General features: G+C 37.8%; 7 protein-coding genes, 3 long non-coding RNA genes and 1 pseudogene across 10 annotated transcripts in view; 6 read left to right on the top strand and 5 right to left on the bottom strand.

Moving 5' to 3' along the window:
• LOC107556583 (rho guanine nucleotide exchange factor 15-like) overlaps positions 1 to 6,468 on the bottom strand; it is a 21,806-nt gene extending 15,338 nt beyond the window's left edge. The window contains exons 1-2 of the mRNA XM_016239714.1: positions 6,129 to 6,468; positions 3,107 to 3,595 (exon numbers count right to left, since the gene is read on the bottom strand). Of these exons, the coding sequence (XP_016095200.1) occupies positions 3,107 to 3,509 (403 nt within the window). The 5' untranslated portion in view covers positions 3,510 to 3,595; positions 6,129 to 6,468. The remainder of the gene's footprint in view (positions 1 to 3,106; positions 3,596 to 6,128) is intronic.
• Positions 6,469 to 7,727: 1,259 nt separating this feature from the next.
• On the top strand, positions 7,728 to 32,253 carry LOC107556585 (vigilin-like; annotated as a pseudogene).
• An 11,632-nt stretch (positions 32,254 to 43,885) lies between these two features.
• On the bottom strand, positions 43,886 to 49,452 carry LOC107556584 (neuralized-like protein 4). Its single transcript, XM_016239717.1, has 2 exons — positions 49,233 to 49,452; positions 43,886 to 44,459 (listed from the first exon to the last, which is right to left on the bottom strand). The coding sequence occupies exons 1-2, from the start codon at positions 49,395 to 49,397 to the stop codon at positions 44,379 to 44,381; spliced, it is 246 nt and encodes an 81-aa protein (XP_016095203.1). The 5' UTR covers positions 49,398 to 49,452; the 3' UTR covers positions 43,886 to 44,378.
• A 1,771-nt stretch (positions 49,453 to 51,223) lies between these two features.
• On the bottom strand, positions 51,224 to 54,088 carry LOC107556559 (sex hormone-binding globulin-like). The gene is made up of 6 exons (XM_016239700.1): positions 54,008 to 54,088; positions 52,959 to 53,165; positions 52,691 to 52,850; positions 52,476 to 52,612; positions 51,755 to 51,941; positions 51,224 to 51,531 (listed from the first exon to the last, which is right to left on the bottom strand). Exons 1-6 carry the CDS (start codon positions 54,086 to 54,088, stop codon positions 51,374 to 51,376), a joined length of 930 nt encoding a protein of 309 aa, XP_016095186.1. The 3' UTR covers positions 51,224 to 51,373.
• Positions 54,089 to 56,541: 2,453 nt separating this feature from the next.
• Positions 56,542 to 68,979, bottom strand: LOC107556580 (zinc finger and BTB domain-containing protein 38-like). Its single transcript, XM_016239713.1, has 2 exons — positions 68,605 to 68,979; positions 56,542 to 65,307 (listed from the first exon to the last, which is right to left on the bottom strand). The coding sequence occupies exon 2, from the start codon at positions 64,919 to 64,921 to the stop codon at positions 60,194 to 60,196; it is 4,728 nt and encodes a 1,575-aa protein (XP_016095199.1). The 5' UTR covers positions 64,922 to 65,307; positions 68,605 to 68,979; the 3' UTR covers positions 56,542 to 60,193.
• Positions 68,980 to 70,651: 1,672 nt separating this feature from the next.
• LOC107556581 (uncharacterized) lies at positions 70,652 to 77,254 on the top strand. The gene is made up of 4 exons (XR_001605297.1): positions 70,652 to 70,829; positions 71,691 to 71,768; positions 71,838 to 71,964; positions 76,588 to 77,254. It is a non-coding gene; the product is annotated as an uncharacterized lncRNA (long non-coding RNA).
• Positions 77,255 to 82,933: 5,679 nt separating this feature from the next.
• Positions 82,934 to 94,910, top strand: LOC107556578 (DNA-directed RNA polymerase II subunit RPB1-like). Its single transcript, XM_016239712.1, has 28 exons — positions 82,934 to 83,020; positions 83,917 to 84,049; positions 84,145 to 84,281; positions 84,423 to 84,596; positions 84,708 to 84,989; positions 85,099 to 85,260; positions 86,539 to 86,759; positions 86,864 to 86,996; positions 87,092 to 87,216; positions 87,443 to 87,653; positions 87,747 to 87,956; positions 88,046 to 88,214; positions 88,296 to 88,390; positions 88,734 to 88,937; positions 89,120 to 89,342; positions 89,523 to 89,706; positions 89,941 to 90,112; positions 90,378 to 90,483; positions 90,960 to 91,165; positions 91,268 to 91,739; positions 91,855 to 91,955; positions 92,033 to 92,137; positions 92,364 to 92,546; positions 92,633 to 92,836; positions 92,924 to 93,110; positions 93,214 to 93,327; positions 93,431 to 93,580; positions 93,677 to 94,910. Exons 1-28 carry the CDS (start codon positions 82,934 to 82,936, stop codon positions 94,822 to 94,824), a joined length of 5,898 nt encoding a protein of 1,965 aa, XP_016095198.1. The 3' UTR covers positions 94,825 to 94,910.
• Positions 94,911 to 95,880: 970 nt separating this feature from the next.
• Positions 95,881 to 96,793, bottom strand: LOC107556582 (uncharacterized). Its single transcript, XR_001605298.1, has 2 exons — positions 96,246 to 96,793; positions 95,881 to 96,203 (listed from the first exon to the last, which is right to left on the bottom strand). It is a non-coding gene; the product is annotated as an uncharacterized lncRNA (long non-coding RNA).
• A 1,097-nt stretch (positions 96,794 to 97,890) lies between these two features.
• On the top strand, positions 97,891 to 109,051 carry LOC107556576 (macrophage-capping protein-like). The gene is made up of 9 exons (XM_016239711.1): positions 97,891 to 98,124; positions 102,655 to 102,848; positions 104,618 to 104,772; positions 105,128 to 105,289; positions 105,771 to 105,920; positions 107,188 to 107,274; positions 107,483 to 107,615; positions 108,536 to 108,627; positions 108,966 to 109,051. The coding sequence occupies exons 2-9, from the start codon at positions 102,656 to 102,658 to the stop codon at positions 109,029 to 109,031; spliced, it is 1,038 nt and encodes a 345-aa protein (XP_016095197.1). The 5' UTR covers positions 97,891 to 98,124; position 102,655; the 3' UTR covers positions 109,032 to 109,051.
• A 101-nt stretch (positions 109,052 to 109,152) lies between these two features.
• LOC107556577 (uncharacterized) lies at positions 109,153 to 110,103 on the top strand. The gene is made up of 2 exons (XR_001605296.1): positions 109,153 to 109,241; positions 109,580 to 110,103. It is a non-coding gene; the product is annotated as an uncharacterized lncRNA (long non-coding RNA).
• Positions 110,104 to 111,094: 991 nt separating this feature from the next.
• Positions 111,095 to 116,500, top strand: LOC107556575 (E3 ubiquitin-protein ligase TRIM39-like). The gene is made up of 11 exons (XM_016239710.1): positions 111,095 to 111,391; positions 111,792 to 111,833; positions 112,014 to 112,141; positions 112,248 to 112,346; positions 113,608 to 113,739; positions 113,851 to 113,988; positions 114,254 to 114,382; positions 115,132 to 115,183; positions 115,295 to 115,321; positions 115,720 to 115,746; positions 115,842 to 116,500. Exons 1-11 carry the CDS (start codon positions 111,259 to 111,261, stop codon positions 116,372 to 116,374), a joined length of 1,440 nt encoding a protein of 479 aa, XP_016095196.1. The 5' UTR covers positions 111,095 to 111,258; the 3' UTR covers positions 116,375 to 116,500.
• Positions 116,501 to 120,010: the final 3,510 nt, after the last annotated feature.

The following is a 120,010-nucleotide window of genomic DNA, read 5'->3' as shown; positions in this document are numbered from 1 at the left end:
TGTGAGGGATTCTATTCAGGGGGGTGAATAATTTTGAGACTGCAGAAGTCTCAACATGTACACAAGTTGTATTTTCAATTGAATTTGGGGAAACCACTTGAAACATTTGCTGTGTTGAGCTATTTCAATTACTTTTGTTTGATTTGTTCATTGCCAACAGCTGAAAGTCTGTACATTTTGCCAATAAATCTGTGGGGGTTGAATAATTTTGATTGTAACTCTCCTGCTATTATAATGGAGAAAAAACAAGTCAGTAAAGAACCCCTGAAGAAGGTTAGTTTGTGTTATAAAATGCTATGTTAACTATAAGGCAAGACACTAGGTAAACCATTGTTTGTTTGTTTTTTCATGCACTGGTCAATTTTGTGATATTTTTCTTCCAGAACGTCTTCTTTCAGACTAGTGGAAAGAAAACAACCAAAATACACATTTATGTGTTCATTTGATTAAACGTTATTTAGTTATGTCTGTAAAAATCAATTCAAAAACATATATTTTAAGGCTGTTTTCTCAAAATGAGACAGAAATCTCCACTTACAAACAGTACACCAAACCTTTCGAGTTTTCTAAATTCTGAATGATTTTACATAGGGGTTTGTTCATATAACAATCACCTGATTTACAAAACATTTTATTCCTAAAAACTGACTGTTGACAGTATTTTTTTGTTTTAATTATGGAGTGGTAAATAGAAATATCCAAAATCCCCTCTGTAAAAACCTTTAACTCTACTATGTCAACAAAAGAAACAATAATTTTGAATCTGGCTTTATCCAATGTTCAGATTTCCATTCTGGAAATGTATGCAGCTGAGTGCATTTTTAATAATAAGGCCTCATTTCCATATTTAAACATAACATTTCAGAAAATGTACCATATTGTGAGTAATTAACCGTATCTATTTCTATCTATCTATACTTAAACATTTTGCCATATTATTTTAAAATTAATATCTTAATATTTTTATTAAGATGTATTCAAGAGGTTTGGAAAACGTTATTACTTTTTACTTTATGGTTATACCACATGACATTTTCATTAAATTTAAACTACTTTTAAAACAGCAGAAAAATGTTCTAAACCATATGAAACAAATATGGGTACAAAGGAGTTTTTCATTTCTAAAAACTTGATTTAGGCACTAGATTTAAAAAGTTTTTTTTCCTTTATGGATGCTCTTAAGTATCTTTGGCTCTTACATAAACATATGCTAAACAAGCTGCAGCAAAGACTGACTCTATAACCCTTAGTAGTACCATGACTGAATGTCTTTGCAGTACTCTAAACATTATATTTCTCTCGAATTTCCTTTCTTCCTTTCCCATTTCCAGTGTATAAGATCTTAGATTACCATCTCTTCTCTGCTTCTTCTTTGACTGGTTCCTTCGAGCTTTCGAGCTTGCTGTTATCAGTGCCGTCAACTTCTGCATCGAACCTTTGCGCTGTGTCGATCCCTCCTCCCCCTCCTTAACCCGAAGATCTTCAATCGCCTCAAATACATTTTGCTTGATCTTGCCAAATGCTCGTTTTAGCCCTTCTGCCATTTCACTATACTGGTGACTGACCTGCTCGAAGCTCTCTCTGATTCTGGACTAGTTGAGTGCATGAACTTAATGGTAGGACACTGGTTTATTACCCCAATAATCACATAAAGTCCACTTGCATGTTACTTTCAAACCTCTAAGACAGTCAAACTAGCTCAGTTCACATAATTGTCACTGTAAAAGACTTTTATGAACACTATATTCTCAGATGATGTCCAACAGGAATGTTAAGTAAGAAAAAACAAACGGCTCTTAAACTTTGGAACAGACTTTTTGGTAATGTTTTGCATTCATATGACTCAGTACTGCACATATAATAAAGAAAATATATGTGCAGTACTGACAGAGATTTATCCTATTTTTTTGTTCATCATTATTTTGATTCGGTGTTGAGTCCCAAAAAAAAAAAAAGGTGAAATTCTAGAAAGATTTAGTTATACTGTCCAACCCTAAGATGTATTGTGGAAAAAGCGCTAAACAAATAAAGCTTTGACTTCAAAATGGTTAATTATGTTACGTGAAAAATCCTGTGTCCTGCGGTTCACAGAGTCAGGAAAGTCTCCATCTCAAAGTCAATTTCTCAAAATTCAACAAGACACAAAAAAATTTTTTTTTTTTTTTTAAGAAATCAGCTTTTATTTAACTACGATGCAGTAATCAAAAGTGGAAATATATATTTAATAAATAATTTTCTTTCAAGCTTTTTATTCATCATGACTGTTTTTACTGTATTATTTACTGTATTTTTTATCAAATATGTACAGTCTTGGTGAGCGTAAGACACTTTTTAAAAAAAGCCCCCAAACCTTTAAACGGTAGTGTAGTTTTAATATAATTAGTTCCAAGAGGGGTTATTTAATCCCCTCACACCCATCTGTCCATGTGTTCAGCAGTCGACACAGACTGTATAATCCCACTGAACAACCAACAACAAAATCACCTCCGATGTGTTATGTCTGAATTATGCTTCATTGAATTAGAAAAAAAAACAAAACCTAAAACATCCAATACAAGAAAATTTATCAATTTAATTTGAAAATAAAACTGGCATGAGTTTTAGGAACACTACTGTATGTAAGTCAAATAGCTTGCATTCCTGAAGGATGTTACACACAAAGCTCACATTTAATGTTACTTTCAAAACTATATTGTAAAAACCAAACTAGCAATTTACATTCACTGTAAAATTCACTGGAGAACACACAGCTTTTTGCTTCACAAGACATAAATTGACACTCTGGAGTCTTGTGGATTACTTGAGGATTATTGTGATGTTTTTATCAATTGTTTGAACTCTCATTCCATTAACTCATTGACTGCAGAGGATACACTGGTAAGTAAGTAATGTAATGCTACATTTCTCCAAATCTCCAAGTCTCATTTACATCTTGGATGGCCTAAAGGTGAGCAAATTTCATTTATGGGTGAACTATTCCTTTAAGTTTACTGCTATTTAAAATTTTGTGACTGAATATTGTGAAAGAAAATTCCTGGAAACACGCATAGGTATTCCATGGCAGTAGGTCAAACAAATCCTGAAAATGAAAGTAAATACACTGTACCTGAACGGCCTCCATCAACAGCACTCAAAGCTCCTTCTTGGCTCTCTTGGCTGTCCACCTCATCTTTCTGTCCACTGTGATTTTGTCTGGTCTTTGGAGGCAAAGGAGGTGCCTTGCCAGCGCTGGTGAGGGAAGAACTTCTCGATTTGCGCCTGGGCTTTATTGCAGGAGGTCTTTGTTGTCTCCATTCTATGCTGGTGCTCTTTGCTGTATCTCCACTTGGAATCTTAGTCTCTGGCTGGCTGAATTTGTTGACTATCTTTTTGACATTCCCAGAGTTCTGTGAGGTTGCACCTTCCACAGATGACGTATCTGAGGTATTATTGGATGGCTTACTGGGAATCGGGGGTCTTGGTTTAGCCTCAGGTTTTGGAGGCAGATGCAGAGACTCTTGAGAAGACATCTTGATTGGTTTTGATGTTTTAACCAAAGCAACCTGGCCAATATGAGGCCAGGCAGCAGGGTCACCGAGGGCCTTCAATCTTCACCCTGCAGTAACAAATAATAAGGACATTAAACATGACTGATGCACCTTAACAAACTCTTTCCATCATTTGGCGATGTTAAAGTCACAATTAAAAGGAATTCCATGTTGTGATGAACATCGAGTGTAACAAATTAATCAAACACGAAAAAATGTAGCGTGGTGACTTGGTTGTATGTATCGATTTGTTGATTGAATTTTTGAAAAAAAGGCACACAAAAGTGGAGGCACATGAATGTGAACTGTGTGAATGTGAAGAGGCAGGACTAAATTATTGCGAGTCTTGCATTTTGATTAAACTGAAAACTGAAAAGATGAAACATGCACAGATGAATTATTCAGATCTAAAACACGCATTTAGAAAATAGATCAATTTTCATTTCATGTTCATTTGTTATTTTTGAAAAAAAGGCACACAAAAGTGGAGGCACATGAATGTGAACTGTGTGAATGTGAAGAGGCAGGACTAAATTATTGGGAGTCTTGCATTTTGATTAAACTGAAAACTGAAAAGATGAAACATGCACAGATGAATTATTCAGATCTAAAACACGCATTTAGAAAATAGATCAATTTTCATTTCATGTTCATTTGTTATGTTGTACAATTAAAACACTAAAACCAAAATAAGTCATTTTAAATGCTACAAGTGACATCACAATATTTTAATATACAGTACAGAAATATAACTACAGCCAATAACCGATATAGTACCAAGTACCAATATATTGTCCAGCCCTAGTTTTCATTCTTTCAGTTTCATATCCCTCATGAAGAGTACTGTAATTGCAACCTCAGTCAGAGACAAAGTCCTCAGAACTACATATACATTTGTCATGACGATTACCATCTGGTAACTCATTAAATTAAATAAAAGGCACAGTAATCTTTGTACAGGAGTTACCTCAAACCATACAGGTTCAAACGCATTGGACTTTGCTCTTACATGTCACACTTTTGTATAAAATAGGAGCTGGACTTGCAATCAGACTGGTTCTTTAGCGAAACAGCATGCTGGAAACAGTATGAAATATAGCTAGGAATGTGTTTGTATGTTATGTTTGTAAGTGCCATGTACTTTGACCTTTCGGATTCTAAAAGCCTATTCATGTTTTAGGAATGCATGATGAGATTAAAGTAATATGATTAGGTGTTTAAATAAAACTGCTTATTGTTTCTCCTTATTTAAAAACAATACCCATGACTTGAATGGAACTGATTGGGAATCTTGGCTTGGAATAAACCCATTCTGGATATTTTGGAAGGGAACGGGTGTGTCAACACGACTTCCTTTGTCAACAATTCTACAGCCAGGTCGAACTTTGGTGTCACTGATTTTTTCACTTGACTCGCACCCCTCAGACAGACTCAGCAGGTCTGGCAAGTTCTCTAATGTGCTGCTGTGATCTAATTTGATATCCTGAACATACAAAGTTCAACATTAAAGAATGCCAGAGAGAAATGCTTTCCCATGGGGTGAAACAGGATGGCTGAAAAGGTTACCATTAGAAGGGCGTTAATGTTTCGTCATTTTTACATCCTTCTGATATTTCAAACTTCAATAAGGTATAAACATCCCCTAAAGCAACAGGACACCTAAGTATCCCCTGCTAGGCAGTTTTTTTGTTCCAGAAATGTGTACAAGACACTTCCCCTCCCACCTATAAACATCTTGGGAATGGAATCCTCCTTTCCTGTTGTGAACCTTGGCTTTGCTTTCAAATTCCTGAGAATCACTGGGATATATATATATATATATATATATATATATATAAACTGTATTTTTTAATGTAAAATTTCAGAAACGTTTCTGCTAGACTTTATGGAGATTATAGTATTCATAACTACCTGTAAATAAAAACAATAAATGTCTATAAAGTCCCCTTTTAGATCGATAGAAGTAAGTGTGTGGGTGTGTGTGTGTGTGTGTGTGTGTGTGTACATGTTTTTCTATCCCGTAGGGGATTACACCTGAATTCACACAGACTCATGGGGACTCGTGTCACCGTGGGGACCTAAATTGTAAATCATACAGAATTAAGCTTTTTTTTTTTTTGCGAATGTAAAAATGCAGAAAGTTTTCTGTGAAAGCTAGGTTTAGGTGTAGGGCGATAGAATATACAGTTTGTATATTATAAAAACCATGACGCCTATGGAGAGTCCCTACAAGGATAGTAAACTAAACTAAGTTTTTGAAGGTTTTTTTTTTTTTTGTATTTGAGATATTGTAATCAATTGGATTACAAATGTCTTTGTGTTGTTGGACCTAACATTGAATTTCTTACATAATAACTTCTAACAATGTTTCAGAAACAATGGACCAATTAAAAATGTAATCCAAAAGTCAATATTCCTATAGGATCTGTTGTGTGAACTGAATGCGGTAATGCAACATGATGTAACCAATGAATCTGTCATTAATTTGGTATTATTTTGTTTGTCTGACAAAGTAACACTAGGTAAGATGCAATAAATATACTACATTCACAACTGAGGCTACTAAAAGTCATATCTGTTACATTGCACCAGACTACTCACCAAATGTATCTCACTCTCCTATATAATCCATAAAGAAATCGAATTCCTGAAACGTGTCCAGAGAAAGCTTCCTCATAAAAACTAAAACATTAGAGTGGCGTGGTGTAACACTCACAGCGCACATGAACATATCAGTGTACGAACAGTTATACAGTCACCCATATTAGGCTAATACATTTCTTTAAAATGACAGCAACAGATCGCCACATTCCAGAGCGAACTTCACGGATCTGATCAGACGTTACTTTCGTATTTCCTCTTTTGTTGTCCTCTCCGGTAAATCCACGCGCATCTCCGGCTCTTTGTTTTCCTGCTCGTGAGCGTGTATGTAAGAACAACCGGACAGGGACAGTGTGATTAGTGGATACCCCTCCTCCCATCCCACCCTACCCTTTCCCATTTTTGCCTGTGCACACACCCTCCTTTGGCTGCCACCCAGCGGAGACGTGCATCAGGTTTATGGGAATCAAGCTCAGTAACCTGAAATCATAGTTACGAAATGGTAATTTATTTACTATAAGAAAAACGGTTTAATAAACATACAAAATAACATAGAATATATGAAATACTGTGAGAACATAATTGCTGAAGAAGATCGTTCATAAAGAGACCATCTCTTTAGTGCTTTAAAAAATCACAAAGTTGTATTTTGTCTTTTTGAGTTCTAATTAATATAGCTCGTGTATAGTTCTAATTAATAACTTCTTGGACATTCTTAAAATTCTCTACATTTATATTGTTTTCTTCCACAATCGAATCACAAATTGTATTGATTGCTTTTTCTGAACGAGATGAATGAGGGGATAAAAAATCTCATTTTTTACTAAGGATATAAGATTTACTTTTAGTCTTTCCAAATTATACAACAGAGAAATATTTTTTTTCACTCATTCCACTGTGATAAACCAGAAAACTATGGAAGCCCGTTTCTATGGAGGCCGTTTCCGCCAAAATAAAAAATAAAAGAGGTAATTGCGACTTTTTATCTCACAATTCTGACTTTTTTTTCTCAGAATTGCGTGATATAAACTCGCAATTGCGAGTTAAAAAGTCATAATTGAGAGATATAAACTCGCAATTCTGAGAACATATCAGTCTTTTTCCCCCCTCAGAATTGGACTTTAACTTGCGAGTTTATATCTCTCAATTCTGAGAAAAAAAGTCAGAATTCTGACTTTATATCTCGCAATTCTGACTTTATATCTCGCAATTGCGAGTTTATATCTCACAATTCTGTGAAAAAAGTCAGAATTGTGAGATAAAAAGTCGCAATTACCTTTTTTTTAATTCAGTGGCGGAAACGGACTTCCATACTATATGAAAAGAGACAAATACATCTAAAGTAAATTGTCGTTACTTTGTCGGTTTGCCCAGTATCCAATACAATCCAACAGCATTTGTACACCTACCAATATTTTACGATTCAAGAATAGTTTTTAACAAAATAATGATCTGTTTCCCCGATCTAATTTAACATTGATTGCAACATAAAAACAATTAACAAATAAATAAACAAACACAAAACTCATAAAACATAAAAAGAATATCTCTGAATCATTAAAGATAACTCATGAATCAAAGATTCGATTCAATTGGAGAGTCGATTCTCAGCAGCAGTGTTTACTGCCAGCAGACCAGCGGCTAGGCTTTTCCGTCTGATAAGGTGATCAGTTGCTTTTGTTTCCGTAGACGTGCTTCTTGTCGCACCGTTTTGTTGACTGAATGAACATAACGCGTTTTCTGCAATCAGATTAACGTTATCGTATTTAAAGCAGAGAAAGACAGTAGCTCTGTAGCTAACGAGCTGTTAACGTTACATGTAAATTAGCAGATTAGCTGGCCAGCTAAACTCAGATATCCTGAATATATATTCTGCAGGTTAGAACATTTACTACTAAGCCTGTCACCACGATACCGAATGCACTCTCCCTCACTTTGCTAATCGAGGTTTTAACAGCTGTTTTAACTGCCAATTGCGCTGTTATATGTCAGGCAGTGTTGTTAGCCTGCTCCAGTATTTGTTTACACAGAACTGCTGCTCTGCACTGAGCTTACAGATGATATGGATCCTGATAGTGCATGATATATGCATTTTATATAGTATGCAAATAGACTGGAGAGCGCGATAATTGCTTATATTGTTGTTTGTTTTGATACTGAACATGCAGGTTGTGTAAAAATATATTTGCAAGTGGCATGCATGGGTCCCTCAAGACCTAAAAGCTGAGAAAACCTTTGTATATAAGGCATTTCTCCCTACAAACGTATTATCACCGCAAAAGCAAACAAAGTAACACTCGGCAATTAGATCCTCATAATATTAGAAAATAATGGCAAGCCTATTAGCCCATATCTGTTTTATTACATGTATTATTCTACTACATGGGTAATTTGCTCTCTCAATGAGTGTTAAGATGAATATGTGTAAAATGTTTCAATCCCATGTGTAAATACAATGCGTGTGTGTGTTTTTGCCATCACTACAGTAAGCACAAACACCCACACGCCAATTAGATACCTAGTCACCTGAGAGTGAAGTGGAGGCTATCCTTAGCACCACATCTAGCTATTGCCTCCCACAGGACAGACCACTGTGACTCGGCCCCCCTCCTCGGTCAACCTCAGAGGGCCTTGCCATAAGATGCTGTTTTTTATGTGTATGTAACCACAAGGCTGGTTACAATCTCTCTTTGCTAACCTCACCCACACAGGGCTGAACAAACAGACTGACACTGAAGAGCTCTCAGTAGCATCCACCTGGACGGACTTTCTGGTTTTCGACCCTTTGCAGGTGGGTTAAAATGTCTGGCTTTGGCATGATTGTGATATTAAGGCATATTTGAAAAATGAGAATGTTGCATGCACTTACAGAATTGAATACAGCTTGTTTTTAATGCACGTGCGCAGTGTATAAGCTGCAGTGAAATTTTCTGAAAACTGTTTACAGAAAATGTGACTTTCAGTGTAAGTATATAATCATTTTCATCGTCACATCTTTCTTTACAGTTCCACTAGTTTAGACCAGATGTTTTCAATCTGGGGTTCGGGGACCTCCAGGGGGCTGCAAAGTGCTAGGGGTCCATGGAAAAGTTTAGAGAAAAATAATGTAAAAATGTAAAAATTAGATTAAAATTAAAAACGAGTTTAAATAAAATAAAATGTTTTTTGATTAAAAGAAGTTTCATTAAATGAATAAAAAACATTAGATTAAAATATGTAATTAACTAAATAAATATTGCATTTATATCTACTATAAGGAATTAATTAAAATTATGTAATAAAGGGACTTACCTAATTGCTTTTTAAACAATATTTTATTCATATATGTAATATTATTTTTTTCACTGTATTAATTGGGTCTTTATACAAGAATGTCTTTGAAATTTTAGGATAGGGTTCCTCAGACGAGGATGATCATTTTGGGGGTCCGTGGTATCTAAAAGATTGACAGCTTTAAACATTTATCATTTTAAACAACGATCAATAATTGTTACATTAGTCAAGCTCACACAAGGCTTTTCGTCAGATTTCACAGCTGCAGCATCTTTAATTGGAGAGCTCAGGTGGAGAGAGATGCTGTTGGGCTCAGGGAGATGCCAGTGTGTGCCGGGGCCCTGCTGGGCTGCTGAAACCGCTGAGAATAGAGCTCAGCAAGCACTTTATCACTCAAATGAAAGTAGTCCATTACTGCTATGCTCTTTTAGTTAGTTTTATTGAAGGCTGTGTGTTTGGCCTAGATATTCTCTGCTGTTATATTTTTGTTTTTGTGTTTTTTCTCTCCACATGTCCCTCCTCTTTATCCTGGTCTCTGCAGGATAGCGGATCAGGTCTTGAAACATGAGCTCTGTGGCAGTGTTGACTCAGGAGAGTTTTGCAGAGCACCGCAGTGGCTTGAAGGACGTTGAGATCACAGGTATAACGACTGTGGAAGAATTAGGGGTGAAACTATTCTTCTACAAAAATACATGATGTGTGTGTGTAATGGCAGGAATAGATAACGGATGTAACAATGAATTAAAAGAACAAGTCAAAGATGCTAATACAAATATTAGTATACTTAATAAGTAGCGGCAAAGATAATTTAAACGAATGATTTGATACTGGAACAGTTTTAAAGCTAGTATTAGGCACATCTGTTTTTGAACACATCCCTGATTTGTGTGATGCTGAACACTCATGCTGTTTACAAGTTGTCAGTGTGTCACAATGATCTTTGACAGTGACAGCAGAGCTGTTCTTATCTGAATCACACAGCGTGTGTGAAGCATTCTGCTGCAGCATGTCATCATGCACAATTATGGTAAATAGTGTCTCTTTGAAAAATAAAAATGGCTTATTATAATATAATATAATTATTTCCATTTATAATTATCAATCTCAAAGTAATCTAATTGATGTACCACTATTGGTTAAGTATTTACTAAACTGAACAACTAAGATGTACAAAAAGAAAAACATGTCAGTATTTTCAATAATTGTTTATGCAGTTGGTATTTCTTCTGTTCTTCATTCTTGATGACCCTTGTTGATTGTATTTATATAGCATCATACTGTTATATTATCAAAATAATTCTAAGAAAAGTTGTTGTGTACATTTTACTATTTCCTTTTCGTATTGTCTGTGATTAGGTCGTGTGCCAGAAGACGAAGCATATATACCCACCTATCTGGAAGCCTTTCCACCTTTGCCGGACAAGGGCACTCCAGGTGAAAAGACCGGTGAGCCGGCAAGTGTTTGGAGCAAAATCCGACCCATCAAAGCCTCTGTTATCACTCAGGTAACATATATAATCCTCTATAGAAGGTTTGTGCAGTCTGAGTAAGTTGCTCGTCAAGCCACCATGTATTTTCATTGTTATTGAGGGCCTGTTACACTTTTTCTTCTTCTTCACCCTGTGCACCTTCAGGTGTTCCATGTCCCTTTGGAGGAGCGGCGGTATAAAGACAACAGTCAGTTTGGTGAGGGTGAGGAGGCAAAAGTGTGCCTGGATATCATGCAAAAGACCGGGGCACATATCGAACTCTCTCTTGCCAAGGACCAAGGCCTCTCCATCATGGTGACTGGAAAACTGGATTCGGTCATGAAAGCGAGGAAGGAGATTGTGGCCCGACTGCAGACTCAGGTGCTTGTTTGAGTCTTGCATTTCTTATTCAATTCATTTTTCTCTGGGTTAAAAGTTGTATTTTAATGCTGAACTTCTCAGGCTTCAGCGACTGTGCTTATTCCGAAAGAACATCATCGGTTTGTGATCGGAAAGAACGGGGAGAAGTTGCAGGAGCTGGAGCTGAAAACAGCCACCAAGATCGCCATCCCCCGATCTGACGATCCCAACGCCAACATCCGCATCACCGGCACCAAGGACGGCATAGAGAAAGCTCGCCATGAAATCCAGCTCATCTCCGCTGAGCAGGTAATCATTAAAGCTAGATGAGATGAGGCTTTGGGTTTCATTTCTAATTCAGCCTCATTATGACCTCACTGTTTGCTTTAGGATAAGCGTGCCGTGGAACGTTTGTCTTTTGAGAAGGCTTTTCATCCATTCATCGCTGGTGCATATAATCAACTCGTTCAAGAAGTTAGTCAGGAGACCGGAGCTCGTATTAGTATCCCACCACCCAGCGTACCCAAAGATGAGATTGTCATTACCGGCGAGAAGGAGGCAGTTGCCATGGCAATTGCCCGCATCCGGGCCATCTATGAAGAGAAGGTGAGAATTGTTCAAAAGTTTGGAGTCTGTACGTTTGTTTTTTTTTGTTTTTTTTTTAAGAAATTAATGCCCTTATTCAGCAAGGACACATTACATTGATCATAAGTGACAACAAAGACATTAAAAAAAAATGCTGTTCTTTTGAACTTACAATCCATGGCAATTGCCCGCATCCGGGCCATCTATGAAGAGAAGGTGAGAATTGTTCAACAGTTTGGAGTCTGTACGTTTGTTTTTTTTTGTTTTTTTTTAAGAAATTAATGCCCTTATTCAGCAAGGACACATTACATTGATCATAAGTGACAACAAAGACATTAAAAAAAAATGCTGTTCTTTTGAACTTACAATTTTTTTTGTATTTAACAGGATTCTTTAATGAATTGAATCACAGTTTCCACAAGAAATATTAAGCAACACAATATAGGAAACAGTTATTTCAAAATATTACTGTATTTTTGATCAAATAAAGGCAGTCTCTGTATTTCAAAAACATGCATCTCGTGACATTTCCTGACCTTCTTAATTTGCACAAGCAGAAACGAAAAACAACCACAATCTCAGTAGAGGTGAAGAAGTCACAACATAAGTACATAGTAGGCCCCAAAGGCAACACCCTGCAGGAAATCCTGGAGAACACGGGGGTGTCTGTGGAGATGCCCCCTCTGGACTCCGGATCTGAGACCATCATCCTCAGAGGAGAACCGGACAAGCTGGGTCCGGCTCTCACGCAGGTGTACGCCAAGGTCAATTGTATTGGCATTGTTTGGCCTTATTTTCAACAGAATGCATGCAAAAGGCAGCTGTTCACAAGGCACTTGTGTGTTTTGCAGGCTAAAAGTGTGATAGTGGTGGAGGTGATTGCTCCGGCTTGGCTCCATCGTTTCATCATTGGCAAGAAAGGACAAAACATCAGTCGCATTACTCAGCAGCTGCCTAAGGTATAGAAAATTGAAATGAGAAGTCTGTTATGAGATATCCAATTTGAAATATAGCAAGTCAAATGTTTTTTTGTAACTGAAAATAGAGTGCTGGATTTTTACATTGCCTTTTGGATTATTTCAGAAAATAAGCTCTGTGACCAACAAAAGTTTATGATTCCTAAATGTTGTGTTTGCCAAGATAATCTTCACAAACGTATTCATTTTAAAGCCTAAATACAATCGCCAGAAGTACAAAACTAAAGTACAGGCAATAAACGTACTACAGTTCAATGTCATCACCACTAAGCTTCTGTCAACCCTTTCAAACTTTATTCCAAATCTTCAAGTTTAAAGGGGTGGTTCATTGCGATTTAACTTTTTTAACGTTAGTTAGTGTGTAATGTTGCTGTTTGAGCATAAACAATATCTGCAAAGTTACGAAGCTGAAAGTTCAATGCAAACTGAGATATCGTCTTTATTTATTAAACATTTTGGATTTATAACTTTTTACAGCAGAGCCGGCGATCTGCCCATATACATAAAAAAAACAAATAAAAAGAAAAACCCAACAAGCGGGTTACAATACAGTATTAGCGGGATAACAAGTACATCTCAGGATTTCAATAGGCCTGATAAATTATCAATAAGGTCCAACCAAAATTTTATTGTCTTTCTGGTGGCACCATCTATTTTGGCTGTGGTACACTCCAAAAGGGCAATGTCCAGCAAATATGACATCCACGTCAATCTAACTGGGGTAGATGGATCCTACCACAATTTTAAAATAACCTTTTTGGCAGCAGTAAGAGCAGCAAACAGAATCCTTTTTTGATTGACAGACAATGAAAGCAACGAATCATCCAGCAAAAGAAAGAGATATCGTCTTTTAAAATTCTGGCGGTTTAATGCCTTCAAAAATGGCCAGTAGGGACTACAACATGTTACTTCCCGGGTTCGTGACATCACAAACCCAGATAAACCCCGCCCTCGGGAAAAGGCAGCATAGGGGGCGAGGCCATGCTGCGCTGCTTTAGAGAAGAGGAAGAGAAATCTAGGGATGCAGGTAAAAATCTATTCATATATGAATTGCGATTCTGTCTTCTAACGATTCTATGAGAAGCGTTATACATGGAGTGCAGTTGCCGTACTGTATTAAAGCTTTAATCATGATAAAACCGTATATTAAAGGGGTCAAAGGGGTGATGTTGCTAAAAAGAACATTATTTTGCGTATTTGATGTAATGAAATGTGTTTATGCGGTTTAAGGTTCAAAAAACACATTATTTTCCATATACTGTACAATGTAGGGGAAGTTGTGGCCTAATGGTTAGAGAGTCGGACTCGTAACGCCACAGCATAAATGGCTGCCCACTGCTCCGGGTGTGTGTTCACTGCTGTGTGTGTGCACTTTGGATGGGATAAATGCAGAGCACTAATTCTGAGTATGGGTCACCATACTTGGCCACGTCACGTCACTTTCACTTTTTCACTCCGTGCCATCATCTCCTGTTCCGTTGTTGTCTCCTTTTTGTAGTTTTAAATAATGATTTAATGATTTGATATTTATTTGCCGCCATCACGGCTATAATGCTTCTCTGACGAGCCGCTTCTTCCTTCGGCTTTTGCCGTGGTACTGCGGGTTACACCAGCAACATGCCCGTGGACACTGCTGACTAGCGGTTTGTATGTGTACTGCACGTTGACGCGGACAACGACGCAGAAGTATAAATGAAAACTGACGCATAGCCTACGGCGTAGGTCTGAAGCAGAAGTATAAATCAGCCTTAAGATTTCAGTTATGGTTTGTTCTTCAGGTTTCTGCATTTGTGGAAAATAAACAGTTTAGGTACAGTCCTTAAGTATTTTATTTTTCTCCCTCCAGATGGCAAGAATGGACTATGCAGAGATTAACATTGACCACCGTTTCCACAGACATCTCATTGGCAAAAACGGGGCCAACAGTAGGTTTAAACCCTTTCTGGAGTGCCGAGTCTGAAACTTTAGTCATGTTTGGGATGTCCGGATAGAAACAGAGCTCATAGCACAGATAGAAGAGTAATGTTTGAAGTGTCAAATTGTGGTTTTACACATTATTTGAATACAAGCAGCACACAATGTCAATATGCAACAGTTGCAAATGTACTTATCCATCTATCTTTTTAAGTGGGAGAACTTGCACAATTGGTGGCTGACTAAATACTTTTTTTCCCCACTGTAAATCACGCCTTCTTTCTTTGCGTGAACATTTGGGTGGCATTATGCAAATATTTCCACATAGTGAGGTTGATATGTGGGGGCGTGTTAGAACGAGCCGTTTTAGGGGGGCGTGGCAGATTTTAGTCTTTGCAACTTCAGGGATCTTATCTATGCACAATCAGCTTGTAACACTCCAAAGAGAAAGGAAAACTTGAAATCGCATCATATGACCCCTTTAAATATCATATTTCATGTGTTGCCATTGCCACAGAACCTGGGAAAAATTAATGACTGTGTTGCACACTTAATCTGATTATGAGACCTTTGAGTTATCTATAATATATTTGTTACAGTAAAGTTCATTTGTTCAATGAACAGAGCAGATAAATGAATTATTTGGGGCTTTTCCCAGTAAATCGGGTAAAGGAGCAGTATAAGGTATCAGTGCGGATTCCTCAGGATTCGGAGCGCTGTGGGCTGGTTCGTATTGAGGGTGATCCTCAGGGAGTACAGCTCGCTCGCAAGGAACTGATGGACATGGCCCAACGTATGGTGAGACGCACTATATGGAAAGCACAAGAGCACTCTATGACATTATGAAGCTATCTGAAACATTTGCTTGCATGGTTTAAGATGTCATCTTGTGTCTTTGATACTTTAGGAAAATGAACGCACGAAAGACCTTATAATAGAGCATAAGTTTCACCGCACCATCATTGGGCAGAAAGGAGAGAAGATCAAAGAAGTACGGGACAAGTTCCCTGAGGTGCTCACTGCTTCATTTTGTACAACACACCAATATCTATATTCTGCTATATTCTACATTTTTTTATCACATTATATGATGGTTTCATTTCCACAGGTCATTATCATCTTTCCAGACCAGCAACAGAAAAGTGACATAGTACAGCTCAGAGGGCCTAAAAACGAAGTGGAGAAATGTGTGAAGTTTCTGCAGAAACTCATCGCTGAGCTGGTACAAGAGTAATTTTCTCTTTCTTCTTTCCTGCTCTCAAATTACATTTGCTTCGTGACTAATACAAGGTCACAAAAAGAGCAGCTATTATGTGGTCAGACAGCTATGAAATGATCATACCCAGCCTACAGATGACAACTTCCTCCAATGCTATTGTAGTTAAGGCATTTTTGTTTTAAAGTAAAATCATCTGTTGTACAGCTGAGAAGTTAACTCTTTGAAAGGCATTGAGCTTTAGTGTTTTTTTTTATATTATATTTTTAATTATCGTTATGTTCATGTTATTAGGTTGAGAGCAGCTTCTCAGTTTCTGTACCCATCCACAAGCAGTTCCACAAAAACATCATTGGCAAAGGAGGTGCCAACATCAAAAAGGTGAGGACACAAAGGCAGCTATTTTTATTTTTTTAGATTTGTAAAGATGACTTGTTCATCCTTTAAAGAGGTAGTTCACCCAAAACTGAATGTTATTTAGTTTTAATTTTAGTAATTTTCAAATTAAACTTAAATTTTCAATTTCAAATTTTAGTTAGTTGTTGTTTAAAAATATTTAAGGTAATTAACACAGCATCCATTTTTTTCCTGGTATGCTTTGGGTAGGGTTATTGTAGACTATATGAACACACTATAAAGCACGATAAGAAGCAAAAGACACAAAAGTTAATTTGGTACTGGCATGCTGTCTGTGAAGCAGCTCTTTGTGAACATAGGCAGCCGCTCATTAACACGGTCTTAAATGAGTTAAAAAGTCCTAAATGACCATAAAGAACTGGAAGAAGATCGGATGCGTGTCAGATCCACGTCATGTGCATTCGTTTTTAAAGAGACAGCACTGCTTTCAAAGCTTTCAAAACCAAACCTGCTGCAGTCTATGTCATTGATGTAAAACAAAGAACAAAAGAAAAAGAGAAATCACTCACTGCTTTGCTCGCTGATTAACTTTTGTAGCTTGAATAACGATTAATTTTATATTCAACTTATAGTTTTTGCATATACAGTTTAGAGTTTATATAAAAAGGTAATATTTTTTCAAAGCCTATTAAATGTTAAAAATAATGGCTTTTAATTATACTGTAATGTTGAATGGCTATAGTTAATGACTAAAATTGAGGTAAAAATGCATTTAGTAGAGACATCAGTAGCAGCATTGGTGGCAATGATACTGACCTTCATTAATGATAGGCTACTTAAAAAAAGATGCCATTAAACACATATTTAAAATATACCGTCTTTATGTTGTTTCTACATTAACTTGGAGATTCAATATGCATTTATGACGATATAAATATATTATATTAATATGCAAATAATCACGATTAATTACAGGAAAGTTGACAGCACTAATTTATACATAATTTTAGTTCAGCTTTATTGCAAATACCGAAAATTTTGGATTTAGTTAACAATAAAACACTAGTTCATAGTGAGAAAAAAGGACCATAAAAGAACTGAAAGCATTGGTGGCGGAGTATTGTGGTTTAGCCAGCATCTGAAATAATAATTAGAATTTGCATTTTTAAACATTGTGCTAATTTTAGTTTTTAATGAGAGAATTTTTTGTTGCTGTGTAAATCTATATAGATACGTGAGGAGACCAACACCAAGATTGATCTCCCAACGGAGAACAGCAACTCGGAGATGATTGTAATAACTGGCAAGAAGAGCAGCTGTGAAGCCGCACGAGATCGGATCCTCGCCATTCAGAATGAGCTGGTGAGAGAAACAGGAAGCTAGGGAATGTATTATGGGTGTAATTCTCAATGCTCTTCGTTTTTCTTCTCTCACACATTCTCGCTTGATTTTTCAACTCTCCCAGGCCAACCTGAAGGAGGCTGAGGTTTCCATCCCAGCCAAGCTGCACAACTCTCTGATTGGATCCAAGGGCAGTCTGGTGCGCTCTGTGATGGAAGAGTGTGGGGGTGTTCACATCCACTTCCCTGCGGAGGGCTCAGGGTTGGACAAGGTCACCATCCGAGGTCCTGCAGAGGAGGTGGAGAGAGCCAGGAGACAACTGCTGCAGTTGGCGGAGGAGAAGGTGAGTAATGAGATGAAGATCTAAAGCAGAAAAGCAAAAAGGAAATTTTTTTGAGTCATTCAGTCTATGCAAGACATTTGTTTTTTGTCCCACCAGCAAGTCAACAACTTCTCAGTGGCGCTTCAAGCCAAGCCAGAGTACCATAAGTTCCTGATAGGCAAAGGAGGAGCTAATATCCGACGGGTACGGGATCGAACCGGAGCACGAATCATCTTCCCATCACCAGATGAGCCAGAACAGGAGCACATTACCATCATGGGTAAAGAGGAGGCTGTATGGCTTGCCCAGAAAGAGCTGGAGACCCTCATTAAAAATCTGGTATGACAGAAGAAAACGTAATGCATTTGAGTTAGTGTTTCTTTGAACACGCCTCCTCATCTGTCCTTTCTTTTCAGGATGACGTGATCGAGGACAGTATGGTCGTGGACCCCCGGCATCACCGTCACTTCGTCTGTCGGAGAGGACAGGTGTTGAGAGAGTTGGCGGAGGAGTATGGCGGTGTAGCTGTTAGCTTCCCTCGCACGGGCACACAGAGTGACAATATCACTCTCAAAGGACCCAGAGAGTGTGTTGACGCTGCTAAGAAACGCATTCAGGAGATTGTTCAAGATCTTGTGAGTTTCATATCCAGTCCATGTATACATATTGCATGTAAATGCAGTGACTTTTCCGCCATGAGCAGTATATACAATACCGTTCGGCAGTTTGGGGTTACTCTTTTTTTTTTTTTATCAATTAAATTAGTAATTAATTGATCAAAAGTGACAGTACTGTACACTTACAAAAAAATATATTCCAAATAACTTCTGTTCTTTTGAACTTTCTTTTCATCAAAGATTTTTTTGGGGGAAAAAATGTATCATGGTTTCCACAAAAATATTAGCATAATAATTTCTGATTGTCATTATCTGCTAATGTGTCATCAGGAGTCACAGGTGAATGTGGAGGTGTTGATTCCTCAGCGGTACCACAGAGCCGTCATGGGACCCAAAGGCTGCAAAATACAACAAATTACACGGGAACATGACGTTCTGATCAAATTTCCAGACAGAGATGAGTGTGCAGGTCTCATCCTTACACTCTCAAATTAGTTCAGATATTTTTTCATTCTATTTATTGATGACAAGAATATTTACGAGCTGTGTTGTTTGTTGCATTTGTGGCTTGCAGCTCAGGAACCTGCATCTCCAGAGAACGGGGATACGGATCTCATTCCTCGGAAATGCGATATCATCATTGTGACGGGACAGGCCGAAAAATGCGAGTTGGCTTGTGCAGCTTTACTTGTAAGGAATTCTGGAAATTCTAGCTGTCTCTTTTGACTTATGGTGGATTGGTTTTCATTCTCTTTATCTAATTTTTTCCTTCCCTTTTGCATTCTAGGCCTTAGTTCCTGTGACGATTGATGTTGAGGTTTCCTATGACCTTCATCGTTATATCATAGGACAGAAAGGAGCTGGAATAAGGAAAATGATGGAGGACTATGAGGTAGAGACATATTGAATTGTGTTTGTACTACCGTTCAAAAGTTTGGGGTCAATAAGATGTGACCCCAAGAATGTGTTTTTGAAAAGTCTCTTATGCTCACCAAGGCTGCATTTATTTGATCAAATATTGTTTTTACAATTTAAAATAACTGTTTTCTATTTCAATATATATTAAAATATAATTTATTCCTGTAATTTTCAGCAACTATTACTTCAGTCTTCAGTGTCACATGATCCTTCAGAAATCATTATAATATGCTGATTGATGCCCAAGAAACATTTCATATTATTATCAAAGTTGAAAACAGCTTAATTATTAATTATGCTTAATATTCTTGTGGAAACCATGATATCTTTTTTCAAGATTCTTTGATGAATAGACAGCATTTATTTGAATGGAAATCTTTTGTAATATTATAAATGTTTTACTTTCATTTTTTTATCAATTTTAATGCATTCTTACTAAATAAAAGTATTAATTTCCTAAAAAAAATCTTACTGACCCCAAACTTTTGAAAGGTAGTGTAGGCACAAACCATCCAACTTTAATGGAATGAAGTGAAAAAAATCTTGTTAAAGGGATAGTACAACCAAAAATTCAAATCCTGTCATCAATTACATCACCCTCATTTTATTTTCTTCTGTAGAACACAAAAGAATATGTTTAGCATAATGCCCAAGCTGCTCTTTTCCATACAGCAACAGCTGACCACAGTCTGACGAACAAATTGCATCCCCTTTGTGTTTAACGGAAGAAAGTCAAACTGATGAGTGAATGTTAATGTGTCTGGTTGTACTGTGCTGTATAGGTGAACATTTGGGTTCCTCAGCCTGAGCAGCAGTCAGATATCATAAAGATCACAGGACAGGTGGCCAGTGTGGAGCGGGCCAAACAGGGACTGCTGGAGAGAGTCAAGGAGCTGCAGGCGGAGCAGGAAGATCGGGTACAACCTCTTCTCAACACCGCTCTGCTGACAGAACATGCTGTGACAACTAAATTTCCATATACAATCTGAGATTTACTTCTTGCAATAGAATATATTCTTTTCTTATCTATTTGTAGGCCTTACGGAGCTATAAGGTGACGCTCTCAGTAGACCCGAAATATCACCCCAAAATTATAGGCCGAAAAGGAGCCGTCATCTCTCAAATACGCAAAGACTACGATGTCAATGTGCAGTTCCCTGATAAAGGTGAAGAGCAGCAGGTATGAAAGCAGATTGTTTTCGAAAGGGAATTTCCTCATTCTTTAACTCAGACTGGTTAAAGAAGCTCATACCATTCATTCCTTTCATACCTGTCATTCATGTTTGTCTCTTTGCCTGTCAGTCTTTCTTTCTTCACGCGACTCTGTCTTCCTCTAGGATGTAATTGTAATCTCAGGTTATGAGAGGAATGCTAATGAGGCCAGGGCAGCTATAGAGCAGCTGGTGGCAGCACTGCAGGATATGGTGAGTGAGGACATCCGGCTGGACCGGCGGGTCCATGCACGCATCATCGGAGCACGCGGCAAAGCCATTCGGAAGCTCATGGAGGAGTTCAAAGTAAGAGCACTTTGCATATTTACCGATAGTGATAAAACTATATCTACATCTAAATTTGTCATAATATTTAACATAGTAATAATAATAATTATTATTATTATTTATTAAATGTATTATTAGAAATGTTGGAGTACATAGTCATAATATTTAACATCATAATAATAATACAGTGTTTCCCACAGGATTTTGTTTGACTGTGATGGGCGGTCCTCGATCCCTGTAGGAGTAAAATTTTGAACATTTTAAAGTTAAATTCATAAATCTGGTGCACTTTGAGAGTTCAAAATTAAGAGCTCCAACACAGGTTCAGTGTGCAAACTAAAATAAAAAAGCTTGTAAATGTACTTGTTCTTGAAATTTAAAGGGGACCCAACCCTCTTTTTAGTTGTGATATAGTGTCTCAGTCTCACGGGTGAATTTGGAAGCCAAACAAACTAGAATAAAATAATAATAATAATAATAATAATTTTATATTATTATTCCTATGTAATAGCCATATATTGTAAAACAATTGCACTGTGAAAAAAAATACTTTTTTTTTTTTTTTTTCTCCAGGTATATTATTTTACTTTACTCTACAGTAGGGCAATTTCAATACTTTTGTCCTAGTTTCTACACTTGCAAGCAGGGCCTAAAACTAACTTTCTCATCTGCCAGTGGCTGGTGACTTGAGAAAATTTACCGGCCATAAATATTTTTCCTTGCCATGAAAGTGAAAGGGCAGTTGTTGCTACTACAACAACTAAACATATTTAATAAAAAAAAGCCATTTGAAATTAGATCCACTGCATTTTAATCATGATACAAAGATAAATCCTGCATGAAACAAAAACAGACAGGCTGAATGAGAACGCAAATTCACTCTCTGACAGCAGGTGGCGCTTATGGATCAGCAGTGATAAGAGGGGGAAAAATGCCATCAAAACTTTTGTGAAGTCCGTTCCCTTCAAAAATGCGTTCATATAAACCCCCACCCCAATATTTATATTTTTCTTACAAACAGTGAGCTTGCTGTTCCTGTACAGTATTTTCTCTGTGCTCGTCCATGCTTGCAAGTGATAAACCCTTGAGCTTTTATTTTGGTAGAAACTTCAGTTGAGCTTTTATTTTGGTGGAAAACTTCAGCTTCTGTGAAAACAGGTTTACACATTCACTCTCTGACAGCAGGTGGCGCTTATGGATCAGCAGTGATAAGAGGGGGAAAAATGCCATCAAAACTTTTGTGAAGTCAGTTCCCTTCAAAAATGCATTCATATAAACCCCCACCCCAATATTTATATTTTTCTTACAAACCGTGAGCTTGCTGTTCCTGTACAGTATTTTCTCTGTGCTCGTCCATGCTTGCAAGTGATAAACCCTTGAGCTTTTATTTTGGCAGAAACTTCAGTTGAGCTTTTATTTTGGTGGAAAACTTCAGCTTCTGTGAAAACAGGTTTACAAGCATTACTAATTTAATGAAATACTGTAAATATTTGTCCATTAAAATGTTGAAAATTATGCAAATGTAAAAATTATGCATAACTGGTGGCCGTTGCGTTCCCAAACGCGCGCTAAACTCACAGCACATTCAATACCGGCGTTCAGTGCATTCACTGTGAACTGAGACACTCTGAGACACGGAAAACGCTTGTGATGGGAAGTCCAGTTATTTTCCGTGAACCGGTTCACAAAAACTTTTCTTTTACGCCCTAACGTAGTAGTAATGATATCAAGTCTATCGTCCCGGGCCGCGATGAAAATACACATTCAAATATATAAAGTCAGTAATCATAACTAGAGCCCGACTGATATGGGTTTTTTGGGTCCGATACCGATATTTGGGAGTTAAAAAAAGGCCGATATCGATATATCGGCCGATATTCTTTGTGTATATTATAGTACAGTACCAGTCAAAAGTTTGGACAACAGTAAAGTTGAAGTTTATTCAACTTTAATTCAATTAAATTCCATTCAACCTTTAATGCAACTTTGAATGCAATGTGTATGTTCCCTTGGAACTGGAATCATGGTGGAATATCATGTGAAGTCCACTTCGCAGTGCACTTACGGTCGAATAAGACAACGCTTGAATGCTGCTGCCTGAACAAGAGACCTCCTTACTGAAGTGAAAGTGTTGGCTGGTGTCACTATCTCGCGAACGCACCGGCGGATCTCCACCAAATTCGGGGGATCCCTTCAGCTCGAGGAGCCCTATCGAACGCCACCCTCCGCGCGTTGGTAGCCCCCCGGGATCGCTAGATTGGTCGGCGCCGGACCGCGCGTAACTCCCGAACCCCGGGGGCTATCGACGCGGGGGTGGTCTCATTCGAAAGAGGGCCTTGAGACGTACACTCGAATCGCGTTCAAGAGGGTTCATCGAGCTGAAGGGATCCCCCGAATTTGGATCCGCCACGCCATTCAAAGTTTCAATGGTTTTCCATAGACTTAAGCTTTAAAGCATTTCATCCAGGTCGCCAGTAGCAAACAATGGAGCGCGCTCTGCTGGACAAACTAAGTAATTACACCATTTCAAGCATTTTATCTGCGTTATATGCTCTGTAAAAAAAATATTCATATCGGCGGTGTATCTGCAGCATATTCGCCACAGGCACATATCGGCCAATAATATCGGCTAAACGATATATCGGTCGGGCTCTAATCATAACTTCAGTCAGTTAAAACATCATAATCATGATCTGAAAAGTTTACAATTAAGTTTTGCAACTAAGCACCCAAATATAGTAACAGGCAGTGATGTGCATTCGAGGATTTAAGTCTTAAAGAGATTAAAGTAAATAAATTAGTTGTCATCAGCGCAGAAACCAAAGTCCACTTACTATACATAATCCATTGCTATTTATTTGTTATTAAATAAACTTACGTTTCGCCAGATTGCCCTTCATTCAAGTCTTTGGTTTACCCGCGCTCATAACATTAGCACAGAATCAGTTGTCTAAAAGAACCAGTTCGGTTCAGGCGTGCTGTCAGTCATAGTAGGCAATCTGTTTGTTAGCTTCACGCCGAATCACGCATGCGCAGTATCATCAGCTCATCAGTTCTCAAATCGGACGCGTCCGAAAGAAACGGTTCTCGGTTCAGTGTACTGGCGATCCGAAAACCGATGCAACCGGTTCTTGACTCGAGAACGAGAACCGCTCCAGCAGTGGGTGTGTACGTTCATTACCCGGCTCGCTGCACACATGCTGCTCTGCTCGTGTTCATCAGTTCATTCTTCACAGCAGTTCAATCAGTGTCTGTTTGAGTAAATTAATTACTCCTGGATATTGGTTTATTTTGACTCAGAGGGAGTGTCAGCCACGTTAAAAAGTGAATAACTTAAGTAATTTGTGGATTAATGCTGATTGGAGACGCGAACCATTTCAAACGATTCAGTCTGATTTGGTGAACTGGTTCAACCAGTTCACTAAGAAGAACCGGTTAAATCGAATGAAGTCTGTGTGCACTGAATTTATTTAATACACGAGTTTCACAATTTGAGTTGAATTACTGAAATAAATGAACTTTTCCACCACATTCTAATTTATTGAGATGCACCTGTAGTTCATGAACCGGACATCACTAGAAAACACCGGATCACGAGCTAATCGCGTGCGCAATGTGCGCGCTTCACTTTGAAACAAGCAGCGCAAACAGACTTGATAAGTCATATTATGCTATACGCTTTCGGTTTTAATTCGTTTGGTGGATACTTGCCAAAGCAATGGCGTGAAACACAGTGTTAAAGAACTTTTATGTTATATGAGAAGGATAAATATATCTTCGGTTTATTATGAAATAATAATATTTGTGGCGGGCCGCCACAGTCTAGTTAATGAGTGGTAATATTGTAATATTATCAGGGTGGCCGCGGGTCCTTAAAAAGTCGTAAAATGTCTTAAATTCAGATTCGATGGGTCTTAAATTTTTTTTTGTCACATTACCGCAAAAAATTTCTTCAGTTTGACGGAACCGGTGACATACCTCCTCTCCACCAATAAGCTGGTGTGTGGTGGGCGCACTATGGCTGCCGTCGCATCATCCAGGTGGATGCTGCGCACTGGTGGTGGATGAGGAGATACCCCCTGACAATGTAAAGCGCTTTGAGTGCCTAAAAAAGCGCTATATAAATGTAATGAATTATAAAATTACTTTGCTTGGCCTTCCAAAAGAGGACACAACTAGAAATCAGGGGTTAAGTTGTATTTACAGTTCCAAAACAGTTCAGCCCAAATATTCAGATGTGTGCAGCGCATTTTGCGTTTTGTTTACGCGGCGCGATACGCAACGCAATGCGTAAAAAGACAGTATAAGTCATTATAATCAGTAATTATGTCCCCACTGGATGCAACAAATGCCTCGTTTGTAATGGGTTTTCATGTTTTTGTCTTGTCGCGCCGGGACACAGGACATCACAGTATGTTAAGGGGCGTAACATTTCTGTCACACGCTTGAGGTATTCAGCCAATCACAACGCACTGGATAGCTGGCCAATCAGCGTACACCTCGCTTTTCAGACCGATGAGCTTTGTAAAAATCGAAGTGTTTCAGAAAGGCGGGGCATAGGCGGAGGAGCAACAATAATGTACATTATGTGGAAAATAATGTGTTTTTTGAACCTTAAAAACCGCATAAACACATTGCATTACACCAAATACACAACATAATGTTCTTTTTAGCAACGTCATATGACCCCTTTAAAAATGAAAAGTTCACTGTATATCATAATAAATAGCATTTTTAACAGCAATGATATTTTGTTTTTGTTTTACATTAAGGACATTAAATATTACATATATGTATGTAATACAATGTGTAATTCCATCGCAGGTTTGGTCTTAAATTTCACATAAGGTGGTATTAAAAAGTCTTAAATCTGTAGACACCCTGATTATTATTAATGATGATGATGATCAATAACAATCATTATAATAATTAACATTGACTACTATTATTATTATTATTATTATTATTTAAAAAAAATACCATCACCAATAATATTTAACATTATAATAATAATAATCAAAAACAACCATTATAATAATAATAATAATTGTTATTATTATTATTAAAAAATAATTACAATCACCAATAATAATATTCTTAACTGTTGTTGTTGTTAGTATTATTATTAAAAATGTACTTTACAATAATAATAATAATTAATACTTAAGAAAAAAACATTTAGTTATTAAAACATTTAGTGATATAAGTATTTAATAATAAAAATACATATTGAAAATGTAGCCAAATAAGAGCTATATCTACTGATCTGTATAATTCTCTGTCATAGATCAGTGGCTATATATCATATTTGGTTCATAGCATCCTTAATAATTATCTTCTTTATTTCAGGTTGATATACGGTTTCCTCAGCCAGGTTCTGAGGATCCGAGCAAGGTTACTGTAACTGGACTGCCGGAGAATGTTGATAATGCCATTGACCATCTACTTAACCTGGAAGAAGAATATGTGAGTTGGGAATGCAGAACTGCAGATGCTTCTGTCTAGACAGATATATTCCATCACTTGTGTTTTCCTTTCTTATGCATTATCACTCACTCATCTTCCCTCTTAGATGTTGAGTGTCACAGAGACAGAGACTATGGCATCTTATATGAAGCCTCCTTCAAAGACGATGGGGACAGGAGGAAATGACGAGGATAACAAAGCTCTGGCTAAAGGCTTTGTTGTGCGGGACGCCCCCTGGAATGCACAAGGCAACAAGGTTTAAAAGTTTGCCCCTGTAAAACCTTAATTTCATGTTGTCCCTGTCATCGTCATGTTAACGATTTCCTTTTTCCATATATAAGTATTAAACATTGATAATAAGAAATCATCTTTCTTGATACTGAAGACTGGAGTAATGACTGCTGAAACTTCAGCCTTGCCATCACTGCAATAAATTACATTATAAAATATATTAAAATAGAAAATAGGTATTTTAAATTGTAATATTTCACTTTTTTTTTTTTAAATCAAATAAATGCAGTTGAGCACAAGATACTTCCAGACCTTAAAGTTTTGAATGATAGTGTATAAAAAAATTGCCAATAACCAACTAGTCAATTAGTGAGGTTTATTTCAATCAATTATATATATATATATATATGGGTCATTATTTTTGCACTATGGTAATGACAGAGATATATTTTTAATTGACATGAAATTTCATGAGATTGAATTAATGGAAGACGGACACATTTTCCATGTTGTGCATAACTGTCTCTTTTTTGGATTTTTATTTTCTTACAAACCAGGAAGGTAATGTTAGTGTTATGTAACAGGCTGTACAACACAACGTAAAGACATAAAAATAACACAAACATGAACAAATAATAAAAAATAAAAAAAGCAGCAATGGGCCAACACAAACCCTGTGTTTTCACATTTTCCGATTTATATAGCAAGCATTTATTCAGACATCGCCCTTGGCAATAAAGCAGGATTGCTAATGCAAGATGTCAAACAAATGGATAGATATGCCTTCACAGAGGGTACTGTAAGTCTAGATACAATCAAAAGAGTTGATTTTTTTGTCATCGTTTTTCCAGCAAGAGCTTACATTTGTGCAATCTTAGTTATAAGAGAATACAAAAAATGGCAATATACCTAGCATGAAGTAAACAAACTATTAAAAACAAATCACATTCCCAGTGTAAACACCAATTCTGGGGTCAGGTATACCAGTAGACGACTTTAATTCCCACAATTCCCCATGAGTCTAGGCACATCTACCTGATAGCTGAATAAACAGTCCTTCTTGTTGATGTTGAACGCAGAACATAAACAGACCTTTCCATTCAGTTTTTGTACCTGCCACCGCTCATTTCAGAAACACTAACATCCTGGTTCTTACACTAAAGTTTGTGAGTAAACAAATGGGCTCAACAGCACACGTTACTTCAGAACAGAAGACAAACTCGAACATAACCCATGTGCAGACAACATCTAAAGCAGTGAAGCATTTCAAACAGAAGACAAGAACTTCCACAGGTGACTGACCTTAAATAATGGACGCGCATTTGGCCAAAACGGACACGCGAATACACGCATAGACACGCATAAACTCTCTTCTCCAGGTCTTTTTAGAGTGCTTGGGGGGGAGGGGCAAAATTATGTTTGTATGCATCCATCCAGTTAAACTATGTACTTTTATCACAATAAAGGTCACATGAAGTGATTTTAGTGGTATGATGGGTTAAACGGAAGAAATGTGAGTTCCACTCCAAAGATGGTTACGGTTATATGTCTATTCACCAGAAAAAAATCTCACCTTCTCGTCTTTATGTAGCCATTTTAATCCACCTTGCATTTGACTATATACTGTATTTGCTGTAATTAGTGAATAAATACACAGCTGTAAGAACCAAAAACAGAGCAGAATCTGTAAACAAAGTAAGCGATGAAATAACAGTAACACTGAGTTTCTTCCTGATTAGGTGATTTCGCTGCATCTTTTATCTTGTTGACATTGTCGTCTTGGTTATTTCCAGGTTGATTTGTCCATTGCAAGTCTTAAGAAAAACACAAGTATAAATCCAGGGCTGTGCTATGAATAGGTGGTTTTGTGTTGCTTCAGTCCAGTTTTATTTCTGTGAGAACAGGCTCTCAAAGCAAAAAACCGAGGGGGGGAGGGGGTGATACATAGATTTAGATGTATGAAGAGACAGAAAAAATAATGGAGAGCCTGCTGAGTGACGGAATTTAATGAGAAAGACTAAAAATCGCCCACCAGTGTCCGAAACATAAAGTGCAGGCAGTGTCTTTGTCTCTGGGGATTATCATCACCCTCCTTCAAACACAAAAAGTATGTCTGAAACATGCAAAGATGAATGAGATTGGGCAGCAAAACAATGCTTAATCCTCAACATGGGGGGCTGCGCTCAAATTTGGTTGATAGTGAGGAAGATAATGCCTCAAGTCTCTTTTTACTCCACCCGTATGAGCAGGCCGTACAGAAGCGTGCCTCCTTTTTCCTTGGTTATCCAATCGATTTCTGCATTGCTGAATCGAGGGTCAAGGGGCTCGCTGATTCCCAGCGATGTCGGCCCCACTTTGTAGGAGCCTGGCCGCACGCACACCTGGAAGCCCACCTGGGCCTGGTGACAGCGGAGGGAACGTGGGTCTCGGAATCTGTGCAGAAAAGTGTAACTGTCATCATTTTCAAATTCCATTTCTAGACAATCGTGTTATATTCTCTCTGGTCTTTTTCTCTAGAAGCACCGCTGTTGACTTACTGCACTTTGGGGGCAAAGACCTCCAGGCCCGAGTAGCGCATGGTTGGAGAAAGCTGCACACGGGGAATCTCTCGCTCTGGGGCGCTATTCTCCTCGGGCTCCCCGTAGCTGCCGTGACCCTCTGTCTTCACCGGGGACAAGGAGAAAATGGAGGACGATTCTGCTCACGGGAAAACAGAGAAGCTCAGCTGTGCAGATCTATTCTGATCTCGCTCTAGCTAACGCACACGTTCATGCATTTCATTATCAGATGATTTGCTGCTTGGCTTTTTTTGCCATTCATCTTGAGTAAACAAAAAGAAAAGAAAAAAAACCGGAACAAAACCTACTGTTTAAACAGATTGAATACCAAAAACATAGCAAATAATGGTATTTAATATATTGATGAGACATAATTAAAAAAAATTTCTATACAGTTTTCAATACAATACAAAAAAGATTACAATATTAATAAATAAATAACATTTATTTTAATATTTCATAAAAATATTTACTATACATTTATTTATTATAGTTGTATTATATATATATTGCACTACCGTTCAAAAGTTTGGGGTGGGTAAGATTCGTTTTATGTTTTTGAAAGTCTCTTATGCTCAACCAGGCTGCATTAATTGATCAAAAATACAGTACAAACAGTAATATTGTTAAATATTACTACAATTTAAATGAACTGTTTTCTATGTTAATAGATCTTAAAAAGTCACATGATCCATCAGAAATCCTTCTAATTTACTGATTTGGTGCTCAAGAAACATTTCGTATTATCACAGTAGAAATCAGTTGTGCTGCTTTATATTTTAGTGGAACCCGTGACACATTTACTGTCCCTTTCAATCAATTTAACGCAACTTCGCTGAATTAATTCACTTAAAAAAAAAAATAATAATAATCTTGAACTGTAGTGTGTTACCATATTATATTTTATTTCCGAATATCTAAATGAAAAATTATTTTCAAATGATAAAAAAAATTAACTTAGCGGTTACCAACCTGACAAGAGTTGATTATGGTCCAGGATGCGTCTAAGGGAGCCGACACTAGTGCCATGGTATGCAATATGCCACTTCTTGAAGGCATTAGAGACTTCACAGTGGGTCTTGATCCTGTTAAAATACAGACGAGAGCTCTTTTTTAAGTACTTAATACTGCTACAACTAAAAAAATTGCACATTTTCAGAGCTTGATTACTGAGTTGAATTAAAAATAACTGACTGGAGTGCAAAGCGGCACCAGCCGAATGGCAGAGCGTAGTCTCTGGGAGGCTCCCCTCGCTTGTAATAGGCCTCATCACCCCTTAGTTTGTGACAGGACTCACAGTAACACAGGTTGTATTTAGCATCCTCATTAAAATAACCATCTGAAAGAGGACAGAGTGGGAGACGGAGAAAGCAAATATTCATATTCAGAAAAGTTCTGCAAAAATTGCTACTAATAGGTCCACATTGAATCTGTGGCCACAAAGGATTATTTGTGGGTGTGAGGTATAATGCAGCTGTACCGGGCAGTGTGAGCAGTTCTTTGAATCTGGAGCATAGCGCCTGGTACTCGCACGTTTTATTGGGGTTGACCTCTGGAGGAGGCGTCCAGCAGACACTCTCCTTTATACCTGTCACAAACAGACAGACAAAACAAATGTGTTTAAAGCAGAGTCACACTACAACCACTGTAAGACATGGGGTCAAAATCTCACGTACCATCTACCATATCAGCCTTCTCCATGTCCCCTTGACAACGCATGTCTCCTCTCTCCCCACCAACCACCGACACGTGATCTGTCACTATAGTGACCTGAGAATACAACACCAACAAGAGACAATCATTTCCTGTGCATCCAATCAAAGCTTTCATATAGAGAAGCTATTATGAATAAAAATAAAAAAAAAAATAAAAAAATTTTTTTTCTTTTCCCATCAATATATTAACATAGGGCTTTAAAGATGTAAAGTAAAGTAAAAAAAAAAAGTACTCAAATTACAAATTTTCTGTGATGGGCAGGGCAAACAAAGATACTGAATATTATGTAAATAATAACAGTAACAAAATGTTTAATGAAAAAATATAAATATTCTCTGACACTTATAAAAAGATGCTGGTAAAAATATTCAGATTACTAATCTTTGTGGTAGGGTCTGAGAAAATGTTGGCAGGGCAAGTGAAAATTATTATTTATACAATATTTAATAATAATCAATTGTTTAATGAAAAATATAAATATTTTCTCACAATTGCAAAAAGATGTTTGTAAAGAAGAAAATTACTCAAATCCGTTTTTTTTTGTAATGGGGCCTGTAAAAATGTTGGCAGGATAAGTAAAAATATTAAATATAATAATAATAACAACAACAACAACACAATGTTTAATGAAAATAAAAATGTTCTCACATTTACTCTCTCATGATTAATCTCTTTTTTTGTGGTGTAGTCTGTGAAAATGTTAGCAGGGGAAGTAAAAAAAAATCAATCAAAAAAACCCTTTTTGTTGAGGCCTGATTTAGGATATTACAGTCACAAGTACTGACCTGTTCACACTGGCCGTAAAGGTCAATGAGGGGATAACAGGGGCTTGGGATGTCCTGGGCTGCTACACCCTGATCCATGCCGTTAACAAACAGATGGAGACAACCACTGCTGTCCAACAAAAGCCCCAAAACTGTCCCTTCTGGACAGGTGTCCAGGTTAGGACCATAGTTCTCACAAATCTGAGGAAATGAGAGAGAGAGAGAATAAAGTTAGGAACTGAAATGAATACTGTAAAAACTTAGAAGGAAACAGGATTTTAAAAATCAGGAAAGAGGGAAAGGAAAGAAGTTGAAAACTAAAATGAAAGCAATGAAGTGAAATGAGAAAAGAAAACAAAACAAGGATGTGAAGATCAGGGAAATGAGGATGAAAGAACCAAGCAAATGAAGTGACATCACCTTCAACGAGTTGTGGAAAACAGAGTCTCGTTGCAGTAGCCAGACTGAGCGTTTAAGGCAGCAAGCTGTGGAAGGGAAGTTGAGGCGGTCTGGCGAATGACCAATCACACCCAGTGACAGGGAGGACGTCCATGATGGATTCAGACGGTCTATCTGAAACTGAGGAAGAACAACAATTAGCGTCATACAGACACGGTTTTTCACTTCCAAACACACTTGCACACAAAAACACACACCTGGAAGAGCTGCTGGCGGGGCAAAGCTTGAGCGGTGACCAAAAGACCCTGGTTGTAGCTGGACACCCGGGCGGCAGTCAGGTTCTGATTGGACAGCTGGATATTTTTTCCATGATTCTCCAAAAATATCATGACTGTGGGCACCAGGGCAGGCTCATTCTCACACTGAGAGTTGAAAAAAAAAAGACCAATAAAGCTTGACATTAATATACAAGCTTCAAAATATGATCCTCTAAGATGGCACACCTCTCTGACAGGAGTGCTGTCCTCCTCTCCCTCGCTGCAGCTGTCAGGCGAGAGCGAGGGAGCTTTCACACTTTCAGAGTCCTCAACTAGTGTGGAGCTGACGATGGACACGGCCGTCACCTTTCCATACAGGTCCAAAACAGCATATACGTTCTGAAACATGCAGTACAAACATGGATGAGCAAACTGGACAATAGAAAAATTTGACATATTAACCGATATAGCGGCATACTCGTACCTTTGCCACTGCAGTGGCTGCTGGTCCCATGTCTTCTCCATCAATGAGAATGTGCATGGTATCGTCACTGCATCTCTTCACCCCAACACGATTTCCCACCTATATTAGAATGGAGGTGTTAAGGCCCTGATATACTCACAACGAAGTACTGTTTCGTTCTTCGCTTAGGGGTAAAAGGAAGTTTGATATAACGCAAGCATTGATTGAAATTAAATTAATTGTGAAATTAAATGTTTGCCCCGGAGCACACCAACCACAGACCAATGGTAGTTCACTTTGTTAAGCTGTTTTCAACTCCAAATGAATTTCGTTATGGGCTCTTTTTTCCGAAATTACATTATATTAGTTTGTTCTTCGTATATTGTATATGTTCTTCGGAAGTATATTGAGGTCTTTAGAAGAAATTGTTTATAAGCAGACTCATACAATTGACCAAATCCACTACTTGTGTTGGTTTATTAGAAATATTGTGTAAATTCTTGAGACGTGTTTTTAAATGTTGGGACTATTTTTTACTCAACAACTAGACACTAAAAAAAAAAAGCATAATTCAATGGTCCAAAAAAATACAAAAAAACTGCATATTAGAATGATTTCTGAAGGATCAAATGAAAAGTGATGAAAATTCAGCTTTGCCATCACAGGAGTATATCACATTTTAAAATGTATTCAAATAGAAAACGTTTATTTTATATTGTAATAATATTTTATAATATTACTGTTTTTACTGTATTTTTGAATACTCAAGCTCTTTAAAATCAGGTGGATTCTGATTTATTGTTCATTTGTTGGAAAAAATCATTCTGAAAGGGATTCCAGTGATATCCTTTCTCTTTCATCCTTATAGCTGTGGTGTGGACTTCCCTTTTCTCATAGGATTAGAACAAATGTTAAAACTTTACACTTGCAGTTCTTGTCATTGGTATGAATGTGCCTGTAATCTCTTACCGTGAGCCGATCCAGAGAACAGCCATAGTTCTGTCTCTGCAGCACTCCGTTGCGTCTGACCTCGGAGCCAGCGAGTACCCAGGTGACCTTTGACCTGAGCTGGGTAAGCGAAGGAGAGAGGCCGCTGAGAGGGCAGGATGGTAGGTCAGGAGGCTGCAGGGTGGTCAATCCCACATGAAGGGAACCGGACCATTTGTCATCTACCTTGTTAATTTTCACCTAAATAGAAGAACAACAGGACCATTTATGAATAAGACAGTAACATTTCTGGTAACATTTGTTAAAGGTATAGTTCGCCGACAAATTAAAATTCTGTCATCATTTACTCGCATTGAAGAATGCTGGAAACAGTAGCCATTGACTTCCATAGTATAAAAAAATGCTATGGAAGTCAATGGTTGTTTGGTTACCAGCATTCTTCAAAATATCTTCTTTTGTGTTCAGCAGAGGAAAGAAACGCGTACAGGTTTGGAATGACATGAGAGTGAGTAAATGATGACAATTTTCATTTTTAGGTGAACTATTCCTTTAACATTAGTAAACTACATTAGTTAACATGAACCGACAATGGAAATATACTTCTGAAGTATTTCTTAATCTTAGTTCATTTTAATTTCAACATGAACTAATGCATTATTCAAATCAAAAGTTGTATCTGTTAATATTATTTAAGGAGGAACTGCTGTATTTTTATCAACTAATGTTAACAAATGTATTGCCCATCATTAGTTAATCTTGGTTAATATATTAATAATCTAATCGGCACTTATTGTAAAGTGCTAACACATTTTTTATAAAAAAAATTTCCCCCAGTTGTAAATTAAAGCACATCCTACATCTCACCTCAAACACCTCATCTGTCTTGAGCTCCTTCGCGCTAAACACGATTCCATGGGCATATCCATCAACCCTCAGCGCTTGACAACCGTCTCCTAATAACACCACATTCTTACCATGTTTGCTGTGCAGGCGATGAGCAACCCCTGCCACTAGAGGGTGACAAAGACATAAAAGTAGACCAAAACATATGATCCTGTTTACAACTGGTGTTGGTGACATGAATGTTCAAATATTCAATCCTAATAAATGAATACTGCCTCAAATGCAAAAATAATGTTAAAAATATAATACCTGGAGAGTGTATGGGGAAGCTCTTCTCTGTGATGTTACTGGTACACAGACTGTTATCTAATGGCCCCGATGAGCTTGTAATGGACACTTGCACACACTGACCATAGAGATCAACCACAGCGTATATTTCTAAAAAAAAAAAAGGACAGAAGAAAAGAAAGGAGGGAGATGTTAGACATTACTAAGTTCTGAAATATCAGTGTTGCATAAAGTTGACAATTACCTGGTGGCAGCCCGGTACAAGCTACACCCTGGTCAAGCCCGTTGATGAAGTAATGCAGGTCTCCACTAGCTGCACGCATCATCCCAATCCTGGAGCCTGTCGTCAGAGAGTCCAAGTCACAGCCGTAGTTATTCCTCATGGTATTCCCATCCTGCATGATCGCTGTGCCGCTACAGAAGAGAAAGAGCAAAGAGAGATGTAAGGTATCAGGTCTGGCAAAAAAAAGATTTTTAATCCATTAACCAACAGCTCACCTCAACATCCATGTATCATAGTCAATGTCAGTCATTGTATTAGGGAACTCCAGTTCTTCTGGTCTGATTACGGTTACTCCTGTGAAAAACACAAACCAACAACAGGTTCTTATTCAGGATCCATTGAAAAAATAAATAATGTAAACAGAACTAAGTGATTTTTGGAAATAATAATATTTGATTCCTTTTAATATTTCTAGAACCAGTTTTTTTCTACTGATTTAGAACACCAAACGAAACAACTATGTTTCCTGCTAGAGCCGTCGCGATTCCTTGATTCAATTCGACTACTCGATAAAAAAAAAAAAACCTCGATTGCATTTTGCCCACGTCAAGTAATCGGCAAAATAAGTGGCGCATTTCACAGACGAGAATCTATGAAAATCATTATTAGACCGTCTTCCAAGGCTGCGTGACATATTCAACTCATTTAAAAATCATAATAAAGCATAATGCTATTGTGAATTCGCAAACGCTATGATTCAATTAAATAAATATATGCAATGCCAGTTTAATATATGCGCTTTAATTTTTTACATGTATGTTACATACGTGCATCTCAGAGCGGCTCAGTTCACAGTAAATGCTGCTCCACACGATCTCAAACTCCATCTCTGCATATTGCTGTGAGTTTGGGTTTATTATAACATTCATCTGGGAATGCAACGTGTGCCATTTCATCAGATTTGTAAGGTAAATAATTTATAAACCTACGCAAACACAGGAGCCCTGCGACTTTTATTAATAAAATGGCTTAGATACTGGATCACTGTGTTATATTCCTCCGCAACGAGGAGGTAAAAGCTCTGTTTAAGTAACTAAACTCAGAACTTCATTGTTTGTAGAGAGAGACGCACAGACGCACGTAATTCACACACACACAACTGTCATCTTTCTCTCTTTCTAACAAATGATCGATAATTAATTAAAATAAATGTTATAATTCATTCAAATAAATGTGATCTAACTGCACTATTTCATCTGTGTCTGATTTGAAGCGGGCAGAATGCTAGAGCTAAGGAGCCGTAACGTTAACTGACAAAAATAACCGTAATTTTTACCCATTCGGTCAAATATTGCGCTGCATAGAGCAATAATACTTTTTAACTTGTCCATAACTTGGCAAATTACCATGGAATAAGCGGGATAATCAACGGCTTGCCATGCATTAAAGGATTTTAAATGTTTTTTTTTGGGTCAGGTGGTTCTTTGCCTCCACATTGTGGATTTAAAATACTTTAATGCACGGCAAGCCATTGATTGTCCCTTACTTAATTGCTATTATATGTATTTGAAGTCATTTTAAAGGCTATTGTTCGCTTAGGTCTATTTTTATTACTACAAAAATATTCATTATAAATTAGCCGATTACTCGATTAATCGTCAGAATAATCGACAGATTACTCATTACCAAAATAATCGTTAGTGACAGCCCTATTTCCTGCACTACAGCATGAACAGCTGTACTCCAATTTCCAAAACATGACTCTTATGAAAACGGTCGTCCATAAAATGCATTGCTGTTCTGTTGTAAGTCATCTTAAAGATTCCTAAATGCATCTACTTCCGGAAGGCCAAATAAAGTGCTTTTGCTTTCGCCTAGAAACACAGCGTCTCCCTGACATGGCTGCTTCAACACTAACTGCGGTTACTGAAACCACGCCTTCTTTCTTTGCGTGCACATTTGGGCACATTATGCAAATATTCCCACACAGTGACCTAGATATGTGGGGGCGTGTTAGAATGAGCCGTTTTAGCGGGGTGTGGCAGAGTCTTAACTTTGATAAAGAATATCTCTTTGGTTCTTCAGGGATCTTATCTATGCACAAACAGCTTGTAACACTCCAAAGAGAAAGGAAAACTTGAAATCGCATCATATGACCCCTTTAAGTGAATTCGGGGCAATTTCTTTAGTGAATTGGTATTTCTTTAATGAATCAGAGGTATTTCTTTGGTGAATCAGTGCCATTTCCTTAGTGACTCTGTGGTATTTCTTAAGTGAATCGGGGCAATTTCTTTAGTGAATTAGCTGTATTTCTTTAGTGACTCTGTGGTATTTCTTAAGCGAATCAGGGCCACTTCTTTAGTGAATTAGAGGAGTTTCTTTAGTGAATCAGTGGTATTTCTTAAATGAATTAGGGCTATTTCTTTAGTGAATTATCAATATTTCTTTAGTGACTCTGTGGTATATATGTTTATAAGCAACTAAAAAAAGCACAAATGTCAGGGCATGCCAAAACTTCTCCAGGGCCCCAAAACACCCTTAGACCCCAGAGGGTTAAGTAAATGAGTGGTATTTCTCTAGTGAATCATTGGCATTTCTATAATGAATCAGAGGTATTTCTTTGGTGAATCAGTGCCATTTCTTTAGTGAGTCAGTGGTATTTCTTTAGGGAATCAGTGACATTTCATTAGTAAACAGTGTTTAGTTAATCAGTGCTATTTCACTTGCGAATCAAAGGTATTTAATAAATTAGTGGAATTTCTTTAGTAAATCAGTGGAATTTCTGTACTGAATCAGTGGTATTTCTTTAGTGAATCAGAGTTTTATATAAGCTGACCTGCTTCTATTGAGCCTGACCAGCGATCCACCATTTTCTGAATTACAATTTCAAAGAGCTCTCCATCCCGAAGGCACCTGTTCAGTGAGACACAAAAGCATAAAATATTAATTTAATCGATGGCTGATCCATCAAGACCAACCAGCATAATCTAAGCACTTAAGAGTTCATGCTAAAACAAAAAAAGTAACCTGTTTGAAATAACAATGGCATCGTTAAACTCGCTGCGGCAGTTCTGCCTAAGTGCCGTTCGGCCACCATTGGTGATTACTGCGTTTGTTCCGTGTAGCTGATGAAAGCGCAGGTCGTTGGCAGCTGTAGCTCCTGAGACTGAACATGGGCTACCAGGAGACATCGCAGTAGGGCCCTCAGAGCTGTCATCAGGCAAGGGAGGGAGATCGGCTAAAAGAGCGAGAGAAGGAGATTTTTTAAAGTCTGTTGACACGGGAGTACTTCAGGGTGTCTACCATCCATCCACCCATTTCTACTACTCTTCTCCTTATTGCTCTCACCCAAATCATCCATGATGGTGGCCTGGGCAGCCTGTCCATACAGGTCCACCACTGCATACACGCTGGGCGGAACATTCCAGGCAGCGGGGCCTTGAGGCACTCCGTTCACAAAGAAATGCAAACTCCCATCCTCCTTTCGGACAACTCCCACTGTATCTCCAGCCTATAGATTTTCGCATGAGGCACATGAATATAAAACCAGCTAAACCAGGATAAGTTCCCAAAAATCTACTCTTATAATTAACAGAACAGGCATAAAAGTCTCAATTCACCCTGGTGACAGTTCTGTCAAGTGTCAAAAAGATCTTAAAAAGGCATTTGGAAGAGGGTGAAATTTAAGACACTATTGGGTTTAGTTTAACCAACATGGCTACAGTTGTCTTTTTTATCATTTTTGGGGCTTGACAGATGTGGTCACTAGTGAATCATTTTTTATTAAAACCAAAACCGAAGTTTTCATTAATCTGAAAATTGTAATTAAATTTGGGTAATTTAGTAAGTGCATCCACACTGCTGGCATGTTTACTGGCTGTTGCTTATCCATGTTGTGTACATAAAATACACTTTGACAGTCACAACTGTTTCAGCCAAATGTTTTCAGTTGCCAAAATTTCAGTGCATCACTAGTGGTCACTAGGGCTGTGCAAAAAATCTAATGCGATTTTCATGCGCATCTCGTCAGTAAAGCCGCTTCTGGTGATTAGTAGTAAATCTCCAGCACATGCTTTCAGATGGAGCAGCATTTACTACACAGAGCCGTAGTTCACTGACAAGCTACACAAAATCGGCAATGAATCACCTGCGATTCTGAACGAGATTTTGTGTAGCTTGTCAGTGATCTATGGCTCTATGTAGTAAATGCCGCTCCATCTGAAAGCACGTGCTGGAGATTTACTACTAGTCACCAGAAGCGGCTTTACTGACGAGATTCGCATGAAAATCGCATTCGATTTTTTTGCCCAGCCCTAATGGTCACTAGGAACGTGTTGTCTAAAAAGCAGTTTGAAGGTTTTTCCAAAATTCTTCTTTTCTATTCACAATACTGATTTGGAATGACACTTTCTTAAGAAGATTGAAAATAGAAGTAAAAAGTTTGAGCAGGGCTGCAAACTCACTTTTAGGCGGTCCAAGTTGTGCCCGTATTCATCAAGAATTGTAGTACCGTTGTGCATGACACCATTTCCTGTCATCATCCAGGTTCCTGTGGAGATATCGGTGCATTAGATTAGCTATCTGCCAACACTCATGCATTTTACATTTGATGCTATAGGCAATGTGGCCTTGACTCACAGACACTTTAATCAGTCAGCTGTGCTTTCAATTGTGACCTGTGGGTGTAACTGTGTGTCAGCATCTTACCTGAGCGCAGATTAGTCATGGTTGATGGTAGCTGAAGATAGGCGGGGTTATGAGTAGTCACGCCAATCTCTATAGAGCCCGCCCATTTGTCCACCATTTTGTCGATGCGTACCTGGAAAACCTCATTGGAGTGCAACGGACGGTTGCTAAGCACAACGCCGTGGTTGAAGTCATCCGTCGCACTGTGCCAGAGAATAACATTTCACTCAACTGCCACTGAAATGATGCAGTGGCCCTATTAATGCAGTAGGTAGAGATCAGTTAATTAATTTTTGGATTAAATGAACTCACTGAGGCCGTAAAGCAGTGCGGCCATCACTGATGATTGCAGCCTTCTGCCCACAGTTTGGATGGAAGAGCAAGCGGTCTGGGACATCAGGCTCAGGGGTCAATGAAAGAGCAGGCCGAGGCCGGCCCACGTCAGGTGACAACGCCCTCATGATGGCATTGTTGCGACGTAAACGGTCACTATGGTTATGATTGTGGACAATGGTGACCTTTACTGCCATGCCATAGAGATCCACCACTCCATACACTACACCAGGGGTCTGATTGGCTGCAACCCCTATGACATCATTTCGGAAAAGTATTTTAGAATAATCTGAACTGTGTGTGAATTTATTATCACCGAGATCTGAAATTCCACCTTGATCTATGCCATTAATGTAGAAGTGCAGAGCTCCACTGGCTTTCCTCATCAGCCCTATGAGATCTCCCTCCTATAAATGACAACAACATAAAAAGCATTATGGGTATGTTGTGTATAAATAAACAAAAGCAATCACCTTGAGTATTAAACTGCATGAGATAATCTTAAGACTCACAGATCCAGCTGCCAACTTACCTGGAGTTCATCCAGGCTGAATTCACAGTATTCCCGACGAGTCCCCTTCCCATTGGTTAAAATCCCACAGCCACTCATCATGATTGTGCCTTAAAGACAATAAGAATGTGATAAATACTAAGATTTAGACACATGTGCCTGCTGTGCATATTGCCATGATTCTGTGAGAACTGCGGATTGATTTGATTACAATGACAGAATAATAAAACGTACCTGAACGTAAATTGGTCATTGTTGCAGGGTAGTCAAGATTATTTGGGTTGTGGGTTGTCACTCCAATCTCAATGGAACCAGACCATTTATCCACCAGCTTGTCAATGCGAATCTGAAACAGACAAGTGCCGCAATATAATCAGAGGTGTATAGTACATGAGTAATTGTTCTTTTACTATATTTTTTCATTTGTTTTGTATAATTGTTGTATAATTATTTTAAGGATCATATCATTATTAATTAGTTGTATTATGTTTGTACTTTAAGGAATTTGATACATTATTTTACGACTCAAAGTTACTTTAATTAGCAAACCTTCAGTCAATTTACAAGGGTGAAAAATAAAACATTTGACTTTTTATGTTCAAATACTTGATATTATACTAAATTAAGATTGGTAAGATTTTTTATCGCTCGGGCCGACTGTGTGTCCTTGATGCCTCAGGCACTGATAAGAAAACAAAACGGAGAACATTTGTTCATTACAACTGAGCTAATAACATATTAGAGTGCCATGATAAAGAAAAGCAAAAATCTTTTAAAAATCAAGTTTAATTTTTTTTTAGAAATGTACAGTTTGTATTCATGTTATTCTCAGCACTTTCAAGAAAAGTTTCCAATAGAATGACTCTAAAAATGTAATGTGGCGTAACCATCAAGTAAATTGTAATGGCAAATTTTATTTACACCTTGAATACATGTGAGTGTACACATATTAATTATTTTCAAAAAAGTATTAAAATATTAAATACATTTTTCCTTATTAAAAAAAAGTATTGTGGATTTAAAAAGAATTTCTCCTCTTTCCTACTACTTGTTTCACTTCCGTTTCAGTTTTTATAACCATTTCTTACTATGTGTAAGTAAGTTGTTGTTTTTTAGCATGTAAGTTTGGCAGTGTTATTTTTTAGGATTACTGATAAACTACGGTCATTTGATTTGTATTATTTGTATTTGTTATTTATTTTAATTTTAGTTACATTATGTCTGAATTTATTATGTCTGTATAAGTCTTTTATTAAGTTTTTAGTTTTATTTAATTTGACTTATTTTAATACTTCAACAAACTAAATGGAAATGAAATTATATATGTGTATGTGTGTGTGGTTGTTTTTTTTGGTGTTTGGCTTAGTGTTATGTTAGAATCATTATTATACTCTTATACCTTTTGTTCTTTAATATTTTGAATTGTTTTTAGCTTTATTTTTAGTTTTTCATTTAAATGTTAAGTTTTGAAATTTTGTTGTATGCATTTGTCATTTTTATTTAATCTCTTTATTTTTAAAATGTGTATAGGTAGTATTTATAAAGTTTTAGCTTTTAGTTTTGGATCTGTTTTTAGTTGTTTTGATACTACAATTGATTGCTTCTGTTGTCCTCATTTGTAAGTCGCTTTGGATAAAAGCGTCTAATACATGACTAAATAAATAAAAAAATTTAAAAAGGGTCATGAATTATTAATTAATAAATATCATTAAGCTTTTGGGGAGTCAGAATGCATATTTCTGAACATTTCAAAGCATCACATCACTTTTTTTGCGGACAAAAGCTTTTCAAATATCAGTTAACAGTTGTGTTAGCATTGGACACAACTACTTGAAATCCTTTCTATCACACTATACAGTGTGGTCTAGTTTTACCTTCCTCTGCTGATCCATTCATTATGGCTGTTGTAGCACCAGCTGCAGACAGCACGATTGCTCCAGCCCCATCTTCGTGGCTACGGCAAGCATCTGCCATTATGGACACCGCTTGTGTCAACACCACCTCATCCTCCACCTCTTCATCCTCTTCCCCATCTACATCAGGTGGGGGTTCGCAGCTTACCACAGTCACTTGGGTACACTTCCCATAGAGGTCCACCACGGCCCACAAACGAGAAGGAAGTCCACTTGCTGCCGTGCCACAGTCCTGTCCGTTCACCCACAGATGCAGTTCTCCTTTCCCATTCCGCTGGATCCCCACACGGTCCCCTTCCCCTAGCTGGTCCAGGTCGCGACCGTACTCCTCCAGGACTGAGCGACCGTCCTTTAGCACAGAGCAGCCGGACACGATCCACGAGCCCCCCTTCAGCCCTGTGGCACTGCTGGGAAATTCCAGACCGGCTGGGTCCAGCGCAGTCACTCCGATCTCTATAGAACCGCTCCACGAGTTAACCTGGACCAAAGGGAATAGAAATGTGAGTTAGTTAAATGTTAGTCAATCCCTTTATAAATTATCTCAGAAGTCTCACAACCATGGTGCATGATGAGCCATGGGGCTTAAATGAGTTCCACAAGTTCAAGCCAGGCCTGCAACATATTACGGTCTTAGTTCCCCTGTCTTCTCTCGATAGTGTTATTACATTTAATGTATAATATATATATATATGCATACACAATGTTTGGGTTCAGTACGATTTTTTTTTGAAGTATTGAATTGATCAAAAGTGACAGTAAAGACAAGTAGGCTATAATGTTAAAAAATTGATTATTAGAATTATTTCTGAATGATTATGGGACACTGAAGCCTGGAGTAATGCCTGCTGAAAATTCAGCTTCGCCACCACAGCAATAAATTACATTTGAAAAATATTAAAATAGAAAGTGTTTTTTTTATAACTGTAATACAATTTTACAATATTACTGTTTTTACTGCATTTTTTATCAGATAAATGCAAGCATTTAAAGAAACTTCTTTCCAATTTTTTTGATTGGTAGTGTGTATGTATAAGAATTTTCCAGGTTCAGTATAACTATTACCACAGAGAAAAAGAGAAAGAAAAAAAGTTTATAGTAATCCACAATTGAAGTCCATAGAGAAGATATTTAAAGCAAATATGTGAAACATATAGTTATGTTAAAGAAATTATTTTCATTTCTAACATGAATTATTAATTCATATTAATTACATATCAATTATACTAATTTGTTATGCCCCATCTAGGGTAAAGATGCAACATGAAAGAGTACGACACGGAAGAGTTTTAAAAAACAACAACAACAACAACAAGGAGCAGTATTTTAATGAGCACAATGGGTTTACAGTACACCTGGGGGAATTTTAGCTTCGGGAGCAGACAAGGCCAAAATAAACAAAAATCACCTAATTCTTATACCTCTAACCACCCTCGTTCACAAAATAAAATAAAATACAATTACTTCCCTGCCTCCCTATTCAGAAACAATCAATAAAAGGTTCCAACAAAAATGGTGTCAGTCTCCCTAAATCCCCAAAACGTTACGTACAGTTATTTACAAAGGTGAGCAAAAAGGTCCAAACAGGAGCAATCGAGAATCAAGGTCAAAGAACACGTGGTGGTCGGTATTACGAATGAGTGAGCCAAGCAAACTAACAAACAACAATCAATCGCTCACAGGCAGTCTCTCAGTCTTACTAACACGTCTGTAACTAACTAGCAGATTCAAGCAGAGCAAACACAGCAAGTGAGCACAAGGCTGATGCAGGAAGTGACGAAGGAGGCTTTTATAGGCAGCTAGGAGTCAGCTGACTGGGCAGGGCGTGGCACCAATTAAACTGCAGGAACCAATCGGTCTTCTTCCTGGACAGAGACACACAAACACCTCCCAAAACAAAAGAACACACAGAAATAGAACAAAAGCGACATAATTATTATATTAAATGATCTCCAGAATTGTATTACAGGAGATATAAAAGCTGTCTAAATCATCCTTTTAGTGGTGGGACTGTTCTAGTCAGACAAACTTAGTTAGTCATCCACCAATGGACTTCCTGCAAGTGGAGTTAGCTCCAATGTAAACAGTCATTTGTGGATGAGTACCTCCCTTTCTGGTATACTCTCGCACATATGAGCATTACATAGTCAACAGGAACAGGAAAGTCTTTTAACTACTTGCTATACTTTCAAAACAATATTTTATTGTTTACTCAGGCATAGCTTTGTCCAACAGACTTCCAATGCAAGTGCATTACTCTACAAGCCATTCCTCGATGGTCATTCCTCGATGGCCGAAGCGAAATTATTTTCATTGGTAATTACATCACGCAACAAGTGCCAATAACTGAGCTAAACCCCGAATTTTTCAGTTAAACAGATCTCTATATCACAGCCTTCACTGAAATGCTGTCTCTAGCTTTTGGATCATCGCTGCATTCCTCAACTGTCTTTATGTGGATGGTGTGTAGGCTGTCCGTGAAGCAGGGCTGCATGTGTGTATCTGGGTTAATGCAGGCTGAGAAGAGGGACGAGCGGCACTGAATGTGTTAAAGTTATTTCTCTAATCTGGTTACATAAGTGACCAGTAATCTGTTCATTGTCTTTTTCCCCTCTGTCTAGAAGTGAGGAAACAGTAAGAGTGAAAAAATACAGGAAACTGGAATAATGTCAGGGAGCAATAGGAATAATATTGATTTGCTGTGCTCTTCCTTCCTCAAGCTTCAATTTCTACATAAAACTGAAAGTCATTTCTTTTAAACATTAGACGCAGACTATCATAAAATTGCATAGGCTACATTTCATATGACCAAATCTGACTAAAACATATTCTCTCCTGAATCCATTTTCAAACCAAAATTTTGTGTAGGAGATGCAAGATGATGTCAGTTCAACAACATGACAAAAATGTACAGAATCAGCATATAAATACATATTATATATATAAAGTGTTCCCTGATGATGACAACAAGGAAGGACTATTGCAGTTCCCTGATTTGAATAGATTATTGGGTAACATTCACTAGTAATTGCATGGATTATTTCACATTTTTCTGAGAGAACTTCTCACAAAAAAATATATATATATAACACCCAATTGTAGGCACATGAATTTGTTCTTAAACTTGTTTTAATTTGGAGTATTATAAATGATATCATATGTCATATGCCCAAGGTCAGTCACTTACATAAAACACGTCCAAATCATCTCCATATAAAGGTTTTTTTCCTTACTGCCTTTCCTTAACAGGACTTATGACACTCTCTAAAAAAACGCTCTTGCCTGACAGCATGCACAGAGCAGATCCTCAAGCAATGCCAAGTGTGCCATCCTCAAAACCAGTTCAAACACAATAAACATTTTAAGACGACCCAGATTACAAACTCTCATTCTCACAGCTCAAACTATAACGCAAGCTTTTTCACTGTATATGATTAAATCGATTTAAGATGAAATGTTTATGTATAAAATTTCATCTGAATTGCACGGCTGCTAGGGCTGTCAAAATGGCTGAAAAACAAAATTCGAATTTTGTACTTAAATATTATCAAAATTGGAATTATATTCGAATTTAAAATGCATAATTTCAGTTAGGGTGAAGAAAAGCTTTTGGCTTCTCTCCTGAGGCCACAAGAGGGCGCATCGACCAATGCACGTTTATTCAAAGCATTTAGGATAAAATGACTATCTGTGAAAAAAGTGCATAATGTTTCAAATGTTTACAAACCAATTATAATGAATTAAGTTGCCGATATGGCTAGGAACTATACTCTGCAAAGTTCCTTGATTATTACGCCGGAATGAGAGTATAGTTCCTAGCCATAACGGCCTAGAAAAACGCAACTTTTCATTTTCCGTCGGTCTTAGTACATGATGGAACTACAGAAGAGTCAAGTTTTAAATAGGAAAAATATCGAAACTCCTTGGTCATTTTTGAGTGAGATGCTAACGGTCTAATCAGATTCAATGATCTATGCTAAGCTACAGCTAAAAGTGCCGAAAACGGTAAAACTCAACTGTTTAACTCTAGGGGAGTTGGAAAATGAACCTATTATCAAAAATAGTGGAGTGTTCCTTTAAGGTTCGCTCATCAGAGGGTGGTGCCTGGATTGACGCTCCTCTGCAGCGTTCAGGTGAGTATGACATTTTTCTTCAGATGCCAGATGAGTCCGTCTGCCCTCTATCAGTGGTGGACCTTAAGGACTCTGGTGATGAGCTCATGCCGACAAAATTTCCCACAATATTTGTAATTAACAATGCAGCAGCGCCACATCTAGTGGCTTCAACTGGATTGGCTAACAAAAACATTATAATGCAATGACACTTACATCATCATCCCATCTCGTGTGCCACTGATAAGGCTGCTTCCTTAACGCACACCTAAAATTCGAATGCAAAAACGTTGTGGCTTTTTATTTTAAATTCGACGAATACTCGAAATTCGAACTATTTTTTGACAGCCCTAATGGCTGCATCCAAAATTGCATACATCTGTACTATATAGGGTACTAGGCAAAAAAAACAGCATGTGAAGAGTAGTATGTCCAAATTTACAGTATTTAGCAGTAGGCTAAAAGTTCCCAGATGACCTATACTTTGGGTGAGATTCTGAAATGCGCATTCCATGGACACTTTACAATCCCATGAAGCCACAGGAGAGGATTTGTGAACAGCTGTCACATGACAATGACAACATGGTGAATGTAGTACATCCATATTAAATTCTTGCTATACAGAACATACTTTTATTAATGGTCACAAACTAATTATTTATTCAAAAGAAGTATCTACCAACTATGTGATTTCTGATGCAGTCTACGTGCTTCATGCAAAAGTGTGGTTTTGGTTGTTCCCACATTTTTTCAGTTAATTTAAAATAAATTTAGTACAAAAGTTATTGGTGAATCATGATTTGCTCGTACGCACGTTTTCAAGCACAAATGAAAACAAATACGTTTAGTGAATGAGATGCATTGTGTTTCTTTGTTTACTAGTATTATTAGCTAGTGCTTAATTTCCCAGAAATCTTTCAGAAATGCTTGCTGTCTGTTCAATGACACATGATAAATTCAATTATTATACATTGACCCAATTTGAAAAAAAACAGAGTTTTAATATATAACAACATCATCCTACTCCAGTAGTCAAAGCCATTCCCAGTGTTAATTTTAAGTAATGAAGAGCTGAATATCTTACCTCAGATTAAGTGATAATTCCCTTGAATGATCATTAAATCACCCATGGCTTTATTATATTCACTATTAAAATCATATCTTATACACTGGAGCAAATGGAAATGGCAGTGGCAGTGTGAGAGATGTCCTGCTGTAAAGCCATATGGTACGTGAGCAGACAGTAAGGTCAAACTTCTAATTAAAAATCCATAGACAACACTACAGACTACCAACATGAACTAAATGCTGCTCAACCATTGAAATACATTAACAGGGATAAAAAATAGGACTTCCTAGCCTAGGTAAGAAAGGTTAAACACGTTTACATGAATCAGCTAACTGTCTATAAGCCTTCAAATGTGTGAAAAGAAACGGACTAGAATTTGAGAGCTGAGAACATTAAAGAATAAACTTTTCATCATTATGAGACTTGTAAGATAATATTACAGTTCGATTTAAACTGTATATTGGCTGCAAGGTTGATGTGAAGCTAACAAGCAGCATGTTACGACAATGAGCATCTGCATACAGGCAACAAATTTTAAGTTTTGTTCTACAACATTAATTATGAAAACCTTGAATTTTGAAGCCAGTGCTTTTTGAAAACACAAGCTGCAAACAAAATTAAGATACCTTGTTCATGCACAAACTGAAAAAGGCATTATTATTATTATTATTACTACATAAAAAAATTTATATTATGTATCTAGGCTACAACTGATGATTTTGTCAACTGACAAAAAGAAGAAAAATATTAATTTATTATAATTTGTAGGGAAGATGTGTTTGACGCTTCTGTAATCTTAGATTTGTAAACACACAAAATGTAATAATGAATCATTTCAGGACCACTATTACAATTCATGGAACCGGAGACAACATTTTTGTGGGGTCCCCTTCTCCCACAGTCCCAAATGAGCAGTCCCCCTCTCTAGTCACAAGGGACAACCTTCCCAGTTGTTCTCTCTAACATGCTCTGCTTGTTTGTTCAGCTTGTTTTTGAACGAATCACCTGACTGAATGAATGACTGACTCAAGACAGTCACTTGATAGGGTCACTGAACTAATCAGTGAATTCAAAAGAATCGATTCACTGAAATGAGTCAAATTCAGTAGCAAAGGGCACAACACACGGTGCGTGTATATGTTTACATGGGCTTCCAGTGGAACATATATAGTGGTAATTCCCAAAAATATGCAGTGTATATGCAGAATGTTATGATCAGATGAGATTCATCTCGTTAACCCCATGACAGTCCAGGAATAGCCAAGCAGACCAGCATCCAAACATCAACAGCACTGACAGACCATGACAGATCACTGCAAACCCCGCAGCACACGCACGTCCTGAGACATCCACACACATAAACACCACGCATGAGCTATGAATAAGCTGACAGTAATGAACCACTGCAGACGAGCTGACACACACTCCCACCCTTTTCTCGATTTCTCTCTCTCTCTCTGGTGGGGCATGCTTGTTTACCTTCTTGTCGATGCGGACAGTGAAGACATCGCGGTCCCTCAGCGGCTCCCGACTGAGGACCAAGCCGTGATTGAATTCCTGTACCGGCTGATTCCGTTGAGCGGTTCGGTTGGAGTTCGACAAACCGATCAGTTTTCCGCTGCGCGGATGCAACTCAGCCGCCATCTTCGCACGGGCGGCGCGGTGCACGACACCGAGCGTCGTTTTGCGACAGTGGAGAGTCGCTTGTGGGCAATTCGCCATTGGCTCTTGGTATGTTTGTTGGCATAAATAAATATCAGTTTGCGTGTAAATAGAATACAGCAAACGTGCGTGAGCCGATAAAACTGGATAAATGTACTGGAGGTAGGTAATATGTGGATAAATACAGACACATATATACTTAATCGCCAACATCACAAATAAAGCTGATGAATTAAGCAACACTCACACGAAGAACTCAAGTATATGATGACTTTAACAATTCTATCAATAACTATACTTGGGAATTATTTAAAACAGAGTTTATTCCCCTAATGAAAGTCATTTAAACACAAACCTGATTAATCTATTACTGATATGATTTAATTTGTGGGAGCTATACTAAAAAGTCCTCTAGATGGCAGTGGATTGCAGAGAAACCGAAAAAATAACCCAGTTTTTAATTTGTGGGAGCTATACTAAAAAGTCCTCTAGATGGCAGTGGATTGCAGAGAAACCTACATAACTGATATATGAAGCTCATGTAGCCAAAAACATTAGATGAACTTGACTTGTAGTGTTCCGGGAGTTATTTATTTATTTATTTATTTATGCGTTTTTGTTGCATAAAGATCGTGTTTAAAATGTCTATTTTAAATAAATAAATACAATTCCTGTGTTCCAGGGGTTGATTTATTGGTATATAAAGATGTTTAAAACTATTTAAAATACATTCATAATTCTATTTTCCTGATTTTGCTCTGTCAAATTTCATTTATTTATAGATTTTGTTTTCTTGTTGTCATAAACTTAAAAGTCTTAAAATATGAACTTCTGATGATATGATGTTTAACTGTGATAACTATGAACAATAACATAAAAAATGAATAATTTAAATACATTTTTCAAGTATATGACCTACAGTGGTGCATCAGTTCTACCACAACAATTTCGCCATCGGAATGCACACACACACACACACACACACTTTTTTTTTTTTGATTGATTGATTGATTGATTGATTGATTGATTGATTGATTATACTAGGTGTATTTTGGATTCACTATATTTGTAATGTAGACAAACCAAAGTTGGGCTGAAAAAGAGTTAGGGTTGATTATCAGACTAACCCATAATGAATTAATATTAATTATGAATTGTGTGTTTGTTTTACATAACCTGCACATTTTTTGTTTTTACTTCATGGAATGATACATTAATGAAACAACAAATGTTTTATTGATCTTGATTTATTTTATTGACTAAAAGATTTTCATTGAAAAACATTCCCTTTTAGATGCATTTGTAAACAGAGTTCAAAGGAATTTACCTTTTACAATCATTAATGTACTGGAAAAATGTACCATTGCATTTCAAATGTATTTTATTGCTCACTATAACATAACAGCCCTTCAGTACATTTTTAGAGGTTTTTGGTCAACTGAACATTGAGCATTTTTAAATAGGCCTACCTATGACAGATATAAGATGTGTGGAACATGAAGGTAATCTTAGAGTTTAGCCTGCCAGGATGAATGCCTTGTATCTCTATTAAGTGAGTTCATTCATTGCTTCTGTAGGACAGCTGTGAGATGACACCGCTGTGTGTTTGTACAATGCCCGATCAAGATCAATGACCTGGCCTTGGACAAGGATTTTCTCCAGACACCCACGCAGGTCATGTGTACTTTTTGCCTTCTCGCTGTCGCCTGAAAAGACAAAAGACACAAAAAAAAGGGTTCAGTGAATTAACTAAATGAAATCCTCTGCTTCAATGTGAAGTAGAAGGATTTGTTTAATACCACTATAACATAACAGCCCTTCAGTACATTTTTAGAGGTTTTTGGTCAACTGAACATTGAGCATTTTTAAATAGGCCTACCTATGACAGATATAAGATGTGTGGAACATGAAGGTAATCTTAGAGTTTAGCCTGCCAGGATGAATGCCTTGTATCTCTATTAAGTGAGTTCATTCATTGCTTCTGTAGGACAGCTGTGAGATGACACCGCTGTGTGTTTGTACAATGCCCGATCAAGATCAATGACCTGGCCTTGGACAAGGATTTTCTCCAGACACCCACGCAGGTCATGTGTACTTTTTGCCTTCTCGCTGTCGCCTGAAAAGACAAAAGACAAAAAAAAAGGGTTCAGTGAATTAACTAAATGAAATCCTCTGCTTCAATGTGAAGTAGAAGGATTTGTTTAATACAAAAAAAAAATTGTCTACTTGACAGAAACAAGTGAAACATACAGAATTTAACACAGAATATAAAGGATATTGGCGAATGGAGGTGTACTTCAGCACGGAAATTCTTGCTTACTTCCACCTCGCAAATTTACCTGGCACTCCCCCAAAAGTCAGTAGCATCCCCTTTTTCCACATGGAGAAAAAGTCCAGACTTTCCTTTTCAAGCTCTGTTACGCTGTTTACCACAAGTGAATGTTTCAGTATGGTGAAAGTAAGTGTTTCAGGTTCACGGGGAAGGGCAACACTTTCCGATCCCTCTTTCAGGCCCAACTGCACCTCCTGTTACAGTGCAAATACATGGGTTACACTTTACAATAGGGTCCCATTAGTTAACATTAGTTGATGCATTAGCTCAAATTTACTTACGTTGAGCAAAGCATTTGTTACAGTATTTATTATTAATCTTTGTAAATTTTAGTTTATAAAAATACAACTGTTCATTGTTAGTTTATGTCACCTCAGGACTGTTAAATTATATTAACAGGTACTATTTTTTATTTTTAATAAAGTATTTGTAAATGTTTAAATTAACATTAACTTTGATTAATAAATTAAAGATGAATAAATGCTTTATTTTTCATTATTAGTTCATGTTAACTAATAAAATGTTATCAAATGGAACCTTGTTGTAAAGTGTAACCAATAAATGTTATGACAAGATTGCTTGTAATAGACCGGTGTACTTTTAAACAAAAGACCAGATGTTAATATAAATCAGTTTTCTTTGTAATAATCATTAGCGGCGTCATCATTTAAATGTCAATAGCATTTCATTAATGATACAAAGGATTTTTATTTTTACTCTGTACATACCTTGACATCTTTATTCTTATCAAACACTTCCAAAATATACTCAAATCCTGTGCTTTGGAGACTTAACGTTGTCCCAGTCCAGGATCCGAAGATCTCCACTGTAATACCGGCCTCTTCTGTCTTAAGTCCAGGAAGATCTGTCATGATATGTACATGGAAGGATAATGTCATCCAATCTGCAATGTGAGTTTAAACATGCATGATTTTTCACTCACCAGATGTATTAAACATAGCCACTCCAGTTCCTGGAAAATAGCTTCCTTTCTTGATCTCGGAGAAGCAGGGCCGGGGTTCCCATGTTGAGTCTGTATCCCAGGTAGTGCTGAGATTTAACCAATGCCCTCCTCTTATACAAGCATCTATTTCTGGCTCAAACTGAGAAATAAAATAAAGGAAAGGATATTTAATGTGGCCAGTCAATGCTATCAGTGATAATAATTATTAATTATTTTTCATATGAATGGAAAATACAAGTAAACGTACTGGATGGAAGAGCTTTTGTTTGTCCACCAGCATGCCACCAAGAGCAAGACGTATCTTTCCTGTTAGGTCATCTTCCACCAGTTTAGAATGGAGGCCGACTACAAGCTCTACCTTGTTGTTTACCTCTAGCACCACAAATTTGCCCTCATTGCGCAACTCCAGCTGTCCAAAACCAACAAAGAATGTTAAAAAACATCTCTTTTTTTTCTTTTTTTAGATATGTATATACTTCGTCATGCCTAGAGCTGATCCGTGCTGGTCGCTGAGGAAATCGTCTTTCACCGTGGACAAAGCGGAGTCCAGCCCGGTGTCGTCCCATGTGGTTGCCGAAAGCCCACCAGCCGTACCGTTCTCGTACAGTATGTGGAAAATAATGTGTTTTTTTAACCTTAAACCGCATAAACACATTTCATTACACCAAATACTCAAAATAATGTTCTTTTTAGCAACATCATATGACCCCTTTAAATATCTAACCAATGAAATTGGCTTGAAGAATTTTAGCTTTAATATTTCTATTACATAATATATTACCTTACATTTTATCCAAATTACCTTACAAATGTTGAATTTAATTTAAAGAAAAGTCTTTTTGCAGCTGGAGTTTCACAAGATGTTAAAAAGAGGGGGCAATACAGTCTTTTAAAAGGCAAAGCAAGTAAATCTTCTTTGGCATTATATGAACTCATTTCATACTTCGAAATTATGCTTATTCAAATAAATCATTTTTTTCCTAATATTACAAGAAGTCATTTTTAAGTGTAAAGTAGGTGAAGTGGATCAAGCAAGCAAGCCTCAGTACACAGAATCTTCATTCATATCTGTGCTGTCAACTTTAGCCTTTACCTTTTAATTTCTGTTGATTCAGTTGCATGGTAACAATTGCTTCTGCAGTTTTACGCTTGCATATTATATTTAACAAGCACTAGTTTCTCAACATAATTGCCTAGTAAAAAACAAAAGGCCTTTGTGAGTATCTATCTCTTATGACTTGTGAAACTCTAGTTAAAAAATACATTTTTCTTTTCATTTCGAGATCTCATACTCACCTGATCACCTGACACTCTCCTGCACAGCAGAATCAGGTACGGGCCTAATAGTAGTATGACCACTTCCTTTAGATAGTTCATTCTGTTTTAACTCCAGAGCTTAGAACATGAGTAGAAACAAGAGGGAATGGAATCAGAACATAAGCTAGATGACTTTGGTTTAGCCTACTGCCATCAGACTACCTCTCTCTCTTTCTCTGAGAAGTGAGTAAACTCCAGTCTAGCACACATCACAGCACCGGAAAATATTGATCTTGTTTGTTTGAGTCTTTTGTATGCTGATAACATGGTGATTCTTTTTTACCAGTGTACTATCACACTAGCATAATTGGCATTCAATTTTATGTTTGTGCTATGGTGTTTAATTCAAATACAAAACATGAAGTGGTGAAAGTTGGGAACAAACTGAAAAAAATGAATGACTGAATGGTTGTAGAGTACACTGTTAGAAAAAAAAGCCAAAATTGTACCTTTAGGGACACCATGTGTCCGTTTAGTACAACGAAAAACTAATATAGGCTAGCCTTTAGGGATGGATAAGATAAATATACATTTCTGACTTCTGTTACATTTCTGACTTTTGTCATCAGAATGGTTAGAACAATCAAAAGTTAAACACTATCATTTTATGGCATAAACTACCTTCTGTAAATGTATTGACTCTTGATTAAATGGATACTGTAATTTCTTAGATTAGTAAAAAGGATTTTGAGTGGCAAATGTGGAACATTCTTAAAGGCATAGCTTAATGCAATATGAGTTTTAGAGTAGTCCTTGTGGCTGCACTCTCTCTTTTATTGTAAAATTTAAATAAAAATCATAGGAAAAAATATAATTTCTATATAAGGTTTAACAAAATGTATATGCAAATTGTTCTGAATTTTCTTCAAAACAATTTTCTTCAGTTCTTCAAACTGGCAGCCAGTCCGGTTACATAACAAATGAACTTTGAAAGGTAACTGATGTTTGTTCGCCCATTCGTCCAATGTTTGAAACCTTGATGTATGACTAGGTCTTTTTTTGTTTTGTACTTGGAATGCTGAAATAGAAGTACCAGTGTTGTTTGGTATATTTCAGACTATAGCTAACAATTGCTATGAACAGTGGTCAAATTAGTTTCTGAAAAGTTCCACCATTTCTTTAATTATTTGATAGGTGCACATCATTGTTTATGTGACCCTTGGTTGACTTTTCAAATTCCATGGCCAGTGCCAAAGAGCTGGAAAACCTGGCCATACATCCAACAATCTGTAAATGATCCCAGTGTCAGAAATAATGTACTAAAATTATACCTTTAGCTTGTCAGTGGGGCAGTGCTTACTCATAAATGGCACATATTAGTAGCTCAAGGGTACTAATGTGCACCCTTACTAATAACATACTAATATCCACTATCAGAGAGGTAGATAAGATATGAAAGTGTACCTTGAGGATACTGCTCCAGTGACAAGCTGTTGCACCTCAAAGGGTAGAATTTTTTCTGACAGTCAGTGTAAAAAATCTAGTTATTTTGCTTTAAACATTTAAACACATTCTGTTTTGAATGTTGTCAAAACTGTGCCAACACTGCATATTAATGATGAATTCAAAGATATTTTGCACGTCATCAGGTTAATACTTTATTTGTATGGTTGTAGCGTGGACAGAGGGAGTAAAGAGAACAGGAGCAAAGAAATTAACTGTTGATTGTAGACTTGAATCGGCAATGTGTGCCAACAAACCTTTGTATTAAATGGTCACAAAGTCAACAAGACACAAATAAAGTTTTAAACATTTCACTTCTTTGAAACTGCCCAAATATAATGTGGACCTCTAAAACAATGGCACAATATAACATTGTCACAAAATACCAGACAATTTAGTCACATGCCTACAACTATGACCAAGTGCAGAACATATGCAGCTGGTAGATTTTAGTCACTTTGATTGACAATTGAAACCTCCAAAGGGTCCTTGTTCTGGGTGGACCAAAATTATGCTAATTTTATTGTAGTTCATGTATTGTTCAAAACCAAACGTACTGGAAAGATCTGGGATTATTTCACCACATATATCCCCAAAAAGCTTAATTTCTAAAATATTTTTAAGTCTTTTTTTTTTTTTTTAAGTCTGTGCAAATATTCAGTAGTCTTTCCAGATGCTGACTGATAAATAGCCTATATTTGTTTCCCAAAGTAGGACTAGTAATAGTAGTAGTAGCCCACACAGTCACAAGTGACCTCTTTGAAGCATACTATCCACTTAACTTCATTGAATGTCTGCTGATGGATGAAACAGAAAACATGAGAACGTAACTCATTATGTTGTTCAACATACTAATATCCACTATCAGAGAGGTAGATAAGATATGAAAGTGTACCTTGAGGATACTGCTCCAGTGACAAGCTGTTGCACCTCAAAGGGTAGAATTTTTTCTGACAGTCAGTGTAAAAAATCTAGTTATTTTGCTTTAAACATTTAAACACATTCTGTTTTGAATGTTGTCAAAACTGTGCCAACACTGCATATTAATGATGAATTCAAAGATATTTTGCACGTCATCAGGTTAATACTTTATTTGTATGGTTGTAGCGTGGACAGAGGGAGTAAAGAGAACAGGAGCAAAGAAATTAACTGTTGATTGTACACTTGAATCGGCAATGTGTGCCAACAAACCTTTGTATTAAATGGTCACAAAGTCAACAAGACACAAATAAAGTTTTAAACATTTCACTTCTTTGAAACTGCCCAAATATAATGTGGACCTCTAAAACAATGGCACAATATAACATTGTCACAAAATACCAGACAATTTAGTCACATGCCTACAACTATGACCAAGTGCAGAACATATGCAGCTGGTAGATTTTAGTCACTTTGATTGACAATTGAAACCTCCAAAGGGTCCTTGTTCTGGGTGGACCAAAATGATGCTAATTTTATTGTAGTTCATGTATTGTTCAAAACCAAACGTACTGGAAAGATCTGGGATTATTTCACCACATATATCCCCAAAAAGCTTAATTTCTAAAATATTTTTAAGTCTTTTTTTTTTTTTTTAAGTCTGTGCAAATATTCAGTAGTCTTTCCAGATGCTGACTGATAAATAGCCTATATTTGTTTCCCAAAGTAGGACTAGTAATAGTAGTAGTAGCCCACACAGTCACAAGTGACCTCTTTGAAGCATACTATCCACTTAACTTCATTGAATGTCTGCTGATGGATGAAACAGAAAACATGAGAACGTAACTCATTATGTTGTTCCTCAAAGCAGTACTTAAATAAAATGTTTTATAGAAAATGGTATGACATTTTTTTCTTTGTAAGGTGCGTTCAGATTATGTGCATATTCTTATTAGCTTATTTAAATAAAAAATGCAAAGGCATCTTGTATGTAAACATCAGAATTTTAGATTTAGTCATTTTAAACCAGTTACTGATTCAGAATTCAGCAATTGATATTTGGGCCAATATTTAAACCCAGTCAGGCTTAAATAGTCAATGGAAACAGAAAAAAAAATTACAACGCCAATGTTATTAGTTCTCTGAAAATAATTGTCAGTTTTTTTATGTGAACCTCTCAGCAACATATGATTGTTACTTTTTTTTTTTTTTACATTTGTTTACACAAATTTAACATTTACTTTTTTACCAATCACTGGTACAAGTGGTTGACGCAATTCAATCATTTATACATTTCTAGAATTCATGTAAAAATGTTGTCATGGTGGAGGAAATAGAGCAAAAATAAGAGGTCCAAAATCAAACACAAGTTTGTTGGTAGCTATCTAGGGAGATAGACCTTGTTTTGGTTTCCTTTTCCTTTACCACCACACACCCTTTCTCTCTCACACATGCACACTTTTACAATGCAAACAAAAGGCTTGTACTCATACCCGAGTGAAGCTACATGATCCACAACCGTTCATTGCGTTGTGTTTTACCCTCAGGAAATGAACAGTGCTGCGGCTACATTGCACAGTTTCACACTTACTTCAAAGGGAGAAGGTAAAATATGGAGAATAGACAGGGAGAGGGTGTTGGAATGAAAAAGAGTTGGAGATGTATGGATGGTATTTGAAAAGCTTTCTTAATGCTTGGGAAACAGAAATAAGGCAACATAGGAGTTTCTCTTTTTGGTTTTAGATTTGAAATTTTGATACTGAAGGGTTAAGAAAAGAAGGACCAAAAAGATTTGTGAGGACATGCCTCAAGAGAAAAAAAGCAGGTGAAAATGAAGAACCACGTATGGAGGAAAATTTAGTTTTGTGACAACACCTGAAGATACTGAAGAAGCAATTGTTGCTCATGCGTTGTGGTTATATTGAATCCAACTTCCTTGGCATGTCCCTAAGACTACTGTATATATATATTTATATATGAATACCTCATAGCGGTTCAATATTACTTGTTATTTTTCAAGTCAGCGTACAGAAATTATCTACCATATTGTCTTTATTTTTAACCTCATGACTAAATTACATTCATATTCTTGTGTACTTGAATGAGCTTCAAGTACAAGCCTTTTCTCACTACCAAAAAGGGAAAATTATGTAAATCAAACAATTAATATAGTGAAAACAAAAGAAAGTACAAGGGAGAGCTTAAGCTACTCCAGTGCTATAAGTCCCATAGTGCAGGTCCTGCAGGGGCATCAGGACTGACTGACGTCCTCTCCCTCTCTTTTCTCTGCTGCGGAGAGAGAATCTGCTAACCAAAAAAATGGTGGCTCGCTTGTAGTAGATTATGTTTTCCTAAAACTAACATTCACCAACTACTGCCTCTTACAAGCGTTCTTTATAAAGGAAGCTCCATTTATGTTGTAACGCACTGCCCAGCTGCGCTTTTCTCCACTTTTCTCCCATTTTTGCTCACGCTCTCACTCTGTATCATTGTCTGTGTGTCTCATTTGGTTTCTCCCTCTCTGTTGAGTCTCAAATTCAGTCAAGTGAATGGAGTGTCTTTGGTGGACACCAGGGGGCAGTGGGGAGGAGAAGGCCACAGACATGAAGTCGACTGGAACGTATGTTGTTGGAAGAGATAAAACAGAGTTGGCAGGAGTACTGGAAGTACACAGACTTATTTCATAAATGATCAAGGATTAATACCAACATCCTACAAACCAAACTATGCGAAACACAATCTGCCTATAGACATAACACGATCAAATGTAGAGTGGATTCTATATCACCATACATTTGATCTTGTCATGATGATCCTGGTTCACGTAGTAATATGTTTAATCCATATGACATGTAGCTATACCATCAAGTTGCTATGCTATGACTTACGAAAGAAGAACTTCATCTATGATTTCTATTTACTGACCTATTAAGATTATAACAGTTTTCCAGGAATGATGCTTTTATGTGAACTTCCATGAAACTGACCAAGGCTGATGCAGCACAAATTATTTTAAGTGTGCATGCCTACACCCCCAACACACCCCACAAATACACTTACACAAACCTGCAGGCACACATAAAGCCGAAATACTGAAAAACACATGACTGGAGTACCGATGTTGTAAGATATGACACTATGAGCTACCCCAAAGTCTCCATGCATTACCTCTATACAAAATCGCACACTATACACACTCATGCATGCACACACACACACCCACCCACACACACACAAACAAAACTGCTGCTGCATCTTCCCTGTGTGTTGAGTATGTTGAGCATCTTCAGGTATAGCATTTTGCTTTCAATAATAAGCCACCCTTGTATTACTATAAGCAGTGTAATTAACACAACTATTATTATCATTATTGTTGTTATACTGTCCCTATTATGGGAAGCAGACAGAATTCATTTAGCAAAACACATATCCTGTTAGCTGTTATTGTTCATGTGTTATCCCTAATATCATATTGATTTTGAGAGGACGGATATCCAAGCTCTAACAAAACTACAGAAGAGGCAAATTAGTGGTGTGTTGGAGGTGCATCTTGGCAGTGCCTGAAGGGGGCGTTATATCTATTGTTCTTCACCCCCTTATATCCTTTCCTCTTGTCATCAAGACACCTCTCCATCTTTCCACCACGTTTGATTCCTATGTATGCCTATGCATTTACTGCTTTACAAAAGAGAAGTAAGAGCTGTGCAAGAGTGCTCAGTTAACAAACAGAAAAACACAATTTCCACCCATAATGGCCTCCTCTGCTCTTTTACAGATATTCCCTTGCTGCCATTGTGTACTCACTTATGGGTTGTCCTGCTTTGTGCTACTGCTGCCGCCACTGTTGTATAGACTGGGATTCACCACTAAAGGATGGGGCACTGTGCCTGTTAAAGGGGCAGCAGCAGCGGCATAATTGAAAAAAGGCAAGAAGGGTAAGGGCTCTTTGTCCCCTGATGCCATCATATTTAGAGCCATTGGAAGGGCAGCAAGGTTATAGGGGTATGGCAGTAGCTGTGGGCCATACAGTAGATGATAGGGGTCAGGGTAAAAGGGCAGTTTAGTGGAGTCAGAGTGTGGTACCATCTTCCCAAGTGGCGGAAAAGGTAAAGGTCCAGCAGGGTAAGACATCAGGATTTGCTCCTCCTGTTTCTTACCAGAGCAGTACCCTCCAGGTATGACCAAGGGAAGAGTAAGCTCCTGGACAGGGTAGCCCAAACCTCTGTGGTGTTCTGTAGGAGTGATAGAGATGTTGTCCTTTGATTCAGGCTCTGCTCTGGGCACTTGAGGATGTAGCAGATTGTGGGATGAAGGAGTATCGCTCATCCCAGCAGAATTTGCTGGAAACATAAGACCCTGTTTTTCTGTGTTGTGCCTTCCTCTGTGTGATTGGCTTTGCTCCACCTGTGGCCGCAACTGTAGGTCCAATGGTCCTGGAGAGTGACATGGTGACTTTGAATACCTTTGAGAAGATCCTTTTGGAGTGGTTTGAATGACAGAGCATGTAGGAGATGGTATAGGACTGAGTGGTTCCTCTTTGGGTACTAGCAACGACACCTCCTCATTACAAAACTGTTCCTTTGAGATGTTAGATGGATGTTTAATCTGTTGAACAAGCTCCTTATTTTTTGCCAATATTGTTGGCATGGATAAGTCTTGGGCTTGGCTGCTGGATTGAGGAAAGAGTCTTAAATCCTGAGCATCTTGTAAATCACTGAAATCTTCATTTGGAATATTGTCACTTTCTCTAAACACATAACCTCTGCCTGCTTTTAGTGATATGAGTCCAGATGGAGTTGTTTCTCTTCTAATCTGAGGCTCTGTCAGCATTTGAGAAAATTGGATTTGCCTATCGCTTGGCGTTGGGCTTCTTTTCTGCTGATCTAGTTTGTCTAAATTCCGTTTCTCTAGTGTCCTGTAGTCTAGGCACTCTGCACCATTCATTACTAGTACACTAGGGAGGTTAGGAGAGATGACGTTAAACCTTTCTAAAGTGGGTCTATGCATAACTTGGGAAAACTGTGCACACAGTGGACTGTGGACTTTGTCATTGGTTGCCACTTTGGGGTTTTCACAATTTCTGACTCTTTGGTGTTCTTCCATCTTTTCACCCAGTTGGTTGTCAGTGATTTTACAGTCTGGTTTGGAGTAATATATGACAGACACAGGCTGTACTTGCTCACAATTGGTGTCTAAACCTTTGCTTGGTGTAGTCTCCACTGCAGAAGGTGCGCAACTATCTGGCATATCTTGCTTTTCCTGTGTGTCTTCAACCTTGGTTGAACTGCCTAACTCATGTCGCTTGAGGTGGCAGTTAAGTGCAGCAGAGGTTTTGCAGACCTTGTCACATTGTGAGCATGTATATCTGATCAAAGGCCTCCTTCCCAAGTGAACTGGGCTGCCTTTCTCTATGGAACGTCCATCCACTCCATTATCATCTGCTTTCATTTCTACCTCATTTCTTGATGACTGGGAGGTGAAGAAAGTAGGAGCAGACAGGGGCTTGTTTTTGGGATGCTGAGTTCTCTGATGTTCCTCTAGTTTGGACTGTGAGGGGAATGGAGCTCTGCAAAGCATGCACACAAACTCAAATAGATGTGTCAACTCATGTTTGTCTCGTTTCCTTGGGCTGGAGAACCAACGCCCACATGTTCCGCACTCAGAAGCCTGATCTTCTGACCATCGTTGTTTGATGATAGAGGACGCTGTGTTTTGAGGATTATTTGGAGCCTGTGGGACAGATGAAGAGAGAGAAAGATCAGGCTTTCCATGAGTTCCCTTTTCTTTTTCTTTCTGTTCTGTTCTTGAAAAGACAGGACAAGAGTGTGACATTCTTTCTTTGACAGTTTTCTGTGATTCACAAACTTCTCTCCGCTCTTTCTTTACTTTCTGTCTCCTCTCCTCTCCCTCATCTGCATCTTTAACCTCAATTTCTTTATTCAGATTTTTCATGAGTTTTTCAACTCTCCTCATAGGCCTCAGGGATCGTTTGTAGTGCAATTTGCGCTTCCAAGCTTTAGCCCCTTGCATATGAAGGGCCTTTCGCTTGGGTTTGTAAGAATAGTAAGGCCTCCATAGGTTGTCCTCCACATCATGGTCATTTCTGTCCTCCCTGACCTCCTGCCGGAAGAAGTATTTCCTCACCTTGCCTTTTAGTTTAGGGGTTTTCCATTTGGACTCCACCTCCTTTCTTTCCTGACTGGAGTTACGGTGTTTACGTTGGTGATGATTGGTGTGCCGCTGCTCTCTGTGGTCCTTCTGTGAAAGGTTACTCTTTTTGGGTTTGCTGCGTGTAGGGCTTTTGTCCCTCCTTAGATCTGTTTCAGAGATGCTCCGTTTGACAATGGCCTCCTCCCCTATGCGCACAGTAATCTGACAAAGTGGACCGCTGCCTTTGACTGCTGATCCCACCGCTAAAGGTATTGTCTTACTTGACTCTGTTTTATTGTGAACTTTTCGTCCCTTGTGATGTTTCTCTGTTGGCTGTCTCATTTTCGAGGCCTCTGGGTCTACACTGACAGCATCCCACTCCCTGTATGCCTCTTTGTGCTCTCTCTGGCAATTTTTTTTTATCTGTTTTTGACCTGTTTTTGTCATTAGATGATTTTCTGGACTTCTTTTTCTCTCCTCAGAGTCCATCTTGTTTCTGTGAACAATGACAGAGGAAGAAACTGCAGCACTGTGCATGATGACCGAGGGTTTGCTGTGTGCAAATGCAATGACTGAAGAGACAGCTCCTTCTGGGCACTTTGGAGTTTTGCTTTTGCCACTGTTACTACCTGACTGCCATAAATCTGAGCCCTCTGTCTCTCTTGCTTCTACTGCCTTGTCTTTTTGAGGAGAAGCTAGTTTTTTACCCTGCTTAACACCCACCCTGATAGGTAATCCCTCTGGCTCAGTCTTGATGTCTGGGGTTTGAAGATCTTTCAGAAAAGACTCCAATTTCTTAGTGTCCAGAGGTTGTGGGAGGCTGCTGTCTATAGATAAAGGCAGGGTCACGGATGAATCAGAAGTGAGTAGTCCATCAGCCATAGGCTGACTGTATGTTTTGTAAGGTCGCTTTAGAGATCGCATGGGCAGCAGGCGGTACAGTTTAAGGGCATTGATCTTCTGCTTGTAGCCACCGTTGGCTGTTTTTTCACTTGAGATCAAGCCAGGATTGATACCGTGGAATGCCTTTTGGTGTGTTTTAAGGTTGTAGTAAGTAGGAAATGCCTCCCAGCAAAAGATGCACTGGTAGCGCCTTTCACCTGTGTGCCACACCTCATGTTTGGTGCGGTACTCAGCCAGAGCAAAAACCTTATCACAGTAGTGACAGGGGTACTTCCGGCGCCATGAATGCACATTGGAGTGTCGCTTCAGGCTGGACAAAGTCATGTAAGAGCGTTCACACACAGAGCAAAAGTAAATGATATGTCCATCCACCACTTTTACAAAGTGATCCTCTTCCTCCAGGGCATCACTGCAAGTCAGTGTTCCAGCATGATGAGCGTGAAGGTCTCGCACTTTCTTTATGGGTCGGCCAGGCCTTGTTTCTTGTCCAAGCTGTTCTGGCTCTGCAGCCTCATCTGCTCTCTCCCCCTCCACTTCACCCTCCTCCAGGGGCTCTTCTTTGGGTGGCACTGGAAAAGCTGGCAGCCCTTGCCTGCAGGTGGCCTCATGGGATTGCAGTCTTTTATTATGGATGAAGGCTTTGCCACAGTTGCGGCAGCTGAGTACTCGTCCCCCCCGATGGAGACGCATGTGGACAGTGAGGGACGAGGCAGTGCTGAACAGACGGTGGCACACCCCACACAGTAGTTCTGGCTTCGGCACTGTCCTAAAGGAGTTATGGAAAGATGGCGTGGGGATAGTCAAGGGGGAGGAAGTTAGAGAGACAGACGAGGGTGAAGGAGGAGGAGGAGGGGTAGATGAGGACGAGTGAGGGGTGATACTCGGGAGAGGAAGGCTCAGTTCAACATGGAGGCTGTTTGCCTTGCGTTTTTTGCCTTTTGAACTCGCTGGATCCTTCACACCTTGGTCCTGGTAGGCTCTTGCGCTGAGGTTGAAAAGGATGTGTGCTGTTTCTGTTGTTGAATGTTCTTTGTATCCATTATTGAGACTAACCCCAGCTGTCTCTTTTGAATAGTCAATTTTGTTAGAGTGTTGTAAGGGAGATGTTGGGTATCTGGAACCACTCCCATCAACAGAAAAGGACAGGGATGACTTGCAGTTCTTACTGACTGGAGCAGTTAGATCAACAGGGAAGGAAGAGGGAGCGCATGGCAGGCGGTCAGTTTTTGATGACGTTTTCGATAATTGTTTGTCTCTAAATGCTTCGCCCATCCATGCTGTGCCATCTGAGCCATCTCTGCCATGGACATCAGTGAAGGAAGCGGGATGGGATGAGGAGCAGTGCTTCTGTGCAGAAAAGCTAGGCAGTCCAGCACTGAGGGGAAAACTGAGCGATATCCTCGTAGTTTTGGCACTGTCCGCCTCCTCCGTGCCCTCACCCTTCCTGTCTCCTCTCATGTGTTTATTTCTGTGTTTCATTGGATCCTTTTACAAGTCCTCTGAGATGCTCTCCAAGGCTATAGTTGGCCTAAAACAGAGCAGTAGACATTCAAAGGATCTGTAGTCCAGCAAGGTCCAGGAAAATGCTTTAAAGAGTGTCTGTTCTAGCTATGTTTTCAGTGCAGAAGTTGACAGTTGAAGGATGGTGAAAAACAGAAGCGTCAGATCTAGAAGACGGCAGTTCCTGGCGGTTAAGCCCAGAGACAACAACTCCTAGATGTAGGTAACATTGTGCATCTTTGATTATCTTTGTATAAAACAAGATGAGGATTGCCATGCATTGCACATTCAGCTCCAAGAATGCAGTGCAGGTGTGGAGAGGGTCCCAGCTATCCTCTCCCGACACCATGATCCCGCTCTTAATCCTGCAAAAAATAAATAAATAAATAATAAAAAAAATAGTTCAAATATTCTGTTTAATTACAGGAAACATTGTAGATTTTAGACAACCACAAAGCAGAGAATGTAGTAGTATTATACTGACAAGAAAAGCACATGACAAAAAGTGTGCATTGTGTGGTGGCAAATTAACATGCTAGAATTTAAAACAGACTTACTGCCTATAAAATACAAGCTAGCACAAAATAAGCAATCCATTATGATTATTATACACAGGCAACTTAGTCAGACAAGGTTGGTTGCAGTCATCTTAGTTTCTAAATTTGGCATGGCAAAATCTTAAAATGTGGAAAGAATCTCAGCAATCAACCCCACTGAGTCACAGCATTCCCTTCACCTAATTGAACACTGCTAAAATTTAATTAAGATTTCCCCAACAGAGTGTTATTTATAGTCAAAGTGCTCCAAATATGCCTAGACTGAAAATGTACCAAAATATAGATGGCCTTTTGAACCGAAGCATCGTGTGTTCCTGATCTTTATTTTATATATATATATATATATATATATATATAAAATTTAAAGCAAAAGACCATGTGATGAGTACTGTCATGGAGTTTTTCTTTAGCAGTCTGAGAATGAATAGTCCACAGTGTTGTTGTGTTCAAACCCTCTTTAGTTGCTTATTTAATGACCATCTTGTTTGCGTAACCTTTTTTACCAAAATCAACCATAGATTTTGGTGAGCGTTCTTAGTTATCACTAATGATGCGACACCAGAGAAAATCCCCAGTCATGGTTTTCTGCCTGCGTTTTAGCCAGGCAGGCAGGCAGGCAGGCAGGCCTCTGTAAAATTCCACAAGCAGCCCTGAACGCACTGAAACTAGGTCAGCACTGTTATTGCAGAGAGAGAAAGAGAGGAGGAGGGAGAGCAATGGAGAGAGAGAGAGAGAGACAGAGAGAGGTAGGGAAGAAAGCAAGATCCAGGCCTGGAGACAGGAACAGCCACAAACACACACTTAAACATGCACAGAAACACACACACACAGGCAGTCAACAAGCTGCACACGCACATAAACTCTCCTCTCAACACGCAAACACATTTGCAGGCGTGCAGGCACATATGAACCGGTCGGTCTGTAAACAAGTGGCTTCACAGCTAACGTTACCCATCATACCACAAATGCAGCTGCTGAGAGTGTGCAAAGGATGTATACCGGAAGACCAGTATAATAATAGATGTTACGTAAGAGTACAATTAGACAGGAAGAGTTGAATATTATTCAAACCTGTCCAACACTTGTTGTGGCTGTGGCTGCTATGGCATGAAACAAGGCCTAAGAATGATACAGTTTTACATGGCGCTCACATAGGGAATGGACAAACACATCTGCCACCCCCTCATTTTCTCTGTACGTCTGTCCCTATTTATCTCTCCCTCTCACCCTCCTTTTCTCTTCACATATGACGCACACACTGCCTCTCAACAAACAGTCCCTGGCGCAAGAGGCTGGCCAAGCGTGACAGGGCCTTTTCCTCCCGTCTCTGACTGCCCCGCTACTTAAACATGCAATTGACTGAAAGAGTTAGAGCTGAAGTATTAAGGTGTTGCATCTTGCACAATAAAATATTATGTCGAGTCTATTTAAATAAAGGTTAACAAGTTGACTTTCTCCCAAATGTAGGTAATTGAAAACGAGTGTCAGAACCATGTCATCAGCTGGAACATGAAGTGCATGCTAGTCATGCAGGTAAAGATTTTTAATTTAAGCACATGAGATGACTTGTTTTATAATGCGGTCACCGGAGGTTTAGAAACTGAGAAGAGTCTCGGAAGAAGATGGGTAATGGGCTAAAGGTCTCGCAATTAGCTGTGCCACTGAAAGAGACCATGGACTGAATGGCAGTGGAAAAGGGTAATGAGTGAAGGCCGCCTGTTTCCGTGTGGCCGTGACGGGGCCCACCAGGGTGAGGCGGACTGTGAAAAGGGGGCTGTCGCAAGATACTGAACTCTGCACAACCCCCTGCCAAAAACATGGTGGAGCCAGCCAGAGGAGAGATGAGGGGTAGGGAAAAGAGCAAAAAGGAGGAGTGGGCTGTTTTGGAGAAACAAGAAGGAAGCAGTTGGGAGATGGATACGGATGGTTCGAGGTTATGTCCACGGTAAGATTTCCTCGCTCCTTGCTTTCCCCTCTGAGCAATTTATGGTATCTTGGTGATTTGGCATGACGGGCCATGCTCTAGCAAGTCTGCCCGTGTTACATGCTGTGTTTGACATGGTCCACTGCGTTTAAACTCATCAAGTGATTCCCATAAATCTGTTGCTGTAATATGATCAAGGACAATATTCTAAGTAGAGCAAAACTGGAAGAAAATTCCCTTCACAGACAGAGTGAAAAACCCTGCTAGTGAACTGGCTGAAGCTACTTCCTTTAGATCATGCCTGAACCTGCTTCTATAATGCTTAAGTTTGGATAGGAAGGCGAGCAGCACTGCCATGTTTCCATTCTAATTTGATGACTCTGTCGCTACAATATGCCAGAAACTTTAATGCTAACATGTGCCAGAGTTTGAATAGCAAATATCCCATGCTAGCTGACATGAACCCTTAAGCAGCGACAGGAAATTCAATTTGATCTTGGTGTATATGCAACTCACTTCAACAAGACCATACAACTTGGCTGATTGGCTTCTAACGACCTCTGACCCTATGGCCTTGCAGGGGATGTTAATAGTGTACTTCCAACTATGCAGTACAGGAAAAGACAGCGCAAATCTAAACTCTTTTTAAAAAAAAAAAGTGCATGTGCATGTAATATAATCTAATAACATCCACCTTACATAAACACGGGTAGATGCTGTTTTTAGGAAAATGACTGGCTCCATATTCCAAGATGCCGCTTGATCGTTAATTCTAAAAACGTGTCCTTCGCTACTGAGATCATTTCATCAGATATGAACTTGCCACAAGATAAAGTATCCAAATCCAGCAGAACAGAAATTATGATAAGAGAACGCAAAAAAGTATGAAGCTTTATTCTGATTTTACTTTAATAATTGATCGACTCACCAGCCCTGAAAAAGAACTGCGTGGTTCGGCCACAACAGCCGAGGATAAGGGAGACAGGCCTTGATTAGCGCACACACAAACCCACAAGCACACTCATTTCTGGTGTCTACACAGAACCAAAACAACATCGATATGATATGAGAGTGGCATAGAAATGCAGGAAGAGGTGAAGACAGAGAGATAGATCAGAGGAAAAAGTCTCTCCTTCTCACTCCCATTCTCCGCTAGGCAAGCACACAACAAGACAACGTACCTCGAAAAACCTTCTGCTGCATCTCGGCTGCGATGTGTTCTCTCTCTCACTCTCTCACTCTCTCACTCTCCCTCCCTTGGTCTGTGTGTCCTGGTCTGTGTGTTCCCGTGTGCGTGTATGAGTGAGAGAGAGAGAGAGAGAGAGAGAGAGAACACAGGGAAAGACGAGCGCGTGCACACAGGCAGCGCTATGTAGAGGGCAGAAACGACTCTCCCGCACTCTGACTCTCCCCCTCCTTCTGCCGCTCTATCTCTCCTTCCCTCACCCGTTCACTCGCTCTCTCACACTTCAGTTTGCCACTGACACATGATTCTGGGCTGTTTTTGCTTTTTTTTTCCTCCCCCAGCCTCGTACCCCTTACTCACTCACACCCACCCCCCAGCCTCATTTTAATTCCAATTCTCTTTTTATTCTAAATTGTTTTGTTCATTAGACACACACTTTCACCATGCACACTCTCTACTCTACATACACCGAGCCTGATGATAGCAAGGAAGGGAGGGAGAGCGGGAGCGAGGGAGAGAATGAGCGAGTGAGAGGACGCCATTTAAGCAGTTTGTTACGAGCACTGCCAGTCCCCAAAATGGCTGAAAACAAACAGGAGCCATGCCAACAGAAAAAAGCTTGGCCATAGAGACATGAAGGGAAAGAGATAAAGAGTAGGAGCGGGGAGAAAGAGAGAGACGCCAGACAATACTTGGGTAAAACTCTTTAAAGAAGTGAGGTAGCCAAAAGAGAGATCAAAGAGAAGGGCATGGACATGCACTTTGGTTTCCATTTTATCCTCTCTCTACTTCCCTGACTAAAGAGGATGACGTTTATGGCAAGAAGCGATGAAACAGAGGAGTAAACATTGAAGTTTTTGGCTGAGACGGCCTTCTATGACAGATTTGGCCTTCTCGCTATTACGTGGAGCAAAAACCTCTGCATACTTTTCGTCCTGCCTTCGTTTGCTGAATTAATCCGTCTGGCATTTGCAGGAACGATCGATCCAATTTACTGTCAATCCCTAATCTATCTATAGCTACTGAAAAGTTCAGGAACCACCTGTTTTAAAACAGCATTGTGTGTGGAAAACTATTTAAAACGGTTTGTCTTGACATTCCGAAATAATTTTCCAGCCCAAACGGACCTGCGGAGAGAGCAGGGCAACAGGATGAGGAAAATGAGGGTTCATACTGAATTTTTTTCACTCTCGCTTCACTCTTCCTCTTCTGTCCACTTTTTTCATGCCCAAATTTCTGCTGAACAGCTCATTATACCCCCATCCTATGTTCCTTTCCCTTGTGCCTCTCGGTCCTTCTCTCTATTTTTCCTTTCTCTTTCGCACTCCTTCTTTTTCTTTTCTATTGTATGCCAGCCAACTTGTCTCCATGGGAACTTGGTTTGGAAGGGGTGTTGTTCTTATGATCTCTCCGACTTGTTGGAACTTTGTCACTTTTCTCACACTTCTACGTAGTTCTTACTGTGAGCTTGATTATAGAACTTTCAGTTCACATGCTTGTATGTTGTCGTTTTAACCTATTTGTTTCTTGCTATGTTTATTTTTGGAATTTATAATAGTTTGGGTAACGTCTTCAGTAAGGATTACCCCAAAGTGTTTGTATTTTTATACTATGAGCTGTTTGGGAATTGGAACATGGATATAAGAAACTCAAAAGTAGAGTTCAAAATGCAAGATATTTCACCACAGTCAATATTAAGAGCATGGTGCCCAGAAAACATGTCAAGATATGTAGACAATGGATGTTTTATCAGGAAGCTCTATGGAAGTATGTCTAGCTGATTTAAGGTATACCTTTGGGATAAGATCTCAGTTCAAATCAAAGTAAGTGTGATAGCTAATGTTCAAGGATTATGCATTCAGTAATAATACATTTAGATAATTTATATTATATTATTTAAATTGTATTGTAACTTTTCATTTCTTGTTTAAAAAAATCAGAAGTATGCCAGACAGAGGTGGTCCTTTTGAATAAGCCATTCAACTTCATAAACAAGCTTTGTCATATTCCAAATTATTGTATTTGTCATTTGATTGCCTCTAATCTTTGTCTGCTGTGAAAATAGGTGGCTCAAATGTTCCCCTGCTCACTGCTGATCAAAGGCCATCTTTAACATGACATATGGTTCAGCAGACACTAATGAGAAGGCAGTGGCCAGCTGAATCTCCACGGTAACAAAAGAGGCTGGGACATCTGGAGTCAGCCACACACAGACTCCTGGTGCGTTTTGGGGAAGAGGGGGCTGTCAAATGTCCGCCTGCAATGGGAGGACTGGATAACAAATATGGCAGTGGGCAGATGAATGAAATGTCAAGTTAACCCTCTGACGTTTGATAGTTTTGTTATCAGAGTACAAATAATCAATGTTTAATGATTCAATCATCAAGAATAGCATGACTACCCAGAGCACAAAGAATATTTTCTTTTATTCATATTTATCAAACATTGTACAGATGACATTTACTTAAATACTTCCTGCTGTTATGACTATTGCACTGTAATTGTTCTAATTTTCAATTTTATTTTAACACTTTTCTTTTATTATCCATTTTTTGTTGTAAATGTCCTTTAATTTAAAGTTTAATTATTCAATATTTAGTTTTTATTTAGATAGTTTTTCCATATTATTATATGATTTTAATTATACTGTATAGTTCCTGTTTCCTGCAATTTATTGATGCTACTGAAAATGCTGCGATTCTCAGTTCATCCCTGTTTGAAATTTACAAGACATATACTGAAAACTGCATTTTCTGATGTTCCTATCTTTTCATAAAAGATCTGCTCTATTTGTGTAGCCAAAATATTTGTAACTGCTTACAAGAATATATATATATATATAGGTTATATATGATTGGAAGCCCTTAGTCTCACCACACTCTGTCTGAGCACAGTGGAGTTACTTTGTATACTTGGATGATTTCCGGTGTCATATTCTCATATTCATCTTCCAAGCACATTTAATTCCAGAGATTGTGATTTGCTGAATGCTTCTTTAAAACCCTGTTTCCATTCCTTGTCTCTTAATTATTGGGAATTGCCCAACCATCCATTGCTGTATTTTGCTGTATTTTTTTTCAGTCCCTCTGTCACGATACACAGGATTAGGAACAACCAATGGTAAATTCATCAAAGGCAGAAGGAATCAACACAGTGCAGGTGAGTAATGACTGGTAGTATGGTAGGCTGGATATTGACTTGAATGTAACTGTTGAATGTGTCTTACAGTATGATCTGGGAACACACACACAAAGGAGCAGTCGAAATGAGGGGACCAGGAGATGATTTAGATTCGACTTGGAAAAAGGAGACAGCATCAGAGATAATCCAAGGAGCTTATGGTCGGTTTCCCAAGGTAAGTTTCCAGGTAAGAGTGGCTGTGTTCTCTTGACAAGGCCAAACAGTAAATGCCAGTGTGCATGTGTGCTTTACAAGGGACATGTGTGCGATTAGAACTCTGGAAAACGTGAGGAGCGAGAGCCTGGTGTGACAGTGACACCCTCTTGAATTAATTATTTTTCTAAATAGCCCCCAATTTGCATTACTCCTGTCTTATTTAAATGTATTTATATAGGGATAAGCTTCTATGCTATGAGCTTAAACTTAATAATATCTCAGTCACGGTTTTATGTATGTCTCCCTCGACTTTAAGACATTTTATTTGTATTAAAGTTCTATAGATAAAGCAGATACTTATAGTGATAATGGATCCCCTTGTCTTGTTTCTCTCAATATTTATGCTTTCAAAATATTTCCATTAGCTATCACTCTTACTTTAGCTTGTTTACCCTTTAATCATTGTAATAAACTTTTGTTGAAAGCCAAAGAACTCACACATTTATTTATTGAGGTTGAGTGAAAAACCTATGACTAGTTCACAAATGTAGGTTTTTTAAATAATCTAAATTATTTAAAGAACAATTTGATTGACAGCAGATTGATGGCAAAGTTGTTCAGAATGAGATGATCTATCGTATGATATGAAAATCTAGTGTATGTGTGAATATATGAATATTTTTTAGCAAGTTGAGTTCATTTACCATAGAAATATTGTGTTTTTGAAGCCTTTTTTAACTGTTATCGCGCCACCTATGGTCCGATCTCCATGAAGCATTGCATGCTTATTGAGAATCAACTGTTGTATGTGTTCACCTAGTTTTGTAAAGTTTTGAGTTTTTGTTTAGGATTTATAGGCATTTGGGCATATTTGGACATGGCCAATTTCTAAATGACCCTGTTCTAGCTACCCAAAGGGGAAAGTTCTACTATATATATATATATATATATAATTATTGACCTAGAGACTCCAGAGAGTTGTATTGCAGTGGTTTTTTCGAGGTTGAGCGAAAAACCTAGGACTAGTTCACAAAAGTAGTTTTTTTCACAAATATTTAAAGTATGAAGTGATTGACAGCAGTGGTTCTTGAGGCAAAGTTTTATCCATCATATGATATGAATATTGTGTGTATGTGTGAAAATTTGTGCAATATTCAATCGTTTACACACTTGAAAAATGCAATATGCCAGTGTGCATGTGTGCCCACCGAATTTCGTTCCGATCAGCCTCCGTTAACCTCGTCTAATAGGTGCTCAAACTTCATTGGCTGATAGCAGCCATGATTTTTGAGATGTGCCAATGTCCTCATATACAGTCATGGCACTTTGGAAAAAAACACTATACCAATTTTCAAGTCAATCGGACTAACGGTTGCAACAGTTATAGCCATTTTATACTTTTTCCAAGTTATAGCACCACCAAGTGGCCAAACTCCGCGATTGAGATCTTACATAAGTGTTCTGATTTTGGTGAAGATATCTCATTCTGTTCAAGAGTTATAGGCATTTTAGTAAAACGCTTTGGTGTCCCTTTGTGACACCAAACTTTTTTTTTTTGTGATAATTATCGATATTCACTCTTCAGAGAATCTTTCTGCACTGGTTTGGTTCCGATCGGGTGAAAAATGATACCCGAAATGATATCGGAGATGGACATTTTGTTTGGCTTGACACAAACGGTCTAGGATTTATGAGCAATTTCGTGGTTTTGATCGTTGTAGCACCCCCTATTGGCTGATTGCCAGTCTCTGCCCAAATTGAGCTCTACCATCTGGCCAAGTTTCAAGTCTCTAGGACTTACGGTTTGGTCTGCACGATCTGTTTTACGGCAGAAATATAAGCCTTAGATAAAGCTGCAAGCAGCGATTACTGGGGTTCAAGCACTTTAAGGCCTTTATCGCATCTATGCTGTTAGGGTTTAGGCCAACCTGCAAACACATTTTGTTGTAGATATAGAGATTTGAAATAAATGAGGTAACAAAATGCTTACTGAATGTCTCCTCTTTATAACACTGGAGAATTCACTGTAATCATAATGTGGCATAATTGCATAAATTAATTCCTCAGTAGAAATGAAGTGGTAAACTTTGATGAAATGTGAGGTGTAATGTTATAATAGTGATTTTATCATGTCTAAATATGAATCCAAAAGCAAAATCTGTGAAAAGTACTACATTAGGGAGTTGAATGATGCCATCTAGTGGTTATAATTGCAATTTCAGGGACTTTATGACCTTGTTATAGCTGTCCAAATACAAAAGTTTAACATTTTATGATAATTATTGACCATGAGAGTGCAAAGAATTGTACTGCATTTGTTTTATTGATTTAGGGTTAAAAACCTAGTTCACAAAAGTAGTTTTTTTTTAATGATCTCAAATATTTAAAGAACTATTTGATTGACAGCAGTGGTCCAATAGGCAAAGTTGTTCAGAATGAGGAGATCTATCATATGATTTGAAGATCTAGTGTATCTGTGAATATATTAACCTTTTTTGCATAGAAATATTGGGTTTTTGAAGCCTTTTTTACTGTTACAGTGACACCTACACTTTATGACCTTGTTATAGCTGTCCAAATACAAAAGTTTAACATTTTATGATAATTATTGACCATGAGAGAGCAAAGAATTGTACTGCATTTGTTTTATTGATTTAGGGTTAAAAACCTAGTTCACAAAAGTAGTTTTTTTTAATGATCTCAAATATTTAAAGAACTATTTGATTGACAGCAGTGGTCCAATAGGCAAAGTTGTTCAGAATGAGGAGATCTATCATATGATTTGAAGATCTAGTGTATCTGTGAATATATTAACCTTTTTTGCATAGAAATATTGGGTTTTTGAAGCCTTTTTTACTGTTACAGTGACACCTAAGTTCCAATCTCCATGAAACTTTGCACGCTTGTTTAGAATCATCTGATGCATGTACTCACATAGTTTCGGAAGGTTTTGAGTTTTTGTTTAGGATTTATGGGCTTTGGGGTATATTTGGTCACGTCCCTTTTCTAAATGATCCCATTATAGCTACCCAAAGGGTAAAATTCAACATTTTTTGATAATTATTGCGAGTCCAGAGAATTGTGCTGCAATGGTTTTATTGAGGCTGAACAAAAAACTATTTGTTTTGAGCCAAGGATTCCAATTATATAAGTAAGACACTTGAGTCTACAACAAACGGTCTAGGAGTTATGAGCACTTTCGTGTTTTTGATCGCTGTAGCACCCCCTATTGGCCGATTGGGGCAAGACTTTGTGTCTGAGTAGCAAGCGTCCATCTGACCAAGTTTCAGGTCTCTAGGCCTTACAGTTTGGTCTGCCCGATCAGTTTTAGAACGGAATAATAATCATTATAATTATAATACAAATCCCTACAAAAACAATAGGGATTCAGCACTATGTGCTTGAACCCTTAAAAACGTTTTGGATAACTTGAGTAGGCTAATCAAAGAGTTGCTGGTCCCCATTGACTTCCATTGTATGGAAAAAAAATGCTATGGAATCACATTATTCACATTATATAAAATTATTTTGTCTTCAGCAGAAGAAAGAAATTCTTACAATACATAGCCTACATTCTGTAGAACATAAAATATTTTGAGAAATGTTTCAACTGGTTATTTATTGTCTGTACAGTGAAAGTTAAAAGGGGTCCAAAACAACATTGCCTTTTATCAAATGGACAAGAAAACCACTGAGATATTTTTAAAATATCTATTTTTGTGTTCCACCAAGTCATACAGATTTGGAACAACATGACAAATTTTTCCTTTTTGATGAACTGTCCCTTTAAGAAGGTTAAATTAGAGAAAGGGTGTTGATGATGCATTGTATGTGTGCAGGCTGATTTTTTTTTGTTTTAAGAAGTCTCTTGCGCTCACCAAGTTTGCATTTAGTGAATCAAATAACTGTTTTCTATTTTAACGTACTTTAAAATGTAATTTATTTTTGTGATGGCAAAGTTTAATTTTCAGTAGCCATTACTCCAGTTTTTAGTGTCACACAATCCTTCAGAGATTATTCTAATATGCTGACTTGGTTCTTAATATTTTTGGGGAAACCGAAAATGTTAAGCATTTTTTGTTTATTTGGGGAGCCAAAAATGGTACTTCTATGGCATCGCTGCGAAAACTTCCATATGAAAACTTTAAGAGTGTATCCTATACAATGTTCATGTATGATAATAATTTCAGTTTCTAAGTGGTGAACTTGCAACTCACAGTGTTACAACTCACCCCATGTTACAACCATTCCCGTAGATGAAATTTTTGCGATCCAAGCTTGGGATGATCAGTGTTTGGGATAATCAGAGACCAACTATAATTTATGTGAGAAGTGCCATTTAGTTTAATTACTTTAGCACTCCATTTTATTTACATTTTTTGTGTCCCAATATTTGACATTTAGCATTTTCTCTTTCATAGTCATCATAATGATACGTTGTGTTAATTCTCACTGGTCTTATATAATAGAACATTTTGATTATTAAAATATAGGCTTAGAAAGATTTCTGCTTGGTGGGCTTAATTTTGTAAAACTTACTTTACCATTCACAGTCATTACCATCTTAAAAACATATCATTAGATTCCCTTGGTAAATGTGCTTTTTTCTTCTTTTTCTTTCTTTCTTTTTTCGCCAAACAAGATTACTTATGGAGCCTTGTGATTACTAAACTGGAACAACAGGGCTTTCCTGAGAGCTCCTGATCAAAGCACAGCCCATTTTCTGCTTGACTGTGGCTTCCGCTTGAAAGAGGAAGATCCAGACACTGAAGGAACAGGAGCGTTCAGCTGTGTCTGTATTGTGCTCAAAGCTTCCATCTAGTGGTCATGACTCTCCTCCGATTTGTAGCTTGACGAGTTTCTCAGCATCTTTTTTGCATTTACACATGACTGTAAAAAGATCTTGATATAACATTTGAACATATACCTTTAATAGCTACATCAAGAAAAACTGTACAGGAGATAATCCAATAACACCATATGTGTTAAAAGTGTCATGAAATTTTAAGTAATATTTGTTAAGCCTGTGTTATTAATTTTTTGTTTGGTAACAAACTGAGATTATATTTTGGCTCCAATTTCTGGAATAGCACTGCAGTATTTATTATGTGTGGCCCATTGTTGTTTAATACAATCTTCTTAATTGTTAATAAAAATTAAAAAAACATCATGTCCTGTGAAATGTCTGAACGTTTTCCTGAAGGAACCATATTTCTAAATTGCTTTGCAATATGTAAAAATGGCACCCCGTCCTTTGAGACAGTTATTTGTTAATGTCTTGCCTTTTAGGTTCCAGCTTGACAAAGATTTTATTTTGGTTTACCGTGTTAAATTCCACAGAACTTTTATAAAGGTTTTAAAATGCTATATAGAGATTAGGCTTTACAGTTTAATGTCTTATGCTAAAACGCATAGACCAAAGTTTTTTCAACGCAGGCTGTAGTTAAAGAATTCCAGAGAGGGAGTCTAAATAAGTGAAGTACATGTAACTGATTTTGTGTGTGTGTGTCTGCCACAAGGTGGTACTGCAGCTCGGTTTGAAATACATTTAAGACCACCTGCACAGCACTACTCACGTAAACAGACAAAATATTAAGCAATGTGTACAGTCATGGTCAAAAGTTTTGGCAGTGACAAATTGTATTTTGCAAAGTTTGCTGCTTCAGTATTTGTAGATTATTTTTTCCACATGTTTCTATGGTATACTGAAAAACAATAAAGCATATAAGTTTTAAAGACTTTTATTGGCAAAAAAATATGAGTCAATATTTACAGTGTTGACTTGTTTCTCATAACCTCCGCAATCCACTCTGGCATGCTGGATATTAGCTTCTGGGCCAAATCCTGACTGATGGCAATCCATTCTTGCCTTATTAGTTCTCGGAGTTGATCACAATTTGTGTACTTCTGCTTGTCCACTCGCCTTTTGAAAACTGACCACAAGCTCTCTATGGGATTGAGATCCGGGGAGTTGCCTGGCCACTGATCCAAAATTTCAATGTAATGGTCTTCGAGCCACTTCTTTATCACTCTTGCTCTGTGACATGGTGCTCCATCATGCTGGAAAATGCACGGATCATCACCAAATTGCTCATGGATCGTTGGAAGAAGTCGCTCTTGCAGGACGTTTTGATACCATTCTTTATTCATGGCAGTGTTTTTGGGCAGAATTATGAGAGAGCCCACTCCCTTGGTTGAAAAGCAACCCCACACATGGATGGTCTCAGGATGCTTTACTGTTGGCACAACACAGGACTCATGGTAGAATTCACCTTTTCTTCTCTGAACAATCGATTTTCCAGATGTCCCAAACAGTCAGAAGGGAGCTTCATCAGAGAAAATAACTTTGAACCAGACTTCTGCTGTCCAATCCCTGTACTTCCTGCAGAATTTCAGTCTGTCCTTGACATTTTTCTTGAAGAGAAGTGGCTTCTTTGCTGCCCTTGAAACCAGGCCGTTGTCCAAAATCTTGGTCTCACTGCGCGTGCAGATGCTCTCACACCAACCTGCTGCCATTCCTGAGCAAGCTCTGCACTGCTGGTGACATGATTCTGTAGCTGACTCCTCAGGAGGAGACGGTCCTGGCGCTTGCTGGACACTCTGGGACGTCCTGAAGACTTCTGCAGTCGAACCTCTCTCCTTGAAGTTCTTGATGATCCGGTGAATGTTTCTTTCAGGTGCAATATTCTTTGTAGCAATTTCCTTGCATGTGATTGTGAGGCCATTTTAATGCTAAGCGATGATGGCTGCACATGTTTCTTGGGAGGTAACCATTGCTAACAAGAACACAATGATTGGAATTGCTTCTTCTCTCCTTTTATAGCAATCAGTCTGCTCTTACAATCTAATTAGTATGATAGTGATTTCACCTGACTAGTACTCATTCACACTTTCACATGTGCTGCTGATATGATTAGTCAATTAATGTTAGCTGGTCATTTTTTGTCAGGATCAAAAAACTGTGAAATTTGTTTATTTTTTGTGAAAAGTTCATTTTTTGGCCAATGATGCTTTTAGCAATTTAAAATGCATCTGATCACTTTACACAATAATCTAGAAACAATGTGAATGAACACCACAACAGCTTAAGCAGCAAACTTTGCAAAACACAATGTCACTTCCTAAACTTTTGGCCATGACTGTACTTGAAACAGGTAACGTAATGCATCCCTGTTATTTCAGAGTTTGATTCACTTAATACAGGCACATAAACCTAATTTAGACAGAATATTTCCAAGTAGGTAGGCTTTAAAAAACTGAAACCAAGAATTTGAATGCAATGCAAATGTATTTTATTTACACATAATACTTACATGAATGTCATACGAGAATCTTTCAAACCATTCAGAGTTAAGCTATGTGACATACATTTGTCCATGTCCATTCAACTGCCTGTTAATGAAAACCTAATTTCTTTCATTAAAACACATTAATAGGCCACTTAAAGTGAAACCTTCCCAATCTCGCATATTAACGTAAAATACAACGCATTTAAAGTGACAGCTCACCCATTTATTCACTCTCACGCGATTTCCAATATGTGATTTATGCGAGTCGTAAGGCAGAATTAATGTTATCGCGTCTTTTCATTCATTTCAATCCCTAAAATTATAACATCTTTTGTGCTCCATAGAAGAAAGTCATACAGGTTTAAAACAACAAATTATAGAAGTTTTGTTTTTGATTGAACTATCCCCTCAGCAATTAAGACTGTAGGAGTCTTTCAGCTTAACATGGTTACAGACAAATGTAAATGAGATTTTTTCACATTGGTACTGAAACGCACAGTGTGTAGAAAACAGCCTTCATGTTGCACCGATCCAAGTAAATGACCATCAGACCGCCTATTTATTTTGTGTGTGTATATATATATATATATATATATATATATATATATATATATATATATATATATATATATACACACACACACACACACAACACAACGGTACTGCCTTGATAACTGCGTCACAATGATTTCGTTTTTGTGGAAAGGTTTTCAAAGTGAACATAATGCTAATGTGTTAGCTAGCTCCGTCTCGTTTTACTTCAGGCTGGAGTTACGCAACTCCGCTTCCCTTCAGCCCTGTAAACCCGCCCAAGTACATAAGCACCCGACTCCATGTTTGTTCATCTCTCCGCCACTGTACCCGCCATATACGACATGATCCCTTAAATAATCCACATCCATTTGGTGTTACTTCTAAACAAGGCTCTTGTTTAAGTGAGGAGACCGATTGAGATATACTTTGACACAACATATATTCCCATTCAAGAATGTCATTTTGACTGTAAACGTATTGGGACTAAAACCGGGTTAAAGCACTTTCCAGAACCAATAACTCATATTTATCCACAACAAACGACTGTAAAGCCAATTTTCTCAATACATGTGGTTTCAAACAAGTAGATTTGGGTTTGATCCATGAGCTACAACCAAGCTCTTGCTCCATTATCCGATTAGCATTATAAACATAGCCCTTACAAACTAAGTCTTTTCGGCTATAAATAATCTTTTTGTGTTAAGAAATCGGTGTTATTGGATAAGTTACTCGGAAACCAATTCAAAAGTTAGAGAACCTCCGTATTTTTCATGTAAATGGATGCACAGCCATCCAAGCTCAATGCTAACAGGCTAACATGACCGTGATATTACACGATCGGTTAAAAAGCCACATCTACGTCTGAAAGCATATAAAGACAAGACCAAGATCAACGAAAATAGCTGCTGCTTTTTTTTTTTTTTAAATCCAAAATTGATAAAAGTCATGATTGTTCATGTAAACGACCGTCTGGTATATTCCTGGTGTCTATGTTAATATGTAACAAAGAGACCAAATCAAGTATAAAATGTAACTGAACCTATAAAAACAACTTAAAGGTTTTGATTTTTTGTTGTGTTTACAACCATCTCTCTGCACTGCAACCTATAATGTACTCAATCCATAACTATGCGTCTGAATAATGTTGGTTATTTACCGATATAAACCTACATACTCAATAACAAAAATATACACACTAACATTTTGAAAATGTAAACGAACATGTCAAAGAAAATAACTTTAAACGGGTGCTGTTTAATGTCCCCATTCCACAAAGAATGGCGGCTAACAAACAAGCAGAAGCTCACAACAGTAGCTAGGTAACATTACTACAAATTCTTGATTACACTCAACACTTGCGAGAGCAATAAACTATATGAGATAATCAAATGAAATCATTACGAACCATGGATTTGCGATTATTTATAAGAAAATCGGTAACAAGAAAACAAGCTAGCGCCTTTTTGTAGAGCACAATGGCCTGTATATACAATTCAGTTTTTTTTTTTACAGCGAGTTAAAATAACGTAATAATTCTCAAAATAGTTCCAAAAACATCAAACGTTTAAAACAACGTCTCTCGAATGTTTTTTTTTTTTACCATAACTATGCGTCTGAATAATGTTGGTTATTTACCGATATAAACCTACATACTCAATAACAAAAATATACACACTAACATTTTGAAAATGTAAACGAACATGTCAAAGAAAATAACTTTAAACGGGTGCTGTTTAATGTCCCCATTCCACAAAGAATGGCGGCTAACAAACAAGCAGAAGCTCACAACAGTAGCTAGGTAACATTACTACAAATTCTTGATTACACTCAACACTTGCGAGAGCAATAAACTATATGAGATAATCAAATGAAATCATTACGAACCATGGATTTGCGATTATTTATAAGAAAATCGGTAACAAGAAAACAAGCTAGCGCCTTTTTGTAGAGCACAATGGCCTGTATATACAATTCTGTTTTTTTTTTTTACAGCGAGTTAAAATAACGTAATAATTCTCAAAATAGTTCCAAAAACATCAAACGTTTAAAACAACGTCTCTCGAATGTGTTTTTTTTTTATTGAAAATGCACTGTCCTCAGCCTCAGGCTTTCAGCGGAGTTTCCAGCTGATCATACCGAAAAAAGCGCGTGCCGTCCAGCCATTGTTTCTACTCGACCTCGTGGATTCTTGCATTTTCCCATAGAACACAAATAAAATAAGGAAAATCATAATAAATAGTTCGAGGAATGTTAATAAGCTTACAAAATAAAAGCAAGTTAATAATTTGAATTACATAAAAATCGTATTCAAACCCAAACCAATGTGTTAATCCTCGACGGTAGGTGTAGGCCTCTCACACGAGCTTCTTTTCCAACACTCTTAGCTGATCCAGAGCGAGACGGACGGAACACGACCAGTTTTTTTTATTTGTGCTAAGAGGGTGAAAAAAATATCAGTCGGGTAAAATCGGCAATGCTCGTAAAGAAGGCGGGCAGAAAGAAAGTTATTTTACCGCCGTCAAGCGTTGGTTGCAATTGGTCAAATGCTTTCTGCTCATGAATATTAAAAACATGTTTGGCGAATAATGTTTCATATTGACGAAAGTCATTTAATATTCATGTTTAAAGTGTCTACGGATCCTCCCTTGGTTTATACGGTCCTATGGGATCTCTTCATACGTTTTGTCCCGCCTCCACCTACATAGGATTCGCGGGAATCAAGAGCGCACAACTCCATTGGTTCTGCGTCAATTCGAATGAATTATTCATATGCTGCAGTCTCGCGGCCAATAAGCGCACAGAAAGATCGATCCATAACCCGCCCTCTGACTGTTCAGCCCCTGCCTATCAGACTGTGTAAACCTGTAGCAAAGCATACAGTCTATATAAAGACGTGTGAGAGCAGTTTTCTCTCAGATGCGCGTAGAGCGCACTGGAGTGTAGATCGGGGAAAGGGAAGGGGGCTGCTGGTAGCTACAATAGCTAGTATATAAACACAAATTTAAAAAGCACATTGAGTAGCAAGACACGGTGGTCACCGGGAAACCGCCATCGGACAAGTTCCGGTCACCATTGGGTGCCAGGAGAGTCTTGGTGGCGTTTCAGAGGTGTTCCTTCTTACAAAGCGGCGTGCCGGGGGAGGACGCGTCTCTTTGAATAGACAGGATGCACGGACCGCCTTCCAGCGACAGCGCATGCCCATTGCGCCTCATCAAGAGAGTGCAATTCGGCGTCCTCAGCCCTGATGAACTTGTAGGTTTTGCTCTTGGGAGGGGGTATTCTCTTAATTCTTTGAGTATTGTTGTATTACTCAAATCATCATCGTGTTAAAATCATATTAAATATGGTTATTAACATACAGTGTCTTTTGTGAACATGTGTTTTGCTAACTTAGCCGGCTAGCCACTTCTTCCTCAGTAAGAGCATGTGTTTAGAAAGTTGAAGAAACACTACACAAGAGTCCTGCTTTAACAATTAGCAACAAGACACGGAAAGCATTGTTTGAAGTTATATAACTTTAACTTGTAACCTTTTTGTTTATTTTATTTGACCATTTTGGAGTCACATGGCAGACCCAGAGTCTCTCCCAAGTTTCCACATTGTTCCCCATGTTTACCTTGCTGGCAATAAAATGTGAACTTCTATATGCATGCTTTCATTTATTTCAAACTCAAATACGAGCAGTTCATAAAGTACACTTTGTTTTGAAATAAATGAGCAAATAACACATTTGAGTTGAGATGTGATGCTTTTTTTTAGAGAGCGATAAAAAAAAAATAACAGATTTTTATTCAGTAATGTCGTATTAAGGGCTTTCGATCCTTTCTGTGATTTTCTTTTCTTTTTATATTTTATGAATGCAGACTTAAACAATCTCTGACACCTCGTTCGGTGGTTATTGTATGTTTTATGGGTGCAACATGGATGAAGAAACCCATTATAAATAGAACATAGTTTATATTTAAAATTAAAATATTAAATGCATAATTTGCCAGATGACATCTAAGTAATTGCTTATTGCAAACTTGCTGTTATTTTTGCTGTCTATTTAGTTTTAAAAAATTACTTGAGAATGTATTCAGTGTACCAATGTTTTCCTGCTGTTGTGAAAATGTAAGACGTTTTAATGGCATTTACGCTATTTTCAGAAACGGCTGTCCGTTACTGAAGGGGGCATCAAGTACCCTGAGACCACAGAAGGAGGGCGCCCTAAACTGGGGGGACTTATGGACCCCCGGCAAGGGGTAATTGAGAGATCGGGCAGATGCCAGACGTGTGCAGGTATGTTCATAAACTGATTTTTATCCATCATGGTTGGTATTTATGTGTTACGCAATCATTTCAAACCTCTGCTTGTTTTGCTTGTTGTCGTTTAGGTAACATGACTGAGTGCCCTGGTCATTTCGGTCACATTGAGCTGGCAAAGCCAGTCTTTCATGTTGGCTTCATCACAAAGATCATGAAGGTCCTCCGCTGTGTCTGTTTCTTTTGTTCGAAACTGCTTGTGGACGCGGTATGCTGTGTTTTCAATTTGCCTTTTGTTTGTGATTTCTTTCTTTGTCAAAATATTCCTTCCCCCATGGTTCTTCTGATTTAGATCCTTTGGTCAAATTGTTTTGTAGTGCATTTTAATTTCTAAATTTGTTTTACCCAGAACAATCCAAAAATCAAAGACATCTTGGTCAAGTCGAAGGGTCAGCCACGTAAGCGTCTGACCCACGTCTATGACCTCTGTAAAGGCAAAAACATTTGTGAGGGTGGAGAGGAGATGGACAACAAATTTGGAGTGGAGCAGCAGGAGACAGAAGAAGACCTCACCAAAGAGAAGGTACAGACCTAAAGTTCTCTAAGTGCACAGGGCAATTTTACATGTTCTCCGCTGCATTTAAAGCTTGCTCTGGAAGTTTTAAAACTGATTTTTTAACTTTCACATCTCAAGGGTCATGGAGGCTGTGGCAGGTACCAGCCCCGTATCTGTCGCTCTGGCCTGGAGCTGTATGCTGAGTGGAAGCACGTGAATGAAGACTCGCAGGAGAAGAAGATTCTTCTCAGTCCTGAACGTGTGCATGAGATCTTCAAACGCATTTCAGATGAAGAGGACATGATCTTGGGCATGGACCCCAAATACGCCCGTCCTGAGTGGATGATTGTCACAGTGTTGCCCGTGCCCCCTCTTGCTGTGAGACCGGCTGTGGTCATGCAGGGCTCTGCAAGAAACCAGGTTAGCATTTCTTATTAAACAGTGGGAAAAGAGTCTGATGTATTGCATGGTTCCTATAGCTGTTAGATTTGTTTCAATTGTTCGCTCTTTTTTTCTTTTTTCCCCCTAGGATGATTTAACACACAAGTTGGCTGACATTGTGAAGATCAATAATCAGCTGAAGCGAAATGAGCAGAGTGGAGCTGCAGCGCATGTTATAGCAGAGGATGTCAAGCTGCTTCAGTTCCACGTGGCCACCATGGTAGACAATGAACTGCCAGGTCTACCTAGGGTAAGATTTACACAACACCTTAGAGCAGAGGTCGGCAAGTAAGTTTGGCATCGGGCCAAAAAAAAATTTCGCCACCAGATGGCAGGCCAGAATATAGTCAAAGGATAATTTAAGAAATTAATTGATGAAAAATGGAACTAGAATTGCCTTTGACAGACTTTGCTCCGCATCTAAAGTATTTAAGTTTGTTTGATATATCACAGTTCTGTTCATAACGTATATTAAAAAATAAAACTGTTTTCCTACCACATGACAAGCTAATAACATGGTTGTCAGCATTAAAAGGTATAATTGCTGCTTTTTGCAGTGCAAATTTTGTTTGTGATGAAAATAACAGTAAGTTTTCGTCAGTTATTTTACCTATGGATCGATGCATTTCTTACAGATTTCTGCTCATTCGAAATCGGATACAGATGAAGTAGCACTGTAAGATTACATTTGTTTGAATGCATTATTGAGAGAGCGATTCCGTGTGAATAAGTGTTGTAGTACGTTTAAATCATGCTTTCAGCTGAAAATATTCAGTGTCTAGAAGGAACAAACTAATTCCTTGAGAACTATAACGGCTCATTGCCGTCCTTTGCCGTCATCATAGCCTTCACATTCTTTCTGATTTGAGTGATCCTTCTCTATCAAGCTAGCTATATGTTTAACATGTGAATTCTTGCTAAATATGCAGTTATATTACGGGTCATTGGCATGAATTGTACTCGTGGTGGAGCGCCTTTGGAGCGAGTGAAAACCACGACGCTCCGACTTTTAAAAAAATCCGCTCCTTGCTCCATTCAAAATCACACCTCTCCACTCACATACTCTGATTGTGAGCAACTGACAGATCTATTTCAGAACCAGCCACTATCAAAATAATCTGGCTGTGGGCGCGGGCCAGACATAATTGCTGGCGGGCCAGTTTTGGCCCACGGGCCGCCTGTTGCCGACCACTGCCTTAGAAGATCTGAATCCAGGCTACTATAAGAAGCAACAATTACATGATAATTAGCAGGATTAATAGTATTATTAATAAAAAATATAACATAAAATCTAAATAATAGTAGTAATGTTTTTAAGTATAATTGATCAACTATTAGCATTATTGTTAGAAATTGTTTTGAAATTATAATAAAATGCATTTGTAAAAAGTCTGTGTACACAAAATAAAACTGCTGCATGATATGTCGTTGCAGCCAATTAAAACATAATTTATATTTAATCTGCAATTATGTTGAGTGGGGAAATCAGGAAATTTTCAATGAAGACTCTCATATGCTCTTGTTTCAGGCAATGCAAAAGTCTGGTCGTCCACTAAAATCTATCAAGCAGAGGCTAAAGGGTAAGGAAGGACGTGTCCGAGGTAATCTGATGGGAAAGCGTGTAGACTTCTCTGCCCGAACCGTCATCACGCCTGACCCCAACTTGCAGATCGACCAGGTCGGGGTTCCCCGTTCCATCGCCGCAAACATGACCTTCCCCGAGATCGTCACACCCTTTAACATTGACAGGTAATAGTAGTTTTTATCTCTTAATGAATACACATCTCACTTACAAAATATTTGAGTGTCTTCTGAGAGGTCTCCGTAACTCAGTGCTCTCCTTAACTTTATAGACTGCAAGAGCTTGTGAGGAGAGGGAACAGTCAGTACCCTGGAGCCAAATATATCATCCGAGACAACGGGGACAGAATTGACCTGCGATTCCACCCTAAGCCAAGTGATCTTCACCTTCAGATTGGATACAAAGTCAGTTTTGACAGGCTTTTTTTGGTTTGTTTGTTTAATGTAAGAATGTAATTTAATATTTGAATTTAAATCCTTTTTTTTTTGTTGTTCTCTAGGTTGAACGACACATGTGTGATGGAGACATTATTGTGTTCAACAGACAGCCTACACTGCACAAAATGTCTATGATGGGCCACAGAGTGCGAATCTTGCCATGGTCAACATTTCGACTCAACCTTAGGTACACTGGATTTCTAAGACTTGATCCACCACATTATTTATGGATTGATACGTGGATAGGCACTTTATTACATTGGTGTACTGTATCATCAGTTATAATTGCTGAAATTGTAACTAATCGGTATAGAAATTTAATGGTCATATTTAGCACCTTCATTCTAATATAATGGTTTTTGGCTTCATTAAGATTACAAACGCATTTTAAGAAGAAATTCCTTTCACTTTAGTGTGACAACCCCATACAATGCTGACTTTGACGGCGATGAGATGAACCTGCACTTGCCACAGTCTCTGGAGACCCGTGCTGAGATCCAGGAGCTGGCCATGGTGCCTCGTATGATCGTCACACCACAGTCCAACAGACCCGTCATGGGTATTGTGCAGGACACCCTGACAGCTGTGCGCAAGTTTACCAAGAGAGACGTCTTCTTAGAGAGGGTACGTATATTCAAAGCTGTGGGACAAAATTGAATGTGATGAGCTGTTCAGTTGTGCAGGTACTAATAAATCATTTTGTGTGCTTTGTTTTAGGGTGAGGTGATGAACCTCCTCATGTTTCTCTCCACATGGGATGGCAAAGTGCCCCAACCGGCTATCTTGAAGCCTCGACCTCTCTGGACTGGCAAACAGATCTTCAGCCTGATCATCCCTGGGCACATCAATGCCATCCGCACACACAGCACTCACCCTGATGAAGAGGACAGCGGCCCTTATAAACACATCTCCCCTGGAGACACTAAGGTGTAGTAGTGCAGCCCAGATATGGACATAGTTTTTGTGCAAAACTAAGTGTTTATGCAATTTTGTTCTCATTTCAATTCGTTTTGCAGGTGATTGTGGAGAACGGTGAGCTGATCATGGGGATCCTGTGTAAGAAGTCATTGGGAACCTCAGCTGGCTCTCTTGTCCACATCTCATACCTTGAGATGGGCCATGACATCACACGACTCTTCTATTCCAACATCCAGACTGTTGTCAACAACTGGCTGCTCATTGAGGGTAAAAAATAAGGATTGAAATATGTGCAAATATTGAGTAAATTCAAGTCTGTCTGTCTTACAAGTATCTTGTCTGCTTCAGGTCACTCTATTGGTATTGGAGACTCCATTGCCGATAAGGCGACATATCAGGACATTCAGAACACGATTAAGAAAGCCAAACAAGATGTGATAGAGGTAAGTTGACATCATTAGGGATTTATAAATATAACAGATCAGAATCAGAAAGAGCTTTATTGCCAAGTATGTTTGCACATACAAGGAATTTGTTATAGTGTCACAAGCTTCCAGTACACGGAGACAACAACAACACGCAGATAATAAAAATAAGATGTGAATAAAATACACATGCATAAATATAAACCACAAAAAAAGAATAAATTGTATGTACAGGTGTGCTATAAATAGAATAGGAATAAAATAAAGTTGTAGGGATGTACTAGGATTTAGGGTGATAAATAAGTAAGATCAGTGCTTTCGTACATTAATGCAGTTGTGCTTGATGATTTCTTTCTCGCAGGTCATTGAGAAAGCCCACAACAATGAGTTGGAGCCCACCCCAGGTAACACTCTGAGACAGACCTTTGAGAACCAGGTCAACCGCATCCTGAATGATGCTCGAGACAAGACTGGATCCTCTGCCCAGAAGTCATTGTCGGAGTACAACAATTTCAAATCCATGGTGGTGGCTGGTTCAAAAGGCTCTAAAATTAACATTTCTCAGGTGAGAGGAGACAGTAGATGGTGTTTAAATCTTAAAATAGTTCAAAAGCAAGTTGCTGCCTTTTTCATATTAAAGGCTTAATATAATCCCAAGTGGCATTAATCTCAATGGTGCATGTAAATGTGGTCCGTGTCAGGTTTTTTCACAATCTCTGTATTTGTTCTTCCTCTTCACCCATTTAGGTTATTGCTGTGGTGGGGCAGCAGAACGTTGAGGGTAAGCGAATCCCCTTCGGTTTCAAGCACCGCACTCTCCCTCACTTCATTAAGGATGACTATGGTCCAGAGAGTAGAGGCTTCGTGGAAAACTCCTATCTGGCCGGTCTCACACCGACTGAGTTTTTCTTTCACGCCATGGGAGGCAGAGAGGGTCTGATCGACACAGCTGTCAAAACTGCTGAGACAGGTAATGAACACACATGGACTGAGCAGCTATTGATGGCTAATACTAAATGTAATCTGAACTTCAAATCATAATACTTATTTCTAGTCTCTAAGTGAGATGTAAAATTGTCATCAGATTTGTCTTGGTTAAAGGCTGAAATTGTCTTCATGAGTTTTAATGAATTTCTTCTCGTTTCTTCAGGTTATATTCAGCGTCGTCTGATCAAGTCTATGGAGTCTGTTATGGTAAAGTATGATGCTACAGTCAGAAACTCCATTAACCAAGTTGTCCAGCTGAGGTATGGAGAGGATGGTCTGGCAGGAGAGGCTGTCGAGTTCCAAAACATGGCTACCCTCAAGCCATCCAACAAAGCTTTTGATAAGAAGTTAGTGTTCTTGTGTTGATTGAAGTATTTACAGGAATGCAATATTGCCAGTAGTTTAAGTAATAAATATTAGCTGTATTAACCCAAATCAACAGGGACATGAATAGTAAGCTATTTAGGAGTCTGTTTTCAAGTCATCACAGTTCATTGTTGGTCATCAGCTCAGAGCCAATATCCAGACTACTGACTAACGTCATTGATTTCAACTTTCTGCCTCTTTCTTTAATTGCACAGGTTCAAGTTTGACTACTCCAATGAACGAGCTCTCCGCCGCACTCTACAGGAAGATGTGGTGAAAGATGTGATGACCAATGCCCACGTCCAGAGTTCTCTAGAGAGAGAGTTTGAGAAGATGAAGGAAGACAGAGAGATCTTGAGGGCTATTTTCCCCACAGGAGATAGCAAGGTCTGACCCTTTAAGCGCCATCAATATCCATATGCTCTTTGGATGGGATTATCCTCATTCTGTTACATCTGTATCAGATGTGATATAACACTGTATTTGCACACTTTTAACCATGCCATGGGCCAGCATACATTAGATTACAGTATTACAATACATTTTTAATCTGCACAAAGTGTCAGCTATCTTTAACACGTTTTTTAATAAACAGCCATTTTGAACCTCCTGCTTCTTTAGAAATAACAAGTGAACACTGTGTTTTCCATAGGTGGTACTACCGTGCAATTTGGCCAGAATGATCTGGAATGCTCAGAAGATTTTCCGCATCAATCCTCGAACACCAACTGACCTCAACCCAGTACGAGTTGTGGAAGGTGGGTTTAAACACATTGGTTTGTACTTTGAGCCTGTAAAGGGATTTTATTTAGGTATCTTTTAACTAACTTTTATTTTATTAACTTATTTTGACATGAACACTATACACTGCTTTAACCATCTTAATCGTTTGAGCGGGTCTCCCAGCAAAATAAAGACCCCTGCTTGTGGCAGCTAAATAAAACCTGCTGATGACTGATCCCTGTAGCTTACAACTGTCTTGTGGCAGACCTGTGCAAGCTGATTATAAAGGCCACTTTTACATCTTTGTATACGTGTTGACTAAAGACATTATGCCAAACTCATGCACTTGACAAATCTGCACCTTTTAGAGGTGTCAGTAATTTTATGTAGCCCTGACCAATATGGCTGTTTTTACTTGTCATTATAGTCATGGCGCCACCCTTTTATTGTCATATTATTGGATTGAGCTGCAAGCGTGTTGCACATGAATATGTGCTCTGGTTTTATGCAGGAGTTTGTGACTTAAGTAAAAAGCTGGTGATTGTAAATGGTGAAGACCAGTTAAGCAGGCAAGCCCAGGAGAATGCCACTCTGCTCTTCAACATCCACCTGCGCTCCACCCTGTGCTCAAAGCGAATGACTGAGGAGTTCCGTCTTAGCACAGAGGCTTTTGAATGGCTGCTGGGAGAGATAGAGACCAAATTTAACCAGTCCATTGTAAGTAATGCACCTGAAAAAAAATAGGAAGTCATATCTTTTATCCATTTATCAAGTTGTCTCATTGCCTGAAGCTGGACTCTTTCTTATTGTTTTCCTCAGGCTCACCCTGGTGAGATGGTAGGTGCTCTGGCTGCCCAGTCTCTGGGAGAGCCTGCTACTCAGATGACCCTGAATACATTCCACTACGCCGGTGTGTCCGCCAAAAATGTCACTCTCGGTGTGCCTCGACTCAAAGAGCTTATCAACATTTCCAAGCGACCCAAGACCCCCTCCTTGACCGTCTTTCTCCTGGGCCAAGCGGCCCGTGATGCAGAGAGGGCCAAAGATATCTTGTGTCGGTTGGAGCACACAACCCTGCGCAAGGTCACTGCCAACACAGCCATTTATTACGACCCCAACCCACAGAACACTGTGGTGACTGAGGATCAGGAGTGGGTCAACGTGTACTATGAGATGCCTGACTTCGACGTGACCCGCATTTCACCCTGGCTGCTGCGTATCGAACTTGACCGCAAACACATGACTGACCGTAAGCTGACTATGGAGCAGATTGCAGAGAAGATCAATGCAGGTGGGCTTGAGATTATCACTGAATAAATGCATGTTAATACAACACTTTAAATGGCAAACAGCATGGACGCTGAGGTGATAGGTAATTTTCTTATTCTAATCTTTCTGTCTTCTAGGATTTGGTGATGACCTTAACTGCATCTTCAATGATGACAATGCTGAGAAACTGGTTTTGCGAATCCGCATTATGAACAGTGACGAGAACAAGTTTCAAGAGGTAATTAGAATTTGTACTGTTGAGCACGTAACAGAGCTTCTCTCTGTTGAATTGTAAATGTTGAATCTTGTGCCCAGGATGAGGAGGTAGTGGATAAGATGGATGACGATGTCTTCCTTCGCTGCATTGAATCCAACATGCTGACAGACATGACACTGCAAGGCATTGAACAGATCAGCAAGGTATTTTTCTTCCAACTTCACTTCAAGTAAACCTGACAGCCCATCTGGCAGTGCAGGTTCATCAAAAAAGGCACATGGCACTTACATGCTCCTGATTAATGGGGATTGCAAATTGGCATCCACTTGAAATATAAAATGACACACAGGACACCTGTTTAAAGTTTTGTGGACTTCACAGATGGCCATGAGATTGGAGTTTAATTTCTCCTACTCTCTGCCCTTGTAGGTGTACATGCATCTACCACAGACTGACAACAAGAAGAAAATCATCATTACAGAAGAGGGAGAGTTTAAAGCCTTGCAAGAGTGGATCCTGGAAACGGATGGAGTCAGTCTTATGAGGGTCCTCAGTGAGAAGGACGTGGACCCCGTCAGAACCACCTCCAATGACATTGTGGAGATTTTCACTGTAAGAATTGTTTAATAGCTTGTGTAAAGTGTGTGACCTATTAAGTCCTTAGATCAAATTCAGAAATGTCGGCTCTTCAATTGCAGGTTCTTGGTATTGAGGCTGTGCGTAAGGCTCTGGAAAGAGAGTTGTACCACGTCATCTCTTTCGACGGTTCTTACGTTAACTACCGCCATCTTGCCTTGCTGTGTGACACGATGACCTGCAGGGGTCACTTGATGGCCATCACTCGTCATGGTATCAACAGGCAGGACACTGGACCGCTGATGAAGTGCTCTTTTGAAGAGACGGTGAGGCTCTATTTACTGATTTAGAATATTATTAAGGTTGATCCTGTAAAGAAATGTTTAAAAATGTTATTCCTCCCTCTTCTGTAGGTGGATGTGTTGATGGAAGCCTCATCTCATGGTGAATGTGACCCAATGAAAGGAGTGTCTGAGAATATCATGCTGGGACAGCTTGCTCCTGCAGGCACTGGTTGCTTTGACCTGCTGTTGGATGCTGAGAAGTGCAAGTATGGCATGGAGATTCCCACTAATATCCCTGGAATCAGTGTCGCAGGACGTAAGTCATACTTGTTTCCTCTTTTTGAATGCTTAAAGGCTTAAACCTTGTACTTTGTCCCCAAATTTAAACCGTAAGTTAATCATTGCTTTTTCCACCACAGCCACGGGTATGTTCTTTGGCTCTGCCCCCAGCCCCATGAGTGGCATGTCTCCTGCCATGACTCCCTGGAACACAGGAGCCACTCCTGCATATGGTGCCTGGTCTCCCAGTGTTGGTGAGTGAAGAAATGCTACATACGGTTTTGTTTTGCTGCCACCCTCATTTACAGTGCGTTATCTCGTCTAGGTCTACATATTTCTGTTCTTTTTCCTATACAGGAAGTGGAATGACACCAGGTGCTGCAGGCTTCTCTCCCAGTGCTGCATCTGATGCCAGCGGCTTCTCGCCTGGCTATTCTCCTGCCTGGTCTCCTACTCCTGGTTCTCCTGGATCCCCTGGACCAGCTAGCCCTTATATCCCCTCACCAGGTTACTATTTTGGTGTTGTTCTGTTTTTAATAATAACGGTCATTGTTTGTTTACCAAACAGGCCGCTAATGCAATCCTTTCTGTTTTTCTCTTCAGGAGCCTTGTCTCCAAATTACTCTCCGACTTCTCCTGCCTACGAGCCTCGTTCTCCTGGTGGATACACCCCGCAGAGCCCTGGTTACTCTCCGACTTCTCCATCATACTCTCCAACTTCGCCATCTTATTCTCCCACCAGTCCAAACTACAGCCCCACATCTCCGTCCTACTCGCCCACATCACCCTCCTACTCTCCAACTTCGCCATCTTATTCTCCAACATCTCCAAGCTACTCCCCGACTTCACCGTCTTACTCCCCGACTTCACCGTCTTACTCCCCGACTTCACCGTCTTACTCGCCAACATCCCCCAGCTATAGCCCAACGTCCCCCAGCTACAGCCCAACCTCACCGAGTTACAGCCCCACGTCTCCATCTTATTCCCCAACTTCTCCATCTTATTCCCCGACCTCCCCGTCTTACTCTCCCACCTCTCCAAGCTACTCTCCAACCTCCCCATCCTATTCCTCAACATCTCCGAGCTATAGTCCCACTTCGCCCAACTACACACCCACCTCGCCAAGTTACTCTCCGACCTCTCCATCCTACAGCCCCACCTCACCTTCCTACTCTCCCACCTCTCCCAATTACACCCCAACCAGTCCGAATTATTCCCCCACATCTCCTTCTTACTCCCCAACTTCGCCGTCCTACTCTCCATCCAGTCCACGTTACACCCCACAGTCTCCCACCTACACCCCAAGCTCGCCCTCTTACAGCCCAAGCTCTCCATCCTACTCCCCCACCTCTCCAAAATACACTCCCACCTCCCCCTCCTACAGTCCCAGCTCTCCCGAATATACCCCAACATCCCCCAAATATTCCCCCACTTCCCCGAAGTACACGCCCACTTCGCCCAAATACAGTCCCACTTCTCCAACCTACTCCCCAACTACGCCCAAGTACAGCCCGACTTCCCCTACTTATTCTCCAACTTCTCCTACCTATACCCCAACCAGCCCCAAATATTCCCCCACCTCTCCAACTTACTCTCCAACTTCTCCCAAATACTCACCCACTTCCCCTACCTATTCTCCAACTAGTCCAAAGGGCTCCACTTACAGCCCCACTTCTCCTGGCTACAGCCCCACCTCTCCAACCTACAGCCCAGCCATCAGCCCTGACGACAGCGATGAAGAAAATAATTAAAGATGGCTGGCGTCTGGGTTTGTCCTACTTCCCTGATTGGCACTCCGACCCTGGGATAAAGACTGAAGGAAAGCCACTCAGCTGGGGTTGTTGTGGTTTACAGGGAAGGCTGAGGAAACTGGGATCCCACATGTGACATCCTTTTTGATTTTTCTCTTTTGGACTTCTTGAACAGTTCTTAAATAGCCTCACTAAACAGGCTTCAGTGGTTGCATCTGTCAGAGGTTTGAACTACAAGCCAAACAAGGCTGCCTTTGTATTGACCATTTTGGTCGCTCTAAGTTTAGAGGGAGAACCATTGCTCAAAATTGGTGGAAAGATGCAGGAGATTGACTGCTTTTGGAGGAGAAAGATCATTTGTTGTCCTCCTCTTTCCATCCAGTAATTTCAATCTCCCTTACTTTCTCTCAAAAATTCAGTGTTGGATGTAAATGAAATCTAAGAAGTATTGCCAAAAGCCTTCAAACAGAAAACAGTGGATTGTATCAGAAAAGTTTCAAATGAAACCTTGAAAAATATCTATAACGTAAATGGAAAGGGGGAGAAACTAACCTTTCTCACATTTTACAGCTTTTTGTTTCTTAGTGTAAATAAGCACTTGCTCGCAGTTTTGATTCATTATTCCAGGTCAGAACTGAGCACTGTTTAAATATTAATGTTGATTTTCTGTCTAATTTGAGTTCACTTATGTTATTTCTAAAGCAGCAGGAGGTTCAAAATGGCTGTTTATTAAAAAACAGGTTAAAGATGGCTGACACACTTTGTGCAGATTAAAAATGTCTTGTAATACTGTAATCTAATGTATCCCGGCCAATGGCATGGTTAAAAGTGTTGTGTAGTGTTTGCCCTCTTTAAGAATCGGAGAGCGAGAACGGATGCTTGATTTGAGGCATCAACTTTCTAGTCAATTGTCCCCAAAAGATGCAAGCCTTATCTTTCACCAGCATCTGCCCAGTAATTTACAATTTCAAAAAACTGCACAAAAAAGTGGTAACCAGCAGTCTTGTACCTCTGAGTGCACAGTGGAGTGGGAAGTTGCTACCTTTTTGTTTTTAATTTTTTTTCTGAGTGAGGTTGGAGCACGGCTTTACATAAGAAGCACCATGTTGTTCATTTTTTTTAACCCACCTTGGTTCAGATCTAATGAGTCCTTCCTTGTCCTCCACACGTAACCCTTTAATATAATAAGTGTATAATTGCTTTTTTTCTGATATTTGCGTAATGATAACTGATAATCTCTTGTGTGAATTTCTGAGGAAAAGCATTTATTTTACACTATTTTTCTTGTGCTGGCTTCATTGTCGTTGGGTCAGCTTTGCTTTTTGGATTAAGTGCTGGTGGGGGGGGGGACGTGCTTTCGAATATGCACCGTTTCATATCTGGCCTCATTATGCCCCTAGACCATGGGGTCATTTGTTAACCTAAATTTCGTCAGCTGATTCTGAATCGTCTTATGCTTGAACAGTAGAGGTCGACAGAGACTGATTTGACTCATTAGAGCCATTTAGATCTTTTTGAGTGTTACCTTTTTAAAACCTGAACGCAAGTGGCTACTGTGGTTCCCTCAACTTACTCTTTCCGCTGGACAGTGGTAGTTGCAGGAGGTTTCGTTGACTTGTAAAAGACTTTAATGCTCTTGCATATTTCAGCTTTAGATTTAAGGCCTTAGATCTCACATGACAGTCTCTTTAATGCCCTTGTTTGCCTTCAGTTTCATGGATATTTCAAACAAGTCCAGTTAATACTCTATACCCAGGCTCCCAATAAGTGTGTGTGTGAGTGTGCGAGTGTGTGTGCATGAAAGCATAAATGGAAAAGGGGTTTCTTGAGTTTGAGTAATAACTAGGTCGGGTTTATGAGGAAAGGAGAATTTAAATTAAGAGAAATTGCCACTGTATAGACATCAATCTGATACTTCATTCTCTGTATCTATGTTTTGTTTGTTTTTTTGATTTGGAAAAATAAAAAGTTTGACTAAACAATTGTTCATTTGTATTTTTTTAACATGGCTGTTGGCTGTGTTATAATTAACCTTAAAAGAACAGGTCACCTGAAACGTTTTTTGTCTATATAATGGTTTGAAGTGATAAAATTAAGGCTTAGACCTAATTTTCTTTCATAAAACATTCATTAAAGAATCCTTCATTCAATACGACATTGTGCTCCAAGATAAGTTTTGCAGAAGTATCTTGTAGCACAATGTCATATTGAAATGAATTGGTGAACTGCATGACATTGTTCACTTCAATTTGGTGTCACATATCTTGTGACATCAGGCTGTGTTTAGGACGAACTTCTGTTTTACAGCCTGTTAAACCTAGGAAGAGCGATTTCCATAAGAGCACCATTTAATTTTCTATGCTCCGTTATCAAATTTCCCATTTTGAATTGCTAAATGAAGATGTGCAATTTGTGTATTTCTTTACATAGACATGCCTCTTGTTCCAAGGTACCTGAGCCAATATTACAGACATTTTATACCTTACAGGTTCTGGTTTTCAATAAACCACTGAAACCACAGTCCAACCCCTGGGTTTCCTGTGCTCTTATAAATGTCTGAGTGAATGCAGTCAGTCACAGCCACTGGGTGTGCATGCCTAGCTGCATTTTTTTAGTTAAAACAATTTTTAGCTATGACTATGGCTTATTACATTCATTTCTTGTGTCCACGGGCAAGCCCTGACATTATCATGAATGCTTTGTGACTGACTGGGTGTAGTTAAATATATGAGTGTCACAGCAAAGGGTCTGAATACTTAGGACCATGTGATATTTCAGTTTTTCTTTTTTAATAAATCTGCAAAAATGTCAACAGTTCTGTGTTTTTCTGTCAATATGGGGTGCTGTATGTACATTAATGAGGAAAAAAAATTAACTTAAATGATTTTTAGCAAATGGCTGCAATATAACAAAGAGTGAAAAATTTAAGGGGGTCTGAATACTTTCCGTACCCACTGTATATATATAACAAGAGAAACTGAGAAACCTCTCTGGCTAAATGTGATTTTTAGATATTTTCTTCTCTTTCAGTCCACACAGTCCAGGTCTTCCTGCAGTCAAATTGAGTCAAAACAGGCCATGCATTTGTTGGAACTATTAGCAAATCTGTGAATGTCACTCTCTGTGTCTTTGCCTTTTTCCCCTCATTTTTTGACATCTGTTTGTTTAGACAGGGGTGTATTCAAGGGGGCTGGGCCAGAACTAATGCAGGAAGTGATTTTGTTCACATTTTCTCTTCTCTCAAATTCTCTTCCTTCCTTTCTCGAAACTGCAGGGTTCTCCAACTTCAACAGCAGCAAGGTAAGCACTGTAAATCTGCTCAGAAACTCACAGATTATACATGCATAACCCTCAAGACTAGGCTGTGCCAAAACTGTTCTGCCAAATTCATTTTAGAGCAAAGTAACTTAAAGCAGAGAGAACTTTAAGCAAGAGAGACACTCCCAAAGCTCCACACCTTAGTCCTTAGGCTCACATCTAGCTTATTTCTTAAAGTAAATGTGCACTCAAGGGGTTGCATTTGAAAATGTGTTTGTTTAGAAATGCTGCTCATTAACGTTTTAAACATAAAGGTTAGTCAAATATTTTGCACATCTTGATCTTGACTCTGAATTTTTAAAATACGGAACTTGGTGAGCATCTAAAATGAAATGCATTTACAGAAATAGCTTGTGTTTTCTTGAACACTACTAAACAAACGCTCCAGTGAGTGATTGTTATATGATAACACTTTGATTGCAGTTCTTTTTAAGAAAAAAAATGTTTATGGCTCCACCCTTGTCTCTTGCAATTTATCTGTTCACGATCTACTTGCATGTCTCCAATGAAAGATATACACTCTTAAAAATAAAGGTGCTTCACCATGCCACTGAAGAACCTTTTTGTCTAAATGGTTCCATAAAGAACCTTTAACATCTGAAGAACCTTTCTGTTTCACAAAGGGTTCTTTGTGGCGAAAGAAGGTTCTTCAGATTACAAAAAGGTAAGAAAGAGATGGTTCTTTAAAGAACCTTTGACTGAATGGTTCTTTGTGGAACCAAAAATGGTTCTTCTATGGCATCGCTTGAAGAACCTTTTGAAGCACCTTTATTTTTAAGAATGTAGGCTATAACAGATTATTTATCAGTTTGCCTTATCAATTTCTTTATCAGTTTTTTCTTCTCACTTTGCTTATTTAACTGCTTTATCATCAATTTTTGATTTCTCTGTGTTATGTAATAACGCTGACCGGTCATTGGCGGTTATTTTATTGATTGATTCATTTTTATGTGCCACTCGGCCAACCTCATATTGTTAGCCTACATTTTATTAAGAATTATTCGAGATTTGTGTTAAAATGAAAAAAAAAAAATGTGTTGGATGAGCCACAAAATATATGTTTTCAAAATTAGTAAACAATAGTCAAAAAATTTAATTGTAACTTAATAACTGTCTTGACTTGGTAATGGTTTTGCATATGGTTCTACCATTGGTTCATAATTTCTGGAAACTATCATTTTTGGTCTACATTAACTGGTCATTTGCATTTGTTTTGTAATCTATGAGCCACTAGGCCAAGCTCCTTTTGTCAGCCTACAATTCATCAAAAATCATTAGAGAGCTGTTAATACAAAGAAACGTATAGAATTTCAGCTAATTAATTGGATTGAGCCACAAAAATGGTGTCAAAACGAATAAATGATAATTAAATGAATAACTGTCTTGACTTATAGTTTTGCGTACGGTTCTACCACTGGTTCATAGCCTCTGAAAATTTGAACTTTTTGTTTTCGAAACAAAAGCCATGTTTTAAAGTGTTTCCTCCATCGACTCCCTCTGACGAGTGGAGGAAAGATGGATGGTGCCTTGCCGTAATTATCAAGCTAGTGTTTAGCGTTTGTCAGGCAACCCGACTCTCCTCGCTGTGGGCCATACTCGGCAGGGCCGCTCGGATTATTCCCCCGTGTCCAGTTACTGGACACGTATAAGCTAACCAGGCCAGGTAAACTCACACACACTGGAACAGGCAGAATGGAGCTGGACTCAGAAAGCATGCCGGAGCAGGCCGAAGGGGTTTTACAGTTAAGTGGACAAGTGTGTTTCATAGCTTTGAGTGCACTCTTTACTTATCATGGGAGACTACGAGCTTCTGTTGTCTTCACATTATGCGCATGGGCCCTCATTCCACTATCCTGCGCTGTACCTGTATGTTTGTCATATTTCATATTGTTCTGTAGTAGATGGCATACTACTATTTTCAGTGCAGCAACAATCTTGTGTCCCATCATTGGTGACCACTGTTTAAAATTTAAAGTGAAAGTGTGTATTCTTTTCAGTGCTAAAATGCTCAAATCTTTGTATACATAGAGACAACTACAAGTAAACCATTTGTAGGTTGATTTTCAGTAGAAGTGTAACACTGAAGCTGTTTGTTTCACTCCCAGCTCACAATAGTGACACTCAGTCAGCCAATGGTGTGGCAGATTATTTGTTTGTTGACCAATGGAAAACGGGAGGAGTGTTTAGGAAACATGTCTGAAAACCAACAACAGGCATATCTCTCTATAGTAAATGAAAAGCAGTGCATTAATTTCTATGCCCAAATAGTAGTATTCATAAAACACTAGGCTGAAGTGCGCATTTAATAGACAGCTTTGCACTGGCAGCTTGGTGGATGTAGTACATCTGGATTACATTCATACTAAACACGTATTATACAACATATTTTTAACAGTCACAAATTAGTTATACTTAAATCGTAGTACCTACCATGAAGCTGCGTCCGAATTTGCATGCTGTCTGAATATGTTGGCCTACTACATTTGTTAAGAACTTCGCGATTGCTAAAAAGTAGTTCTATGTTTGTGTGTAGTATGAATGAAATCCGGACATACTACATCCACCATGTTGTCATTGCCATGTTACTTATGGATGTCAGTTGCATTGCTTCACTGCTATTCACAGATCTTCTAATGTGGCCTCATGGGATTGTAAAGTCTCCATTGGATGCGCACTTCAGAATCTCGCTGGAAGTAGTAAATCATCCGGGTACTTTTCGCCTGCTGTTTTATAAATACTATTAATTTAGACATACTACTCTTTTCGAGTACTGTTTTTCGCCTACTAAATAGTAGGGAATATTCCGACAAGGTGACAAAATGCGATTTTGAACACAACATTATTTTTAAAATTCCACTTGGTGTTGCTAAAAGCACAGAAATTACACGTCACCGTTAATGAATATTTCCCTTTCTTATATTATTTTAGTGCTGTCAAACGATTAATAGCGATTAATCTCATTCAAAATAAAGTTTTTATTTACATAATATATGTGTGTGTACACTGTGTATATTTATTATGTATATATAAATACACTCACATGCATGTATATATTTAAGAAAAATATGTTTTGTTTTTATATAAAATATTTATATTTATATATAACATAAATTATATATGTATATACTGTATATATACACGCATGTAAATATATATTTTAAATATATACATGTATGCTTGTGTATTTATATATACATAAATATACACAGTACACATATATTATGTAAATAAAAACTTTATTTTGAATGCGATTAATCGTTTGACAGCACTAATTAGTTTATATTACATCTTATTTTATTTTATTTAATATTTTTCATATTATAGCGGTTATGATTTGAGTTAATTACGCGGATTCTGAATGGTAATGATCACGGAAAGGGATCATTAGTTCCATGTCTGCAATTTTGATCATGGATGAGTGTTGCATCCTGTTTCAAATCAGACAGTAATGTGGATCTGGCCCTTGTGATCCTCAGTTATTATTTTTGAAGGTTTTGTGTCAGGGTGTGTGCCAGCTTGCATGTTCTTTGCCCTGTGGGTTTGCATGACTCACTGTAGTTGTGCCTGTCATTCACACTTTTGACCACTTTGCTTAAACTGAGACACTTTCACATCTGCTTACATGAGAAGCCAGTATTAGTTTCTGCTTTACACCTTGCTGTAGTGTGAGGGTGGTGTGTTAAAGCACTCAATGAAGTGGAGCTGTTAGAACACTGAGGTCAAGATAACATGTCTTTGTTTGTTCATGACATGAAGGGCACATATAACTTCTGTCTAATCAGATTAATTGCTTAATGTATGCCTCTCACACGAGCAGGTTAACCAAACTCTCTACGTGCTCTACCACACTTCATCATATGATCATTTTGAAAAGGTTCTGATGATGTTTTATGACTGAAACCGTCTAGCTCACAACTCATTACATCCTCTATCTTCTCTAGAAATGACTAGATTTTAATATAGCATATCTTGTAAAATCTTTAAACCGAACATAACATTTGTGTCATAAAGGGATGAAGAACTAGGAGAAGCCAAAACCAAAACACAATATTTATGACGGGGTAGTTCCCTGCTAGTGCTTCCTTGTAGTTTATGAGGTGCCATGCCCAAATGGTGACTAAACAGAAAATGTGGCACCAAATGAACAGATAAAGAGGGAGGAGCAGTGTCATTCAACTCTGTCATAGCTGTTTATATATGTTCACAACAGTGATTATGTGAGCAAATTCCTTGGCATTGTGAAACTGGACGTGTCTGGCTCTCTCTATGGCATGTCTTAAAGTCTTCTTTACATGAGAGTGAAGTAATGAAGCTCTATTCTAGATCTCCTGTCAGTGTCAGAACATCACAAGAGCATCCTAATTAGACTGATTGATTTATTTGTACCATGCCAAATAAATATATAAAAGAATCTGAAATCAGATGTCTGCTGACTAGTCTTTTTGGGGTCTTTATTTATCTGTTATTCTTTTTTGATTCTCCCTCCTCGCCCCTTTGTGTGTTTCTCTGCAGAATGCTCCCATTTCAGGCCGCTCCAGGACAGTTTGGTGATGAGGTCAGGCAGCCGGGACTGAGATGTTGGCGAGTGGAGAAGATGAAGGCTGTTCCCTTGGCCCAAGGTGAGCTGGGGGCTTTCTTCAACGGTGACTCCTATCTTGTGCTGGATAACCGGGGTGACCAGGGAGCAGACCTCCACATGTGGATTGGTGAGATGATAGCTGCTGATTTTCTCTATTCATTCATTTTGTCACTTTCATCTTAAATAAATAAATATTTTTGTTACATTTGAAGCTTGAAAGACATGGTCATTATGAATATTGTTTTATGAAGATTCTTTAAAATCTTTTATGTTTTGCAGAAATAATTTTTATTTTTTTTGTAGAAATATCCATATTTAATATTCAGTGTTGGACATTTTATCAAAACTAACAAGAAGACTACACAAACACTAGTACCGATGTATCATGGTATCATAATTGTAAAATACACAGCAAGTTAAAAGAAAGAAATTAAGTCCTGAGACTCCTGACCTGTCAGGATTAGTCAGTCACGATTCATTCTCATCTTGTAGCAGGGTATGGGGTCTGAAAGACAACAGAGAGACAATAGCCGCTGAGTTAAATGATACGCTTGATCAGACAGTCGAGTGGGCCTGACCCAGTCAGAGTGAGCACACAGAAAGATGGGATTGAATGGCTGATGCACATGAGAGAGGGATTTTTCCCAAGGGAAAAAGGCATGGGCGGATATTTTCATAGCCTATTAATGTTTCAGCAGGCCCGTGACAGGACCTCAGTTAGGTCTATTGTCTTATGGTGTATCCGGTGCTTTAGGTAACATAAAGCTGGATGCCAGCATGATGAGCCATCTTCTTCCATGCCTTCTATTTAGCCATGCCTCATCCATAAACACCCTCATCTCTTCTTTACTCAGAATACCTGGTCTCAGTTCCTAACCCCACCATATCATTCATTCATGAACCTTCTACATGTACCTCCATGTACTGAACATCCACAGACCTCTTAAAGTTTGATGGTGTACCTAGTGCCATGCGTTATTTTTTGGCTCTGCCACAAACCAGGGCTGCTTAATTAAAGGGATAGTTCATCCAAAAAAACAAATTCTGTCATTTACTCACCCTCAAGCTGTTCCAAGCTTGTATGAGTTTCTTTCTTTTGTTAAGCACAAAAGAAGATATTCTGAAGAATGTTGGTAACCAAACAGTTGACGGTAGCCATTGACTTCCATAATATGGAAAAAAATACTATGGTTTGGTTACAGTATACCTATATTTTTCAGAATATATTTTGTGCTCAACAGAAGAAACTTGGAACAACTTGAGTGTGAGTAAATTATGACAGAATTTTAATTTTGGGGTGAACTATCTATTTAAGGTAAAAACCAAAATCTTGATTATTTAATAATTATTATTGAGATCATGGTTGTTTTACAGTTACTTTGTAAAATTTGGACACATCATGCTTTTATTGAATTAAAGAACACTTGAACCTAAAGTATACTTGTGTTGAAAAACAAATACAAACAATGTTAAATAAATTAATAAATAAATATTCACCGTGATTGAAAATAAAATTTGGTTAATCGCCCAGAACTACAACAAACTGCTTTTCATTTAGGTCAAACAGCACAGCATTTGGTTTATCAGACCGAAAAACTGTTGCTCAAAGTCTAATTGTGCAGATAGAGGAAGTGGTTGCGTTGGAGGCATCTCACACAGGGCTGAACTGTGCAATATTGCATGAGTGTTAACACACACGTCGTTTCCAGGGGCAACCATGCTGACGGAATGATTTAGCTGTTATGCCTCATTGCTTTCTCTTGTCTGTTTTCGCTGACTTTTTTACTGGCATGTAAAAGAGGATGTTTGTAAACTGAATTATGTATGTGAATTCCATATTATGTTGAAAAGGTTGAATATATATTCATGTTCTCTCTTCTTCTTTCTCCTTTTTAGGAGAAAAATCGTCTCGTGATGAACAGGTAGCTTGTGCCATGTTGGCTACACAGCTGGATAACTTCCTGGGTGGAGATCCGGTCCAGCACAGGCAGGTTCAAGGCTACGAGTCCCCAGAGTTCATGAACCTCTTCCCCCGAGGTGTCAGCTATAAGGTGAGATATGAGATAATGTTAACACACACAACCACACAGGAAAAAAGGTACGAAGCTGCCACTGGAGTGGTACCCTAAAGTAAAAAAGCTACATCTTTCTACCTTATTTATCCTTAAGAGGTACAAAATACTAACTTAAATGTACATATTAGTACCTAAAGTGTTCATAATAGCCTGCGTACCATTTGAAAGGGTACTGCTCCAATGACAGTTTTATAACTTTTTTTCTGAGAGAGCACATATATACAAACAGACTTGAAATAAAAATAAACTGATTGTAATAGTTATACTCTATGCATAATTAAATTAAAAGCGTTTATGTTCTTTGCAAAGTCACACTCTTTTGTTTCTACAGGAGGGAGGTGTGGAGTCTGGCTTCAGAAGAACGCAGTCTGGATCTGGACCCGTTCAGAGGTTATACCAAATCAAAGGGAAGCGTAACATCAGAGCCAAAGAAGTGGGTTTGAGCTGGCAGAGCTTTAACAAAGGGGACTGCTTCATACTCGACCTGGGCGAGGTGTGTGTATTTGTGTATGTCTATTGACTATATACGTCGTACACTTCCATTTAAAAGTTTGGGGTCAGTAACATTTTTTTTTTTAAAGAAATTAATTCTTTTATTCGGCAAGAATGCATTAAATTGATCAAAAGTGACAGTAAAGACATTTATAATGCTATAAAATGTTTCAAATAAATACTGATCTTTTGAATTTCCCATTCATCAAAATGTCCTGGAAAACATTTTGTACAGTTTTCACAAAAATATTAAGCACCACAACTGTTTTCAACACTGATGATAATTAGTTCATGTTTCTTGATCACCAAATGAGCTTATTAGAATGATTTCTGAGGGATCATGTGACACTGAAGATGGCTGACATTTACTGGAATAAATGACATTTTAAAAATCTTAAATTATAAAACAGTTCAATTGTAACAATATTTCAAACCATGTAGCTTTTATTTGAAATGAATATCTAAATCTTTTTATTCTGCAGACGATTGTGTCATGGATAGGATCTCAGGCAAACATCTTTGAGAAGCAGAAGGTGAGGGAGATCGCCGCTCTGATCAGAGACACAGAGAGACACGGCAAAGCCCAGATCACTAACATCAGTGAGGGAGAGGAGACACAGGAAATGCTACAGGTAACAACATGCCAGTGTATTTTGCCAAAAAAAACTTCTACAAAAATTTTTTTTACACTTCTCTAGAATCCCACACTGTAAAAAATTATTGTGATTTTAACAGTAAAAGACTGTAAAAATGCTAGAGTAAAAACCTGTTAACTTTTTAACAGTAAGTTTCCATACTATATACGGTGAATAAATGTAATTACATTTAATGTAATTTTACAGTAAAATACTGTTAAAAATATAGTTTTTGGAAGTGAAAAAAAAAAACATTGTATAATTTACAGTGAAAAACCGTAAATTGATACTCCCAGAATTCCCTGCATGACACTTTTTTTGTTGTTGAAATAACATGTTTCTTCTTAGTTTTTTTCTTATCAGTTGTGTACATTAGGGTGTATATCTTACATCTAATGTTGTTAAATTAATTAATGTTTATTGCATTATTTCAGTATCATGTGTGTACCATGATGGGGTTTAATGTTTGTGTGAATGACACTGTGTGCACCTTCTATATATAAGTATTGCCCTCCTCAGCTCATAGAAAAGCTGTTTGTGATGAGCTTTGGTTCATCATGTGACTTTCTCATCACCACCTGTTTTTGGTGGTTATCAGTGCATTACAATGGTTCAAAACAGATATTAACACTTCAATATGTTGGTTTATTAACATTACATCAGTTAATGAAATACGGTATTTTATTGTTAATTTAAGTTAAGTCTGTAAAACCTAAAATATTGCTACCATATTTTTTACGGTGAAGTTCTGGCAACCACAGCTGCCGGTATTTTACTGTAAATGTCACAGATTTTTTTTTTTGCAGTGCAGTTCAGTCCCCGGTTGTCTGAAATCACCTGTCACAGTTCCCTTGTCTAAAAACTCCCTCAGTACCCATAAGGAAACAACAAATTGTGCTAAAGTACATTCACCGAGTGCTGTAATGCTACCTAAAATGTCACGATTCTACCCTCTATCTCCATACTGAAATCTCAGGCCAGACAGTGATTAACCGTTTCTGAATTATTGTGTATATTATGAAAAAAAAAGTATATTTGTGGCCGGAGACTAGTGTACACTGAGTTTTTAAAAGCTTAGCTTAAAAGTGTGATATAAATATATAATGCTCATAAAGGCTGTTGAAATGAAGAGGTTTGGACCCGGAAGCAGTGTCAGGTTAAGAAGGTTAAGTTTGTGGGTGTTGATTTGTTTATTTATTTTTTATTTATTTGCACTCAAATTAAAGCAAAAAATCTTTTCTGTCTTCTGTTACAAAAAAAAAAGGTTCTTGGTCCAATGCCAGAGCTGAAAGAAAGCACTCCAGAGGAGGACAGTCAAGCAGATGCATCCAATATTGCCTCCCTCTACAAGGTACTACAACCCACAATTAACCTTGTATTTATTCATCTAAATTGTGGAAAATCCATAGGACTGTATGTGTGTGTTAGAATGAATCCTAGCCATTAGGTATCTCATCCATACCTATTATGGATGAAATTTCCTTAAAGGTCTACAAAAACATACCTTGTCATTCCATTTCATGTGCATCAAGTATGAAAAAATGGTCAATTCTTCATAGGTTTCAGATGCAACAGGGTCGATGAAGTTGACCAAGGTGTCAGAGAAAAGTCCATTTGCCAAGGACTTGCTGGTACGTGATGACTGCTTTATCCTGGACAATGGGGCCAATGGAAAAATCTTTGTTTGGAAAGGTAAGAAAATTGTGTATGTTTATCCTAATAACTTAGAATGCAGCTAAAATAGTTTAGTTTGGCCTGTATGTGTCTGGTAAATTAACCTTTTTTTTTTTTTTTTTTTTAAGAAATGAATACCTTTTATTCAGCACAGATGCTTTCAATTGATCAAGAGTGACAGTAAAAAACTCCTACATTGTTACAAAAAAAATCTATTTCAAATAAATTCTGTTTGTTTGAACTTTCTATTCATCAAAGAATTCTCAAAAAAGTCTCACAGTTTTCACAAAAATGAATAAAGAAATAAATAAAGCTGCACAACTGTTTTCAGCAATAAATGTTTTTTTTTTTTTTTTAAAGAAATGAATACCTTTTATTCAGCACAGATGCTTTCAATTGATCAAGAGTGACAGTAAAAAACTTCTACATTGTTACAAAAAAAATCTATTTCAAATAAATTCTGTTTGTTTGAACTTTCTATTCATCAAAGAATTCTCAAAAAAGTCTCACAGTTTTCACAAAAATGAATAAAGAAATAAATAAAGCTGCACAACTGTTTTCAGCAATAAATGTTTCTTGAGTACCAAATCATCATATTGAATTGATTTCTGAAGGCTCATGTGACACTGAAGACTGGAGTAATGGCTACTGAAAATGTAGCTATGCAATCACAGGGATAAATTGCATTTGAAATATTACAGTAGAAAACGATTCTTTGAAATTGTAGTAATATTTCACAGTATTACTGCTTTTACTGTATTTTGATCAAATAAATGCAGCCTTGGTGAGCACAAAAAAACATCGTACACATTTTAAACATCGTACCGACCCCAAACTTTTCAGTGTAGTGTACATACATGCATATGCGCAATTTCAAGGAAGTATTTCATCGAAAATAAGTTGTTGTAAAATGTTTTGTTCTGTTTTGTCATTGGCAGGAAGTGGAGCCAATGCAGAAGAGAAGAGGACAGCTCTGAAAATGGCAGATGACTTCATTCAGCAAATGAATTACCCCAAGATGAAAACACAGGTCAGCTAATGCTGTTGTGCCTGGCTTAGTTTGACTGCTTAAACAGATTGAACTTCTGTTTGGTGCTGCAAGTTATGTGCACATAAAATTCTGATTATAATGAGGGTGAGTGATTGACTATTAGATATGTACAATATCTGTCTTCTAACTTCATGCAGCATACAATCTTGCCAGTGGTCTACAAAAGTATTCTATGGTTTACTATTCTATGCTCATTGTCTTTAGTTTTTTGAGGCATTATGCAAAAGAATTAAAAATCTTGATTTTATAACACCATCCCTCACCTCATAAATAGATTCCAGACCCTCTGTAATCTATATTTGTTTTTTGTCTTACAGGTGGAGATTTTACCACAGGGCAGAGAGACTGTTATCTTTAAACAGTTTTTCCAAAACTGGAATTAACCCGCACTTCACTGCATGATCGGAGAAGTGTACATACATGCATATGCGCAATTTCAAGGAAGTATTTCATCGAAAATAAGTTGTTGTAAAATGTTTTGTTCTGTTTTGTCATTGGCAGGAAGTGGAGCCAATGCAGAAGAGAAGAGGACAGCTCTGAAAATGGCAGATGACTTCATTCAGCAAATGAATTACCCCAAGATGAAAACACAGGTCAGCTAATGCTGTTGTGCCTGGCTTAGTTTGACTGCTTAAACAGATTGAACTTCTGTTTGGTGCTGCAAGTTATGTGCACATAAAATTCTGATTATAATGAGGGTGAGTGATTGACTATTAGATATGTACAATATCTGTCTTCTAACTTCATGCAGCATACAATCTTGCCAGTGGTCTACAAAAGTATTCTATGGTTTACTATTCTATGCTCATTGTCTTTAGTTTTTTGAGGCATTATGCAAAATAATTAAAAATCTTGATTTTATAACACCATCCCTCACCTCATAAATAGATTCCAGACCCTCTGTAATCTATATATGTTTTTTGTCTTACAGGTGGAGATTTTACCACAGGGCAGAGAGACTGTTATCTTTAAACAGTTTTTCCAAAACTGGAATTAACCCGCACTTCACTGCATGATCGGAGAATAAACTGTACTCAACCAGCTGTCATTTGCTTAAATAAGATCACAGAGATACTACATTATAAACAAATGTACAGCTTTATTAAATAAGATCAGCTTTTATTCATTGAGGGTTACAGTAAAAATGCATATGAGTGAGAGAGGCTTTACTATTTGTCTGTTACCATATTTTTTATGGCTTTTGAAAGGTGTTTATATTGATTAATACAAATTTATTTTAAAGAGCTTTTAATTGTTTTCCTCTATTTTGATTAAGTAAAATCTATTTTGCAACCTTCCTAACCACAAACCCCTGAGTAGATACCACTTCTACTTAAAATCAGAATAATGCTACTAACCATTTTTCAAGCCAATGCACAATTTCTCAGGCTGATTTTTTTTTTACTCATTTTGTGTATGTAATTGGAGCATGGCAATAAAAAAGCATATGCAAAAACAGGAGAGATTTCTGGGATTATTTCTCAGACGTGCAATTGTGCTAAAGCTCTGGAATAGCATTAACTCTGGAAAAAAAGGTAAGATGACACAGAAGTTACAGCAGTTAAAGTTCATGTGCATTATAGCCTGCTCTGTTATGACGTCTTTTTATTATGTGAACTATGTAGCTTGATTTTTATTCTAGACATCAAAATTGCATTTTTAGCTAACTTTATAAAATATGTATTGACATCAAACAAAAGTCAAACACTTTTTAACTCCCCCACAGTGTAGAAATTAAATTAATTGATTAAATAGAATGCCACTGAAATGACAAATAAGTAGAAATGTCTCCTCGTGGCTTTATAGACATTAAATGTTTCTGTATAAAATGCAAGTCTAATTGTGTTTATTTATATGAGTCAAGTTGAAAGTGCTTATAATCGTTGTGATTTTTTTTTAGTAGTTATATTTGAATTCTATTGAAATGAAAATACAAATTACAATTCCGCGTCCTGTTTGCTACCTCAAATCAAATTCAGTTTAACTGGAGCAATAAAGTATATTTCCCCAAATCATTTCTGGTTAACACGAAAAAATTAACTAAACATGGGGAACATACGGACAGTTTGAAAGATTCATGAATTAAAAGTTGGAAAATGAAATAAAAATAACTTTGATAAAGAATATCTCTTTGGTTTTGAGACTTTAGTCTTTGCAACTTCAGGGATTTTATCTATGCACAATCGGCTTGTAACACTCCAAAGAGAAAGGAAAACTTGAAATCGCATCATATGACACCTTTAACTCTCTCACATGTGGATAGCATTCATTTTTTGATAGTTATACAACCTGTTTATAGTCACATAACCATCCATGTTTTATACTGGCTACTAAAGCCATGCAGAGGAAGGATGCTCACACAAATGTGAGGTCTTTTGAGTATTATGCAAAAGGTTCATCTGATGAACAACTCCACATACAATCTGTTAGTGAGTGTTCAGTGAATCAGTAAATGCACATGTAACATGATAGTTCATGCATGATATGCAGTGTGTGAGTGTATTCACTCTCCTTTTTTGGCATCATGCCACTTTGACTACTCTCTGAATCATTGCCGGGAAAGACTTTATCTCATCACGTAGCTTTTCTTGCTCTCCACCTCATACAGTCATGACAGTAATAATTCAGGTCCAAAGTCCAGACTATGCAGGCAATGAACTAAAACTAGGGATGAGAGAGCGCCAACGTTCATTTTCACCAGACACCCTCAGCGTTCACTTGCCTCCCCAACACTTCATCATGGGTAAGTCTCATTTGAGTGTCACGCATGGCTTTTATCATGATGTCAATTACAAGGTGCCATTACTAAGAAATTAATATTATTAACTGCTTTGATAGAAATATTGTGATTATTATTACATTTATGCATTTGGCGGACACTTTCATCCAAAGCAACTTATTTTGCATTCAAGCTATTTATGAGTTCATGCATTCCTTGGGAATCAAGCCCATTATGTTATCAACAGGAGTAATTATAATAATGATTATTGTTATTGTATTATTATTATTATGTTTTTCATCATCATCCAGATTGTGATTTTTAGTAAAACATAATAACAGTATTATTAAGTTAATTTGCATTGATAATATAAATACATCCCTCTAAAAAAAGTTATAACTTTAAAAAAATATCTCTTGTATAGGTGAACAGGCAAAGACTGTGAAGAGCATCCTGAAGAACAACAGTATGGCTCTTATACATGTTCTCTTTTTATTTCTTAATATTACACAAGTAGAGCTGTCTGTTGTGCATGCGTGTGTTTCTGTTTAATTGTAACACATTACATTCATTTCCAACTGGAACCACAGTCATACAAAACTAATTAAATCTGAATCCTTCCATCTTTCTTTTCCTCTGCCCGCAGTGCTCCAGAAGCAGAGTAACTCTGTTGGGGTCGTGCGCTGGACACTATCAGAGAAAGATATTCAGGTCCACAGTTCTGCCCCCACCAGCCCCTTCAAGAACATTAGTGGATTTTCTACCCGTTCACAGGTAATACTAAATCACTCACGGATGTTATGTGGTAGATCAATGTTCAGCTATGATCACAATAACTTGTACACCACACTCTTGGTTATTATTTTGTGTTTGTTTCCAGCAAAGGCAACGTCAGCAAGGTCTGAAAGATCTCCGGAGCTTGGATGAGTGCATCAGATTCATAAACCACTGGAAGCAACAGGTGGCACAAGTCTGCAAGGTAGACCATGGATTATTTTACTATTTTACTGGTATACTATTCTTAAAAAAATAAAAATAAAAAGTCCATTATTGCCAAAAAATACAGAAAACAAGTAATGACAAGAAAAAGAGTAATTAAATATAACAATAACAAATAACAATAAAATAGTATTAAAATCATTATTTTAAAATTGTAATAGCATTAAAATAATATTAAAAAACTGTGTTTGTGTGTGTATGTGTGTGTGTATATATATATATATATATATATATATATATATATATATATATATATATATACAGTATATATACAGACAGATGTGTTTAACAGCTTAAGTAATAGTTTCTTGGAAACTCCTCTTCGCGTGCAAACTCAGTGGCAATCAATGACTTTTTATTATCCATGCTATCATATGATAAGCGTTGCCATGTGAGAAATGTATGATGCTAGATGATTAGTTTATGTTTTCTCAGGGTAACCGATAACACCTATATCAATAACCTAGCAATTCTGCATGTGATATTCTGGGCCTTGTCTCACACTATGTATGTGGTGAACAGTTTTCAGATAATATTTCAGTTATTTATTTCCATTTTAAATAGCAACATCAAAGTAAATTATTTAATATCGTCTGTAATATCATACTTATTTATTAATTTTTTTCAAATACAGTCTCAATGGGTCTACATGGACAGTATATGGCTGTTTTTAAGTATCAGAGAGAGGGGCATTGCTGGATACGAGCACTGGAAGAATTCGATAAACATTTTGTCTCTGACATCAAGAACAAAAATTGCATCAGGGAGATGGCAAAGGAAGAAAGATTTTAGGGCTACACTGATTTTAGACCGATAGTGATAAGCCAAAGTTTGTAGTCATGTTATGGTCAATAACCGATAAACAGACAATATGAAAACAATATCTTTACTATTTTGTTTAAATAAACAAATGATGAATCACTAAGAACTAAAATCATTTTAAATGCTACAAGTAAATTTAGGTATCACAACATTATAATGTACAGTATGAAAAATGGATATTCATTTAAAAATGTGCAAAAAAAAATTACATTTGACAGTGCTATAAAATTGTCAGTGTTTTTAAAGGTTAAGTGAGCATTAGATGACGGCAAATGTAAAAATACGGGAAGTGAGCATGCACAATTAAATATCCAAAATCAACTGATAATAAATGAGACAAACATCTAATATCATCTGATAACCGACATGCTTCCTATATATATATCACACATCCATAAATGTGTGTCTGTGATTTACAGAATGAGGATGATCCTGGTGAAGGGTGCAGCAGGCAGGCAGAGCGTCAGACAGACCCCAGAACTCAGCGCAGTCTTGAAGAGAGTCGCAAGCTTATTGTGCAGTGGGCCAGTGAACTTCAAAGTGTAGACAAGGTGAAATTGACTTTACTATAAAAAAAGACAAACTTCTCAATCACACTGTTCTGTTCATCATATATGATGGCTTGCTCAAACTAAGCTTTCTTTGTGCCTGTGTGAACCCAGCTGTCTGAAAAACATCCGTGGATAAAGGAGAGGATTGATCAAGAGGAGGAAGAGGACACAAAGGAGGATAAAGATCAGAGTGAGGTGGTACAGAAGAGGATCACGCAGTGGGCCAAAGAGATACAGAGTGTGTCAGAGGTGGGACAGCATGCATATCTATATTATCAGGTCTCTTATCCGTTGTCACAAACACATTAAGTTGTCCTAAGTCCAGTCATGGTTTTCTGCTTTCGTGGAATTAGTTTATCTTTCAAAGTGTCCACTTGTAAAATGGCACTTTAATATACTGTGCATGTACATTTAACTAGCCTAATGGATAAGATAATCAGAAGGGATTATCAAAAGTATTATTATATTATATATATATTATATAGTTATATTTGTTCTTTCTGTCGAAATGCAGAGCTCTGGAATGTTGGGAGATGAACTGGCACGGCTGTTGCGTCTCCTGGGACTGAAGAAGAAGAAGCTGGTTTCCCTCATGCCACTGCTGGAGTTCATCACTTGGAGTTTGCTGAAAGAAGACAGCAAGGTTGGATGGCTATGAATGCACTTCTGTCACTATTTGTGCTTGGGACATGGTGTAGTGTAATATTGGGATTGTTTTGGAAAGTGCTGCCATTTTAATGAGGAAATGCCGATTATATAAATGAAAAACTAGAGACTAATATTTTGTCAATATTGCAGCACTTTATCTTATTAGGGAAACAAACAATAACACTGATTCACAAATAAACAATAGTTCCACTCCTGTGATAGAATATGTAATATATGTTATATTTTCTTATCAGGGGCAAGTGTGAGGCTATAAAAATAAATTGCTTTAGAGATAGTGCTGATAAATGTATGGAATTGAAAAAATGAATTCATTCTGGTTGTTTAACGAGCAAAGTGCAAGTGAGCAGCATTGGTTTACTGCAGGTTGACCAGTTATTACCATCTTTGATGTTTAAGAATTTGCATTTGAGAGAATTTATTATGTACTGTACAAACAGTGACAGAAAAACATATCAAATTGTTTGTTTAAAAGTGATGAAAAATTTAAGGATGATTTTAAAATCATAAATTAGCTGAATTACGATCAGTGTGTTATCTGTGTGATAAATGTTTGGCAACAGGTCCACTTATTTGATTTGCAACTTCAAACAACAAAGTCTGTAAATACATCATATATCATGTCATTTTAATCCTAATGAACAGGATAAGAGATGTAGGGTGTCTTATAGGATCCCTTTATTAAAATTGCTTGCTGCTAATGCATGTGTTTTATATTTATTTTAGGGCATGGTTCCTCATCTATGGCTTGCAGCTAAGCAACGCACCTGGAAAGCTGGTGAGGGATCCGAAATCTAACCTTAAATGAATAAAGCTGAAAAGTACACCAATTAATATTCATATACATTTTTAAACTTTTTTTTCTTGGTTCTTTTTTGTTTTCAAACAGGCATGCCACGATACATCCCTAATTCAGGTAACTATAACTTTTGTCAGACCCCATGGAGCACATTTGAGATATTAAAAAATGATAGCATTTCTATGACTTGCCAAAAGAAGGAAAAAAAATATTGAGAGATTCATTACGCTCAAAAGAAAGAAAGATGTCAAATTTGAGTTTAATAGTTGAAATTTAATGCAAGGTAAAATAAAACACAGTACAGTGTTATAAATGTACATTAATTAAAAAAAATATTTTATATGAAAATATTTACGATGTTAATAACTGTGGGAATGTGTTATCAGTCTGTAAAAATTGTCCATAGTTACAATTTGCCATGGGAGTGTATTGAGCTGTCGTGATGATTAAGTTTCTTAGCTAGTCAGTTGAGTATTAAAATGTGGTGTCTACAATATTTTTCTCTTATTTTTCAGTATGGAACTGGATTGTGAGTGCAGAAGGTAAGTTTATATCATATTTAAATGACATGCACAAAAACATTAACAAAGTGTTAAATGCATTAGTCCTAATGCCTTCACAACTTTCTCTCAAATAGCTGATGTAACTCTTGATCCCATGACCAACCAAGCTTGGCTGCAGCTCTCTGATGATCACAAGAAAGTCCAGGAGGACCAAACAGAGGCCAATCTGCCTTTCAGCCCTCAGCGATTTGATAGCTTGCCCTGCGTCCTAGGCTGGGAGGGATACATGAGTGGCCGTCATTACTGGGAAGTGGAATTTGCAAACAATGGTTATTGGAAAGTTGGAGTGACAACTGCTTCGTCAAAGAGGCATGGCCGCTTTCCAATGAATCCCTCTACTGGTTATTGGGTCCTGTGGCGCAGCACACGACAGTTTTTTGCATGCACCAATCCCGAAACAACACTGCCACTGCTGCTGGTGCCCCAAAAGATGGGAATATACATTGATTACGAAGAGGGACAGATTTCGTTCTACAATGCAGAGAACAAATCACACATCTACACCTTCACGGGACACTTTCGTGAGAAGCTGTACCCTTTCTTTGCCCTGCTGGATGGCAGGGGAGTTATAACCATATGGTCTCCTAAAGAGCATAGCCGCTTTTAACAACAGAGCAGGTTTAAAAGATGATATTTCATTTTGCGCTTCTGTTTGAACATTTATGCCTTAACAAATGACTCATTGGAACCAAATAAAAAGCTACTTCTAATAGCGACCTTTCCATTCAGACGAATCAACACCTTTGTGGGCTGGAACCACTTTAAAACTATTAAAACTACTAAGTGATTCCTATTAGTCCCTCAAAAGGATTGCTATACTTATGTCTCTCTTTATTCATTTATATAATTTATCTATGCATATTTTATGTGGCTCAATGATTATAAAAATGTATCTAAGCTTGTCTACTTTCGTGTATGCAAGTAACAGTATGTGTTTTGACACAAATTATTTCTCTGAGTGTTGTCTGTTAATCCTGTAACCATAAATAAGATAACTACAACAATATATTTATTAGGCTATATCAGTGTTTATGTGTAGGTAATGTCTATGCAATTGTTAATCATTTAATTTTTATAAGCTCTGAAGGATTATACATGTGTTAATAAAACAAAATACAGGTCGCCATATGTCTTATTGCACTGCACTACTGCACAGAGAACACACCTGTAATTTATTATAACCTTTTATTAAAAAGTAGTCTTTCTTAAAATAATTTTATGTGGACCTGTCCTCAGACTAAAGAGCAACGGGGCAAGAAGGGGACATATATATAGGGGACATTCTACCAGAAATGTACATTATCTGTCCTTGACTTGTTACAGTGAATAAAAAGTATTACATCCAAAAAAGGTCTAAAACTGACTGATGGTTGATTTCTGTGAGTTGTTTTGTAAAGGAATATGGCATTCATTAGGTTCTCAGATATTTTTTAATTTATTAAAAACACTTTTGAAAATTACAAATCCTGTCCTTGTCCTCAGCCAAATTGGACCTACAGCTTTCATAGTTTTGTTATGCTAAAAACTGTTATTTAGAGAGAAAAAAAACTCCATCCATAACAAGTTTAAGTTGTTAATCTCAATCAAACTTTAGTTGGGTTATTTTGATTAGGGAAAAAATAACTAATAATTACAGCTAACTAACAATAAAACACAATAAAAACATGATTACATAATAAAAAACATGATTTTTGAAGAGTTATCTGTTTTGCAAATAAACTCTTCATATATAGATGTAATTGTCATCATATATATAAGCTTTGAGTAATGAAGACTGTAATTATTTCAATTCATACCAGATACCATGGTAATATCTACATTATTACCTAGGAAATTACATGCAATTTCCGTTATTACCTTGTAATTTCCTAAGTAATAATGCAGATATTACCATACCAGCCGTAATATTATGTGGTACCACCACGGTTACTTTACTTCGTGCTATACAGTATTTGCTGTATCATAGTAAAATATACTTTATATATTATGAAGTTATATTTATATTTATTGCACACGCATAGCACAACACGGGGTTATTGTTTTCACTCCTGTCTGAGTTTGTGCCATTCAAGTTGGTAATTGTTATTGTTAAATTAATTTTAACATAGTAGTACCATTACAATTTTGTTTTCACTCCTGTCTGTGTTTGTGCCATTGTGCAATTCTAGCTGTTTATTTTTATTGTATCTGGCCATGTTATTGTTGAATGGAATTTTAATAAATTGTTAAATGAAATGTTTTTATATTGAAATAAAAGGAAATTAGTTTATTAATTTGTCAGTCATATTCTAATTGAGTGTTAAATAGGGGATGTGTGATTGATTACAGCTGTGTGCAATCAGTGCTGTGTGCAATCAACTGTGTGCGTGTCATCAGTGCAGTGGATGATGGGATATGTAGTCCGGGGTGATATGCAACAGTGTGTAGTGCGAGAGTCAATGAAATGGAAAGGGTGACCTCTGATGGCTAGCAGACGGAAGTTCATGGACCGGATACGTGACACATATGAAGAGTTTATTTGAAAAAACCGATAACTCCATTTTTAACAATTCTCACTCAAACTTTAGTTGGGTTATTTTGATTAGGTAAAAAAAAAACCTAATAATTACAGCTAACTAACACAATAAAACACAATAAAAACATGATTACATAATAAAAAACATGATTTTTGAAGAGTTATCTGTTTTGCAAATAAACTCTTCATATATAGATGTAATTGTCATCATATATATAAGCTTTGAGTAATGAAGACTGTAATTATTTCAATTCATACCAGATACCATGGTAATATCTACATTATTACCTAGGAAATTACATGCAATTTCCGTTATTACCTTGTAATTTCCTAAGTAATAATGCAGATATTACCATACCAGCCGTAATATTATGTGGTACCACCACGGTTACTTTACTTCGTGCTATACAGTATTTGCTGTATCATAGTAAAATATACTTTATATATTATGAAGTTATATTTATATTTATTGCACACGCATAGCACAACACGGGGTTATTGTTTTCACTCCTGTCTGAGTTTGTGCCATTCAAGTTGGTAATTGTTATTGTTAAATTAATTTTAACATAGTAGTACCATTACAATTTTGTTTTCACTCCTGTCTGAGTTTGTGCCATTCAAGTTGGTAATTGTTATTGTTAAATTAATTTTAACATAGTAGTACCATTACAATTTTGTTTTCACTCCTGTCTGAGTTTGTGCCATTCAAGTTGGTAATTGTTATTGTTAAATTAATTTTAACATAGTAGTACCATTACAATTTTGTTTTCACTCCTGTCTGTGTTTGTGCCATTGTGCAATTCTAGCTGTTTATTTTTATTGTATCTGGCCATGTTATTGTTGAATGGAATTTTAATAAATTGTTAAATGAAATGTTTTTATATTGAAATAAAAGGAAATTAGTTTATTAATTTGTCAGTCATATTCTAATGAATTAGGCCCTTATTATATGTCCTTGGCTGAACTTTACCATAGTCTAATATTACATTAACATTAAAATTATAATAATAATTTAAAATAGGAATGCTTATCAAAATTTAAATAAAGAACACAAAAAATAACTTTTTCTGCATCAACTAAATCCATAAAGTCAGTCCTGTCACAGCACCGTCAGTTCTGTCACACAGGAAATTATGTTATAAAAATGTAATATTTGAGGAAATATTGATGAATTAATCTCTGTAACTGTGTAGATGAAGGTTGGAGTATATATCCACTACTATGTTTTTGAAAAAATCTCCTATATGTAAAGGCAGATTTTTTACAACTATATGAGAGCCTGGCGGGGTATTCTGTGATTTTGAGTACTACAGTTGACCGAAAAGTTGCTTATATTCCTTATAGAAATTACAAAACCGTGTTAGATACAATCAGGGACATGTGACCAATAAGAAAATGCTATTTGTATCAAAGAAATTCATTAGGAAACCATTCTAACATATACCAATTTGTCTGTGACAGGGCCTGACATTTTAGGTGTGAAATGTGTATAAAAATTTATTTATTTCAATCATAAAAACATGCTGAGATGGCATGATATGTGTTTCATATAGATTAACATGTCCTCCATATGACTGCAGATTTAAGAATACCAGAAACGTACATTTCCGCTTGTAAAAATCTTGGGTGAAAAAAATATCTTATTCTTAAATCTGAACGTTGAGTCATGTGGAGGACATGTCAATCTATATGAAACACATATCGTGCCATCTCAGCATGTTTTTATGA

This window comes from Sinocyclocheilus grahami, unplaced genomic scaffold (genome assembly GCF_001515645.1).
Source record: "Sinocyclocheilus grahami isolate Dianchi unplaced genomic scaffold, SAMN03320097.WGS_v1.1 scaffold573.1, whole genome shotgun sequence".
In the NCBI taxonomy this organism is placed as follows: Eukaryota; Metazoa; Chordata; class Actinopteri; order Cypriniformes; family Cyprinidae; genus Sinocyclocheilus; species Sinocyclocheilus grahami.
The sequence above is the reverse complement of the archived record's forward strand: the minus strand, read 5'-3'. Positions and strand labels throughout refer to the sequence as shown.

Bases quoted from the DNA above. Each gene is read 5' to 3' on its own strand.
- LOC107556559 (XM_016239700.1), bottom strand. From the start codon at position 54,088: ATGAACTATCTAAAGGAAGTGGTCATACTACTATTAGGCCCGTACCTG. The intron at 53,166-54,007 runs GTGAGTATGAGA...ATCTAAAAAAAG, and splicing joins GGAGAGTGTCAGGTGATCAG to AAAAAAAAGAGATGTTTTTT. The intron at 51,942-52,475 runs GTATGTACAGAG...GCACTGTAACAG, and splicing joins ATAAGAATAAAGATGTCAAG to GAGGTGCAGTTGGGCCTGAA.
- LOC107556578 (XM_016239712.1), top strand. From the start codon at position 82,934: ATGCACGGACCGCCTTCCAGCGACAGCGCATGCCCATTGCGCCTCATC. The intron at 84,597-84,707 runs GTACAGACCTAA...TCACATCTCAAG, and splicing joins AAGACCTCACCAAAGAGAAG to GGTCATGGAGGCTGTGGCAG. The intron at 92,547-92,632 runs GTAAGAATTGTT...CTTCAATTGCAG, and splicing joins ACATTGTGGAGATTTTCACT to GTTCTTGGTATTGAGGCTGT.
- LOC107556576 (XM_016239711.1), top strand. From the start codon at position 102,656: ATGCTCCCATTTCAGGCCGCTCCAGGACAGTTTGGTGATGAGGTCAGG. The intron at 105,921-107,187 runs GTAACAACATGC...CAAAAAAAAAAG, and splicing joins AGACACAGGAAATGCTACAG to GTTCTTGGTCCAATGCCAGA. The intron at 107,616-108,535 runs GTAAGAAAATTG...TGTCATTGGCAG, and splicing joins AAAAATCTTTGTTTGGAAAG to GAAGTGGAGCCAATGCAGAA.
- LOC107556575 (XM_016239710.1), top strand. From the start codon at position 111,259: ATGACAGTAATAATTCAGGTCCAAAGTCCAGACTATGCAGGCAATGAA. The intron at 111,834-112,013 runs GTATGGCTCTTA...CTCTGCCCGCAG, and splicing joins GAGCATCCTGAAGAACAACA to TGCTCCAGAAGCAGAGTAAC. The intron at 112,347-113,607 runs GTAGACCATGGA...TGTGATTTACAG, and splicing joins AGGTGGCACAAGTCTGCAAG to AATGAGGATGATCCTGGTGA.
- LOC107556584 (XM_016239717.1), bottom strand. From the start codon at position 49,397: ATGGCGGCTGAGTTGCATCCGCGCAGCGGAAAACTGATCGGTTTGTCG. The intron at 44,460-49,232 runs GTAAACAAGCAT...TTGTTTTGGGAG, and splicing joins CTGTCCGCATCGACAAGAAG to GTGTTTGTGTGTCTCTGTCC.
- LOC107556580 (XM_016239713.1), bottom strand. From the start codon at position 64,921: ATGAAACACAGAAATAAACACATGAGAGGAGACAGGAAGGGTGAGGGC.